A 121,896-nucleotide genomic window follows, 5' to 3' on the forward strand; every position below is an offset into this window, starting at 1 on the left:
ATTTGGGTGAACTTTAATATGTAAATATCAATTTGTTCTTGAAGTAAATTATTTTTCCCGTGCTCTTTATAGTGACACCGTAATCAACTCTGCATTTAAAAGCTCAAGTCCTAAAGCAAAAGCTGCTATTAAAGAACAATGCCCTTTTTCCCAGGCCTGAGCCTCATTCTTCTGTTTTTTATTTCACTTCATAGCCGTTTACTTTTTTCCCTCTGTTTAACTGAAAGGAAGTAAAAGACTGTTAATGAGGGTAAAAAATGGACTGTCCATAGTAGAAAAGGTGCGTGATATTATGAATATAAATGGGGCTGTACTATTCATTTAAATTGTGCCATTTTTATCACAGTAGGGACGTGACACTAATAACTACTGAACACCAGTCTCCTCTGTTCACAACGTAGGCATTTGAAAAACTTCCAATAACAACCAGCTTCCAATAACTTGGATACTGTACTTCAGACTGGACCAAAATATGATTTTTTAAGGCTGGCAAAATACAGATATTTGATTATTTAAAAATCTGATATATCAACCAATATTTTTCTTTTTCTTTTGGAAACATTTAATATGTTAAGTCATTTCTAAGTTCTTACTAAGATTATATAACAGCACAGTTCAGAAATAAACTTGTTTTATAACAAAGTACAAGGCATTCACGCTCTGTCCAACTCTTCTTGGATCAGCGGCTGTTGTGATTGTAGCAATCCAAATATGTGTGATGCCAGCAGGAAAGTTGCAAAAGACCATTTGACTGACAAACTATGCAACAATCTTAATATAGTTGAAGGGTTTTTATTCCATGCCTTCTTTACTTTTTAAATGGTCACTCATTGGCTGTTACAAATAGCTAATATCTGCTGATATATTGGTGACCTATATATCAGCCGGGTTCTATTTCAGGCTATACTAGCAGTTTTGCTACGGTTTATCTCTTTACCTGCACACTGTCTTTTTAACTGCTAAGCTTTTTTCAAGTTTTTGAAGTGACTTGAGACTTCAGGTCAAAGCTTGCAGTGATCTAACCTTCTATCCGTCCATCCCAACACATTCTCACTCCCAAAGCGTAACATTTTATGCTAGGTGACAAATCGTCGGTATATTATGCTTTCGGCCACCCAACATCTCCCTATGTTACAAGTTCGGAAAAATGAGGAAACACAAGAACCATTTGGAATTGATCTACACATGTACGTTTATTTGACTTAAATTGCTTTGGAAAACACTATCTAACACAATTAAGGTGGTGGTTAAGGTTAGGGTTAGGGATGTTACGCGTCAGGAGTGACAATGGGCTGTCCATCCATAAACAAATTTTCTTCTGCCTATCCAAGTAAGGATCTTGGAAGGCAGGAGCCTGTCCCAAATATTTAGATGTATTTTAGTGAAACAAGCAAAAGAAAAGCATAAGTTGCCAGATTGTTAATTTTTTTTTATTCACAGTAAGCCATTATGATTTATGTTGTTAATATATTCAGTGAAAACAGTAGTTATAGTAGTAACCACTGCGCTACCATGTTGCCCCACACAAGCCATTGTTCCAGACACTTTTTGGTCTCTTCACTACACATTGTGATTTATTCAATTCGATTCCAAGAGATATAAGTTAATAGTGCAGCTTTTCACAAAATCCACAGATGACTTGAAGTTGTGAAAAGGTGAACTGGTTCCAGGTACACCTGATGGGACTTGTCCTTATCCCTGTAAAACTATTGTGCTCCTCAGTGTTAGTGCATGTTCATGCTTTTATATTTTCCACCAGAGGCACCATTTTATCTGTCTTTGAATTCTACAAACTGTTAATAAGTGTTAAGTGAAATATCTCCAAGTGTTTGTGTGCTTAAGTTCATGCCTAGACTTGCTGAACGTCCTTTTATACTTAGCAGTGGTCACCCTGCTTGATCGTGATGAAAATGACATTACATTAATGTAGTGTTTGTTTCCCAAAGCATTAGGATGGGCGTCGAATGCGTCCATGCTAATGCACCCATTGGGAGAGATGTCTGTCAGGAATCCTCAGCGGGCTAATACCTGGAAGCCATTTTCTCAGCACCGCCCCAACTCTCTGCTAAGGTGTTTATTTTGGGCGTACAGCCAGTGCCCTTTATGTGGCCCCCCATCATTTATGCAGGCAATTTACTACCCCGGCATGCACCAACAAATAACTGCTCACACATACACAGCCTATCACGTGGCTTTCTCATTAAATCACACAATTCCCCATTTGCTTGAACCATGCGCCGTTTTACCTCAAGCTAGTCTTTCCATATTATGTCAGTCAGAAGTGGACAATTTCAGTAACGTGAGTCAGAAGCAGTGTTGCATTACTTCGTTGTGAATATGTGTGTTGGAATGCTTTCAAATATGAAACGGGGTTCCTCGTTGTAGATCATTTCAGCATCCTTAAATAATTAATACACATAATGTAAAGTTTATCCTTGATGAAGAGAGAAGAGGGGGAGATGAGAGAGCTACTCTTAATGGAAAATAAACACAGATGGCTTCCTCAACTGCTGAGAACTCCCAATGCATTGGCTGTCAGAGGTATGGCCTCATACAGCTGGGCCATTGAGAAGATATTAGAAGTGACATCTCGTCAAAGTTTGAGGATGAACGGAGGCTAATTCATGAAGTGCACTTTGATGGTCTGAAGTACCTAACTTGTCTTTTTAAGATGTCTCAAACATGAATCTTTCATTTCTATCCTAAATAATGTGCCTTGGTTTATTAATGAGATTCACTTTCCTGTGGTGCTGTGTGCTAATTGGCTGAAGTTGCACGGAGCCCCTGAGTTGAATGATCAGAAAATAAAGACTAGATAGCTCCTCTGGATAACTTACACAGATTGTGCTACTACAGGTCTTGAATAGCATTAGTGCAGAAAGTGCTGTCAGACATCTTTACAAGTAGCACGTGCAAAATTTTCTACTAGCATCTTTATACACTGCCAATACAACAGTGTCAGTGGCACAGACTGCCTTTAGTATGATCTAGCTTTCCATGTCTGCTTTTGCATCATGTTATTATTATTTAGTTTGTCAATTCTTCTTCACTCACCCATTTTCACGCTCTCTACACCACTCTGCATTTAATCGCAGCGCTTGTGCTAACGAGCTAACCACGCTAACGCGTAGACGCCGTGCAGCCCCACGCACGGGGCGATCCGTGATAACTCGCTAAAGGAGATTTGCCGCGTTAATGCGGTTATAGCGTAAACGTCATTTTAACGTGATTAACGCTGACAGCACTAGTTTTTATTAATCTCAGGCTCTCTTCAATGGTTCTTTCATCTTGTCTCCCTCTACTCACTCCAACTGCTCGCGACAGATGGCTGCCCCTCCCTGAGCCTGGTTTTTCCGGGAGTGTTCTTCCTGTTCCTGGGGAGTTTTTCCTTCCCTCTGTCGCCAAGTGCTTGCTCATAGGGGCTTGTCTGATTGTTGGGATTTTCTCTCTGTTATTGCATGGTTTTACCATACAATACATAAAGCCTTGAGATGACTGTTGTTGCAATTTGGTGCTTTATAAATGAATTGAATTCAATATAATTGAATATGAATTTACACATTTGTGAGCAATAGGTGTTTGTTTATGTTGGAATTATAAAGAAAATTTAGAATATTTATGTGCAAAGGGTGTTTAAAGTGCGATTGTCTATGTGACAGAATACTTTATATTCATAAGAAGGTACGAAAATGCATATCTTCAGGTACTTTCGTAGATGAAAACGTCTTATCCCTTTAAGCAATTTACTATGCATAATCCAGCCAAAGAGATAGAGGTAATAGACCTGTTGGATGCTTGCCTTAAATAATATTAATAGGATGATTAGGCTTGGTCTGGGCTTGCTGAATGTATGAGATAACTTATTTGTGCAGGTAAGGGAGATCTGAGGAGAATGAATTGTTTTATACCGGAAGCCTTTTTCTTGATTAAAGTGTGGTGCAACTGCATCTCAGTCGATCCAAACTGACTAATGCCCTGTAGCCCCATGCTTTAGAGTTGGGCTGTACATAAATCTGTTTGTTTTTGTTTAATATCATTAAATTAAAATATTAATGTGTCCAATCAGATCTTAAAGAAAGGATTCAGCATTCACAGCTCCCCTGCCTGAGCCACAGTTTAGAGCCAGTCATTTTTATCCTTTAAGTAGTTTGAAATACTTGTTCAATTTTAATAATGTCTGTTTGTGATTGCAAAGCACCTTCGCTTCGCTTGCTTGTGCACTACTTAAGTAGTTGGTGCTTATTTGAACTACTGTCCTTATGTGGAAACTTGACCCCCAGTTTGATTTTATAGTTTGAAATGATAGTTTTGTCATCCTTACAAAGGATTGCCTTTACTATCTGAAGTAATGCAGTAAGAAAGTGTTTATTTCACACACTGCATGCACAGGCTGAGGAGAGCAGAACAAATTCAGAAGCATCAGAGCTCAAACAGCAGCTGTCACAATCACTGCTGGCCAGTTATCAGCCGCAGAGATGTAGTGGCAATCACAGTCCAATCTCTAACAGTGATTACAGCCTCAAGGTGGCTTTTGTATTCCAACCCTAATGTTTCATCTGCAGTCAAAAATAACAGAGTAAACAGAATTAAAGATTTGCAAGATAGAATAATACAACATGATTGTATCTTTAATCAATAACTTATTGTTTCATGTATCTTAGTTCAAGATAATTCTGTCAACATAAAACCCATTTCAGATAACAGCAAACTTTAATACTGGCTTTGGACACTTTTATGAACACAATAACCCAAAGCTGTCTAAGCAAACAGCCAAGTCCTGAGGCACAACATTTCATAAAGCTGTGTGGAAAAACAATAGTAAATTGCTTTTATAAGCTTGAGCCACTCTAAAATTACCCGTGGAACACACTTAAGGCTTCAACAATGGATCAAATGTCACTATCTGTACCTGCTTTCCCTTCTCAGTGCTGTCTAGAGCAAAATTTGCACACCTTTTTAACCCGGGGGCAGCCAAAAGCTTTAAGATCTGCCTGTGCCATATGCTGGAGCAGCTCTACCCCCATATGCGTTGCAGCAGCCACCACTCATCAGCTGCAGCCCAGGTGGTTAACAGCTGCAAGTCCTACACAGGTTTAGCAAACAAAAGGCTGGATGGATGGATGCTTGGAATATGTGATAGTGTTTACCCCATAAAGACAAAGAAAGCTATTGGGTAGATAAAATAATAGGGCAGCTTGGTGGCAGTAAATTGTTACAATTAAAAATCTATAGTACTGCACAAAAGTCTTAAGCCACCCATAATTCTTTCATTTTATATGTATTATACTTTCTTGGATTTAAAAAAAAAATGATCTTGAGCAACAGTTCTCCGTTCAGGCATTTCTTTCATTGAATCTATGAAATATAGTACAGGTAACACTGTTTGACAGGCAAATAATTGTAGTTTTGCACTTTCTATTTCCAAAAACTCATATCTTGAGATGGTGTGCAGTGTAACCTTAAAAATATAAGGAAACTGGACATGTGGAGGATAAAACAAGAAGTGGCAGGCCTAAAAACCATCCACAGAAGATGAACATTGAATATCATGTCCTTGAGAAAAAGGGGGGAAAAAATTCCAGCAAAGAGCTGACAAAGGAGCTAAAGGACGCCTCTGGCCTTTCCGTTGATCCATCTACTGTTCACTGAAGGCTCATCAGAAATGGTCTCAGTGGAAGGGTGGCTGTTAAGAAGCCATTCTAAAGGAAGGGAGACGTTACTGAAGCAGTGTGAGGTCTTGACAGAAAGCAAAAGGCAGCCAACATCCAAAGAAGAGCTTTGAAAGCCCGGAGAACTATTCCTAAAGACTGTGTTGAAAAATAAAAGCGGTGATACCAAATACTGACTTTTAAGCTGATTATAACTGTAAAAATTCTGGATTTGCCTTATAAAAAGTGATTAAAAACTAAAGGCAAATACAGAAACTAAGCTGGGCAGGAGCACAAGGACAGACAGAGACTAGATGCCCTTAAAAGTGTAACCCTTAAAAAAAAAGGTACTCTTTTTCATTTTAGATAGCCAACCAGGAAAATGCAACCACAATGGAAAGTCCATTGCACATACTAGAATTCAGTCATTTGTCCTTGGGAGCATGCCAGTGTGAATATCTGAAATATTCATATTGACTTGGAAGAACTTGCTTGCATCAGCCATATATAAAATCTTCCTGTCATGTGACATCTTTCAATACTCAACACTGACCTACTTCTACCACCCATGGTCAAAGCCACAGATGTCTGTCATTTTTCCTTTTTTTCCAAGGCAGGCGGAGTTATTCACACCATCGTTTGCGTTTATTCTTATTTCCGATAATTTGTTTCTGACACCTCCTTCTCACATGCCACAGCTCATAATAAACAGCATGCTTCTTCTAGTTTGCAACATGCAGTCTGTGCCTGCCAAGTCGCATCAAGCCTTTATGACCCTGTAAATATCTCATCTGACAATAGCCAGATATGAAGATGCAAACATGCTAATGTGCAGATATTTTAGCATTTAGCTCAAAGCCCTGCTTTGCATTAGTAACACAACCATCTCTGGCATGGTGGCATTGGTGTCCTAGATTTATTTTATTCGTCAGGAAGTGTAGAGATATGTCTACAACTGCCAACTTTCTCTGCTCGCCATATGACCTGTGCCACCATTATAAAAGGAACCAGTCAAAGGGAATATCTTTTATCCACTGCTATGCACAATGCTACATCTGATGACAGAAGGTCCACAGGGACATCCCTCATTCAATGCGTTCCACTCTGACGTTCCAAATGACACATGCTGATTTTGGCTCACATCCCGGGAAAAGGAAATGGGCCACGAAGTGGAAATCCAAAACTGCTTACAAGAACGGAGGGACTTCATGAAAAGCTTTTCAGAGACTTACCTCTGCGAGCTTCTTCCACTTGCATTAGTCAGCATCAGTGTCAACCCCATTCATACGCTGCGGTGATAATAACATGTATTATTCATGTTTAGGAGGATCAGCTCAAGATTAAATTATACAATCACTGTTTTGAGCATCATCATCATCATCGTCGTCGTCATCAATAGTCTGTTTTTACTTATGCTAAGTGATGCTGCTTTTTTTTAGTGAAGTTTTTCATTGGAATTCACTAACTGTGAAGCAGACGCTGAATCATAACGAGCTTCTTCTTTGTAAAGAGGTTGCATCCTGGTTTGAAAAACTATATTCAAGAAGCTTTTGAATGACAACCTGGTAATTAGAAGCAAATGGCTAATTACTACACACGTTTATACTCGCTGACTGCTACTTCCAGCACGATTACCTTGATTAGATCCATCCCTTTGTTTCTGCGCCAGGCAGAAGATAAGGTAGCATGTCGTTATCCGTGCTATCGTTTAATCACTTTCTCTGCCACGTGTGTTCTTTCTTTCTCGCATTCTGTCTCATCATCTCAGCGATGCTCTCACCTTTTACTCTTTGTGTTCCTATCTCGCAATTTTGATCTTATCTAAGAGTTTGCAGCCAGCAAAAAGACAAAAAAAAGTTTTTCTTTGTGACACATTAAAAACATGTTTTGGCACATAAGCTTATCCTCTTTCTCACTAACAGATAATTTAGAAGGTCTTTCTGTTTCTGTTCGGCACACCAGTACGACAGAAAGCTGAAGGACTGTTTGTTTCCTTAACCTCTTTCATTGCGAGTTGTTCTGTAATAAACTCCACTAACAAATCCCCCAAGGATCCGCAGGACCTTTGTAGGTTTCTTCAGTAAGCTGATTTTGTGTTTTGAAGGCTTAACTTAACTAGAGACTATTAAACGATGGGATTTCAACTCCAAAATCTGATAAATGTCAAATGTCCACACTTGCCATTGTGCTCAAAACCATTTTGTCTGCGTGTGTGTGTGTGTGTGTGTGTGTGTGTGTGTGTGTGTGTGTGTGTAAATGCAGGACCAGGTTTTGCTGTGATTTGAACACGCACACACTAACTCTCAAAAAGGAAATAATTGTAGCTATATTAGCGCTGTCTGTTCACGCTGTTGGTCTATGTTGGCGTGCCTCATGCCACAATATTTGTTGTATAAATAGAGCTGTTGGAGAAATTGATTGTCATTAATGAGAATGATTTGTGTGCAAAGAATACATGATCAAAAACAAATGCCTATAAACTGTTAACACATGACCTATTGAACCTGCCAGACCGTTTCATGTTGTAACCTTTTAAACCCATAGAGTCCCGCAAGATAGAGGAACTGAAACCGCGACTGCGCCTGCCAGTTCCTGTCATCTCACCAGAAAGACATGTTCTGCAAGACTAAATATGCTGATAGTTAGAGGAAGTCACATGATTATTGCTTCTGTGTGTCCTAATACAGTTGTCATTGTGCACCATAAATCTTCTAGCCGATTAGAAGCTTTATTTCAAGCTTTGCTAATTTTCACTGAAAGTATAGTCAGCGTTGCCACTTCTCCACACCCATCACTCTGCTCCATGAGTCATCAATTCTTACTTGTGATTGGACCGTCGCAGCTCGTGCTTCCTAATGATGCACTGTAAAGTTTCGTAAAGCTCATTTTCTCGTCTTTCAGTCACCGTTTGAAATGTCTCTTTTGCCCAAATGGTCGAGGAGTTACGCTAGTGCGAAGCGCACCTAAGCGGAGTTGGCTTTTCTTTTTCCAGAGCAGTAGCTTGCAAACCGTTTGTGCTACCGTAATACACCAAATATCCCTGTAAAGCACAGCTTCTCTTCTTTTCAAAACCGTTTCCATTTTTGTTTATAGTTACAGTTGTTTAAAGAGTGCTTGTGAAATGGGCCCGCCGGCGGGGTAAAGGGTTAAGACCTGTCATGTGTATTTGTAATTGCATATTCATGTATGAACTGCCTGTGTTCAAAAAAAGAACCGGGAGTCCGTTCCTAGGTTGGCTGGGTTCAAATGAAGGGAACAGTTCTTGACCTCGGCCGGTGTTCTGGGAATCCATCCTACCTGAAAAAACATCCTACCCAATGTTTCTGTGCAGATGCGGCGCATGCGCACAACACCAACGCCGAATTAACTTCTTTTTCTCTCACCCATCCGGAATACTTCTTAAGGTTATGGTTAGGGGTAGGGTTAGGGGTAGGGTTAGGTTTAGTCGCAAGTCACCGTCAAATTATAATACGGGTAGGACGTTTTGTCAGAGTAGGATGGTTTCTCAGAACACCGGCCTCCCTCGCGAGTCTAAAGACAAAAGAGCTCTGTCTGGTTTTGCCGTGCAGTTGTTGGTCTTGTGTTCCAGCAGGGTTTTGTACTTTAATAAACCCAACAAGAGCAAACAGGAATGAGTAAAATAATAAGCTCTAGATGAGATAGTGGGTGGATTTGTTTTCAGACTTAAGCTTTTTTTTTTGCTTTTGCCAATCTGCTTATCTGACGGACTAGCGCTAGCTTCATATTTCGCTTTAACTGAAATACATATATGAGGCTCAACAAGAAGGAAATAACAACACTGTAGATTATGTGTTATATGCAAACACAGACTTTCCACTTGAGGAGCAAATTCCAAGACCTTTACTCATTTTATAAAGGCACAATCCCTTTGGATTCTCATTCGTCCTATCCAGGGATGTTTGGCCTGGTGTCAGCGCTGGATTCGTACTTGACTTGTCCCCTGCCATATCAGCGCAATAGAACACCCGCGGAGTACGAAGCAGCCTGTTCAGCTCACTTCAACCCCTCGCTCAGCACTCGTTCACTGGATGTCTGCATTGCTGGCCCTGCAGCCTTCACTTGCTCAACAGCCATGGGCTAAAATGTCTTTGTCTGACCTTGAACATGTAACAGATCCCTGGACAAGAGCCTAGAACCTAGTTCTCTTAAAAAAAACCTCCATAAAACAGCAAGAAAGAAAAATCAAGGATGAGAGTCGACAAAAACCAGAGGTGAAACTATAAATGCATTTTTTAATCTATCAAGATTTCAATATAGCAAGAAAGTTTGTCGTTTCAATTTCATGTTGAACACTTTTTGGGCCGTACTCACAGATAAAACATGTGTTAGCTCTTTTATTGGGGCTGTCTAATTTGTCTTCAGAGTACATTACATAAGATTTGAAAGAGGAAGATCTTTTCTGTTTGGAACAATGTTGAGTGAAGGGTTTCCCACCCAAACTTTATAAAGGAAGACACTCTGAAACAGCACCTCAGTCCAACAGCACACAGAAAAACAACACATGAAACATTAATAGGTGTGGTTTGGACACACAAAGAGTTCCTAAGATAGAATATCCCAGATCCATCAATCCTGTGGTTTATGTACCTTACAAAGGGGCTGTGATAGAAATTGCGGTCTTCACATAATAAAGGCTACATCCAATCTGGCCCCCCAGTAAGGCTCAGTGATACCAGTAGATAAAACTATTTACCCCATTCGACTGACTTCTTATTAAAACTTACTGCAGGCTGCAATCAAATTCAGTTCGGATGACTCAGCTGACAGATGTCATGATTTACAGTCTGTGAGAATAAAGCACACGGTTTCATTCTCTTGCTTTTACACCTCCTGGTGCCTTTTGAAATTTGCTGTTAGTTTGCTCTTTGCCTTTATTCTTAGTCACCATCCCTTTCATTCAGCTGCTCTCTGTCACACACAAAGTCACACACAGAATCGACTGCTGTAGAGTTTGCTTCAGGGAGGAACACATCTGCCCACAGCAGGGGTGCCAGTGCTGCAGTGTTTGGACAGAGCACAGAGGGTTTTACAGTTAGCATCGCTTCTGTTCAGAGGCAGCTGAGTTCTCAGATGAGGAGAAGCGTTTACTTTACCTGAGGAAAAGTGAACATTTATTAGGAATATATTAAATGTTATTTATTACTACTACGTATTCATATTATAATTGATTAACTAGAAAAGAAACGAGACCAGCATTTATATAACTGATTACTCAAAGTGCTTTAACTGGTAGAGATGTTTAAGTATGAGATTTTTCACTGCAAAATAATCATAGCCAAAATAATTCACAATATTATTATTATTATTATATATACATAAAAAAAAATCACAGTTAAGGACACATTTTTGTGATTTTTCCTCTCTACACCACCGTAGTGGATTTGAAACGAACAATGAAGATGTGACTGAAGCGCAGACTTTCAGCAATGAATGTTTAGGAATTACAGCCATTTTCATGCATAGTGTCCCATGTTCAAAGCCTTACATGTAATTTGAAAATTAATCCTTCAGCACTTTCATGGCCAGGTCAGCGCAGTTCCCTCATTATTCCCTGACAAATTAAGCTGATAAAAAATGTGTTGAAATTGCATTTGGTTAGCTGTTCGGCGGAGCTCTTAATTTGAAGCCCGAAGAGATTTTGATGTAACATTAGGCGACTGCAAAATCTTCAGGAGTGGTTGAAACATCGGGCCCTTTCTTAAAAAGAATTAATGCAATGATGGCCTGAAAAACCACTAAAGACACTGAAACTAAAGGGTATGATGACAAAAGGATTTTGTCAAGTCAATACACTTTCAAGGAAATAAGTCTATCTTTATCAAAGTCTGCAATCAAAAGATGTCTTTACAAAAGTAGTTGGTAAACTACTGGGAATGGTTTGAGGTTCTTATCCACAACTGGGGCCACGTTAATGGTCTTCCCCACCACTCTTTTGGAGTTAAAAAGCTAATGTCAGGATTTGCTGATGTGTGCAAAATTATACTATTATACAGTTATTACACAGTTGTACAGATCAATAATTCGTTGGCCGAAGACACAATTTTTGTAGGTTTTGTTTTGGGTTTTTTTTTGTGGATTTAAACTCAAACAGTCAGTATTTGATTGAAGTGCAGTTTTCAGTTTTAGTTCACAAAGTAACTATTTAGGAATTACAGCGAACCAGTTGACAGTTTTCAGAGATTTAAAATCAAGTGAACATTTTAATCACAATTTAATGGCCAAAGTCAAAGTGCTGAATTTGTATTTTATAGCTTTTATATAAGTCAGCTCAGTTAAATTCAGTTTTATTTATATGAGGCCAAATCACAGCAGCAGTCGCCTTAATGCACTTTGTATTCTAAAGTAACGATCCAACAGTGACACAGAGCAAATCCCAACAATCGAATGATGCCTTTTAAACGAGCACTTGGCGACAGTGGGAAAGAAAAAATATGCTTTTAACAGGAAGAAACCTCCAGTAGAACCGGGATCAGGGAGGGGCAGCCAACTGCTGTGACTGGTTGGGGGTGAAGGGAGGAAGACAGGACAAAATAACACTCTTGAGGAGGTAGGTGTATCATTATCAGAGTCAATAATCAAGAGACACCTTCGTGAAAGTAGTTTAAAGCAATGTGAAAATCACTGGTTATACTCAAGAACAAGAAGGCCAGATTAACCTTCATCAGAAAACATCTAAAAAGCCTGGACAGCCCTTAAAATAATTATTGACACCAAGTTTTACTTGTACCAGAATAATGGGAGCATCAGCAAAAACGTGTTGATTGTTCAGATGCTTGTGGACTTAACGGTATATCTGTTAATTTTTTAAAAGTTTGTCTATTGTGAGTTTTGTCAAACGAATTATACTCAAAATATGAGTGTAACAAGATGGACACAGAGTCTGTAAACACAACTACACGGCAATAATACGTACACTAAATGCAACAAGAGCTGAATCTTGGTATTATCGAGTTCACTGTGACAAACCTAGCCAACCTGCTTTAACTATTAGAGTGTATGCTGTTGTGTAATGTTGAATAAAAGGTTCAAACATTGACAACAGACCATATGTAGCGTCTTGTCACCAGTTGGAGGTTTGTCTGCAGGTGGCCAGCTGCAAGTGACAGCGCAGACTGTGACTCAAGCTGCTCTCTTTTTTCTCCCGAGCGATCTGTCACTCCACTGCAGCCGCGCTCCACGCTGGGACCCGGCATGATCGACCGGATACAACTTTCAGCTACATTACATCAGCAATAGGTCACTTGTGGTAAGAACAGGGGTTGGGCATTACAGAAGGCACACCAAATGGCATACCAAATTCAACACAGACAGGGAGCAGATACTTCCCCAAGTTGAAAACAATAGTACATCCCAAACAATAAGGGAAAAAACCCAGAAGCTTTGTATTTTATTGATGTTTGTGAGTCAGGTCTTCCCCTAAGGAACAAGTGAAATCAGGTGTAAAATGTGTCATTCTACCTTTAGGCTCCGGTCATGTTGTACCCTATGTTAGAAAACAAGCCCCTTGGGTATGTGTCTGAAAAGCCCAGAGTAATTCTGCCTGATAAAATGAACTTTCTATACCTTTTTTCCTTCCTTACAAACATGTACCATAATGGAGTTACTGTGTAAAAGGCACTTTAACACATTGGTGCTTCTTTAGGGAGTTAGCTGTCTTTCCTGTTTAAAACTTAACCCTGCTCTACATTTCCATAAATAAACATTTTTCACTTTACCACTAAGCTGGTAAAAAAAAAGGAAAGGAAAAGGGTCTCTCAACAAGAGTCAGCAGAAAAGAACATTAACAAACATATCAGTTGGCCTAATGTTAGCAAAGGTTCAAGCTAGCAAAGCTTCTGTGCTAGCAAAAAAGATGATAAACAGTTACCCCGGCTTTGTTCATAAAAAAGGTATCATTACTTTCAGACAAAGTATGTAATGTATGTGTGTGATGTTGTAAAGTCTTGGTTGTGCACTGAGTATATAAAAGCCCAACTAGGGACAAGAGTTGCGAACTAGCTAAAGCTATAAATTTGCTTTGAAGCCCATCAGCTTCATGCTAAACTGCGGTCCCGATTACATCAAATTAAATAAATAAATAATAATTAATTAAAAAGGTTTGGCAGATTAAAAAAAAACTGAGCAAGGCTATGTACCCATATGGAAAAGATAAATATATATATATAAATTTTGTGTGAAACTTGCATGAAAAGCATACAAGAGTAAAAACAGATATAACATCCCTTGAAAAATTATATAAATAAAACTTGTATGTTTCGGATACTTACTAAAACAATATATGAAAGTAATGAGAAAATGGCCACTTTCATGAGTAAATCATATAAGCCTTATATGATTCACTATATGAAGTGGGCCACATCTTTTGCAAGTCTTCTATAAGTTTGTTCTATTTCTTTTCCATATGGGTAATATCTTCTTCTTTAACAGTAGCTTTAGCTTTAGCAGATGTAGCTCAACCAGGTAGCTTGATCTAGTGTTGCCAACTCCTCAGTAACAAAAATCGCTATTGGCTGTTGGCTAGAAGTCGCTCAATGACTTCATTGGTCATGCTTATGTAATTGTAACCGATGCTGTACGACAGAGAAACAACATCATGGAAGAGACATAAAGTCAGTAAAAAACACCCTAAATGCATTTATATATATTTAGAATATATTTAGAACTACAAATTAAATTTCTTTCAGTAGTTATTGTTTTTTTAATGTCACAATTCCATCCCTCCTCCTTTATCTGGCTTTGGACCGGAAAAAGTGACCCAAAATAGGCAGTGTTGTTCTCACTTTAAGTGTTTAACTTGTTGTTTTGATTCTACGCACTTTACACTACTCATGAATCATGCTAACGCTAAGGTTTAAATATGAACAGACTTCCTTATTGCCGCTTTGACCCTGAACCTTCTTTTGCAGCACACTAGTTCCTTTCCTTTCTACTAGCTCAAGGTTAGTTAAGCTCAGTTAAAATTTCTTGACGTAGACTATTTGTCATATCAGTTTTACTTGACCTAAACCAAATTATAAGTTTTATAAATTTATGAGTTTTTAAAAAGTGGTAGCCAGAAACAAATCGGTCTCTATATGCATGAAACCCATTATAACTTAGTTGTTTGTTGGTAACACGACTTTGTTATATGTGTGTTTCTGTGTGTGTTATCACGAATGGCTTAATTGTTGCTAATTCATGTTGGCTCTGCTTCACATGGAAGTCATCTGTAGCGACTTCCACAGTCGCTACAGGCCGGGGATGGAGCCTGCCTGTTTGCCTGACGCGCTGACAAAGTTACGCAATAATGCGAGAGATGGAATTGTTTGCTCGTTTAATTAAAGTGCTTTGCGTTTTTTACAGAGTAGTATCATCGGCTCCTGATTCAAACTCTTACAACATCACAGGCTCTAATATAACGAAGCGAACATGTAGTGCAGCGGTCAACAAAAACTACGGCTACCCAGCCCTCCTCTCTGTCAAAATCAAAACCAGTGAATGACAGACTGACAACGCCCATTTATGTCACCGCTAGCACCCACGTGACTCCCATAACAACCAAACAAATAAAAACCCAGTGATCATCAAAATTCAATACATTCAATTATGGCTCCTACATCATCACTGATATTGCACATTACAGTTTTCTTCTGCTGCCTTTATAGCCACATAATATGCTAAATAATGTAGGAGCCCATTTGCTTTTTAGAGCACAGAACATTACATACGAAGCTTTAAACTGAGTTAGCTCAGAGACTGCGTTTGCTTTAATCCACTCAAAACACTGCATGTTAAGTATTTACTGCACTATGACAAGAGCAGCTTTATAAAACAATTGGAGGTAATGATAGCTTTTTATTGTTGTTTTGCAATAGTCTTCAGTAGAAAGACCGATAGTGATGGGTCACGTTTTAATTTCAAAAATACAATGCACACACAACATGCTGGGACCATACAAAATAGTCAGAATGCCAGAGCTGTAAGCTGAGGTGGTAGAGTTGCTCTCAGCGGCAGGCTTCAGCACTGTGTGGTGCCCAAGGTGTGGTGACGTGATGTGAGCTGACAGCTGGCACCATGGGTAATAGGTCTAAAACTCCCATCATGTAGTCTGCTGAGGCCCCGTCCTGCCATTCTAACCCACCAGAAGTACGCACCTACTTGGCCATTACTTGTTTATTACTAAATCATAATTAAAAGCTACAGGAAGGTCAGAGTTATGATATAGTGTTGAGGTTTGGGGTGTGTGAAATTTACGTGTCTGAAATGACTCAGAGATCTTAGACTTGGAGATATATTTTTATTTAATTGCTTTAAGAAATAAATTCAAAGATCTGAAAAATAAACAACCACAATGTAAACACAAACGTTTCTTGCATCAATTTCTTTATTTTTTTTTCCATCAAAAGAAATGCACAGATCAGCAAAGCTATTACATACAAATGGCCATACAATAGCAATTCATTTTTTTTCTGTTCTTGTTTGAAAGTCTTCAGGAAATTCTGTTGTGTCATGTATACACTGTGTATCTTGAACATTTGCAGTTACGCTGCATTCAGCAACAAAAGAAATCGTCCCAGTGCTCTTCTTCCACGTTCAAATGAAAGTGTTCAGCCACAAACTACATATCTGGACAGCTACTTGTTACTGCTCCAGGAAAACTACTGTACTTACATACAATAAAGAAAAAAAACAAAAGTTTTGCATAGCTTCATTGTAATGTAGATACAGTACTGTAAGGCACTTCATGAAGAACTTTAGGCATTTTTTAAAAAAAATCCTACACAATAAACCTTTTGTCACGTCATCCTACAGATTCCATCTCGATAGATAAATGTTACAACATCTGACGAAAAAAAATCTTTTCATAAATCACATTTTTGCGCACTATGTATATCTACTATACTCCACTGCTTTTCTTTTGGCATTAAGTCTCAAGTTCAACATTCATATATTGTGCATAATATGACTCACACATTGTCCCCATAACCCCACACAACCCAATATTTCTCAAAAAGACCAAAAGAAAACAAAAATTGTGCAATGATTTGGGGTTATGTGGAGTAAAAGGCAACACGCTGTCAAAAACGAGTCCCCCAAACCAAAAGAAAACCTAAATGTCTGGGCAAGTTATAGGTCATTTCCTCATAGACGGGTGCTGTACTGACAGTTACAGGGTACATCATTTTCATTTGCCTCTCCTCACACCAGTCCAAACCAGTGTGGGAGTGTGTGTCGTATTCCAGCACTTGTAGGTGGGACTACATGCTCCAGCAGGCCACGTAGATAGAGGTAAGGAGGATGCATCTGCTCTATCCAAGCTGATCTTCGTACTGTTTGCGGAAGCAATCTCCAGCTGGGAAAAAGTCCCAGCAGCGCTCCTGATACATCTTCCACACGTAGGACTCCTGGACACAAGCCAACATCAGAGTTTAGCTCGAAATCTTTAACTTGCCTAAAGTAAGGTATTTAATGAGTACACTAGCTGTGTCCCAAAACCTAGGCCGCATCCTTCGGAGCTTGCATTTTAAGGCTGATTACGTCACAGCCAGGAGACGAAGGCCGTCCCAATTTGAAGGCTGCTCCAAACGCGGTCGACAAATGCGTCCTTCATTTCCCCGAATTTGAAGGATTGTACCCTACCCCAGAATTCATAGCGCGGCCCAGCCGATTCCAGTTTCCAACAATGGCGGCAGCTCCTTAGTTTTAATATTACTCTGATTACTCTTTCTGTAATCACAAAATAAACTTTTAACATATTCTCAGGCAAGAATGTAGCTGTGTAAATTTCAAATATCTGCTCGATTTATCAAGACATCACATATTTGCAAAAGTGCTCCAATGTTTTCGGAGACGTCTGTTACCCTCCAGATCGATAGCTGGCCGGGGGTTCAAGGCTCACTGGAGCCGGCGAGAACAGCGGACTCCCGGCACATCGCTTTCAGATCCCCCGCGGTCTTTTACTACTCAGGTTAAACATGTTACTAAGTCACTCAGATAAATTAAAAATGTTATTGTTTGGCTTTTTTCAGTGTTTTATTTGTTCCTGAGTAAATCGGTTCAGCTGAGATTACAGCTGAATAAACGTCAAACAGAAAACTGATTAACAGAAGTGTGAGATGGTCGAGAATTTACTCCAATGTCAAGTTATATATTAGCGAGTGAGGAGCAGACGGCTGAGTTTATTAAACTCGGTGTTTGGAGGATGCTGCCTATGAATTGGGACATAGCTACTGTCTTATCTAAGAGAGGCAAAACAGTTAGCTAGTAGATGAGCACCTACTTGAAATGTTATTAAGCAGTATTAATCTTACCACTTTATCCACACAAATATGACCTAAAATTAAAATTGAATCTCTATGTGCTTAGTACAATGACCTTAATTAATATTATGTAAACCACAGAGTATTAAACAACACTTTAATTCCACCACAATATGGGTAGATATGAAAAAACTAATAAACCAAAATAGGTGTTGACAGTAAGAGGAGAAATATTGAATGGGTTAAGCTAATCAGGGTAAAATAGTCTTCTACCTGTCCAGTGTGCTCTGTCTCATCCTTGTTGATGAGGTACATCAGGAAAAACCTTTATAAGAAAAACGAGAACAAAGAAAAAGATATTAAAGGGGAATCGCAGTCTTGTATCTAAGCCCATCACCACAGCTGAAGCACAGAGCAGGGACATGAGAAGCTTTTCTGTGACACATTTGATTTTTGCAACACTAATCACGTAAATGTCAAACTCTCCGTCACTGGGTGTCACAGTTCCCGATGCTAGTGTGCTAGTGTCTAAATAAAGTTACACCACCTCGTCTCTATCGCCGAATCACCTGTTGTTCCCCAAATCAAGCGTAAATGGCAATGAGCTGCTGTATCTCTATGGGCATCGCAGCATGCCAAATCATAATGAATACTGAATGAGAGCATGCTATCACAAACCTATTTTCCAATAAAGTTCATGGCATTAAATAGTAATGAAGCAACATAATGAGGTCGCTCTGATATCCTCCGGCCAGCTGACTGTGAGAGCAAATGGACTGAGACTTTCTATTGTTACTGGTATTATTCAGAAACACCGACTAAGCGGTGCGTGTGAGGGAAACACAGGCAGATAGAAAGGACACCTGAAGGGATCTAGTGTTCTGGATCAATGCTGCTACTAGTGACTTTGGTGTTTATGCTGCAGTAACGTGCTAAAGCCATCAATCATGTGGTTAAATTACAGAAAAGCGTTGACACGAATGGTAAAAGATTACTGCAATGATTACAAAACAAAAAAACATTAAAAACACTGCTGATCAAAAGGATACTCACAGATAGTTGGCCAAATTGTGCTCTTGTAAGGTGTGGGTCTCAAAGCCGTGGGGGGTTGTGTCGAAGTAATCGTTCCCGATCCCACAGATGAAACATTTGGTCTGAGGACAGAAAATGAAAATTAGAAGGCACGCTTCCTTCTTCTTTTTCTGTGCTTCATTGATGAACTACAGTAAACAAGAGTTTGCCTAAAGCAACACCAGATTGGACATATTTTACAATATTAAGGTCAAGTTACTCATCACGCTCAGTCCCACTCAGCCTATGAACAACAGAGGCTCTGCAGGGACCTTTTAGTCTGAGAAAATAACACAGTTATTTATTATTGACAGTTTCATTAAGGGTTATCTGCCCTCTCTTAGGCGCCAAGGTTATGCATCAACAAGTATGCTTCCAAAATTCGGCTTAATATTTATATTCCCACGTGCACGTTGATCTTCACTTGCCTGTCACAGTGACTGTTTAAATACTCAAGAGAGATGGGGAGCTCACAAAAATGTGTCGCATCTCTGAAACTCAACACGTGATCAAATAGGGGGGTTAGGGGGTACAATTTCCATAAAGTAACCCAGACAAAGTAAAATATTAATGAAAAAAAAGAGACACGAGACGAGACACAAGAGTCCACTAATAAGGCCGTAATCTCCAGAAGATCTACATTAAATCTATTCGTATATGAAAGGTGGACGTGAGCGCGATTATGCCGTCTAATGGTTAGGGAGGTGCTGTTATGAAGGGTCGAGCTGAGTGTTCGACTGTCTCGCTATTTCGAAGCAACTTTCCAGATATGAGGTTGGCCCATCATAAACTATACCCGGTTTCAGATGGTAAAGAGTGTAATCATTTGCAAAAATGAACATCATGTTGTTTTCAGCAGTCTGTGAAACAAACAGTTGCTCACCAAGAGAGTATTAACTGAGGTCATAGAACAAGAGAGCCGAGCGCTGTTACTGTGGAGTCTCATCCAGTCTTCTTTTTTAACAGTTGCCCCCTGATGGCCCTTAAGCCTGTAGCGAGACATGCATAAATATTTCTTCGAGTGATGGATATTACCTGTCGCTACATCGAATGAAGATAAACTTTATTGCTGCCCTTCTGTGATAAATATGAGTTCTCATGTTATTTGTCCTGGACTGTACAGAGCCACAAAACTGTGGAATGATGTGACACGTTTGTTTCGAGCTTGCATGCCCCTCAGGAAGCATCGATAGAACTTCAGGCACTATGCTTCCTGCTTCACCGCTTCTGCTGCTGTTGATTGGCTGCACCAGCTGCTCTGTAACAGTAGCCTTGGCCCCGACGTTACTAGGCAACAGACAGTTCACCTCCTAAAGAAGTTTCTGAAGAACCATGTGACTGAAGATGTAAAGGGATGCTGGGGAACAGAGGACCTGGAGGTTTCCCTCCACTTTTCTATCCCCTGACCCTCAGACTCCAGATCCATAAAAAAGAGACCTTCAAAGAGGAGGTTTGAAGGAGGAGGCAGGAGACGGAGAACCAGGAAAATGTAGAATTTGCACTCCAAACACAGCAGGAAGGCAACAATCAGCCAACAGAAGAGCAGCAGAAACAGAGACGAGAGCTGACAGTGGGATGAGCAGGAGATCTGGAAGGACATCACGCTGACCCACCATCAGAGGATTCTGGATGTTCCGTCTCTTGACGAGGTTTTAGACCATCGTTACGTGAATCCACAGAACATCATCCACAACATGACCAAAGTCAACAAACACGGAGTGGCCACACTGGACGACTTCTACAATGGCTTCACTTCACAGACCTATAAGCTAAGTCCATCTTTTATATGATTTACACTCCTGCCACTTCCTTCAGTGCTGCAAGTTATGATGATCTGTCCTCTCACCTCCATGTCCTCTTTGACCTGCTCCTGTTGGTCTCTTAACTCTCCAAAGGCATCAATGATCAAACCTGCAACCATAAAGGAACTGCTGTGAGCATGACATACATACCCTAAGCATAAAGACTGTAATATTTAAATGGATATATGTTGTGGGTTCGTCTAATTACTGATAAATAAGGTTGAAATTGGGATTTTTTTTATGTACCCTGGATGATGGCCAAGAGGATGACAATAACAAAGAAGAAGAATGTGATGTCGAACAGGATGCGGTAGAGCTCATAGGGGTCACCAGCTGGGTCCTCGATCTCATCCCCTATCCCGCCTCCTGCTCTTACCCCAACATACATGTGGAATAGGTAGCACTGCGGGAACACAGGTGGGGGTCTAATTGAAATCTGAGGCTGAGCATTAAGTCGTGGGTTATTTTAAGCAGCGAGCCCAAATCTGTTCCTTAAAAAAGAAAGCGTAACTCCAGTTTACCGTCATCATGTCGTCGCACTTCATGTCCGGCTCATCCTCATCCTCACTCTTGTTGTAAAACTTCCTGAAGAAGTTGAAGGCCACCACAGTGTAGAGATAGACCACAACAGCCAGCAGGCCCACTGTCAGCACCAGCTACAGAGACACATGAAATCTGCATTCACAGACTCGCTCTTTTTTTGCTATTTATGTATTTCTTTTAGACACACAATGGACGCAGCAGGGGCAGAGCTGCTGGCTTCCATTTGTTTTCTATAAAAAAATTGCAACAAAATTAGATCAGCGAGAAAGGAGTGAGTAGAGAGAAGGGGAAAAGTTCAAACGCGTGGAAACGAAGAGAAAGTTTAGTGCAATAAGAAAACTCACATGAGTTATTTATTTATAGTAAATACAAAAAAGAGTCTATTATTTCACATATAATAAAAAATGGATTCAGCTACAGCTCAGCCGGTTGTAAACCTGAAAGGCAACAACGCATTTAGATTGACAGCGTGATTGATCAGCCCACAGACGGCTGAGTCTGGGAGATGTCGCTGATTCCTTGTGGCCTTGCCATTTTGGTGCATTTCCACCCTTGGAGACTGAGGTGACATTAAATTCTGATTTGTCCCTCTGGTCAGTTAACATGGGAATTATTGGGAGAACTGGCAATCCAAAGTGGGATTTAAATTAAGCCATGTGAGCCATTTGAACTCAAATGTCAAAGGATGCTGAGAACATTCCAATTATCTCACACGACACATACAGGATCTGCTAGATGACACATTTGTGATTCATGTCACCTGCATATTAGCTGCCAACAGGCGAGATCATTTTTCTCAGAACCTGATGAACCAAATTAGACCTAAATGGTCAATTAGATCAGTTAAATGACAAGAGAAACTGCCTAATAAAAAGATAATATTTGTTAATATGTTGGCTTTAACCTATTATAAAACCAAGCCTGGGTCTTTTAGCGCTTAAAGCAGCTTTTTAAGGACATAAATACATAATATTAAAATAACTGTGCTAACATTTAAAGCAACATTAAAATGATTTCAACTGAAATCCGTTTTGGGCGTGCAGAAAGCAGAATTTAGCACATTTTGAATGGCATACTTCAAATGCCATCACTGCAAACTGTGATCAAAAAATGTGTTTCACCACCAGCTCTGCAGTGACCCCTGCTGTTCAATAGAAGAGCTGTATGTGTTTCCTCCTCACCTGTTTGCCATTGTGCGTGACAGATGAAAGGATGGTGCGGAGAGTCTTGAAGCCCATGGCAATGTCCAGCAGATGGGCGGCAAAGAAGAAGTTGTTGTAGTGACCCAGGATGGACATGGTGGTGTACCAAACTAGATACAAGAATGACTGGTGGAGAAACAAAATGGATCAGAAGCCGTTCGCCCTGCTATAAAATCCTCAATCAACCTCCTCAGCTGTCAAACAATGTAAACCGCCATCAATAAAACTACAAAACAAAGCAATTAATCATCCAAACTTATTTTTAAACTTACATTATCTGTAAACACAACCCCCATTTTCCAGACATGGTACTTTGTATCGATTGAGCTCAACCTGGCAACAGAGAAAAGTTGATATGAAGGGCTCGTATTTTCTGTTTGACCTCTATTTTTACTCCAAGCAGCCCTGGGCTGTCTGCTTTTTATCAGCCCAATCTCTCACCATGACACCAGTGAAGCCTCCTTGGCAACAGTTTCCTCTGTAGGGTTGAAATCCAGGGCACTCTTGTCCAACCCCAGCAGCTCTGCTATCCTCTCTGCTCCGTAAAGGTCTCCATACTTTTTTATCACCTACAAACAGAAGCCGCGCGGAAATATATACGAGACACGGCAGCTGACATTTAGTAAGTGTAACCAGATTCCATTTATAGCTTGTGTGCACAGCAGATTAAACTTAAATTACATGAGCTACTTACTTTGCGCTTGACAAATTTATCCCAGTAGTTGTTGGGAAAGGAGCTGATAAAAAAACAAAAACAGAATTAAACCTCTGTTTGCACAAGATTATGATTCGTCGTGTGATAAAAGGCTGACTCACGGAGTGTTGATGACCAGTCTGTCCCACTGTCCTTTAATGTCGTCATCAGACGGCTGCTCGGTGATGTAGAGGCCTGCAAACTCCAACTTCCTTGCTATCTCCTTCTCCCGCTTGAACACTACCAAAGGCACCTTGAACACACGAGAAATCGGGCTGCATCACTGAGACAGTGTGTGTGTGTGTGTGCACGTGAGTGCATGGGTTAACAACGAACAAGTGTACTGAAATATAAAATGTACATATACCCAAACAAGATATTTTTTTAATGCCCCACATGTGTGCAGTTTTATTTTTGCACCTACAATGCTTAACAAATTCATTAGACCACCTTAAAAAACTGTGCATACCTTCAGGTAGTAGTATCCCACTACACACAGGAAAGATATGATGGTGTGTAGTATTGCCAGACAGCGAAGTGTTGGTGCCATGTAACCTGTGCTCTCCTGCAAGACGAAATACTCAAGCGCTCCCTCGTCTTCCTCCTCCCCAGCTCTGCCTCGACCCTTCCAGGGGTCTTCATCATCCGAGTAATCACCGGTCACCTAAAAGGTGACGACACCAAATTTGACACCCGGCTTACAAAACAGCGGGACCCTAAGGTGAGTATATAAAGTGGTAGTTTAGCTCCAAACTTACTTTGTAGAAGAGAAGAATAAAGTTGATAGCAAAGGCAACAAAAAGTGCCAAGAAGCGGAGATTGTAGAAATTTCTTGCCAGGTAGTTCTGTGAAAAGGTAACCGTGATCATCATCTTTGTTTTTATGTCTAACAAGTTTGTATTTGTGCTTAATGTAACAGTTGTGATCTTAAAACTGCAGTGAGGAAAACATCTGACCAGCATCTTAGTCTGGTAGACTTCCAAGCCGGCGAAGAAGCTCGCCATGAAAGCCTCCGGTGCCTCTTTCTTCAAGCCGAGCCTTTTCTTCGGGGCTTTCTTCTCCTCCACTGACAGCTCTGGAGGAGCTTCGTCTCTAGTCTTGTCGTGGTCCTTCTTCTCACCATCTTCTGAACTGCAAGCATAAATTATACATTAGAGACAGAATAGCAAATTGTGTTCATAGACACAGATGTATACTTAATATGGAGAAACAAAATGTGGATACTAAGCAAAGGGACAAGCACAGGAGTAGGATAAAGCATGGATACGATAACTGTTATTTATGTGAAACTAATCGAACACAATCCTCAAATAAACATGTGCAAGTGGTAATGTAGGTAACGATGAAGAAGTTACACTCACTCTCCCTTCTCTGTATCAGATCTGTAGTCTCCGTTCACAGCCCTCGTCTTTGCAGCCATCTAGAATCAGCAGATTACTTTAACATTCAGGTTCTACTAATAAGGGTGTGTTCTTCTTCTATTTTCTGAACAAAATCACTAACCTGTGCCTTCTTCTGCTTGACTGCACTGGCTATTGACGGGGCATCTCCCACCACCACCTCAGACACATCCCCCAAACCTGGCTCGGCCCCGTGCTTGCCCTCCTTCTTCGGCTGTATGTTGAGTAGCTCAGCCATCAGATCTGCCTCTGCTGCTTCCCCTTGAGCCATCTGACCCAACTCAGCCAACGCTGACGCTTCGCTTGCCTCCATCTTTTCGGTTTCTAACACGTCTCCATGGATCCCGAACTGAGTGGGGTCAGGCATGTTTCCCAAAATATCTGTAACCTTCATGTTCTTAGCCCCTTCAACGAGGCCACCCCCAAACATCGTGGTCCACAAGATGTGGAAGAATCCCCAAATTAGGCTGTAAACAAAGTGAAAGAGGCCCGTGATGATCATCCAAAAGAAGGAGAAGAAGCCCCGCACCATCTCCTTCACACTCATCTTCCTGAATTTCCTGAATTGCCGCCGCATGCTTTTAAGAGTAAGCAGCTGGCGGAAGTGACACAAGCTCTTTTTCATGGAGATGCATGCGATTGTAAATGCCGAGGAAGACTCCATCATCGCGCTCTCCTCGTCTTCCTCTTCCTGGTTCTCCATCATGGTCTGGATGTCATCCTCTTCTTCCTCCGGGCGCTCAACGGGGTCTGGCTCTGAAATCTGAGAGGCCAGCTGCATCTCGAAGATCGTGTCCTCGCAGAAGTTTACAAACAGCTCCATCTTCTCGCTCTCTCCGCCCTCGTTGACCACGTCAAAGATGAACTGCCGCTTCGACTCTTTCACCTGAGGCTTCTCCCATTGCGTGCGACTCGACTCGCTGATCTCGAAGTACACTCTCTCGATGCGCTTGGCTCCGCCCATGATCTCAATGCGGCCCAAGTAAGGCTCGAAGTAGCTGAGGACGCTTTCGGCCAGGTCCAGGAAAGTTGAGAGGCGGGCATCGTGAGGCATGTGCTCTGAAAGATTGGTTAGCAACACGGCGACGTTAAAGCCGATGTCTTTTGCCGGTTCGTGAAACCTCTCAACAAACTGCTCGTAGTTGAACATGTCGTTCTCGTCAGCCTCGGCGCAGGAGAGAAGAAACTCAATCTCAGACTGAGAATACTGCTTCTGGTTCTCCATGGACTTCTGGAAATCCTTCTTTGAGATGACGCCTTTGCTCTCGGGGTCGTACTCCTTGAAACTGTCCGAAGTAGTCAAGTCCTTCAACTTGAGGAACATGTCGAAAAATTTCAGGATCATCTCCACGTTACTGGAAGATTCCACCAAGGTGTCCACCATCTGTTTGCCGATAGTTCCATTCACAACATTACCTGTGAGACAATAAAGCGGTAAATTTTATCAGTAAACTCATTAAAAAAACACTTCCCCATGCAGATCAGACTAATCTGCTCTGCTACACATTTGATTATATCAGGGAAATAAATCCGATTTATGAAAGTATCAGCAAACAAAGCTTATATAATGTTATTAAAAACAAAAAAACCACCTTCAAGTAGCGAGAGCATCATGACGACCATGTCCTTCTGCAGGTCCAGCAGCTCCTTTAGTAATTCAATCTGACTGGAGTCCTGTTAGAAAAAAGACAGAAAGGGGAAACGCGGTGAGTCATAGTACAATATGTCACACAGACCACTGATAGTCTAACTGTAAGGGTACAGCCAGGCTCTTTAATATCCCTGTGATGCAGAGAGAGTTGGAGAGATCAAGGCTTTAATATTGTAGGGACCTCAAATGGCCCCTGCTCTGGCTCAGAAGGTCCTTCTAGGTAACGTCGATCCATCACAACCAGGGTTTATGTTATTTTGCTGTCTAGGAACAGATGGCGAGGTCAGGCTGACTCGTTTAAGGTCTCTATGGGCTTTGTATTCAATGTGCCATAAATCTGAAGCGTACTTTGATGCACCTGTGCTCTTCTTCATCCTGGCTGCTGCTGTCAGACCCAGCCCCTTTGTGACGACCACGAGATAAGATTAGGTGGGTGGATTTCATCCCACTCCTGGCTTATTGGACATATCAATGATGGAGTCATATATCATGTAGCTGAGGTGAACAACATGTGTAATTGTACTGGAGTTGCTTCTGATTATCAATGAGCCTGGAGAGACCTCTAGTGGCAACGAATAAAACACCAGGGGCTGTTCACATTTTCACATCTGTACAAGCCGTTATTTCAAATCTTTACTTAAGTAACAACTATTAACTATAGCTAAGCAGGCATGTATTAAAACAAGCAGCCCATTTTCTTTTAAAAAACTGTCACTTGACTTAATGTAGTTGTACAAGCAGGTGGTTGACCTTATACATATGCTAGTTTATTTACACTGCCATCCCTTTGGTTCCTATTATTTTTAGATCTACATTTCTGTGCAAAAGTCTTGAGGTACGCTTCCTTTCATGATTTTTTTAGGGAAATGGGAAACAGGTACAGTAGTTTCCTGAAACATGACTGAAAAACATTAAGCATTAACATTAAAAAACACCCAAAATGGTTAGGTATAAGAACGCGACAGCAAATGAGTAAAAAAGAGAAATTTTCAAAGACTATTCTAAGGAACAGCGGCTCAGTGGAAGCCAAATATAAAGAAACAATACTTTGGCGTAGTACTCTATATGCTGCTAAAATGGAGAAAAAACAATCCTCTCAGTTAAAGATAAAAAGGCCATTACACCATATATTTTGTTAAGTGGAGTCAATTTAAGGCAAATCATTTATAATAGGATTAAATCTTAATCAGCAAAGTACCAGCTTTCCAATGTCAAGCAGAAATCCTTCACACTGAAAGTAAAGATGAGCAAAACACAAGTAAACAGTTTAGTCAACACAGAATGAAACAACTCAAGCAAGTGTTTAAGTTCGTTTGTTTAAGTTAAGGCACATCTGCGTCACTGCAGACAAAACACATACCTGAGATAACTTCATCTGCATATTGGCAAAAACATGCAAGAAGCCCACCACAGCATCCCACAGCCTGCTGTGAGCCAGACTCTGCTGATTCCCTATACACGGACCCTGGAGCACATAAAACAGAGACGAAAAGAGACGCTCAGACGATGACAAGCAGCCTTTCTCGTCACTAAAGCGCCGAAAGACCGTTAAGATATTGTAATGAACATTTTAAGCAGCTTTTACTGTGGAGAGTTGTGATTATGTACCTGTATATACTCTGTTAAAGAGTTGAACACCTGTTTGGCCACTGCTAGTGCTTTGGAGAAGTTCCTCTGACCGGCCTCATCAATGACATCCTTGCCAGAGTAGTACCAGTAGAAATCACTAATAGATTCCTAAAAGAGAAAGCACTAAAATTAATAGCATATCTACTTTATTGAAATTTAAAGCTCTGGATGTAACAATGTGATACCTGCAGTCTTAGTAGGTAGTCCACAGTACTAATGATTATGTTGACTGTAGTTGTGTTCCCTGTCTGCGTCCTTAGGAAGTTTTGAAAATCTAAAGCAGAAGATAAAAAAGATTAAACACCAATTTCCTGCAGATAGATACTATAGGAATTTATTTTCTAGTCATTTCTATGCAGCTTGAGGCAGCATGGCTTTAATATTGGCTTATGGGAAAGCATCCACCTACCATTGTTATGTCCCTCACAGAGAAGCTGCAGAAACCTAAAAAGATCCTTAGTGAATTCATCATTCTGCAGTACCTTGGAACCTGAGGACGGGAAATAAGATTAGCTGTCCTCCTCAGTGACAGGAAGGTCAAGCACCCATCATTTTAACGTCTGCACAGGCATCAGAGCTTGTTGCACATCCTCATAAAGCTGCTGTTTAGTTGTCAGACGGCATCAAATTATGTGCACTATATTGACGGTTCGGAACACACACGCATACGAGGTATAGTGCATCATCTCACAAGTCAAAATAAGACTTATAATAGGAACCAAACTGAGCCTTGTTGTTTACCAGCAAATCTTTGTTGTTTAGTACAAACAAAGCTTTGGGAGATTTATTGCTTAATACACGCTGGTTAGTATGATCAAAAAAGGAAAAAAAAGGAGGGGTGGGGTCCAAAAATAACAAGCATTAATTTTGCTTAAAAGAAAAAGTGGAAAGATCTGAGTCAGTTTGGGGCAGCTGACTGTAAACAATCTATCCAGATGTCAAAGGATGCATGCATGCGTTCCTCCAAGTCCAGATTAAAGAAGGTGGTTATATTGCATTCAGAATGAGGGAAGGGGAGGGAAGTGGGGGAGGGCTGGTAGAGGATGAGTAGAGGGATGAGGGAGTTGAACTGGAGGCAATCAACATGTCAGCATTTCATAGAATGAGTAGAATCTAAACCGTGTATTTACCCCGCTCACTCACGTTGACTGCGACCGATGACATAAAAACATGATCAGAAGAAAACAAACAAACAAACAAAACAGAAGCAGACATAAGCAAAGGAGAAGACATTTAGAGTCAATCAGAAGAAGTAGGAACAGGAGAGTGATAGGGCTGTAGATATATCTTTACATACTCACACTGGATTGCGACACTGACATGCGGTACCAAGTCTTAAAAAGAGTACAGTCTGCTTATTGGGCAGGTGTTTAGTACCAAACTAGCAGTTACCATCACTTATGCCTGAGCTTATGAGGTGAAAATGAGCTGGGATATGTATGGTTAAAGCATATTTATATACTGTATGCAACCCATCGGTTTAAATAAAGACCTCTGATTATAAAAAGTGAGCTTTTATGCAAACTGAGTGTTCTTAAGTTGCAGACGAGGCTCAGACAGGACTTAGACATACAGTAGCACATGTTTGCCTGCATGATGATGTGACAACGTAACACAAAGGACCCACGTGATATGGAGATGTACAACAACAAACTAAAGAGCAGATTTTTTTTTCCAAGCTAACCTTGTGGCTGTCATTTTAAGAAAAACAGCGAAATGAGACTAAGTAGGACACTACACGTTACAATACCGGTTGTTTGCTAAGAGACATCGTCCACGATGGAGTGAGGAAGAAGATAAAGGTCAATCTGCTGCACAAATAAAGCTGCAAATTTGCACATTTCTGCACATTGCCAATTTGCAAATATGCTGTCTGTTGCTTTTCCTATTAAGGTGATTAAAAGTCTCCAAGAAAGGGGACGAGAAGGAATTGGAACACTAAAACTGTGTTTTAGTCACTTACTTGATCCCTCTTCAGTTACCATACCCAGACCTTCAGCTTTGTTTTGCCTTTCAAAAGCATTCAAGTCCAGGACGCTGCCAAAAGAGAAAAACGATTTAAGTAACCTGAATTTCTGGAAAATGAACCGATCGGCATAACTTTATGACCACTTGTATAATACTGTTTGACAGCCCCGACCCATTGAGGCATGGACTCCTCTGGACCCCTGAAGTTGTGTTGTGGTATCGAACAACAAGATGTTAGCAACAGATCCTTTAAGTCCTGTAAAGTGCAAGGTGGGACCTCTATGGATTGGACTTGTTTGTCCATAACATCCCACAGATGCTGCATAGCAGTGAGGAGCTCAGAGGTGAAGTCCACACTTCAAACTCGTTGTTGTTCTCCTCAAACTATTCCTGAACCAATTTTGCATTATTATCCTGTGAAAGAGGCCACAGCCTTCAAGGAATATCATTTCAATGAGTGTATATGGTCTGAAACAATGCTTAGGTAGGTGGTGCATGTCAAAGTAACATCCACATGGATGGCAGGGCCTAAGGTTTCCCAGCAGAAATGATCCCAAAAGCTTAGCATCTTCACATAGTGCATCCTGATGTCAGGTGTTCCCCAGTTAATCACACGCATGCATCCGGCCCATCCACGTGTCCTGGTCATAGGAGCAAGCCACCTTCTTCCATTGCTTCATGGTCCATTTCTGACACTCACGTGTCCATTGTTGGCACTTTTCGCAGTTTGCATCCTGACTGGTCTGTAGCTATGCCAAAGCACAGGTAACAAACTGTGATGCTCTGTGTATTCTGACACCTTTATTTCAGAATTATCATGAACTTTTCTGGCAATTTGCTCTACAGTAGCTCATCCTGACCACACAAGCCAGCCATAGCCTCCCACATGCATCAGTGACCCTGTTGCTAGTTCACCACTGTTCCCTCCTTGTATCACTTTTGATAGATACTGACCACTGCAGACTGGGAACACCCCACAAGAGCTGCAGTTTTGGAGATTCTCATTTGTCAAAGCATCACAGTTTGGCCTTTATCAAACTTGCACAAATCCTTACACTCGCCCATTTTTCCTGCTAACACATCCTCTCAGGACAAAATCTTCTCTAATATATCTCCCCCATTAACAGGTACCATGATAAAGAGAATCAGTGTTATTCACGTCACCTGTCAGTGGTCATATCGTTATAGCTGACTGATAACAATTTACCGCTGTGGGAAAGTAAAGCAGAACGGTCAAAATGGAAGTTAAAAAAATGGCTGTTCTGAGTCAGGAAAACTAGATAACTGTTTGAACTGCAACTGCAATAAAAAGCAAGTTTACTGTGTATTAATCCCTCATCGCTCCAGTACCTGCATGACATCATGAGTCCGGACAAGCTTTTAAAGAAGCCAACATCTCTTTTTTCCTTGAGATAATCCAGCATTTTCTGCATGAAAGGAAAAGTACAGTCAAGATAAAAGATGAAGCTGTTAACTGCAGAGACTAGACGTGAAGAGTACCGTGTTACCTGTTGAACCAGGATGTTCCCTCCATTGAGAATGGAGATGCCCAGCTTGAGCGTGACAGTTACCGTAGCACCCAGTCGACCTGATGATCATAGATGACCGTTGATCTAAATACACAGACTGCAGGAAGGCAGACAGGTCAGGCATTTGATTTCTTACCTTTGCTGGCGCTGATCATTTGAAGCACCATCTCCGCAGCCCCTCTGTCATGAAGTCTGGCCTGCTGATACAGCATCTTTTGCTTCTCCATTTCCTTTTCCTGTAGGACATTATGACATGCACCACTTCTGAATATGATTGAAAACAGAAAAAAAAGTTTAATCTTGAACAACATTCCCTCAAATATTTAGAGCACCTCAAATGTTTTCTCTTTTCCTTCCTCTTCTTCGCCTTCAGCACAACTCTGGGAAGAAAAAAACGACTAACAGAGCTGCATGTTTCTGCTAAGAAGCTGACAAGAGCAATTTAATGAGATTCAATGAGATACCTTTGCCATCATATCTGCATAGGCAATATACAAGGGATCCTCTTCCAGAGAACTAACAAAGAAGAGAGATAAATATCTGTTTATTGAACCTTGTATATTTCACATCTCTACTGTAAATCTGTACATAATAAGTGGCAGTGATCGCATTTATAGCCACTGCAGCAAATAAACCAGAGAAACACTGAAAAGCTGCTTCGGTTTTCTTCATAGTGTAAAATATGACGACGGTTTAGCTTATTGCTCTCTGTAGCAGCTGAGAAGCATGCCAAAACAATTATGTAGCACAGATGGAGCAACCTGTGTTAGTGCCAGGTGGCCAGGTGTGTGAGAGTATATTTACCTGCATTCAGTCAGAGCGTTATGGCTGAAATGCAGAATGAGCTGGTGAAGAGGGTCTGGCTGCTTTCTCACCTCCTCCTCCTCCTCTTCCTCCACTTTAGGCTGTATTTTCTGGACACAGCCACATGAGTCAGGCTAACGTTTAACCCAACAAATGTGTATCACAACACTCTTTTACAAATTCATGTCAAAGGGGACCTATTATGCTCATTCCCAGCGTCACATGATTAGCATAACATCCTATTATCTCTGGATCTTGGTGGATCCCTTCAGTTCATCGTCTTGCTGCCCCTGACAAACTAAAGGTTTGAACAGCAGGTGGGTGAGAGAAGAATTTGAAGCCTAAGCTTTTGGCTCACATGGATTACCTGCACATCTCCAGAGCTGATTATTTGAAACTTTGGCTACATTTAATATGAGAAATCTCTATTGTAACGGCATACATACATACATATGGTGGAAAAACATAATAGGTCCAACTGTTAACTCCTATGGGAGAAAAAGACATGCACAAAACATGCATGCAAATGCAACAAACACACACACGCTGGTACAAGCGCACACAAATACACACACACACACGATTGATGGTGTTAAGCAGCGTTAATAGTGAGTGGAGTTAAGCATGACTCTCCACAAGCCCAGTTCCCTCATATATAACCATTTTATGATTATTTTACTTACTGGAACAATTGGTTTTTTAAATGTTTTTATAAATACGTGCGTCTGATTGGCTGAATCTTGACATTCTTCATCTATTGCACTGTAACTTCATCAGTAATATAAAGATACAGTAAGACATTGATACGAATATGCTAAGAAGAAAGTTTATAGTTTAAATCTTTATAAATTCAAAAAGTTTCTTTTTTAATAAACAAACACAGCCTAGTTTGTCCCAATATGCCGCATGTAATATATCGCATGTCTAACAGTAAGCTGCTGTCCTGATTGTGGAGCTTAATGGAAATGAAAGTCCAGGAAAGAATCTGAACGTTCATCAACTTTAAATGGAAGTCAAAGCATCCTGACAGGATGCTTTCTTGCCTCTGCTTGGATGGGCCACAGTGATCAAACTACTTTGCTGGCTCTGACATCAGCAGTGATGTCATGCTTACCACAAATGGGCCTAGCTGTAAACCACTTTGCGGATGACTGAAGAGAGTGGTGTGAGCTACGCGCTGCTTCCCGCAGCACATGGGTGCCGACATAAGGGCCCCGAAGGGACAGCACAAGTACTTACTGCAAGGTCCTGCACTAGTTTCTCTTCAAAAGAGTACTCTTCTGTTTCTATCCATATTCTCTGATAGGCCAGGAGGAAGAGGTTAATAGAGCGATGCCTAGGGAGGGGTAAGAATAGAGAAGCCTGGGTTAAAGATGTGCAGAGCAAAGGACGGAAGAAGTTGGAGAGAAGGATGGTAGAAGTCCCTTCAGGAGAGGTTAATATCAGTTAGTTTAGAGCACTGATCTAACAGGCCACCTGTGAGGAAATCTTTTTTTGTTGTTTTTTGTTTCCTTTTGTTTATTTCTGGCCTAAATCTGCAGATAATGTATTCCCACATTACATTTTTTTTCTTCTCACACAGGCAGAGTAAAAAATTTGAGGCCAGCTCAAGTTTGATTCGCCTCGAGTCAGACGCCATCACACAGCTACAAGTGTAGTGTTTGTAGCTTCCACTCCGAATGACTTGAAGCCAACTGCTTCTGTCTGTGAACACAGCAGCGTCTGGAGAGCCTTACCTAAGAGGTGTGGAAAGAGTAGCATCATTGTTCTCATCTGAGTCAGCCAAGAAATAAAAATGGCAAAAATTCAAACTACTTGAACCAATTCTTTACAATGTGGCTCGTTAAATTGTTGCACATACATGGACCAGTGGAAAAAGGAAAGCTAAAATGTGGCAGAAATCATGCCTCTGGGGGGAGGGGAGAGCGAGGGTTAGCAGGCCACATAGTGACAACATTAGATCAGCGCTACGTTACCGTCAGCATTGAGAGCAGACTGTCACCGTCTGCGTTCTCGTGCATAATCTCCAGCCAAATGTGCCGGTAGGAATTCAGGAAGTAATTGTTATTTTTGTGCCTAAGGGGACGACGTACAATAGAATGTGACACTGAGGAGAGAATAGAGACTGAACAGAGACACGATAGAGAAAAATGACATCTGAATGTGTCAAACTTTGGAGGAGCTGCCATCACACACTTCCCCCTAACCCAAATCTATTAATCTGAAGAAAAACAATCATTGCTCCCGTACTGCAAATACTAACTAGTAATTATTTGCTATGCTGCAGCATATTTCACTGTCAATAACTCTGAATAAATGAGTCATGCTGTCAGGCAGGCGGGTGGCATCGTCTGAGAACATATTGAGGACGGCCACCCTGAGGTTGGGCCTCGTAATTGTTTTCCTCCTTACTGTAGCACCCTGCCCGACTTCCTGTGATTGAGTTACAGAGCAGCAGGGCGTGAAATTGCTTGTGTCCCTTTTTTTTTAAATGTTTTTATTTACTCTTTGATAACAGCTATAGGCGAGACATTTGTCCTACAAACCGAGGGGAGGCTACGCATTAACGCAGGGTCAGAGAGAGCGAGTCAGACAGAAGAAGGAGATGGCAGAGTGCATGGATGCCCTTTCTGCAGCATTTTCCTATCTGTTACCGGTACCACGGGAAGGTCTGTGCTACCCTCTGCTGGAGCGTCACCTTGGTTTCATCATTACAAAGCTGCTTCAAATGTTCGGAGACCTGGAGACAACGATGGGAGGTTTAAACAATGTCGGTTTAACTGTTACGCCGCAGTCATACCTCGGCAGATTGTAAAGCGGAGCCATTCGGAAGCAGGCGACAACGGCGCGCTTCCTCTGCTTGGACAGCAACTTCTGCCATACACATTTTTTGGATCTCAGTGGTTGTTCCACCTAATGAGGGGAGAGAAACTGAGGGGTAAGATTTTTCTATAACACACTCAAATGGCATTCTCTACCGAGCGAGCCAGAGGAAAACACACACACACACACACACACACACACACACACACACACACACACACACACACACACACACACACACACACCAGCTTAGGACTTTTGATCAGACACATAATTGGTTTCTCAGTGTATTCTGCTGACTCATCCTAAACCTGGCTGTTTGTAATGGAAAGGACACGGCACAGCAGAGTGGGAGTCAGAAATGGTAAAGTGGCCAGGTGCAATTTTACTCTCCAGGATTTGTCACCCATGTAAGATTTTTTTGGGGACAACAGAGGGAGAACAACCTCGGCACAAAGAACAAAAGCCATATCTAAAGTGTATTCCTGTTCCAAGCAGTGTATTTGAAATAATTGCAAATTTTGGAAGCAGACAGTCGTGCACCTTTAATCCCGCAACTTTACCACCAGGCTACATACGACTAATACTTATAATACTTCTAATAAAATTACACATCCTCATATTGTTTCTGTATAAATGTTAGAGCCTGACCTGCTCCAAGTTAAAGACGGCAGCAGAGATCCTCTGGATACGATCCACCACCTTCTCAGGGTCTGAAAGCCCCTCAGTCCTCATCACTATGTCCTTGTACAGGTTGAGCTGCCACCTCACGGCAGGGTCATCAGACTACGAGTATGTTTAAGAAGAGCAGTCAGACGCAGAGGAATATACTCAAGCTAGCATCTACTCACAGATATGAACCTCGTTTGGACCTGCTCACCTTTTCACGAAGGTGCAGGTTCTGCCGAATGTGGTCTTTAACTTCATCATCTGTATCTTTCTGTTATTCAACGAGGGAAAGAAAACCTTGGGCAATGCTTCATATCAAAGCTCTTCAAATCGTTTCACAGTAATTGTTGCTTCTGCCGAGGAGGTCGTGTTTTTGCATGCATGTGTTTCACTCGACAGCTCAAAAAAGTTAGCAGGGGTCATGTTAACAATGAGAATCTACTGTGAAAGTGTGTAAATCACTTATTCGTGTCCAATTATATACAGTATGTGACAGGCGGTTTCTCACCATGAGGTAGCGTGTCTTAGCCAGAGAGATGAGCTCCTGATCTCCCGGGGTGCACATGTTAAGACCGATAGGCAGCATCTTCTTCAGGGCGGCTACAATCAGTGAGGTTTGGATGGAGTAGAACTCACCTCGCCTCTTCTTGTGCTTCCTCTCCTGATCTTGTCCCCCAGACTGTGAATTCACAGTGTTAATCTTAGACCACACACACTAGAAAATAAAAGCCAACAGCTCTCCGCATTTAATATGTTTAGTCTTTAAAAGGTGGAGCACACTATTTTCTTTTTGCTGAGACTAATGCTACACCCAAAACAATTCCCTTCTACATTTACACTGGTACCTTAACAGTATTTTGTGCCACAGTGGGAGCATTCACACTGTGCTTGAGCAAAAGCCAGAGGCGACTGAAGCGTTTATTTTTTCAGCCTTGGCAAAAATCTGTGACTGGACTAACTCATGGGTGCTACTGAAGCATTAAGAATGGAGTCTCACACCTCAGTTGAAAAGCAGGAATAGCCGGCTGAGCCAAACTGGAGATGCTGGCTCTGAGAACACGCTAATCTCCATACTAACATAGATATATAGTCTGACACGCACACGCACAGTGTTATCACACATCGACAAAAATATAAATAGTATGGGCTAAACACACCGGAGGATCACAATCCATCAACAGCAAACACACCACAAGACTTTCTACACACGGGCTGGGCTTCATTACTCTAGATGAGACACGTTTCACCCACACGGCAATGAGGAATGACCAAAGTGTCCACGTCAAACGAGGTGATGAATGGAGGCCACAAATAATTGGGTGACATAATGTATAACTGCACTGCAGACTATATAGCACAGGGGCTCAAGCTATTGGCTTTTCTGCTTGGCGACTAGAGCATGTAAGCCAATAAGCTGGCAGGTAAACAGCTCATGCACTGCATCACTCTACCTTTTCCTTAAAGGACTGTTTGAGACAGAGAGAGAGACAGAGAGGGAAAGACAGATAGAAGAAAAAGGACGAGAGGGCAATTAATGGAAGCGCACGGTCGTCGCGTGGACGTGCACTGCAATGAAAACCATTTGTTTGCCTTTAAACATCTAAAGCAGGCAGACAAGAAATAAAACGCGCTAACCCCTGTAATGCTTACAGGGCCTGAAAATATGAAGACATATTTGTTTAGTGAGGGATGAATGTTAGTTTCCTCAAGTTATTGCAACAAGCAAGTACATTCATACACATGTGCCTAACACACACACACACACACACGTCCATTTTAACATTCAGTTCTATTCAACTTCAATCAGTTTTCGTTATATGGCACCAAATCACAACAACAGTCCCCCCAACAATCAGATCCTTGGCACTTGGCGAGGGTGGGGAGGAAAAACTCCCTTTTAACAGGAAGAAACCTCCAGCAGAACCAGGTTCAGGGAGGGGCAGCAGGTTTGGGTCAATATAGTCTTGTTATTGGCAACAAGGTTTTCTGCTGTACTCCTCCCACTTGTGACTTTGAACTGTGTGTTTGCGTATTTACACATGTAGTTCCACTGCATGTAACATGTTAACATATGAGCACATGTACGCAAAAATGAATCTGTTAACACGGCTGATGTTAACATGTATCATCCTACTGATCCTATTTACGTCTGCTCTTTTTTACCTGCGTCTCTGAAACACAGACATAATATTTTTTCCTCCGCGCCGTGATTGGTGAACGCACCGATGAGTAGTAACAGAGCGTTAATCGACTGAACTGTCAATTCAAGAACAAGTGGATAGAGTTTATTGAAACCTACCTTGGACATCTTGGTTTTATTATCTCCAGTCAAGAATGAAAGGTTGTTGATTTCATTCTGGACCACAAAGTTTTGTTCTTCTCTTTTGAAATTCTGAGTGAAAAAAAGATTATAAATATGTATTATTGGTCATAAAGATTCTCTGACCTTTCTTAGTATAATTCAATTCAATTTTATTTCTATAGCACTAAACCACAACAACAATCTCCTCAAGGTGCTTTAAACTGTAAGGTAAAGACCCTAAATAATAGTGATAAAAACCCAACAGCTTGCTGCTTCTGATGTTTTATTTTGAAAATCCTTTTCTTAAATATTTGTACCTGCTTGGTATTTTTTTCTAATTTGTATTTAAGGTGAACTGGTGTTCATAATTTCTCTGAGGGGTCCTCCCCAGAGGGTTTATTAAGTTCTATTCTATTCAATGAGACGACCTACTATGAGCAAGCACTTTGGCAACAGTGGGAAGGAAAAACTCCCTTTTAACAGGAAGAAACTTCCAACAGAACCAGGCTCATGGAGGGGCGGGGCCATCTGCCATGAACGGTTGGGGGTGAGGGGTGGGAGACGGGACAAAAGACACGATATAACATATAATAAATCAGAACATTTACATGTGACTTGCACCAAAGGATAAATATCTCTGCGACCATCCTGAAGAGGTCGTTGGAGTCTGAATCTGGTTCTTTCAGCCACCTTGACCTGCAGTGGCACAGACAGATGATTACACTTTAAACCAACTTCAAAATGCATCTTTAAAATAACTCCACGAGTTACTGCTCAGCAAGCTGACCTGTTGTTGTCCACATAACGAATGAGCATAGGGTAAAACGCGTACAGGTCCCTGCAGAGTACGGCAAACTCGTCCAGGATGAGCAGCTCGGCCTCCTGAGTGTCTCCTTTACAGTCGGCCTTGAGGAGCTCTTCCTCAGCCACCACTTTCACTGTCTTCTTCTTTAGTTTCTCCAGCGTGGGCAGGAAGTGGCTCTTCAGCAGGTCTGCACGGGCCTTGCTGATGATGGGCTGTACGTACACTGAACGGTGAAAGGCAGAAAAAATTTTATATTTTATTTTTTAATGTAAGCTTTGTAGATATAATGTTTACCACAATCAAATTCAAATTTAGCATGCAAACATCTGCATAGCTAAAAATTATGGTAAATATATTTCCCCGTTTTCTTAATCATTCCTCATGACTCAGTCATTTAGTGTTTAGTGGGAGCATTCACAGATCCACACCTGCAATTCTCTTCATCCACGAGGCCTCATCGATGCCCAGGTTGTTGTTGAGGATCTTGAGGATGTTGCCGAGAATCAGACTGAGGTGCTCCGAGGTGACTGTGGTACAGCAGATGCTTCCCCCGCTGGCCGGCTGGTTTTCAGGACCCCTTTCCCACCAGTAGGACAGATAGTTACACAGCATGGGCAGCACCACCTCAATCACATGGGGCATCTCTGTGTACCGCGCTCCAGACTCTGCCATGTCATTGATGTCCTTCATGAGGCGGTCCAGCCGTGGCATGCCAGGACACATTTCTTCCACTGAGTCTTGTATTCCTAGAGCTAAAACACAACAGGGGCTGATATTTGAAGATTTAATTCACACCAGCACATTTAGGATTTCTTCTTTCGAACATCAGTAATGAACACCCCACAACATCATCACTATCCATCTGCTGGGCATCATTCATATCAATAAGATGCTTGTTAGACAATAAGAGAAGATGACATAAAAAGAGACAAATAGGGGGTATTTGCAATTTTATAAAATCTTGTGTCGCATGATTGTGATAATTAAGGCGATTCATAAATCCTAATGTTTGAGAGCAAAAAGAGGTCATGATGATAAATGCTTTAATTTAGAATCTCTTTTATTTTGAAATAATTACATATGACTCACTGGCTCGTTCTCTGGCGCTCTTCGTATTAAAAACTGAGCAGGGGTTGTACGGGTTGAGCTGCGGCTCTAGGAAGGCAACAGGCAAGGCGCCGGCCAGAGTTGCCAGACACTGACCGAGAGCTGGCAGCTGTCTGAGGGACGCAAAGAGAGTTTAATTAAAGGTCAGCATGTTTCTTTATTGGAGCTTTTATCAGTGAATACAACATTTAACCTTAGGATACCTTTCTACGTAGATGTTTTTCCCAGTGCCCAGAGCATAGAGGCTGGTCAGGATTCGATAGCAGGACACTTGGACGTCATCCACTAGGAAAATAGAACGATTAGAAATCAGCTGGATGAAGTAAATTTGACATCTGTAAATGAATTTGGATTATCTCACGTCTACGTTTTGCGTGTTTCTGTTCAGTTTCGTGTTCATTTCCCATGTCATCGTTTTCATAGTTAGCTTAACTTCTCCCAGTTTAGGTTTTAGTTTAGTCCTTGTTTTGCTTTGCTGTGTGTTTTCTATTTTTGGTTCTCATTTCCTGTTCTCCCAAGTCTGCTTTTGGGTCCACACTGCAAACACGCCGGCTGCACAGCCGTGACAATACCAAGACATGCCAAGTTTTCAGCAATTAGATCTTTGGTGCAAAAAATATAATTTTATGTCTACAAAACTGTGTCTGTTTCTGCATTTTTTGTAGAGTCAGCTAAAAGAAATGCAAAGAAAATGTGTGTGGTAACAAAGTGCCTAAAGATTTGAAATTGGTAAACATTCCTGCAAATGGCCAAGTATAAAGACTGGAGTGATAATAGTGGAAAAACAGCATCCAAAGGAAAACTTTGAATAATCTTCAGAAAAACTGAAACTATCAAGACAACAAAAAATTCTAAGAATGTCCGACTCCTTAAAAGCAAAATATATAGAAATGTGAGGTGACTTTTGCATAGTACTATATGTTACAAATACTCGCTCCAAGGTTATACACAGCCCGGTTCACATGACTGAGCATGTCTCTGGAGCAGAATGAGTGAAATGTGACCTGAGGTGCTAACCAGAGTCAGAGCAAAAAGTACTTCATTACATAAAATTTAAAGTGAAGCTAAACTGATATGATATTCTAATGGACTGTGAAAAACCTCTACAAAGATAAAATCATGAATTACAATAAACTTAACACTGACATTTGACTATTTTTTCCTTCCTTTGCAACCTCTCAAACAACACGTTTGATCATTCCTTTGCTGTCAGGACTCACGGAGCAGGTCGACTCCGAAGTGGTGTTGAGTAATGTGTTCAAACAGAGCAGTTAGGATGGGAAGCAGAGCTACGGTGGTGTAGTTGATATTCTGCGACACTCCTTTCATCTGCGAGCGGGAGTGGGTGAACTTCCCCAGCTTCAGGTTCTCGAACGTTTTCTCCAGATCCTCTGCGCCGTTCTCGAAGAACGTCCTCAGCCCCACCCTCACCTGCTCGGAGCCCGACTTCATCACTGTCCTGTTAGGGTGAACGAGAGCGTGATGAACAACTGAAACCGAATGAGGAGAAACACAAGGGGGGACAGATTGGCGTGCAAAGGACGACGTTGTTTACCCACGGTGGAGCGCGCTCACAAACGCAATTATTCCACTCTCAGAGCACGTGAAGGCTTTAGTCATGAAATATGAGGTGTGAGTATCGACCCGACTGCCCTCGCGCTCAAACATGAATGATTTATTTAATAAACTAAGGAGAATATTTAAGTCCAAGGTGAGCATGCCTGTTATAGACCTAAGAAAAACGGCACAGCACTCGGTGCATTAAGATGATTAGTGTGTCTGTTTTGAGCATTTCACAGTTCGTAACATTGGCAAATGAATTGCCTATTGTTAAGCTTTAACGTATCCCAGAAGAAAGGAGAAATGAAAGACAGAGTCTGTGGGCATCTTCTGCACAAACAGGGCGCAATAACATGTTGCAAATTTAGCCTCATTATGTGTACGCTGCATTAGGAAACAGTGCACTGCCTCTAAAGAACACTGTGAGCCTTGGGCAACATGTGCTGCATGAAATTTGTGTTGCTTATTTAAATGGCAAAGGAGGCTCTTTGTTAATGCCAGTGCCTCCCATAAGACTCCCGAATTAAAACTGTTTAAAAGACAAATATACGCCTCTCGAGGGCTCAGCAGAGGTTAGATTTGCTTTTCAGTGCCTCTCAAACCAATTATTGTTTAAGCACAACTGAGATAACAGTTTGACATTTAAAATCTTCTGTTTTTCAGAGTTTAACAGGCAAATATTTACAAAAAATATCATGATGAAACCTTCCTGTGTTGATTATTCAGAGTGAGAGATTTATGTATTTATTTTTGTGTTTGCAAATTGGCTTTTTTTGTATCCAAATGTGCTCTAATCTGAATGCATTCCAGGATGTGAATATTCAGTGAAGCTGGGTTCAAAAACGTTTTGGGGTTGTTGTTTTTACATTTGGGAATCTACTTTTCCAGAAATAAAATGTTCTAGCCAGGAGCCAGGAAAAAAGAGAAAATATCTTTGTCTTTGGGAATAAAATGCTCTACATATCAGGCTTTTAATTAAAGCACAAATAAGGTTTGGAGTATGAGGAAGAAAACGTATCAAATCATAACTTTTCAGACATTACTATTGGAAACATGTGCTTAACATGGTCATTATTATTGTTTTATGTGTCTTATAGTCAAAATGAAATGATGTATTTTGGTATTTCCCATTAGTCTTAAAAGTGCAAGTTATGGTACAAAAAGTGACTAACAAATGAAAAAAAACATAAACTTGGAAATGGCTAAATTGATCTCCTTTAATTTTTAAAGTTAGCACCAAAATTTGCACCAACCTGGTATCGAGTGTGTGTGCCAGGATATGCAGACAGCTGACCATGGTGGTGGAGTCACTCCCTACGAAACACAAGAACACATAAGCCATCATCATGATGTGGATACACGCTCGTTTCTTTCTTGTCTTAGAATGATTCATTCGTCTGTATTGAGCCTCTCAGATTAACACAACATTCAAGAAGCCCCCTTAGCTGGATGTGCAGTCAAAACAATTTCCATTTGATTCATGTGACAGCAATACAGACTCAAAGCTACTGAATATTGTCTGATTTTGCTTCTTTTAGCTTGTTAAAATGTATCCAGATTCACTTATAGGATAGTAACAAGTATAGCACAGGAGACATTTATCTGATCACTGCACTAGAAGTAGCAAGACACTGGCTGTTGTCCCCAGAGGACAATTTGTCAGATGACAGCTCAGTTTCCAGACTATATCCATTTATAAAATGAATATAATGTTTAACAGAAAGAATTTTTAAGAGGATGAAAATATAAATATAACTAAACATCAAAGACTTAGAATGTGCATAATTACTTAAAGAGTTCCAACATAGTGAAATAAAGACTCGCTTTACTCCCACTCTAGAGCCAGCAGCCAATTAGATTTTCTTGTATTTCAAATCCATGTGCCATGTCTGATGCATGGCGCCAGGCAGAGAGTCTGGCACCAGCAGCTGCTGAAACAGCTCCTCTTCTTGCATATGTTATGGAATTATAGTAACTTTGGGTCAGCACATAAACTAAGTTAGCGACATAGCTAAAAAAAAAAAGATGCTAGGCAAAGTCAGGCTGGCTGCTTCTAATATTTATATTGAGCTAAAGTGGTGTCATATTTCATGTTTATAAGTAAAGCATTCAGGTTCTCATCCTACAGTAGCTTTGGGCAAGAACTCTTCCCTTAAGGCCTGACTCTTTCTCTCACATCTGTGTTTACATTTTTAAGCTGAAAATGTTCAAGGTGATGTTAACAAAGCTCATAAGGCAGCACAAACACACACACACACACACACACAAACAAACACACACACACACACACACACCTGACCAGACACTAGTAGTCAGCTTACCAAAAAGTGAAATCCTATGTCTGACAAGAGCTGCCAGTTTACAAAAGAGGCTGGAGGCATGAGGAATTAAAGAAATAGCAATGAAATCAGAAAATCAGGGTTAGTAAATGAACAGAAGAGTAGTAATTCAAGTTAAGAGTTCAATTTAATTTCAAGCAGAATATGGCAACAAGAAATAATCATGCAACATGCTGCACTGTTGCATGTACATCAACTAAATGGGTACCTGGTGACCATTTCTTTCTCCTTGTTGGAGGCATAGCCGCTGCTGCTTAGATTCTTATTAGGGGAGGACAGGAAGTAGAGAGAGTGGTTCTTAAAGTACTGGTCAATGAGAGGGAGGAGCACCTAAAGGGCAACAAAGACGATGAGAAGCCAGGTCAGATTAACCGCATCATGTTTGAACGAGCTCTCCACATGCAGTATTTGTGCCGCTTTCTTACTTTGGCAAAAAACTTGATTTCCTGCTCATGAGGTGACCTGTCTGTCTTGCCGCTGACAGCCATGGCTTCTGGATTGAGAATATTTATTTAAAAAGAAGCTTATTTGATGTGATTAAAGTCTGCTTTAGTCATATCTTGTGTATTATTATTAGTATTATTTTTGTCATACCTAAGTGGGTAATGAATTCCTGGGCTGAGTCAACATATTTGAGCAGCTTCTTGAGGAATTTGTAGGCAAACCTTTTCTCCATGGAGGAGGAATCCTGCTCCAAGTCCTTCAGACCTCTGCAACATAAGAAGATGTCTATAAATGAAATGTTGGTAAAACCTTGGTGATGGATTCCACGGCTAGTTATAAATTCATTCAAACTTTCAACATCAGAGAGAGCTTCTGTTTGTATTGACCTTGTGATGCTATATCCATTGATTAGCAGGAAGCGAAAAAGGTCCTGAGCCTTCTCTCGATCGCGGGCCTTCTCCTTGGCCGTCAGCGTGTCGTAGGGCACCAACAGAGGATGTGTTCCCCCTCCTGAAACCACAAGCAGCTTATTGTTCAGACACGATTAGCCACGTCTCTCTCCGCTGAGCGTCTCCGTGAAGGCAGATGGCGAACCGGAGAGGAAGCACCACTCGGCTGAATCGAGTTAGTCAAGACCAGCGAGGCAGACGCGTGCATATGCTCCCAAACACATTTAAACGCAACAACCAACACTTTAATTCCACCCACCCAACACACACACATACTCTTCCTGTCCGCTTTTCATGCGTCTCTAAGCAGTACGCATTTCTGATCGACTTCATTAGCAAATCACCTCGACTTCCAAGGTCACTTTTCTTCTTCTTGGCCCAGATGTTATGGTAATTTTCAGCCACCACCTCCACCATCCCCTTGAAAACAAGACAAAAAGAAGTGAGACGCACATCCCGCCCACATTACTCATTTGCATGCAGGAAGGATTGCTTTTGATCTCGCATTCAGATTGAGGCGTCCTTTGATACATGAAAAAGGGAAGAAGTGCAACAAATCAAACGCGGGGTCACTCACTTGCAGCTCTCTGGATAGAACCACGTTGCTTGTGTCTATTGGGCTCGGATTGAAGCCGTTAGCCTGAAAACACATGTAAGTTTGCGGTGAGAATTATGCTGTTATCTGTAAATCGAACGTTGGATAACAGAAGACTTAATAACAAACAAGCAAGATTTCCTCAACAGGAAAGCAAATTAGCAACTACAGCTGTGCTGGAGACGAGCAATTTTTCACCGTACAATCTTTGGAAACACTTTCCATCCCTGCATCGTACCTGTGAGGCCTGAGATATCTTTCTCATTTTCTCAGTCTCCCTCTGTTGAGACATGCTCTCTCCATCTTTGGTCCTATCGATACTCCACCCCATTGCCAGCATACTCTTCAGGGACTCTCTAATAGGCCATCTGTAAATATCCTTCTCCTGAAGCAGAGAGACAGAAATGGAGAACAAATAAAAAATCCTCATGAGCCTTAAAAGCCCTAATCTCTTTAAAGTTAATATTATTTACAAATATCATATTCTTCATACTGTACCTTCTCCGTCAGGCCTTTGTAGGTCCTCAGCTGAGGATGAGTCTTCGCCTTCTCATCAACACAGTCTCCATATTTCCACCCCAGCAGCACCTGAGGCGCAAGCAGAGAGTGACAGCAACCTGATTGCCTTCAGAGTCTCCCGAGGACAAGATTTACTATTTGACAGACTGAGTACGAGATTAAGTACACATCATATTTTGCCGTGTCATGGTTGTTGCTGCTCTCAGCTTTTGTTAAAAACTTTAACGAATGAGACAATGCAGGCTAAGCAGCTGGCACAGGAGAGCGCATTAGCTCTCTACTATGGCTCTACCAAAGTTATTGTCAGCATGCCAGAGCAATCCCTCGACTCTAACAAAGAAGGACGCATCGCCAAGGGGGAAGCATTACTGTGACACAGGAGAAAGAAAAGAAAATATCATGATAACCATCCATCCACTTTTTTCCACTTATCAGCTTAAGACAGCTGGGCTAGGCTCCACCTACCCCTTCCAGGGACCCTGATTGGATACGCTGATATCATGATGTACAGCACTGACTTAATTTTGTTACTTTTATTCACTTTCATGTAGCTGAAATCCACCTCCACTGATTATCATCCTCCGCAGTGCCCTGCTCTGTTCTCATAACACCAGTGGCGTGCTCTAAAACTGCATCATTTAATAGCCATTTGACTCGGCGAAGGCTCTTACCTTCTCTGCAGACCATTTCTCATGGGTATGCTCGGCGTACTTGTTGGCAAAATGCTCAAGTTTCTCTGGAAGAGCGATGCTAGAATAAAAAGCTGACAGTTAGTCGCAAGTATGTGCAAAATGCATGTTAATGAAATTACGCAGAGTGTGTGGCTGCATTTTTTTGTGTGCATTGGTTTCTAATTGGTGTCTGGCTTCAGAATGGCTTACTTAGCCGTATTGATTGGTTTGGGGTCAAAGTTGCCCTGAGCATCCACAGAAACAGGCTTTTCCACAGTGGTACTAATGGAGGCATCCACATAGTCTGGCGGCAAAGCTCCAGCTATGGCACTGAGACAAGGCATGGCCATCTTGAACAGCTCGGGGTCGTACTTCTGCATGAGGAAAGAAGGAAAGCAACAGGAATGACTGTGAAATGGCATCTCCTCCTATAGAGCTCTGCAAATAAAAATGTTACTTAACAAATGCAAGTAACGTCTTCCACTGCTAATTTAAGCTGAACTTGAATAAAGTCGTATAGCCACTCCAGTCTTAAAGAAAGAGCAAGAGGCAAGCGGAAGAAACGTTAATGAAGAATTATTCTTAAAAGCTGAGGGACCGGCGTGCTCGGGGCTTTGGATCAATGACGGCTGTCCAGATATTGATGTTTTCAGACCGGCGCTTTGCAAAGCCTCCTTTCGTGAGTGGGCATTTAGAGAGATGTGCTGAGTCCAGCCATCTGCATTGCTAACAGACCTAAACCTATTTATACCCAAGTAGTGCCTCGAATACATACATGTTAATCAAGACTGCATGAATTATGGGATTTTTATTGAACGGTTTATCGTGTTTTTAGAGCATTTGGACTTTCCCTCACCCTCTGAGACAAAGAGTCAAACACTCCCCAGAAGATCTTCTTGGTAAGCAGCAGTTCATCTTCAGAGGCTGTTCCAAAGCTGCCCCAGCCTGAAGGGAGGCAGTAGTACTTCCAGTTTTGCTCGTAGTGGTTGGTTAGCAGCTAGAGGGCACAGGAAAGACACACATGCTTAGCGAGTTCAAAGACAGGTAATAAGCATGCACACTGCCACACATGGCACCGCACAGGGGAATCACTTCTTCCAAAATCAGCACAAGTTAAAGTAAGAAACACTTTGGTGGGCCAGTCGCAATCTATTGCATCTCCAGGGTTTCTTTGCTGTGGCCTGAGAGACAGAGTCGAGACGTAGAGCCAACAAGCCCGTAATCACAGTCCACTACTTCACCCCCTTGTTTTGTTTTTTTCCCCTCCTATAGCTCCCCACTTTGATTAACACTTCTTACAGGTGCGTTACAGCTGTGGCACCTTGGGAGGGTTTATGTGAGCGTGAAAGAGAGCGAGAGGGGCGAATGCAAGCACCATTACATTGATTAGAGTTAGTGGAAATGAGCTGTTGGTAGCTCCCCACCAAGCTGAAAATCTAATAAACGTATGAGAGCAAAGCATGACCATGCAGCGACCACATGGACCACACAAAAAGAGCACGTAGAAACGAAAGGGAGAACTTAAAATAAAGGAGAATACGGCGATTAAGAAGTAATTAATAATTAGGACGACGGGAAGCAGCGAAAACAAAAACACGAGGGCAGGGCGACAGAGGATCTGAAATAAAGGATGACGGAGGAATTTAAATGAATGAAAGAGCGAAGAAACTGTTGCCCACCCTTAGAGGCATCTTGCAGTAATCAGTCAACAAGGGCACATCAAAGACGAGGCGGCGCAGGAGCTGCTGCAGCATGGAGGGACGAAGGTGCCTGCGGGATAGGGCGGGAGAGAGATAAGAGCTCTGCTGCACTCGGGCTGCCTTTGAACATCTTCAGACTTTGACCAATTTTGCGCGTCACACTGACTCAAAAAGATGGTTAAGATAAGTTGTTAGTCTTTACTACTTCTGGAAAAGTGGTTTTTTTAACTCTTTCGCTTCTTACTTGCAAACAGACAGCAAACACTCCTCTATCGCATCTCTCTGCGCCTTGGTCAGCGATCGGCCTTTGGACAGGCGGTAGATGGTGTGCAGGGTGGAGTCTATGAGGGTGGCGTAGTGCTCGGTGCCAGCGAAGAGAGGGGCGCAGCGGGTGAGGAGGGGCAGCATGGCTGAACCGATGTAGCGGTTCATAGCCAGGGCTGTCTCGGTGGTACACAGACCCTCCTGTAGGGGGAAAAGGTCACACAACATGTTAAAACTCAGATATACAGTGATTAAAACTTTAAGGAGGCACTTGTATTTGAAAGAAGCAACATATGGATGTGTTCCAGCTTTTTGTTTTAATCTATAAGCGTACTGTTGATTAATAAGAATAAAGAGCAATGACATTAATCAAACAAATTTAAAGCAGAGCTTTGGCTTAATGAGCTGCTTCTTATTGCTATAAAAGAGAGCCTGATATTATCGATCCAGAAACTCCTTGAAGTTCGTGTTACGGTGGCTGGCTACTCATTACTTTTCTCCTACGCTGCTATCAGCTGCGCCTACCGTGTCCAGAGAAGTAGCAGCCCTCAGGTCAGGGAGGAAGCCAACTTCAAGCAGGTGAAGCAGAAAGCTCTGGGCTTCCACGCCATACACTCTGTCTAAAAACAGCACCATGGGGGCCTTGTGGTCCGGACAGAAGCTCGCCGACATGTCCGGCTCTGTCACTGACCCATCTAGGAGTTTGAAGCAGACATAACAAAGAGGAGTTTTGTGATCCACACAAGCATGAAGCAGTGAAATACCCAGGGAACAGCATGCACTTCATAATGGAAAGTCTTTTCTAATTAGGAGAGCCATGCGTATTCATTAGGCCGCACGCACGCAGCAGTTTTTCTGGACCCTTGACTCGTTGTCTTGGTTCTTGGCCTGCTGACAAAGCTTGTGTGGCAATGCTCACAGCAGCAAATTTAAGAGGCGAGTCTTGCCATGCTTAAGCAGATCAATCAATAGAGCAAGACAGCCCGCTATAGAAATGATCTGGCTCACTCGGAGCCACGGGAGCGTGCGGTAAAGCATCGCGCTGATTAAAAAGGCATGAGCAGTGAAATCGATAACTTTCCGCCTTGCACTGAACGTGCATAGTTTGGGAATCGCTGTGTGTGACATGCTGTAACATGCAACATGCAACATGCACATGCTCACACGTCACGTTGTTAGCCAGTACCTTTGTTAGTAATGGGCATTTTGAGCGGTATGCTAATGATTCCCACGAGGTCCTCAGTAGGCACCAGAGAGCGCAGGATAGCACGAATGCGCAGAGCTTCGCCTTTCCCTTTGTTGATGAGCTTTAGGCGGGAAAAGCAAGTGAATCAGAGGAAAATACAACAAAACAATTCCATGACAAACAACCTGTGACACTTTCTAAGAAACTTACATGCATCTCAGGGGCACAACGTCCTAACAGGTCGATGAGAGCAGAGTAGAACGACATGATGGCATTGCCCATGTGGACCACCTCCTCTTCATCGTCACCATCACCAGACCTAACAGTGGGAAAAGAGCAGAAACATTTTTAAGGGCATTGAAGCAAAGACACAAATCAACAGGGGCTGGTTAAAGCAGTTAATCTGAAGGCTAAGGCCTTGGCATTGATTTTATAAGATTTGCTTGATTTTTATGGCTTACACATCAGAGCTAACTCCCTGGACGGAGCCTGGGAGGTCCAAAGCGGGCGTCTCAGAGATCTTAATAGCTTCCTTCATGGCAGCCAGGAGACCGTTCCCTCCCTCTCCTCTCAGAGCAGGTCCGAAACACTCCGGACGACGGATCAGCAGCTTCACCACAACGCTCGAGTTCTCCTCCACACTCTCGCCTGCAACACGAACATATATGGATACGTGCAAGAATAGATATGCTCGCCATTCAGCATGAGTAGACAACATCTGAGTAGACTTCGCCTTAAGCAAGTGACGGCAGTTCTTTTGAATCTCTGCTACGTTTCTCTGTGCGTTTAAACAGAGGAGCGGCACAAGAATAAACAGACAGAACAAGTGAGAGATGAAATCAGGGAGGAACCAATAAATGCAGACATACCGTTCACAAAGACAGCAAACCGCAAGAAGGACAGATAGCGCTCTCCCTCAATGGGGTTCCAGCCAATGTCTGGATAACCTTTAGCCAGAAGCATTGGACAACTCTGAAGACCACAGCCAGCCAAGTAGGTGACCACCTAAAGATACATTACACACATCATGTAGCTCAAGTAATCTGTGCATTCCCTCCCTGGTGGTCTTACCGTAGGTATCTCTTTCTTAATATGCATGTATAGGTCCTCAAGTCCAAACTGTCTTTCTCTCTGAATCAAGCAGGAAGACTACACAGTGACTTAAACTCACCTTGTCCAGGTCAGGTTCTTCAAGTGCCAGAGCCAGCCCGTTATTGTCCATCACTGAGGACGCAGCCACATCAAGCGGAGTGGAGCCCCTCATAGCTGGCGAAGCTGCAACACAATCCACCCACACAGGCTCAGATAGTTAGTGTCATTTTTGTTGTGTCTTACTGTTCAGACAGCTACCCTGTGCCCACGTGTGCTTTTTAAAATAATGTGTGAACAGCAGGGGGTGCTATTTCCACTTTTTAAAATGTAACAGGAAGCTAACCTGCCTGAGTTTTAGGGTTCTTACCAGTTTGCACTGAATAATTCAGTCATATTAGGACATAACATAGCACTGTACATTATTTATATTACAGCTTGTTTGATTGCACAAGAGTTGTTTCATTTTTCATCTTTTTTTTCCCCGTAGTACTAAATAACCTGCTGTAACCTATGAGCAATAAGTGAAGTCGTTCATGCGCACAAACACACACACACACACACACAGACACACACACACAGACACACACATAAGTTCAATGAGTTGTTAGTTCATACAGCTCAGCTTTCACATATCCTCTGGCTGAAATGAAAGAGATCTTTGGCTCCTTTCAGAGAATTCGACAGCCACTTAGCTACTTTAAGCTGTTCCCTTATTCACAAAGGGGTCGCCACAGTGGTCAGGTCAGCTTGTTTCTGATTGGCAGATTGTTTTCTTATATTCTTCCTGATGCAACTAGGAAGGGATGTGTGTCTCCTCCTGGTATTTGCCAAAAAGCGATTGCAGGAATTTAAACTGGCATAAGTCACTTGATAAAGAATATAAATAATTGATATTAAGTTATTTTGAGCCAGAAAGAATATTCCTGTCAGAAGCTGCAAACGGTTTTTGGCTGAGTGACTGTTATCTATACAGTAACAAATATGACATCCCAGTTTTATAAATATACTTTAAGTGACCAAAAAGGACAACATTGATTATAATGTGGGAACCATAATGTAGAGTCATAAAGTCATACATCACGTAATACTCACATATTAGATTAGATTAGATTTTATATATGACCCCTTAATCCGGTTCACTAGTGTATTTACCAATATAAACAAAGTTAATCGACATTTAAAAAGCACAGAAATGTCAGAAATGACTTTTTGCCACAACACTGGGACCAAACCGGAGGATTTTTCACTTGTTACACGAATGTGTAAACCACTACACTCCTGTTCTAAACATGGCTGTACCCACCTAGGCCCACGCTGCTGTTCTCCAGTAGGTAACTGAGGTGGTCAAACATGGCCTTCTGATTCTGACGGCTGATCCGGCAGAAGTAGCACAGGAAGCGACAACAGCTGGCCACCATCTTGGGAAAGGCAATTTCCTGAAGGGTAGGATAAAACAGAGCCTAAGAGGCTCAAATGCCTTCACTTGGATATTAATAAGAGTAAACTGCATCTTTTAAAGTTTTGAAATGACTGCAGGCAGCAGCCATGCTTTTATGAGTGGACATGACCACTTTTATCCCTGGATACAGAAGTGTCTCTCGAAAAGCAGCTGATCATAAGTGGTTTTGGAGAAACTGTTGCTTCACTCTGGGGAACTGAGTTTACAGTAATGACTTCCTTCATGCGTGTTACTCTAAACTCCCCCCGCATGTCTCGGCTTCTAATTGATGCGTAAAAGGCCTGACATCGTCACACGCTGCCAGCAAGCCAGCCCGATTCAGTCTGCCCTTTCTGCCCTTCTGCGTTGTCAGGACCACGTCCTCATTAATGCAAACCTGCTCTGCGACCATGCTTTACACACAAAGGAAAGCATGCAAGACTGGATTAAAACAGTTTCTGCTGAGATGGTGCTACAGACTCCATGTGGGTAAAGCAGAAGATGTTAAACCTGGGACTTGTCTCCTCCGAGGACATTGACCATGACCTCCATGACAGTCTCGTGCATGCCCAGTATTCTCATCAGGTTCGGGTGCTGGTAGAAGACCTTGTTGTTCATAATGTCACTAAAAAGCACATGAAAAGAAGCAAACTTTGAATATTTAGGTGTTTGCTGAAAGAAAAAAAAACAGTTTTTCTATCTAAATCAGTTCCATACGAGTCGAATGACCTACCCCAGTCCATCAATCATGAGCTTTTCCTCCTCCTTTCCCATTCGAACTGACAGCAGAGACCTGATCTGACCCAGGGAGGCCAAGAGGTTGATGGTGTCCTGGACCGAGGCAGCGCTGATGGTGTACGTCTTCCTCATGGCCCGGAGCAGCTCTCCAACGCTGTCGTACTGCCTCCTCAGCAGGCTGAACATTTTGCGAACAAGTTCAGGGTCCTGGATGTGACACTCCTGGGACCAGCTGACCATGGTCTGAGAGATAAGCTCTTTCAGATTGGCTGGAAATAAACATGAGCAAAGACGACTCAGTTTCCTTTTATTAAACAAGCTGATTGCCTCGTATTAAACAGCAAAGCAGAGAAAGGCTCGCCGTGGCAGAAGCGCTCGCTGTATCGTTTCGAAATCCTTACTGTACATCACGGGCCTTGAAAGGAACATTGACTTTGACCCTCTTCCCATTAGCTGGGGTCACAACAAGAGGCACTTAACATACAGTAGGCACACATTAATGCACAAATTCCCTCCATTAACCTGCCTACTTGACAGCGTGCTTTCTTTTTCACAACTGACGCTTGAATATTGAATAAAAGAACTTGCTCCATGTGGCAAATAAGACCTTAAGAACAGAAAGAAGAAAGAAGAAAGACGGCAACATCAAAGTCTTCACGTGGCTTTAAAAAACAACAACAAAAAACGGGATGCTTGTGTCACATGAGCTAATCTTTGAAAAGTATTAATTTATGCCAAAGCCACACTTTCAGTGGGGCAGAAAGATCCACTGTTATGTAAAGAATAAAGAAGGAAACAGGATATGGTTTTAATAGTTCTGCCTTTGCAGTTAAAAGGAAACATTTGTTTGGACAGCTCATATGTGGGTTACTCTTAAGGCTTCATTAAAACTGGATCAATAGTGTGGGTTTGTTTTTTTGCTTTTTTATGGTTATGAACACACAAAGGATGGAAAAAAACATCAATTAAACAGTCCGGTACCATAAACGATGGAGTCATTAACACACAATTGATTTCCTTAACAGTACTGCAATTAGGCGATTGCGTTTTTAAGACCACGTGTCTGTTTGGTTGATTGGTTCTCTTGGTTTTCAAAAGACTGTTTGACAGCAGACTGTCAGTCAGTGCACGGGTGTGCGTCTGTGGTTTTTTGTGAGATGGGCGGGAAGCCAGCAGGATGGCACCAGTAACAGATCCTGCTGCCGAGAGCTGCGTGGGTGTCAGAGAAAGGGCAGATGCACAAGCTCGAGATTAAGAAGCGACATTTTTTTCCTCTCTCAGCAAGCACCTGACTCGCACTCTGTCACTCTATCAAACACAGTCACTGCCTGCTTTGCTGTTAAATATACTGCTCTCCCACTTTCTCCCTTACTACGCCCCAGTAAAGAAAGCTGGACTATCCAGAGTCACAGTGACGGAAACACACACACAGATCTCCTCATCTCTGACCATTAAATGCTCCTACTGGATAAACTAAACCAAACAGCTTCTGTGCTCCTTTTACTTCATTCTTATGAAATAATGGCTGAGACAGCGGAGCCATCTGTATCTTCAGGGACTCCAGGAGAGAAAGAGAGATGACGTGATGAAGAGCAGTTACAGCCTGAATCGCAGCACCAAAATTTAATAGGTGTCTTCTTCACTTGGTGTCCTACTACTTCCTTGGAGCCTAAACCCACTTAAAAGGAAACCCCAACAAATGACAAACCGTAGACACTAAAGCACACTAAACCTTTTTTGCGCCACGGACCGGTTTATGTCCGACAATATTTTCACGGAGCGGCCTTTAAGGTGTCGCGGATAAATACAACAAAATAAAACCAGTACCGGTACCAAAAAAAAGAAGATTTATTCATAACACACGGGTAAAGACCCCGGGAAACCGAGTTAACGTTAAAAAACGATAAAACCGATAAATTTCACACCCGAGCCTCAACTCTCGCAGCCCGGTACCAAATGACTCATGGACCAGTAACGGTCCAGGGGTTGGAGACTGCTGCACTAAAGCATATATCTAGTTTTAAACGTTATCTACAATCCCAGACACATAATATACACAACAACATTAAAAACACTTACAGGTGAGGTGAATAAAAAGTATTGTTTCTTTGCAGTGCAACACTCTGCTGGGCTTCATGTGAATGTTACTTTGAAAAGTATCAGTCAACTATAGATTGTTTTAAACACATCACACAAGCATCCATGGTCATTTAAATCCCCAGTGGATATCACAAAATAGCCCAAGAGGTCCTGTGGAAATGCAGCTGATCATCTGGAAGGTTATTGTGGCTCATCAGTGTATGATAAAAGGACAGAACAAAGCACGAGCCAGCTCAGTTTTGTAACTGCACGAAGAGGGACGATAACAGGGATGAGGACAACGGTCAGTTGGTCCACAACTTTGGTCCACACTAAAATCATTCAGCAACGACACCAGTGGATCGAATCTTTTTTTGTTGTGCCATTTGAATATCCTAACATCTAGGAAAACCATTTAAGAGATCTATCATATTTGTATATGTGATTTGTCTGTGGCACTTTCATGATGAGTAAATAACCTTAAACCACTAGTTTCAAGACATTTTGAACACAGGATGATTATTTGGGCAGGTTACAGTATGGTCACCATTAGAGAGGTAAAGTAGGGATGCTTTAGGGCTGGCCTAAGTGTGCAATTTGTCTTTAAGCACAAAATATCCAACTCTAAACAGAACTTTGCCCAGTTAAATAAGAACTTGTGGTCACTCACATTCAGTGGTGGTCCCTGATCCCTGAGAGAGGCAATTAGACACATCTCGCAGTTGCACTCTTGCGGCACACCCGTTATTTGGACCTGCTACTGAAACGTTTGTGTTGCTATGTTTGTGCTCGATCTCATGCAGTCTGCACGTGTCTGTGAGTTTAATCAGGTTAAGCATTGAGTTTTATCGCTGACGATTTTGGATTTTTTTTCCCTTTCGTTTCCCCGCTCTCATCTCCCGGAGCGGCTGACACAGGATCCTCTTCACTCTGAAGCCTCTCTGCTCCACCAGGCTGCATATTTCCATAATGAAATTGAAGGGAAATTGAAATGGAAATGACTGCTACCCAGTGAATCAGTCCACGTGGCAGCGGCAGACAAATAGAGGCAAGACTGAGGGTGCTAGAAGTGCAATACAGAAACATCTCCTGTTAATTCTGCCCTCTCTTTTGTGCCAGGAACACAAAGAGAGACACAGAGGTTGTACAGAAAGAGGTGAACAAGGCCATGAATGAGCAAAATGTAGCAGGGACTAAATGTACAAGGCGTGAGCTCAGCACTTGTGCTTTTATGGGAAAACAACAACAACAAACCAAACCAGTTCCATGTCTTGCTCAAGGACACGTTTGTTTCTTGTTGTTGGACAGCTTGACTATGAAGTAACACATCCTAAGAGTAAACTGCTTCCACTTGTGATTCGGTATGCTTCTGCAGTCATATTCCTCAAATTTGTTGTTCCCCTGCTCACTAATTAACTTTTAATCCGCATCATCGTTAGCTCTTAACCAGGTTCAGGTGTAACGATACAGTAGGCACAGCTCCATCATTCATGCAGCGCAATGAAAGCAGTGATTTCCTCACAGGGTGCAGCTTGCTCCATCTTCGTGGGCTCCTCTGCTTTGTGCGCCTGGCCTTTGATCCTGTTCACCAGCATAAGGAGGCGACCTTTAATCGATGTATCCTGCTCGTCTTCATCTTCCTCCATCGGGATTCCTGCATTACACAGAGAGAAAAAACAACCACAATGTGCATGATGCGCAGACGCGCAGGACAACTATTCCCTCTTCTTATTTCTTAGCAATTTAAAGTTTCTTTGTTTTTTTTGCGCAGGTGAGGCCGCCATTAGCTCGGCAGCACCACGGAAGGGAGGGCGATTCAATTATTTATCAAAACATCAAGATGTCAGAGAAATTGCGGAAGCAGCGAACGTTCAAATCTTCTGCCTTGGCAGAAAGCGCTGCAGAGAGAGAGGAAGAAACATCTCATGAAGTACAGGCACAATTTTGCTGATGGCGACGCAACGGCAGCTAACAGTGCCAAGAAATATGTGCACGTAAAGCATTTTTCATAAGGATGTTTGTTTTGTTTATTATTCTTACATTATCAGCCATGATGCCGGTTTGTGCTGCCTCGGTAAAATAACTGTAATGAATTCTAAAAGCAATCAGGGAAATGTAACATTGCTGCATCATGTTGCAAAATGATGATATATGTGTTGTAATAAACATAAACAGTTTAGCGTTGCGGTTCATAATGTTTTTGCAAGAGCTGCATCTCACCACAGTGGAGCTGCAGCTGATTATGAAAATCATAGAGTTCCTCCTGGATGTCTGCAGGGCACGGGCAGTCCTCTCCCATACTGAAGTTCAGCAGCATGTTGATCTAAAATGTGGGAAAATGTTCAAATTAGATGCATAGAGATACAAAAAAATGCATAGTTAGTTATTTTTATTTAGTTTAATAACTGTACAGTACTCTGTTTATAGTAACCATTGTCCTTAATGTAAATAAGTAAAAAAAATTGTGTATGTTTCTGTTCCGTGTCCTGTGTCCTGTTTGTTGTATATGTGTCTTTCTGGCTGCTGTTACAACCAAATTTCCCCTTGTGGGACAATTAAAGGATTATTCTATTTTATTCTATTCTATATACAAATTACTGTAGTACATTGTGCAGGGCTGGAGACTATCCCAGCTTTGTTATAATGTTGTGATTGCAGGAATCACAGAGAAAAAACGCAGCTCGAGTGGCTAATTCTCTCTCTGCACTAACAGGCCGAAGGACACCATGACAAGCCATTAAACGAGCTGTGCTGTACTGAATTCTGTCAGCAGCCGTGACCTTAAAGAAATGCTCTATGTATGTGCACTCTTGTGCAGATGAGTGTGCCCTCCCGGGGAAGCAATGCCATCAAACCAAGACCAAGAGGAATGAATTTGCCTTGAAGCTTTGCTCGCACACTCTCACATATAGACAAAGAAGAGAGCTTTATGAAACATTAGGAGCCAGAAGCAGCTCTGGTTCTCTCTGGGCTAAAAGAGGCAGAAAGAACTGAACCAAAATCTACATTAATCTCAAATTAGTCGCGTATTCAGACAACAACGGTGCTGACCAATCAGTTGAAGCCATGAGCCTGCAGGTTTTCCGTATACTGAGTTATTACAGAGTCACATATTCTTTTTTTATTCTTTCTGTCATGGTCCCCTGCACCTCGCCAGCTGACAGCAGTCAGGCGCTTTGTTTTGTTTTTTCTCCTCTCTCGCCTCTGCTCTCCCTTTCTCTCTCGTCCTCTCCCACTCTCTCTTTCTCCTGCCGGGGCGGAGCTCAGTATGGGCTCCTGCTCCTGGCCCACGCACCTGGAGATGATCAGCACACCTGCCGCTGATTATGAGAATTTGAGTCCTACTTAAGGTGGCGAGTCTGCTCTACTCGTCGCTGGATCGTTGAGCCATCAGCGTCAGTCGTCCTGCACTCTGCAAAGTTTGTTCGTGAGTACGTCTGAACCAGGAGACCAACTGTTTCTCTGTCTGTGTATAGATTTCCCCTGGACCCGTTTCCCTGTGCACGGTGACTGAGCGTGAGCAAGAGTGATAGAGGAAAGAAGAGGAGCTGTGTGTGTTTGCGAGGGCTGTATGGAAATCTCCCCTCCCTGGACTCCTGCCCCTTTCACTCCCGGACCCTGGAACCCCGGCCCCTTTTCCCCAGACACCGTTGTGTGTGTGTATATATTTCACCGTGGAGAACACTGTAAATAAATTCACTTTTGATTTGAAGAAACTTGTGGTCTGCGCCTGAGTCCACTCCACTAATCGTGACACTTTCTCTAAATGATGCACAATTACTGCCATTTACCCTCTGCAGCTATTTTGCACACTTGCGTCACACGAGCGTCACTACGATCACTCGGGAGATATGCGCACTGTCAGAAACCCATTAGCAGAGGTACACAACTGCCGGGGTAAAGCTGTCACGAGGGAGCCCCGGCACAGATGAAAAGTGGTGCTGTGGTGGAGAAGCGCAATACATCACCTCTTTTTTTTAATGCTTTAACGTAAAAATGGAATAATCTGGTGAGTGTCGGGTTTTAAAATTTGGTAAACAGTCTCAACTGAACAAAAACAATACGACACAAATGAAGGTAAAATGTGAAAAATTAAACACACCCTTATTGTTTCCTTTGGGATTAGGAGGGTTAGTGGCAGCTAGGTGCTGTTAATCAAACACACTCAGCTCATTGATCATCAGTAGGCAGATGTTGTCTGGAGATTTCAGGTGTGTGTTAACACAATGCCTTAGACCACCAATGGTCTTAGAGAAGCAATAGCCAATAGCCACGAGGCTATTTCCAAACAGTTTGAAGTCAATCACTCTGCAGTGATTAAGATTATTCAGTAGTAGCAAACATTCAAGACATCCAAGAAAATTGAGCCCAATTTCAGATGTGCAATGCTCACAGAAGGCCTTGTGGTAAATGTTCAATTTCATGACACTATAAATACAAAAAGACTGAACAAGTAAGGGTTGTTTGGAAGAGCTGCAAGAAGAAAGCCATTTCTCTCTACAAAGAACAAATCAGGAGAATACTTTTGTGATTTCTGTGTATCATTGAGATGTTTGGCCATATTGCACAGTGCCAAATGAAACACAGCATATCAGCACATAACAGCTCTTACCACTTGTCAAGCATGGCGGTGGAGGGAGATGATTTGGCTTTTGTTTTGCAGCTACAGAAATTGTGTAGCTGGAAAAAGTCTATGAACTCTGTACTGAAGTATTTGAGAGTCAAATGTGAGGCCGTCTCTCCAACAGCTAAAGCTTGTACAAATTCTTTGTCATACAGCAGGATAACAATCCCAAACACAGCAGTAAATCTACAGCAGAATGGCTGTAAAAGATAATCATCTAAACTGGAACAGGCCAGTCAGTGATCGAAATGCTGCATTTTACTTCCTACTTTGGGATCCGCTGGCTTAGACCCGGCGTGCTTCTTCTCACCTGTTCTTGAGGCGGTGATCTGAACTCTTTGGTCTTCTTTGCTGTAACAGCAGCAGACATATTGAGGGCCAGCATCAGCTCATTGTAGCGGAACTTCTGGTTGTACTGCAGCTTGGACACGAAGCTGTCAGAAAAGGACACAATGGCCTCGATACGGTGCTTCAGTTCGCAGTCACAGAAATAGTGAAGCAGCTCGCACATCTGGAGAGGAGGCACACAAACAGGTACTCTTCCATCACTGTTGTGAAAAAGCAGGTGTTAGTTATCAAGAATGACAGAAACATATCGAAATGCCTATATGGCTTCACATTATCCCACTTGTTAAAGAGATATTTACTCGTGAGATCATTTGTTCGATACGAGACGGAGCTATTTCATGTTTGGCTGATCTCTGAATGGGCCTATTACATTAGAGCAGTTACGGAGCATTTGAGAGGACAGCTGTGTGGTTAGTTCGTAGCTGTGGATTGTCACTTTAAGATTACAATGTGCATCGATTTCACATGTTTTGGTCATGTTTATTTGTCTGTTGTGTATACAATTGTGTGTGTTTTCACGATCACCTGTCGTTTAACCGGCTCTGGCAGCCTCTTCTCCAGCAGTCCTTCCATTGGCTGTTGAGCCTCTTTGATTGCCTCTTCTTCTCCAGCTTCCACCGCCTTTTCCTCTGCCCCTGTTAGTCCCTCTTTGTCTGTGGCCCCCGTGGCTCCCTCCTCTCTTGCCTCTTTGAAGACGTTCGGGTCAATGAGCAGTAAAATCTTACGAACGTCCTCGCTTCCTAAAACACCCATCGTCAGCAAGGTGCTAATGAGCTTCAGGATTGGAACAAACTGGTGCTCCACGCATCCTCCGACAGGATCTCGGATGTGGTGCCCTCCGCTTTGAACAGCCTCTGTCAACATCGAAATCGCTTTCTCCTTCAGTGCATCCAGTGGGATTTGGGGACTGTACAGATGCTCCCGTTTGGTGCTGATGAAGCACGGTGGGGTAAAGTTTAGGCGTGGTTTCAGGGAGGTGCTAAGCCCCACCCCGGGCGGGAGGTGCTTTTTAGAAGCATCAGAAAAGAGACGTATGGAGCGTGTCTCGGCCGTGACAGGAATGACGAACTCATCTTTCATCATGAGTCGTGCCTCTTTGGCTGTCTCCAGGTGGGTGCTAATCAGAACATTGTAGAAGCCCTCGCGTAACATGCCAGACAGGTACTGATTGTCGATGGTGTACAAGAGCTGTGATTGGTCCAGGTGGCTGCAAAGGGCGTGGGCCACACGAGTGTTTCCCAGAGCGCAGAGGGCACAGTACAGTTTCAAGGTGTGATAGTGGAACTTCTTCATGTCCTCCTGCTCCGAGAGCTCCATGACGTCAACGCACCTTTCATTAAAAAGAGCAAGAATTAGCAGAATTCATGATGGTTCATAACACGAATTTTGTGATCTAGTCTACTTTGTGGTCAGGGAGAAACTTTAAAAACTCATATTTTTCTATCTTGGGGATTTTTTTTAAGCCAGTAAGTTGCTTTTTACATCTGACAGCATCCAATGTGAAATTCTCAAGCAGCATCCTCTAGAGCTAAAAAGTAAAGCCAGTTCAGTGCAGTTGGACTTGAAATGGTCATTAAAGATGTCTCCATAAGTGAGTGACTCTCAATAAAACCCAGTCTTAAAGTGTCCAACTTTACCATGGAAGGTTTACAACCTGGTATAAAAAAATACTATTAATGTGAAAATCCAAGGTGACTTACATCTTTAGTTATCGCATCACAAGATTTTCAGAAAACTTGACCTTCAAGGTGACTGAGATTCAAATTTGCCTGACATTTCTAACAGATATGGTATTATTGTTATGGTATCAATTTGAAAACCCTACATCGCCTCATTCTCTAGTTATTGTGTTCACAAACTTGGCTGCCTACTTGCCCGGCTGGGTGAGGCTTTCACAGCTGAGGGTTAGAATGATTTTTCCCTCTACAGCTAATTTACCCCCCTTCACACTAACTGTGAGGAGCATGGCTGCTTTCACTCACAGGTGGCTGCCCGCTAGCCGCTAGGCTTCACGCTAGCTAATCTGAGTCACTCAACCATTTTTGTGTTGTTGGTGCCTTTTCTGTCTGACAGAAAATATGGATAACTGTGTGGTGAAATTACAGTACTTTATTAGTTGTTATTGGTTGTTTGTTGCTTACCATTAACTAAGAATCATGTGTTTATGTGATGTAGGTTACTAACCAAGTTTGCTAGTCATAGCTAATGGCACTGCACTCTAAACTCACGTCTTGCTCTTAAATTTTAAAGGTTCAGTGGCCAGAATCTTAACAGTTATACGTCAGAATGGAAGGTGATAATAACTTGAAACTCCCTGTCCCTTAATCCTTCTGGTTCCTTAATACACTTGTCACAAACAGTTAAAAAAAATCAGCATGATGATTTAGCGAAGCCCACGGTGACAACTTCAAACCTGTTTTGTCTGTCTAACAGCTTATAGCCGAGGACATTTTAATACACAGCGACATAAAACTGAGGAAAGCAGAAAATCCTGAGTGACTGTTGAGATTTAAAAAAAAATTACTGTGTTACCAAAAAATAAAATATGACCAAATCACTTTATTGCAATGTGTGCTGATGGTTACAGGAAGCTTGTCTTTATCAAGAGTTAAATGAGAATATGAATACCACTGTCATTACTTTAAGCTAAAAATAAAGCTAGATGAAACAGGAAATTAGCTTTAAGAAAATAGAAATGGGGCGAAACAGTTAGCCTTGTTCTGATCACAAAACAAAAAGAACTTAGCAGATCAGTATTTAGTACATCTTTTGTTTAAGAATAAAGAACACAAGTTGTGTTACAACAGGCAGTTGCATGCTGTCTCTGGTCCTCGGTAAAAAAGGTTTGAAACTTCCTGTATAGATTAAACATTTAAGATACTGTGTGCACTGACTAGTGTGCTTTAAAAAGTAACAAATCCAGCTTATAAGCGAACTAAGCCTTGTTTCACACCTGTTCTCTTCAGGTATGTGCACTGCCAACATCTGCAGGGGCTCCACGCACTGAACCACCCATCCATGCCTCTCATTAACCCTGGCCGTTTCCACTTTGAGGAAACTGTTGGGCATGCGGCTCCACAGCACGGCGTTTATGGTCTGGACATCCAGTCGGGGCGGACACTGTGGAACCGGGTTCTTATGCTCACTCTTGAAGATGGCTGATGACAGAGGCATGGCGTTCTGGAGAGCACACAGAGACAGCTGATGGGAATCCTGTCTGAGCACAGCATTCATTTCTATGGTACTGCAGACACAAAAGTAAGCCTGTTGTAATGGAAAAGTAAAATTAGGAGCCACGCACCTTTATTTTAGCCAGTTCAAACTGAAAGAGGCTGGGGCTGGTGGGTCGCACAAACACAGCGGGGAAAAGCTTGGTGTTTGGTTCCACCTGGAGCAGAGAAAAGTGAAAAGAAAGCAAACAAAAGGTCCAAACAGGAAGTAAATATCAAAAGCTTGAGAAGGAGCTTGAAAGCGTGACTTAAGGAAAGCAGCTTAATGATGCATCATGAAAACTCTGCTACTTAGTGCAGTTTAGCTTGCCTGTGTGTGTGTGTGTGTGTGTGTGTGTGAGTACACATGAACATTTAAGAGTGTCGGCGATGAGTCAGCACTGTGTGAAGTCTCAAAGAATTTCAGTGAGGAAGAACGTAAGAAGATTACACCCTCTGAAAGATTATTTGAGATTTACTTTTGAGAGGACATCTGAACAACAAGTCCACAATTCAACAAGATGCACAGTCACTTCTCTGTTCAGTAAATATGTCTTAAATTAAGTCTTAAATTAAGTTACTCTCAAGGTCATCAGATTAAACTGGAGACGCAGGGATATATGCATGGCCAATATTAGGCTAGTGAAGAATAAGGATATTAATGCATGCATGCATCTACTTCGCAAAAGACTTGATATCCTTTATAAATCATTTTACAAGCTGATACCAAAAAAGATCCACAACTAAAGCCATAAAACTCTACAAAATGTCTGTGAAGGTTCTCAATCATCCAGGTCATCGTAGTTTAAGGAGCTTGGAAAGAAAAAGCGTCTGGACTTCTTTAAGTTGCTTGAAGACGTTTCACCTCTCAGAAGCTTCTTCAGTTCGCTCAAGTCGCTTAGACCTCTACATCGGAGAGACCAAACAGCCACTTCATAAACATATGGCACAACATAGAAGAGCCACCTCAACGGGACAAGAGCTATCCATCTGCATCTAAAGGGCAAAGGTCACTCTTTCGAGGACAGAGTGAAAGAAGCCATCTATGTCCACTGTGAACGAACATCTTTGAACAGATGCAGTGGCTTATGACACCAACTGTGTGGGGCTAGGTTTCACAGCGGGTACACCCAAAACCTTGGCTGATTGTGACCCACACCGATTTTCACACCTTGGCTCATATGATTAGGTAGAGGATCAACAGGGGGTCCATGTCTCTCTTGGGGGTCACTCCCATAGGGCTTAAACCTGGGACTCTCCACTATTTGACCCTAGAACTGAAGAAGCTTCTCAGATGAGAGGTAAAACGTCTTCAAGCAACTTAAAGAAGTCCAGACGCTTTTCTTTCCAAGCTCCTTAGTGTACAAACTGACCTGATTTATTAAATTTAACTGCTATTCCCCTCATGGTTCTCTCCTTGAGCATCCAGCTCTGACCACTTGCATATTTGTGATTTTGCTATCATCATCAAATATAAACTTTTGTCGCCGTGACACTGTCAAGGACCATCAGCGATGATGAGAACTACGATAAACAGAGACCAAACAGCAGCATTCGTGGAAGCATTTCCAGGGCACAATGGTGATGTGCAGGTATTCAGGTGATTCAAAGGGTGATTCAAAAGTGGGAGTGATGGGAATTGTTTATGGCTGCACTTGCAGACCCTGAAATTGATGTCCAAATTCACAGTTTTGTTTCCAATGAGCCAGATGTTCTTTTAAAGTTTTCAATTGGTTTTGCGTCACAGTCCTCTGGGTTTTTTTTAAAGTTAACACTTCACTCCAACCTATGAATCATTCAAGCATAACAAACACATAACTCAAGGGACGAACAAGTGTTGTGTCTTCACGTAACAGACAAAAAGAGCGAATATTAAATTGTATCTTTGACATTTTTACTAGCAGCCTTTTGCAAAAACATAATTTTTTCCTTGAATCTTCAAAAAAATATATATACAAAATGTACAAAAAAACAACACAGTCTGACAGGCACAAGATTGCCTTTTTCATTCTTAAGGAAGGAAAACGAGAAGAAAAGCTGAGGTATGCCACATTACATATGAACTAGAATGTAAATCAGTGAGAACAGGTCTTATGGAAAGAACGTTTTTCTCCAAATCTTCGTCAATGTGTAGTGAGGAGGTAAGGAAAGAGGTACAACAGTGAGTGTCTACAGCCATCTGTAAAACACAGAAGAAGCTCTGTCTGATTTGGAGCTGCATGTCAGTCAGTGGTGTTGTGGATTTTGTCAAAACTGATGGAACTGTGAGAAGTGCTGTCAGATTTTGATCCAGCATGAAATAGCATCTGGAAAGGATCTGATTGGCAACGGTTTAATTTTTCAGCCCCCGATGCACGTGAATAGGCATAGAAAGCGTAGATAAAAGCTCTTAATGTTTGATTGGGAATTCTCTGCTTATCCTTTTTCAGGGTCACAGGGGGAGTCTATCCCGGCTGTCTTAGCGCAAGAGGCAGGGTACACCTGGACACGTCGCCAGTCTGTCGCCGGGCTAACAGATAGACAACCATTCACACTCGCATTCACTCCCACATCTATACCTATGGACAATTTAGAGTTTCCAATCAACCTAACCCCACTAACTGTAGTACAGTGGCACGGTGGTTAGCACTGTTGCCTCACTTCAAAAAGGTCCTGAGTTCAAGTCCAGGGTTCGCATGTTCTCCCCGTGTTTGCGTGGGTTCTCTCCGGGTACTCCGGCTTCCTCCCACAGTCCAAAGACAATATAACTTTCCATTTACAATTTACCAAAGGGGAGCCAACATCTGAAAATCATTGAATGTCCTAAAGAAGCCTGCAGGACTATTCCTGAAGACTATTTACCGTAGAAATGTGTTGGAAAACAAAGGCAGTTGTGTCAAATATTGACTTTCAAGCTCATTAGAATTGTACAAACTCTGTTTTTGCCCCATATTTTGTATTTCCATTCAATCTTTCACCTTATTTCTATTTTCCTAGCAAAATATAAAAAACTGATGAAGAGGTTCAAGACTTTTGCACAGTTTTGTAAATTTACTTTTTATTAGTTCGGTAGCATAGTTATTTTGGGTTGCACCCATCACACTAGATACTTTTAATTATAGAGAAACATAGCAATAGTTATATTGCTGTGTGTGTTGTACCTGGTAGGAGGTAGAGATATCTTTGCCAGTGACGGTGAATGTCAATAGGCCAGTGGCCAAATCTATTAGACAGCCGATCTCCAGATCCACATTGCTGCGACCGGAGGTGTGGGAAGTGCTGGTGACATCACCACCCCACACCATGTAGCAGTTACTCCTCTTCACGCTGTCAGTAATAAGCATATATAAAAATCTTTACAAGGTTAGTAATTAAAAATAATCGTCAGCATTTATTACATATAAACACAGAGGGCGTCACCTCTCGTGGACTCGCCCACGTTCATCGCCCAGGGTTACAGTCACTGTACGATTCTTGCTGAGGTTGAAGTTGTTGCTATAGTAATGGTAGTCAGGAGTAACCCATCCAACCCACACACAGGCAGGGTCCTGACCTGCGAAGACCCTCACTGAATGGTAGTACTGTAACAAAACAGAGAAGAGAGACTCAGCCAAAAATGAAAACGCATTTAGTTTTTGCAGCTGCAAACAGACGTTTCTTCTGTACCGTAGTGATGCTGCTGTAGTCCACTCGTCTACTTTCATCGCTGTGCCTCACAGATCTCAGTGGATATCTATCAGAAACCATATTCAAAAAGTCATTAGCGAGCAGATAACATGTCGGATTCGAGGTTTTCTCGCAAAAGAGCTTAAAGTCACAGTTTTGGGAAGTTCAGCACCTGTGTTTGACTTTAAGGGTTTCTTCCTCATGAACACCGTTCATGTCCACCACAGGGCTGATCTTGAAGACAGAGTGGAACTCCACAGGCATGCTCAGACGACAAAACACCATGTCTGCGTTACTGTTCTGCGTCCCAAACGTCTTGTGGGTGACTTTGAGACAAGGAGGGCTGTCGATGGTGCCGTCGATCCTGGTTACCTGCAAACAAACGATGACAATCTTCGCGTTCATCGTCTAGGCCAATTCAATCGTTTTTAACAATTTCACAGTTTCTTCTTTCTTACCGCAATGTGGTTGTGGTCCTTCGGCACGTTGACAAAAGTAGGCAGACGCTTGCTGAACCACATCGTGACCTCTCGATTCATGTTGACGGCAAATGGCTCGAATCCCTCCTGCAAGCCGCACATGGTGTAGTACTTAAAGGTGCTAGCATCCTTCCCGAGGTTCATACGACCCACCTGCGACAGACCGAGGCTACACACTGGAATAAACCCTGCAGGACAGACAAAGGACATAAAGACAAAGGGGGGGGAGCAAAGAAGGAGGAGAGAAAGAAGTCTTTAAGAATACACGGCAGGAGGGATGGAACATCAATGCAGCTTTTGCAAAAGGCAATTTACAAGTGGCACTTCAAATACGGCTGATTTCCACACAGGGAGCCGCTCAATTTTAACTTATATCACCACCGTGATTGTTCTGGGATAAAGCCTTCTGCTCTACATTTGAAGGCTTTAAAAGATGAGGGCAGGATGGCAAGGACGTGTGCTCAACAGCTCCTCACAGCCACATTCATACACGCTCTTTCTCACCATCCTCAGTTTCAAAGTCCGTGAAGCAGAGTTCAGAGCCCTTGGTGGTGATCAGGATCTCCCCGTTCAGAGTGAAGATCATGGACTTGTCCTCCATGTTGATCATGCAGCCCACCACGTCCCCAGCATGCCAACAGCGCCCAAACAGCCGGCTGCCCATGTTCAGGCAGTGGCCCTGTGCACAGTACAGACACAAGGAATACCATATGATATACACACAATGTGAGCAACTACTTTAAATGAGCTTAACACCAAATAATCAAATAGGTTTTTAAATACGAAAGAATAAAGGGCGAAAGCCATTTTTCGAGTAGTCTACGTGAACTTCACCAACGCTGTCGGGATTAACTGAGATTTGGTTGACAGCTTACCCTGTATCCATCAAAGACAAACGCAAGCTCATCTGTGCCAAGCTCCACATCTGGCTTACACCCAGGTCTGGCCCAGCCCACTCTCATGTCTCCACCGGTAACGGCCTCAAATTCGAAGTACCACTTCCCGGTCTTCACTGCGTACGTTCTCTCTACCCTAAAGAAGCGGATCTTATCAATGCTGAGGCGCTCCGAGACTTGTCCTGCTGGGTGAAAGGAGAATAATAAGAAGCAATGGAAATATTAATTGCAAAAACCCAGTGGCTGTAGGTAAAGGCAGCAATTTCATATGGCTATTCTCTTTCACTCTAAACTGAAAGGGGACGGAAGGCAAAGTCCCATATCAGGACATATTTTTTTATCCTTATTCTTTGTAAGGAGCATTTTATTATGCACTGTATAATTTGAACTTCTGGGCATTTTGATTAGCACGCTTTCATGGGTGAAACTCACCGCCTTCCTGGTCCGAGGGCTCGATGTTGTACCCGTAGCCAATCAGAGTGCGGATAGCTTCCCGCAGGCTGTCCCTGTTTGACTTCTTGGTGCGTTCATCCAGCAGAGCATACGGAACCAGGCGAGGGTTACGCTTACTTTTAAGATCCTGCACGGAGGAGAAGCAGCAAGAGAAATGTTAAAGTTTAAAGCCTTTTTTAAAAACATTCATTTGTCCCACCAGTTGAAAGGCAAATGAAGGGATTTCATTCAGTTGTGAAGCAGATTTGTGAATTTAAATTAGAGTTTTTTCTTTTATTTATTTCAGGTTTGTTTGATGAGCCTGTAGCTGAAGCTCTACAGCTGGTTATGTGTCCAATATTACTACTTTATTAGTTAACAAATCCACAAGTGAACTATAGACTGGTCTGAAACTGAGAAGATAACAGACAAAGCTGAAATAGAACAAAATCAGCCTTTCGGTTTACACAATTCCCTGACAAGTAAAAGATCCCCAGTTTGATCCCGGGAGGAGACACAAATCCCAGTGGGCTTTTGTCAGGAAAAGGATCCGGCATAAAAAAGGCTTTGCCAACTCAAACATGCGGAGCTACCCACTGTGGCAACCCCTTGTGAATAAGGGAGCAGGCAAAAGTAGCGTATTCTTCCACATATTAAGAAAACAGATTTTTCTTTCTTTGCAGCATTTGTATTTTTTCCCAGCACATTGTATCCGGTTGTTCAGTGATGACGTGACAAATCCTACTTCCGGGCCTAAAGTAGTCTGCGTTTAATATGGCTTTTGTGTTGTTAACATGTTTAATGTTTTGTATTTTCTTCTATTTAATCTCAAAAAGCTCCTAAAACAGTCAGTGATCCCTGTTGACCTCCCTCGGCTTTTATTACTGCTAATCATTTATTTAAGCTCAGTTTTTAAAACCTTAGGATGTAACTACAGCCCAGCCCATGCAGCAGTATATGAATGACTAACCTCGTATTGTGGATGGATTATCTCAGTTGTTCTCCTGGCTGAAGTTTGGTCGTTTTACAGCATCCTGCCATGCGATTACATTTGTTCCTGACCACCGAGAACACTCACGTTAACTTTTATCGAGTGGAAAAAAAGTTAGCTTGTTTATATTATGCTAACATAGCTGTGTCGCTAGCGGTCACGTAGCACATCATTATATACCAGCTAGCCCAACTTCAGTAACCCTACAAACGTCACTGCTGTTTAGTTTTCTGTCTTCATTTATGTTGGAAGTGATAACAGAGCTGTACGTTTGAATTTGTTTCCAAAACCCGGCAGTCAGGACATGCTATATTGTATTTAGATAGAAGCTAGCGAGCTAACTTCCTGCTAACTTCTAACTCCGTTAAATGTCATAAATTCCGTTTTCATGGATGCCTGGATGTTAAACTCAATTGTTACACCTGGTAGAGCAGAACGCTGATCATTTTATTAAAGATGAAAGACTTTAGAAAGTTTTTCAACTCTCAGTAATGCCACAGTGATCGTTTGATATATGGACCTGCAGCGACCCAGACACGGCTAGTGACGTCAGACTGAACAACCGGATAGACGTGCACCAGATGTCCAGGAACATTACGTACTTTCTGGCTGAGTAATTTGCACAGACCTCTGGACAATGTAAAGCTGCTGCTCTTAGATTATAGGGATGCACTCATAAGCACTTTAGAGCAACAATGTCTGCTTTTGAATGTACCTGTTCTCTGAGAAGCTATTTTTTAAATCTCTTCAATCAAATTTGAACATTAAAGCATGTGTTTTCCTAGATGTGTTCACAGTGATCTAAGGTTGTTATTCGTCTTTCACTTCTAACCAAACCTCAGCGCTGTTCACATGTCTGGCGATTCTTTGGTGGATTTGAGCATACCTGCTGAATCCCGTATGTCCATCCCTGTTTGATCCGGTCCTTGGCCCACACATTGTGAGCGTTCTCTGCCAGTTTGTCCACCAGCAGCTCCTGCCCCGGAGTCAGTTTGATATCGGACAGGTCCAGAGGGGACGGCTTATAACCATTGGACATCATGTAGCTACAGGAAAAAACAATGAAAAAGGAATTTTCCCCCCAGTTATGGATACAGTTAAACCACAGGGACCAGTTTAGTTACATTTACAGCCTGATGGGAATCTCTATGGCAGTAAACACAATAAATATCCTTTATTTCTTATACTGCTGGACATTTTTGGATGATCTGTGATTGGGTTACCAAATATTTTGATTCATTTCATTTCTCTTACTGTCTTACTATAGAGCGGCCTAGTCATTACTGTCCAATTGTGTGATGTACAATCAATATCAAGAGTAGTGCGTGTGCTCGCATCGTTGCTATAATCATACCCACTTACTTCTTAGGGAGCTTTATCTTTTTGAGAGAGTCCTCAGCATTTGGATTCATGTGAACTATACGACAGCCTAAGGCCAGCAGAGTCCTGCAGGGGAAAAAAGTAACCACAGTGACCAACAAACTGATTTGACAGTATATGCAAAGAACCAGAGAGGCTGCTGAATGTGTCCAAACAGAGCACGATGGGTTAAATTACGCGTGTCCTAATCTGTTACACAAGAAAGGCCGAGCAATACCCACGGCAACGAAACGGGCGCCAAGTGAATCACACCTCGTGATCGGACGGAGCGACAGTAAAAGTGAGTTTGATGTCTTTCAGGAACTCGTCCCTGTCACCCAGATGTGTCTCCCAAAGCAGCAGATCAAGATTACTGACGGCATGCATTTATGTTTTTGATTCGAAGAGCATTTATGTAAATCACCTGCGATGGGCCTTTCCACCTTAACCCTACCCCTCCATTTTGCACATTTCTGTGTAAGTATTGAAAGCCTGGTCTCTCTAAAGAAGAGAGGACTACTGGTAGTCTAGAGCAATAGATACTCCATTTATTCATCAAATGGGGCATGACAAGCTCAGCACAGGCAGGTCATCCTACACGTGGAGCCAGCGTTGCGGAAACCTCTGTCAAGGATGGGAATGCCCACAGCCTTGTAGCTGGTGTGTGTTTTTCCAATAGAGAAAGAAAAGCTAAGAAGTCCTAACAGTGCTAACAACTAAACTACAGCACGTCATCGCTTCAGCTTTACTATGAGATCAGTGAACTGTTAGCTAAACTTGTGATATTCCTCATAAATAGTTTAAATCCAACGAAAAAAGAAAATGCATTATCTGAGAATAATATGTCAGATATGGTTTTTTAGGCTATTTTTATAACAGAGGTGTTGTCCATGAAGACAAAAACAATCCATCATGTTCGCCGTACTTCAGAGTCTCCGTTGACATCTGCAGATTGTAGTTTTTTTCCGTTTCCGGCAGCTTGGAGAAATCCACCAGGCACGGATGCTGCCGCTTATTATCATCCCTTATCTGTGAGGAAAACAGAGAAAAAACACACATATCAAACACCTCCTGACGTTCTCATCATTGCTGTTCAGCAGCTCTGCATTCATATGTACATCAAGTCCTACTGGATCTATGCATATGAGATACACAGCCTCATAACTCATTGTCACTGTGAACTAACAAGGGGGGCGGGCATGTGGTTTAAGTCCTGGGTGCTACTAGTTGCAGTGATTAGACTACTCTAGTGAACATGTTATGAGAGAGGGACAAGAGAGCATGTTTTCTTGGCAGAGCCAGAGAGCTGTATGGCAGGAATACCGAGTGAGAGGCGTAATGCGTCTCTCTCGAGGCTGCGCTTTAAGCCAAATAATCCCTTTGGCAATGCTGCTCAGAGGAGGTGGCATGGCAATGGTGAATGTTTACCAAGAAAACATGCAGGGCTGTGTACAGATATGCAGCTGTTTCCGTGGGTCCAATGAATAGCAGCCAGCTCTTTTGTGAATAGTACAAGAACTATGGGAAATCTCCTCTTTCATATTTACATGCAACCAGTGCTAAATAGCAAAAACAGGTTTATTTTATCTGCTATGTGACCTCTACCACATGTATAACTGACTCCAACTCACTTGGCTATTGCTCCACATGTAAAAAAACAAACAAAAACCTTGACAATAAAACTAGTTTATTATTGTTATTTACCAAATCTCAGACTTGTCTTTGTCCTAAATCAAAGATTTTTCGAGGAGGAGGACAGAGTGAAAGCTTACAAGCTAGCGCAGAATTCTCATGTTGTATTATAGACATAAGAGTTGCGTCTTGTTGCTGGTTTCTTGTTTTTCCTTCCTTTAAGAGCAAAACAGGTCACTTTGGCGTTATCCTGTGGTAACTATACAACAAACCAGAAAGCCATCAGCTAGAATTTGGAGTTAAACAGATGAAACCATAACCGACTTAAATTTGGACGTGCCTTCTTTTTGACCACTTGTGCAACCGTGACTTACAATAGACCCGAGCAGAGAGTAAACAATACAAACACAGCAGGAGAACTTGAAGTGGGATGGAGCTGAATTTAAATCAGGTACAGTTTTTGTCTTCTGTTGCAGGAGCCTGCTGATTGCACTGCGTACACTGTAATTATAAGCATGCGTTTCCAGCTGACTGTATTGGGAAATACACTAATTTGTTCTTTTAGGGAGTTTAGATGAGAATTTGATATCACTACAGGTGAAGCCAGGAGACTTCAGCTTAAAAAACCTCATGCATAAGCTCTCCGACGATAAAAGAGCTCAAAAGCTAAGTCAGATATACTTTTGAACTTGCCCCACAGATCCAGACTAGGTGTTTCCCACTGCTTCTGGTCTTTATGCATGATCAGGCTTGATGCCAGTTGATAATAGAAAACATTGGCTGTTAATCTGGCAATTTTTTGGACATAGCCAGCAGAGGCAAGAATAACACAGACTAACACAGCCTCATCTCAATTTCACATTAATCTTCCAATCTAAGTATAGCATACAATCACATTCTCAGATTCCTATCAGTAGCAGCAGAAAAGATACAACATCTGCTCCGAATATACAGACAGGCCTTTTGATTGGTTTCTGGCTCATAGCGGGTTATGTCATGTGTTTTGATTGACCCTCTGAACATTTAAAGAATTAGAAACTCCATCAGTTTTTCTTTGAAAAGGAGAAAAACAAAAAACAAAATGCAAATTTTAGTCTGGGTTTATTCAGGTGATGAAATTGCCAAGACATCCTGTTCTGCCCTTTGGGTGAAACAACAATTTGTAATTCATGACTGACACTAGAACACAGACACAATGACTCTGCTACCTACAAACAAACTGGATGTGAATGAAGGATGTAAATGAGTGGCGTGGAAAAGCGCTGAATGCGAACAATGACAGTGTTCTTTTTCCACTTACCCTCTTTTTGGTGTAAACCGCAAATTATAAAAGAGAAAGCAAGATGACATACAAGCCTCTGTGATGGTAAGTTGTCACACTCATCGAGAAAAAATTGTAATTGTCGTGCTTATTTCTCCACAAACATGGAAAACGGCATGGAGTATGCTTTTTATCTTTTGATCCGAGCGATGAACTTGTAGGAGAACAACATGAGCAACTAAATAACAATCTCATTAACAATCTAACCCTTACCTTGCCATAAGACCAGCCAAGCTCAATCTTATTCATGCCCCAGAGCTCATGGATATTTTCAGCCAGCTTGTCCCGAACCTTCTCCAAATGAGGCGGCATGACAATCTGAAGGAACAGGTAAGCAAATGAGCATTTTCCAAAAAGTTGTGCAAACTATAGAATGCAAAAAAATCAGTAGTTGAAACAAAGTAATGCAATTCTTTTGGAAAAATTAAACAAATACACAAGATGCATCAAATTCAAGATGAGCATTTTTTCAGTTGATTCGCATTCTTTTACATGTCACACTGCATCACAGCCTTTGTGAAAAAGGGGGCGTTTTTCTCATGATCACCATCCTGCGCGCCTCCTGTGAGCTTACCTGGCTGGTTTCCACAGGTGTGGGGATGAAGGAGGCCTGCGACATGAACTGGGTGGTGCCCAGCAGATCTCGAACTCCGTCCACATCTCTCTTATACTCTTTCACCGGCTCCACCTTCATCTTCTCTTTTGGCAGCAGAGCCTCATAACACGGTGCGTAGCTTGATGGAGGCAGGAACTTAAAGTCACCGTGCCGTCCGCCCAACAGGAAACGAACCCTAACCAGAGAAAAGTTGCTCACGTGACTTGGCTTATTGCGATGTTTTACGTGCACACTAAAAGAAAATTAAATGCTGTTAATAAAAGAAGCGACTAGTGAAAAGAAAACTAATCCTCTACTTTTATTCTTAACTCTCTTAAACAGGTTCTACTCCAATGGGGACACGTTTAGTTCTGTGAATGAAAAAAAACATTTCAAAACCGTCTCTCGAGGCTGCTCAAAATAGCAGTTCAAGTAGTAGCAGTGACGCAACCAAGCTCATTCTCACTGCGGCCCTCAATTATTAAGCACTGAGGATGTGTGGCTGTCATGTTCTGGCACGTTCAAGTCCGTGGAGACGTTCACCCTGTTCACTGGGCCAATTCCAAGCTTCCACACGCTCACGCTCTGCTGTGACTGGTCAACACAGTGTTAGCTGTACAATCACCCGACCAATGAAAGAGTCAGATCAGACCTTGACAACACTTCAACTACTAAAAAGGACGAGTCCGTTCCAAACAGCCTGTTTTATGAAATTGTAGACAATTTGGATTCTTTCACTCGGTCTGTAATAATGAAGCAGCTCAAGGGTCTTTGCATGTTGAACCTCTTTGTTATTATAAGCTGTGAGGTTGGCATCAGGACTCGTCCCCTGTCTGGTTTGTTCTTGTCACACCTTTACCAGGTGTGCTGGGCTGATGTAGAACTTGCGATCCTAAGTCTCTCCACTCTTTTCAGTCACCAATCTCATGCACTATTGAATCACGTGTCTCTCTGGAATTTCTTGAACTCCAGAGTTGTGAAAACCTTTCAGCCACATGTGCCCGCTTCAGGAACTCACCTGTTCACCTGCCTGCCCACTCTCCACCGATCCACCCTACTGTGGAAACTCGCCTGCTGCTCTAAAGCACCTCCCACTCAAATAAGACCATTTCCAGGTTCCACAATCCAGTCCACAAATCACGACCTCCGGTTGAACCATTGCTAACTCTGTTCCTCCTCCTCTCCAGACCTCACATGCGCACGCTCAGTCCCACAGCTTCCACCACATTAGATATGCTTATTCGCCAACTTCAAAATAAACACTTGATACACACAAACTCCCATCTGAGCACATTTTCTGAGTCCATGCCAATCCTTAGTATGGCTCAGTGTTTCTGAGTGTAGAGTGCATTGACCGAAGATGAAACGCTTGTAAAATAAGAAACATATTTCATGATCTAAAAGGTTATTTAGGCTTCCAATCAACAGCAAAGACTAATAAAAAACAAACTCTGTTTTAAACGTGTTACATAAATACATTTAACCTTTAACCTTTAACCTAACAGGAACAACCAATCCTCCACTTGCTCCAATTTAGCACCAGGTGCAAAGTAACAGCAAGCTGTCACAAAAAACCACTAAAATCCCTTAAAAAGGAACTGTTTAATATTTCAAGCAATTCTCATGCAGCATGTTGGCACATGAGCGTGTGTGTGAGTGGTAATAAACTCCTTATCTAACTTCTGTTAACCAGCGTAACAACTGGGTCAGTAACACACATTGTTCAATTAATCTTTTCTGCACATCAGATAATACAGACAGTGTGAGAACAATGACGCTATTAAAAGTGACATCATTTGTGGAAAAAAATGCATGAAAATGATTTGAGAGACGGGGAAATCAAGCGGAGCGTTATGCCTTTTTCTTTCCTTTTCTTAGCCACACAGATGAACCACATTTTTTTAAATGAATGATGATTGAACTCTGACATTTTTTTATATTTTTTTTAAATAAATTCATTTTCTAATATTTAACATGACCAAACATTGTGGCAGGTGTCTCAGAGGGAACGTGGCAAAAGGCTACTGTGCTCTTCAAAGTTGGAGTCGATCATGGAATTGTGGGAAAACTGCTGGAGCTTGAAATTCCATTTTCAAGTCACATCAATCACACTATCAGTGGTCACCATGGAAACAGAATTTTTTTCCTGTTTTTTAAGCCGCGTCTAATCTAAAAGCCTCGAAGACAAAATGAAAGTCAGAATATAAAGATAGAATTTTTAGAATATATAAATATGAGTTTTTTCTGCCTGTTAACGTCTAATAAAGCATATGAACAAAAAAAATACACACTCACTTGACACCTGCAGAGAAACTGACAACAGGGAAGAAGAGTCCGTCTGTGTTGAAATTTTCAAACATGCCCTGGACGGGCTGTCCGTTGATCCTGAAGGATATGCTGGGGGCTCCAAGGTCCAGGCAGCAGCTCACCACGTCCTCTGAGGTCAGAATGTGCTGGTTCATGGACGCAACCGCCCGCGGGATACGACCTGATCGGGACAAACGCACAAACTGCTATGTGAAATACGACCTAGTGAGTTGTGCTGGCACAAATCACACCTCTACCTCCCTCTCTCACACACACATACTGTTGGATACACACATTTGCACACAACGACACAGACTCTGGGCGAGGAGATCGTCCCTGCAGGGCACTGGTTCTGTCTAGACACAACTTGGCTGTAACCCAGGGTTACCGCTCATCTTCTAATGCTTTAGTTACTCCAGACACCGGCTTGTCCCACCCACCTGACCAGAGGTGGAGTCCATCAAAGCCGTACGAGTAGAGATCATCACCAACTCCATTACCACCCCAGCCCTCTCCTCCTCCCGGGTAGGGCGCATAGCCTTTTGTGTTCGCCCAGCCGATTCTGAGGTGGGAGGGCTCGCTGGTCACAAAGTGGTCCACCTGGTCGATCATGAGTTCATAGTACCACTTCTTGTACTGAGCCGAGCCTTCACTCACGCCCAGGAAGATGTTCGGTCTCATGCTGGCAAAGAAGTGCAATGTGACATCACCACCAGAGAGTTACATTTTTAATTACAATATTGTACTTTTCACTTAAAAAAACTGCAACATTCCACACAAAGTTATTTAACTACTAAGATAAAAAAGACAAGAGATTAAAAAACATAATGATTTCACAAAAGATCCTCACCAGATTAATAAACTGAAAGTAAGCTTTAGACTCTAGAGAAATAACTGTGGGCTGAGTTATCAGAGAAGCAAGGAGGAGAAAGATAGCAAGATAAATAAATGGCTCTCTAACCTCTGGACATCATTGACCAGCTGGGTTTGCAACAGCAGATCTCTCTTGGGCAGCAAGTGATCGCAGATGAGGTTCTGATTGGTTCGCACAGCTACGCCATTACACACACACAGTGAACAGAGCACATCTAGTATCTAAAAAAGAAGGTGAAGGAGGTAGGGATAATAAGCAACACCATCTAATGGAAGACCATAACAGCACTTAACACTCACTAATGATAACACGTTTACTTCATTTTCCCTATTATACCCCAGATGTGCATCTGCACCTGAAAATGACTAATTATACTTCACTGTCCAGGATGCTGCCGGAGGGACAGTCCCTTTATATGCAACCACTGCATAATTACTCTGCGATTGTTACTGGGTACAAAACATGTTAAAGAATACCCTTTTGATGTTAGCTTAACAAAGCTGTAGAACTAAATGGGCCAGGATGCTCAGCCAAGGGTGACAGCATAGAACACCGACGCTTTAGCATTGACCTTTTTCTCCTGCTTCCACTGCAAAACGGTACAGTCGGGCTGATTTACGACCCAGGCCGGCTCCTGATCTTATTTCACTGTTAAACAGACTGTTTCGTGTTAGGGGCACGTGGCTACGAAAAGCTCCAGGAGCCTTCTCAACAAGAAGAACCCCACTCATCTGTACAGTATGTACAGCTAATAGCCAGCAGATGGCCAGCTTAGCATGGAGACTGTGGCAAAGAGTGTTGCTCTTTCCAAGTTAGGTACACAAGCACCAGTGAAGTTGACATGTCGTGTGCTTCAACTGTTGAAAGAAACATTAAACACCAAGTTCAAACATAATTTGCAGTTTTTATTTGAATGCTTTGTTCTAGTGCACTTCTTAGCAGGAGTAATTTGTTGTGCAGCCAGTCATAAGTCATAAGACAACTTCAACTGGTTGCATGTTATTGTGACATATTCACCGTACAGACACATAAACAAACAAAGAAAACATCACATTATTCCTTTATGCTTTTATTGGGGTTTTACATTTTTTTTCTGGTATTACTTTGTAAATAAATCTAATTTCAATGTATTTTATTTGAAATTTTAGTATAATTATACTTATATACACAAAAAAATGGGGTAACAAGTCAGGTTTCTACAGGGAACAAAGCAATAATTACACTGTAAGTAATTTTAATCAGTCTAAACCGTGGGTAGGCAACTCCAGGCCTCAAGTGCCGGTGTCCTGCAGGTTTTAGATCTCACCCTTGGTCAACACACCTGAATGAAATGATTAGTTCATTACCAGGCCTCTGGAGAACTTCAAGACATGTTGAGGAGGTCATTTAGCCATTTGAATCAGTTGTGTTGGATGAAGGACACATCTAAAACCTGCAGGACACCGACACTCGAGGCCTGGAGTTCCCCTGCCCCTGCTCTAAACTATATTTTATTATAAAGAAAACAAGACAGAAATTCCATTGTAAGTAATTTTAAGTAATTTCTTGGTAATTTTGTGGAAAAACAACCAATATTTCCCCATCTTACATAAGAAGTGTGCTGTACATTTTGGTTTAACCTCGCCTAATGTCCCAAGTGTACTACAGGAAAGTAAACAGTCCCTTTATGAGTAAACAGTGATTGTGAAAGGAAAACAAAATTAGACTTGGCTCCATCATCTTGAAGGTCACATAGACCTGCAAATTTTAAAGGTATTTTTTCTTGTAGTTTCAAATAAAATACACATAAAAATTCAATTTCATTGCAGTCACGCGCCGTATTATAAAGTGTTACGCTTTTTCTTAACATAAATTGCTGTTCTTTGTATTGCATAGTTATTTTTCAACATGTGCACAACCCAGATGTGTATTTCACCGTGTAGCAACAACACTTACTGCTTACCTTGTGGTTGCGTCCATGCTTGTACAGCAGCGATATGATGGATTTAATGTGTCCTTTCTGGATGATATTGAGCGCCTCGGGGCTCTCGATTAAAATGCAGTGCAGAACTTCCAGAATCCCTGCACAGCCGCAAAATTCATCAATTACTTAACACTCGCAAAAGACGCACCAAAGGACACTCATCAAAGATGCATTCTGTCTGCACAGAGCAACAGAAAACCCTGCTGGTACACTCCTTACTGCACATTTAAAAAGTAAAAGCCGCTATTCCCATGATTTCAGCCAACAGTGTCACCTTTCAAAAAAAGACTCCTGTACCTGTTAAAGAATTTTAATAGTTTTGCGATGTTGCACAAAAGCTGTCTCACAGTGCTGTTTCACTGCAGGCTCATGTGTATGTGTCAGAATGCTAATGAGTGTACCTGAAGAAGACTCCAGTCTCTCCAGCTTGCTCACCAGCCAGTCCAGGTTGTTGGAGAACTGTGTGCAGTTGTTGCGGTTTCCTCGGATTAACGCAGCTGCAGGACACGAGGAAAGTGTGCACGAGTCAGCGCATTGCTTAATGTGACGACTTACACAACAGAAAAACAATGTCACGCAAAGGTGAACACTTTGAATTCATGCCCAAAGCCGGTTAAGGAAGACATTGTGCTTTGACACTCTTAAACATATTAGTTTTAGAAGATGCCTTAGAGAGAAGGTGGGACCAGACATAAACATATGAGGACAAACACACCCACATGTACGTCCTAGCATGAAAAAACAGGGTCATCCGATGCAGGGAGACAAAGAAGAAAGGAGGGAGGCATCCCAAATCCACTTAGCGCTGCGCTCAACCAGGTGTGTGAAGAAGGGGGAAGGGGAACAGAGAGAGAAAGAGATGTGACTAGAACACTAATATGAGTCAGCAGGTGAAGTCAGTGTAAATAAGAGCGTGAAGGACATCCTTGGAGGGCAGAGAGGGCTTCAGTGTGGCGAGATGAAAGATAAACTCTACATACGGGCTATCTCAGCTTAAGAATGAAACTCATTTCAAACATGACAGGAAGAAAATCGTGCCTGCTCACAATTTTCTGCTCGTAAATGGATCTTTTTATGTGAAAGCTGCTGAAATAACAGTCGAGACAAACATTGTACTCATCAGATGGAAGATGGCAGGATATACAGACAAAAAAAAAGCTTTTTCCTGCCAGGTCATTTTACTGAGATACGTCCTATATATGACGGAGCATATGGATGCAGTGCAAGAGGTTATAGTGAATTTGAAAAGGAGGGGTGATGACACTGGGCAGTAGGAACACAGAGAGCAAAACAAAACAGAGAACTGAGAGGACAGAGATGAAAATTGACATTAGGCAGCTAGAAAGAAATGAGGTCAGTGGGAAATACCCAAACGCTGTGTGTGTGTGTGTGTGTGTGTGTGTGTGTGTCTGTGTGTGTCTGAGATGACTGATGTTGTTGGGTTGATGCCCTGGCATTGGGCCGCATGCCACCGAGCCATTTCTGCAACAATGTGTTTGTCTGTTTTGTTTTGTTTTTGGAGTATTAGAAAAGTGTATTTATGGTTCGTGTGTCTTCAATTCAGTTTTATTTATACAGCATCAATTCACAGCAACAGTCACAGAAAGGTGCTTTATACTGTGATGCAAAGAGCCTAAAATTATGTGGAGAAAACCGCTGTGATCAACCATCTGGAGACAGTGGGAAGGAAGAACGCACTTTTAAAGAGGAAGAAACCTCTGGCAGAATCAGGCTCAGTTAGGGCCATCTGCCGCATCCTGTGTGTCAGTGTGCAAATGTGAATCTGAACTTTCAATTTTAAGATTAATTGCAGTTGGCAGCGAGTCTGTGTGTACGTCTGTGTGTCTGTCTGTGTGTGTATTTGTGTGTGTGCAGTTACGACCAGCATCTCACCCAGCAGCTCATACAGCAGGTTGAGAATATCTTTCCAGGCCGCTCCAGCCTCCGAGCCCGCGCACTCCCCAAAATGTGCGGCGCTGTTATAGACGTTCAGTCGGTCAATACAGTTGGACACCAGAGTCAGCATGCCCTAAAAAAGAGGCAGTGACACATGTCACATGACCCACCACATGTCACTGGTATAAGAGCTTCCTCTGATGAAATCCGCCCCCAGTTTTCAGTTAGTGCAATGCAGCTTCATGATGGTCTTGTACTGGTTTATTCTACAGACTTGAAATACCTGAGATCTGATATGCTAAATGGAAAGTGTTCCAGTTATTGTGACAAGCTGACCTTCGGGATTAGAATTAAGATAGAAATGTGCTCCTTTAGTCCCCCATAGAAAGGTAAATAAGATTAAAAAATCCTTAAAATATATGTAATTTGCAAAAATCAATACCGTATGTGTCGATAATCTTCAGATATATTGCAATCAAGTCTCTTATTTTATGGTCTCTCGACGACATTTTGACACAGTTATGCTGTTGTATCCCGTAAGATTTAACCTGCTTTTCAGTGGGTGACATCATAGGGTCCCTCAGCGAGGCAGTTGACATTTTATAATTGATGAAAGCAATTTAGAGCCTGGAAGCTTAGCAGAAAGCTCAGTGCGCTCATGCCAGCCTCAGGAAAACTGCTGACACCGTCATATAAAGTGCGTCCAAATACAGGATGCCATTGAAACAAACCACACAGAATCAATTGGTTTCGCTTTTTCACCTCCTTCTGCAAGTTTGCCACTACTGCTAGCTTAATCACACGTGCACTCATTCACTAAAAGTGTCCCAATTGCAACCACGTTGAGATTCTTTTGCTCTGCCTGACTGCCTCGCGAGCTCTTTTTACTAAACCTTCCTTGGTGGATGAACTCACTTCCTGCTTGAAGAGGTTCTGTCTGTTTTTGAGCGAGCGCAGCTTGATCTGCCTTTCTTCGTGCTCCAGCTCGGCATCGGGGAGCTGGAAATAAGTGATGAGGTCATTAAGGGTTTGGAGCACCTCCTCCACGGGCAGAGCGACCAGTGCCCTGTTCTTAACACCCAGACAATCCAGGTCTCTGGGGGAAGTAGACAGAAAGAAAAAAACTCAATCACACATTTAACACTACATTGCCATTTCTCAAATTCTCTCATTCATTCGAGGAAACAAACCATTGCTAAAGATACGACGACTGGGAAGCTGAACAGACTTGAGGAGAGGCAGTGATGACTAACACGATCTTTAACCCAACGGTTCATTCATGCTGAAATGCTGATTTCCGCTGGCCTGCTAAAAATAGCTCTAGTCCTATGCATGGGAGCGGTGTGTGTGTGGTGGTGGTGATGGTGGGGGCTGACAGATTCCTGCCCCTAAGTCTGACCCAGGAGACAGCAAGCCCTCTGATAACAAATACAGGCAATGGAAGCATCCACGTATGTGCTTCATAGCTCACCACACATAGCAGTGATGCCACTGCATTTCTATTTGGAAACATGTGGCTGGTCCACTGAGTGAACTGTATGGGGCACTGGCACCCCACTCAGACAAAACCCACAGGCCCCTCTGTACTTTAGTTACATCACGAGTTATATCACACCTGTGAGTCTGTGGGCTTCAAAAATAGCCTTCAGATATAATTTGCCGATGTTGGAATGTCTTTATCATCAGGCGTAATTACGCTAAACCATCATCAACGTGGGTGCTTATGAAACTTGTCCCACTGACAGGACATTTTGCAGATTACCCTAATAAAGTGGCGAAAGACAAATGTGGGCTGCAATTTGGTTTAATTGGCTAATTTGTGCAATCACATCCCTGTGTGCTGAAGTGAGCAACGGCAACGTTTTGTCAACGTGTAGCGTACCTGATGAATCGCTTAAAGAGAAGCGTGGTGTTGCGGATGATGCGCGCGGCGCGGGACTCCTCGTGCTGACAGCGCTGGAGGGTCAATCCGTCATCCATGTGACCTTCAGAATGCAGGCATGCCTTGAGAGGACGCCACAGGGCGAGAAAAGGGCGAGAAACATTGCCATGAGACGATATAAAGAAATGAGTAAAGAAATGAAGGAGGAGAACGCACCGAGCCACAGTGTCTGTCTGACACTACAGGCCACCTGGCTGTGTTTACATGCCGCACGCACACCCCCTCTGCAACAGTAGCCAGGAGACGAGGTCTATATTTAGCAGAGGCAGAGATATGAGATGCAAACTAACAGAGGATCATCTTAACTCAATCAACTCATTACTCTCGAAATAATTATCCACTCGAAGGAGTGTGATTTATTTATTAATGCTCCTTGTTTTCTCCATGTGCCTTGCATCTAAAGACAGAGCAGTGTGCGCTCGCGTATGTCGCCACTCACTCTTCTCTTGAGGGGACCCAGACGAGCAGATTTGACATCGGGCGCCTGGTACGAGAGCCAGAGACCCGCGGCCACGTGCATGATGAAGCAGATCGAGTCCCCGTATTTAATCTCAGCCACTCCCATTCCCTCGATGTCGCGCTTGGGGCTCTGCTCCAGCTTCTCCTGCACAGAAAGGAAGGAAAAGAGACCCAGATTTGCTCTTAATCAAACCATGACCAAATATTAGCTGCATCTACAACTTAAAGCTCTCCGCCCATCACAAGCAAGAAGGCTGTATTTGTTTTGCTTTTAGGATTAGATGTAAATAATGTAAATCAAGTCAGCTGCTTAACATATTCTGCAAGACATGCTTCAGATCCACATTGGAAGGGGGTCAGTAATTGGTTCAGCATCACTATTCATTTCAAGAAACTCTATAGAACAGAGTAGTTAAACGGTCGCTTCAGTTAGAGTCGGCAAGTTCAGCTAAATTAACCTCAATGGTGTAGTTTTCGCTCGTCCAATAATTCTTGCAATTTTCATTGTCCTTGAAAAAGCTGTGATTTTCCAGCCCAAGGATATTTGGCAGTTCATTCGTAAAAGGTTAATAGGTGATCCTTCATAAAGCCTTCTTGCTGGTGTTTAAATGGGAAAGGGTGTGGCTGATCCTGTACGATGCAGATCATTTCTGTGTGCATGTGTCCTTACCTTAGAGGCTCTGAAGCAGAAGGCCGTTGCAACGGTGTCAGACCTCTCCCGATCCTGAAGCACCAGCCCCCTGTCCTCCGTTAGAGCCAGGTAGTGACCGGTGGTCAGGTGCCGTAGCCGGAAGGCCTGACCCCAGCGGATGTGGCTCCCGCTCCAGCTGTCAACGCCACAACCGCACATTAATATTAAGCATACACAAAAATGTTCAGTTCACAAACCCAGGGAGATTTGCTAATTAGCTGATCTAAAAAACTGCTGCCAGCTGTTAATTATCTAGTAGATATGAATTGAATCAGTTGGAAACGGATGAAAACATTTTTGTAATTATGCACCTTTTTTTTCCTTTTTAGGAAACAGGAAAGTCTAAACAAAACAGCATCAAAAACATGGCAGAAATCAAAGGGGAACGGCAGCAAAGACAGAGGGAAAGAGAAAGAGGGGATAAGGCAGAGGCCAAAGTGCAGCAGTGAGGAAAGGAGAACAGATAAAATGGAAACAATGAACAAAAGACAGAAAAGAAAGGTGGAAAGGACAGCGATGAACTAAACAAAAACAAAGGAGAGAGTTACAGGAAGAAAGGCAACAGATAAAAGATCACATGAAACACAAAACCACCTGATTCGGAGTGGCTCCAGCCTCCACAAGGACCTCGCCTTGGCACCAGCTTTACCCGTCTCATAGTTGACTATCCTGAGGAAGAGTCAGAAGCATGAGTGTGTGTGTGTGCGTGGGCAGATGCTTTAACTGTCTAGCTGCCACGGACACTCTCAAGGTCATTCATCCCGGCCCTCTCTCCTCTCATTTGTCACACTGATATTCACAGACAAGATGTTTGACTTTGGCACATAAGCACGCTGTTTTTACTCTGCCGACTGCGGCGTCACATCCTTCAAACACAGACGAGTCCCGATAACTCGCAGCTACGCCGTCTCTCAGTGATATGGGTGACTAGGTCCCAAGATAAAAGAAATCGCTCATCGCCCCCTTGGTGACAGTTTGGAGTGCGTTTGATCTGCCCCAGAAAAATGTGAGACCTCTAAAAAGCACGCTCCATCTGTGAAATATCAAGGAGTAAAAGCCAAAGCTAGAAATTAGAATTAAATCTAATCCCGCCCCCATATTTGCCACGCTCCGGTCTAAAAATAGAAACTGTGTGCACATCGTGTGTATCACAGAGGAAGACGCACACATCTTTTGGCACCTGGCTGAATGTGTACGGGCCCGTGTAGTGCCCGCTGTTTTGACCCACTTCGGGCCCAGTGTGCCATTATTCAGCGCTCTGCCTTATGTGAGTTGGCACCAAGCAGCTATACTGTAGGTAAAAATAACACCGCAGCCATTTTGGCTCCCGTGGGGAGGGGGGCGGGGGTTACACTGGTCACAGAGCGTGGTGGAAACAGGGCTGGCAGCTCCATTAGCTTCTCATGTGCTGTGTAACTACTTTAGCTTTGCCCCTGCGATGCTGTGTTAGGCACCTCTGCTGCTCTTCACTCTGGTCTGATCCCGGGATTGTAACAACCTCGTCGTGTCCGTGGAACAGCCGCATCACGTGACCACCTAACAGGTAGCCTATTGGAGAAGGACAAAGAAAAGATTTGGCATCTCAGAGATGAAATCAGGAAAAATAGACAATCCATATCACAGAGGTTTAAGTGTTTAACTGCCATATTTAAGTGTTTTACCCATTTTTAAATACAGTTAGAAACATTAAACTCGTTGCAAATTTAGCCACTGTCACCTGGATTTGACTGAATATGCAGAAAATTCAAATTATATGAGCTGCAAAATTCATCACAACACTGTCTTCAAGTATATTTGTCTCTCTTTTTTACCTGAAGGTATATCAAATGATTATGTAAAGTCTCTACCTTCTTCTATGTTGCTACCAGAGCAGATGGGATGGACGTTCCACAGAGTCTGCATGAAGGAAGCATCCACCTGGATGTTGCCACTTGAGATGGATAAATGCTGCAGGACAGAGCACATCCAGCTTTCACTTTTGTGTACAGCTACAGAAATATGCAAGTGACAGCACTGTGATCTTATGAGCAATCGGCAATGTATCTACATCTTTACGAGCCACATGTTTGATTTGGCAAAACCTTCACATCAGATGCCCTACCTGACGTGACCTCCCCCATTTATGTGAGCTTGGGATCGACACTAGGAGTGCACTGGCTTGTGACCCTGCAGCTGGGTTTGTAATGCATGATTGTATTGATTCAACTTGAAAAGGATGATGAGTTGTCAGTTGGAGCTTGAAAGTCTATTACCACTGATGCAGAAGAAGACTCCAATTTATCGATGAGCGCTCAGGGATACACAAACAGGTTATAATGTAGAGAATATGTGTGTGTGTGTGGTTTCCACAGTGTTTGTGCATCCAAAAAACAAATTTTGTGGCAGCTGTGTCCTGATCATCCTCCTTCCCCAGAGTCTCCTGCAGCCCCCTCGGTGCTTGTGTGTCTCCACATACCACAGTGTGTGTGACAGCTGGGACAGACTACCAGATTGGCATTGCTGACTGTAAGGCGATAGTGGTCATCTGTCCGTGCTCCCAACTGCCGTGGGGCTGTAAGCACCGCCTGGCTGCTGTCACAAACTTCACGGATCATGGAGAACATGTTTCCCAGGGTTAGCGTCCGAGTCCGTGTGCTCAGTGGGCAAAGTTAGTCTAAAAGTGAAAGTTACCCGCTGCTGAAAAAGTTAGAATCATAGCTGCAGAGGAGAGGAATGTTTGGGCGTGACCAGAATGATTACGTGGGAGCTTGATTTGAAAAGGCACTGGAAGCAAAGAAATCATAATCCCCCCCAGAGATCAGACGTGATGCAGTGCAGATCAAATTTTGCTTAATGTAATTGTATGCATTTCTGCAGTCATCCGGAGGGGGAAAAAAGTTGTTGCTTTTAATGTTAAGCCTCCAGCTGGAGAGAGGTCACGGAGAGAGCTGCAGCATGTGGTAACAGGATTGCTATAATCTGAAATTTTGCCACATCAGGGGAGTAGAATTGATGCGCTCCTACCAAGACCTCTGTGTTATGATCACTCAAATGCACGCACACACACACACATACACACCGGCAAACACTAGACTTACAAGGTATCGCTCTGAGGACACGCTGACGAGGATGAGGTCATCGCCGATGCGTACTTTCTCTCCCTCTGATCTCTGCTTGGAGGCTGGATGGATTGTCCACCAGCAAGCCTCACCTGCAACAGTAAGCGCAGGCATACACAAACACATGTTTCTTCTATATTTTTAATCAAACACCACTGCCCAAATACCCCCTGTAATTACTAATATTGTCACAGTGGGCTGAAGATGAGGACACACGGGTCACCGCAGCAAGATTTTCAAGTGAAACTGAGGCGACTGCTCATCTAGCGTACCACATGATGCAATTAACAAGTGCAAACAGAAGTGGGTCCAGGTATCAGCCTGCCACACATGAGGGTGTTAAATATTCTGCACAGATGAAATCATAGCTGACAACAAGAAGCACAAAGTAAGTGTACACTGCTTCACTGCGGGAGGGGGGGTATCAACTGAGATTCTGAAAAGACATACAGTGAAATTCACTCGCGAACAAACGAAGAGCGGGAAGAAAGATAAAGAGGGGACTTTCAGACAGCGAAGAGGAGGTTAGATAGATTTAAAGAAGCAGACGGAGGCGGAACAAAGACGGAGAGCGACAGGCGTAGCGACAATGACAAAGGGAATGGAGGAAGATAAAAGGAAACTGCACCGGAGCTTTTATTTACCTGTTGAATCCTCCTGCAGGCCGACATCAAAGGAAAGCTTATCTGTCTGTGACCTTGATGTCTTCAAACAGGCCAGGTACTGTGGTCAACACACACATCAAACCACAAAAGACAGAGCTGTCACACGCTTCCTGTGTTGACAAGGGTCATTTTTGGTATACCGTATAAATCAACCGTTAGAATCTGTCGTGATTTGTTTAGCGGGGATTGTTTGAGATCTCTCACCATAGAGCTGAAGGAATGCCGCAGGAGGATGGCGTGTCCGTACAGCAGAGTCTTGTGTCCGCCACTCTGCGCTGCCTATAGAGACGATTCACAAACACATGTACACAAGCGCATAGTTACATGTCAGCTCAGTGTTCTGTCAGAACAACCCCAGTGGTCTCCCTCCAGCCGCTTCAATCGAACCTCTGACACTGAATGTTGACCTCATCGACGACTAGGGTGACCTCAAGCTGGGGGCACGCATCTCCTGGGGAGGGTTTGCCACCCAGTCTCTCCAATGAACACATGCAATCTGCTCCTGTATCCGTGAGTGAGCAGGATACGGGCTCATCTTTCCAGCACTCCAGCTACAGGAATGTGGGAGGATGCACACTGTAAACTACTGTCAGTCTCTGGATGCAATGTCAGTATTAGCAGACAATGACTCCATCGCCTTGGGGATTGGGTTAAGATGCAGGAGGGGGAACAATTAATATATCTATTGGGAGAAATGCAAAAGGGGGTGGTTTTTTTCTCTTTGGCAATCAACTCCCATGTTACTCACCTTCCTTATGAGCCTCTAGGAAGCATTAAGGTAAGAAAGAGTGTTATTATTCAGAAAAGAGCTACTGTTCTCCTGAGCCTGTCTGCTTTAGGTGGTACAAATTTAGGGCCACACACAGCTGTTACTTTTTTAAAGGAATGAAGAAAAAGAAGCTGACAATCTTTTTTTGTGTGTGTTTTACAGTGAAGCCACTGGAAAACAAATATTTTCTACAAGCCAAGCAGGATACTAACTATACAGTATGTATCCAGCAAAGCTGAGTTTATTCTATGCAATTTTACAAAATTGTAGTTACGTAATATCCAAGCGCTATGTGTTTTATAAAATCATAGTGTGGTTCTACATCTTCTTTTGCCGCGTTTCTATTTCTCTCTCTATCCCCCTCAGTTGGCTACTGGGACAATAGCGGGCCTGTGATTTGATGCAGTTGTGTTCTGCAGACTGCAGTACTGGCTTTCAGGCTTCTTCTGTGCTGCTGGTAACTGCTCTAAGCTGGCTGAGGGGCTGAGTCTAATGCAGTGAGGCACGCAGCACTGCAATCACCACAGCGGATAAACCCCAAACTCACTTTCCTGTCCCGATGACGGGCTGTGCATGATCAGCAAGAAAAGTTATTTTCTAAATGTAGAGACACATTGCAGCAAAAACGTAATATAACTTAAGCATGTGAAAAGAGCAAAGCTGTTATAACCCCTGGATAAATGAACCATATGGGAGAAAACTTTTGAATGATGCTGTCTCCAACTATAGACCACAAACCGCCGTATCCAGTGCCAGAAATAATTATTATTTGATCCACTGCTGAAACTGCAATTTTGTTCACTTACGTAGAAATGAAAAGTCTCAGATTTTCATGATAGAGAGCAACTACAGAAAAAATACTCAAAAGTTATAAATCAGTTTGCACGTCATTTAGTATTTGATCTCTTACAATCCAGCCTGCCTCCAACAGACTAGGTGTATGTCCATGTGGCACACAGATTACAATCAATTAATCAATCAGTTACAGATATTCTGTTACCTTCACACCAAGCTTGGGCAGCTGTTGGTTTGGTTATTCAGAAATAGAAGAAATATAAAATAACTATCAATCGCCCTGAGTCTGGAACTCCATGCAAGATCTTGCCTCATGGGATGAGGATAATCATGAAAAAGGCGGTGCATTAGCCCTACACGGGAGGAGCTTGTTAGTGATCTGAAGGCAATTGGGACCATTGGTAACACACTATAATGGATTGAAATCTGGCAGCACCTGCAACATCCCCCACTCAAGAAGGAAGCGAGCAAACTTACAAATTCAGCTGGGGATCAAATAATTATTTCCCCACTGCATTCATTTCAGAGGGTGACATTTCTACAGGTGTGTGAGCCTGCAGCAGGTATTCCCCAGTGACCAGTCTTACCACTCGCCCATTCTGACCAGCAACCCTCCAATATGGGCTGGGATACTTTATATTAGTAAAGACAAATTTGCACTTAGTAATTATTAGTGGATACTGAGCTAAATGCGGCCTGGCATTTACACTAGTTGCTGTGTGTTGTCTTTGCAGGTACCTTGTTGTGCCCTTTGTGTCTCTGCGCCTTCCGGCTAAAACCGCTTGAACTGCCTGAACTCAACAACCATTTGCTCCAGCCACTGTCTATTGATGAGCCCATCTGTTCAAAGACATATTGATTTCAGAGCCTCAGCCGAGACATATTCAACCTCCATTTCCCCTTTAATGGCGCTTCCTCCAGTGACATTTCAGCGCAGGCAAGAATGATGAATAGGTAGACAATATCGAAAACAGATAAACGTGAGAGGAGAGAACGCACTCGAGTGACACGGTTCAAATTGCCAATCCAAGAAGTCTAAAAAGTCTCTGGAGTATTTGCTACACGGGTACGTAAAGTGAGACGGGTTACAATATAAATGTTTGCGATAAGTAAATCCAATAGGTGTATGTACACGAGAATTCATCTCAAAAATAAGGTCAATTTGATCTTTGAATTTAGTGTTTATAGGTTTTTTTTATTGATTAAAGGAGGAAAAGAGGTCAAAATACTTCTCTGCTCTCAGCCAGCTGGAGGCATCTTTAGAGTCTCAGTCTGACTGACAGTCTGCTCAGACTCGAGCAGGCAACGTTTATTTATTTATTCCTTTTTTAACTGATTGTAAAGTAGGAACCAAAATCAGCAGCTTAACTGACCTAAGTAACATTTCCTGTCATTTCCTGTCATTCCTGTTTTATCAGGTTTGAACATTTGTTTTAGATGCTTATTTAATGCATCGTAATGTAACATCATATCAGCAGCATATCACCGTGGGCAGCACGGTGGCACGGTGGTTAGCACTGTTGCCTCACAGCAAGAAGGTCCTGAGTTCAGTTTCTATGTGGAGTCTGCACGTTCTCCCGTGTTTGCGTGGGTACTCCGGCTTCCTCCCACAGTCCAAAGACATGCACTTAGTGGGGGTGGGTTAATTGGCCATAGGTCTCTGTCTATGTGTATGTGTTAGCCCTGCGACAGACCGGCGACCTGGCCAGGGTGTTACCCCGTCTCTCGTCCTAAGACAGCTAGGATAGGCTCCAGCCCCGCCGAAACCCCGAAAAACGATAAGCGAATGGATGAGTGATATCTCGAGCTCCAGTTCACACCTTGTCTATTATTTGTAGTAGAAGTAGTGTTTCTGTTTGTGCTCCTGCTTTGGTTCTTTTGTGTTTCTTTGTCGTGGCATCCTGGCTATCTCCACTTGTATGTTAGTTGAATTTCACCTGTTTCAGTTTCCTAATCAGCCCTTAGTGTATAAATAGTCCTGTGTTGCTCTTTGTGGTATTGTATGTTGTCCTTTTCATTTTCTGTGTTTTCCCATGTTGCTATTTCCTGTGTCTTTTTGGAGTTCACTTCCTGTTTTCCTCTGTTTGGTCTGAATTTGTGTGAACTGAACTGAAGTATTTCAATGTTACAGCTGAGCAGATAAAAAGCAGGTGCAAAGTGACGCCTGCAGAGCCCCTTTCTCATTGAGTGCAGAGGAGGAGCAGAGGCCAGTAGTACGAAGCAGGATTTGGGTTTTCCGTATTACAAAGGCAGTTCACTTCTTAGCAGACTGCATCACCATGGCAACTTATACTGCAGATCTAACCTGATAGTAGGATATCCTTGAGATTAGCGATCAGCATGTGTGAAATCACCACCTACTGACCAATCAGTTCTCCGGAAAATGGTGTCACTACTATTCCAGCATTACCTGCGAGATATTCCTGGAAGGGTGAAGATGGTAAGAGCATCTCTTTGTTTAATCGAGTCTGAAGTCATTGTCTCTCCCTGATGAGCATCAGTAAGACATTTAGATTCGTTTTCTGTGTTGTAGTTGACCTTATACCAAATGTTTCCAAAGCACTTCACTCAACAATCTTACACACACACACACACACACACACACACACACACACACACACACACACACACACACACACACACACACACACTGCTGCTTTGTCTGCAGTAGCTGTGTTGCTTGCTGCCTGCTCTGCCAGTAGATCTGTCCATGTGTGTGATTGGCAAGATGCTGCCAACGCAACCCCATTCATGCGAACGCACTCACAGCTCGACTGGGAAACCCTGGGTTGACTTATTGACTTGATTACCACCTTCCTGTGTCTGCTTAGCCTGACTGCCAGTGTCGGTGCAAGTGAAGCCAGATAACAGAAAAATATTCAGAGTATGTTGAACTTGATTCACAGCACAGAGCCCAGGACAAGATGTGTGTTTATGTTTGCCAGCTAGATACAAATGAGACTTGAGCAGCTAAATTTGGTTGTTTAAAATCTATGGCTCAAACTGTCATCTGGCTGATAGTGAGTCAGTGTGGCTGACAAAACGAATTTGATTGGCTATGTGGAAACAAGTTTGCCTTCTACAGAGATGAGGGACGAACAGAAGGCCAAACAAATTAGCGATAAGGAGACGATGTTTTGATGCCAGACTGAAATGTAAATCGGTGCATAATTCCTTTCCCAAAAGGAGAAGAGAGAGAGGCAAGCTAACTCCAGTGTTATTTTAAGCCTTTTAAAGGTGCTGATGCAAGAAGGATGGTCAGCCATGTTCATTTGAGCTTTGATCTAGCGTTTAATATTTTGGAGCTCCCTTTTTCTCCGCCGCGGCTCGCAATTTCCTGCTAACACCGCCCATAGCAGCAGTGGAACCAATGGTCTTGACTCGTGTCATTCTGCTGCACAGACAAGATCCACTCCTGACATCTCCATTTATCTCTGAAGTAAAGCCATTAAATATGTGCCTTAACAACTAAAGATTTATGGAAATTCTCACATCCTTAACCACATGGTATTAAAGGATGAACGGACCAAATCATGCAGAGAGCTTATGAGACTAAATCAATCGTGATCGCTTTCAGTCTCCTTCCAGAAATGTTCGTATCAGATCAGCTGTTTGCATCATGCTATAGCGTCTCTCACAGCATACAGCTGCTATGATTAGAAGAAGATGCTGTGACAAATGAGAGCTTATTCTATGCGGAGGGTAGCACAAAACAAATGATGCTGCACTGAGCATTCATCTGAATCCCCCGAAGACAAGACAAATGTTAATCTGACGCTAATCCAACATTGGAGACGCTCTAGTTCTCCAGCAAAAATCAAGTTATATAACAAGTAATTCTTTATGGAAAACCTTATTGGGAAGTCTATATGAAACCCAATCAGGTACTTTGTACCGATTGGGTTTCAATCAGACGGAAATACTAGATTGAAGAAACCAGTTGTACCATCGTTTCAAAGAAAATTATTTAGGTGTGTAATAAACTATGACTTCTAAAGACAATTTCACAGGTGACGTGTCGTAAAAGTCAAACCAGAGATCAATGAGGGTAGAAAAGAAGAGCAAATGATGCACTGCAGTGTGCAAAGGGATGAGAGGGGAATGGCATGAGCAGTGAACATACCCACTGATCCAGGCTGCGTGTCTATCACGTGAAAGATGGATTATACACAGAAAATAGAAGATAAAGATGGTAGAATTATATATCATAGAAATGTAAAAGAGCAGGAAACACACTTGCAGCACAGGAAAGGTTGACGAATGAGTGCAGATTACTGAAAAATTTGAAACGTGTTCAGTTCTCCCTACTACACGATCCTCTTTACTTTCACTATGTGGGTACAGGACTGCGCAAAAGTCTTTAGCAGCCCTTCATTTCTTTATGTTTCGCTAGGTAAACAGGAACTAGGTGCTCTGATTTATTGAAACGTGCAAATATTTAAGGAAATACAGAATATATATGGCAAAAATAGAATTTGTACAACTCTATTTTTAAACTTGAAAGTCAATACTTAATATGACCACCTTTTTTCTTCTCTCTGTCATTTCTTTAAGTAGTCTTCAGGAATTGTTCATGCTTCTTGAATGAAATTCAAGCTCTTTTTTGGATGTTGGCTGCCTTTTGTTTTGTTTTCTGTCAACATGATCCCACACTGCCTCAGTAATGTTGAGGTCCCAGCTCTGGGGAAGCCAGTCCATGACTGAGAGTGTTACACTGTCTGTTTTTCTATCCAGTTATCCTTTTCCTGCTTTGGCAGTCTGCTTGGGATCGCTGTCATGCTGGAGAATGAAGCCATTGCCAATCAGATGTTTTCAACATGGTGCTGCACAGTGGATCAAATCTGATACTCCTTTGCTGCATTCATAATTCTATCAATTTTGACCACACCACCAGCTGAAATGCAGCCTCGTATCATGCCAGAGCCTCCGCCATGTTGGTCGTATACACTCTGTGTTGCTCCTCTCTACTAACCTCCTCTTCCGTATGTAATGAAGAAAATTTGAATCAAAAGTTTAAAATATAGATTCATCACTGATTCGCTATTCATCGCTGTTCTATCCAATACAACTTAAGCCTTTTCCCCTAATCCGCCCTTTTCGTAATGGCTACTTGACAGCTGGGATTTGGCAAACAGAAATGAAAATTACAAAAAAATCTCGCTTGGAAGCAAAATATACAGAAACTAGGAGCAGCTCGAGACTTTTGTACAACGCTGTAAATACAATCCAAATCTACTGTCGACTGATTTTGCATGTAGGCTTTTAATTGCTATTGTACAAAAGAAAATCACGTTGTTTTCTTAAGTGTTAATCAAATGGGCGAAGGTAAACATAACGCATGAAACCTGCAGTAATTTCCCAACATTCAATGGATACATCCTCATCAGTATCATGGGTGCCCAGACCTCTTTGCAGCCAGGGTCCCCAGGCTACTGAAACGGGCCTATTTTGCCCATTAACAGTTAAGAAAATTCAACTTAGCTGACTGCATTTGTTACAGCTGCCTCCTCTGGATATCAGAGCACAGTGAGACATACATTAAATGACTCGGGGATGGTTTATGAAGAATCAAAGAGCTTTTGTGTCTATCTTCACTCACCCCTTCGCTGTTCTGTCCGCTCTTAGCCAGCATCTCCTGCAGGGCTCGCACTGACAGGGACTGTTCCAGCACAAAGGTGCAGATGCAAAGGTCTGGGGGAACGTACTGTAACCAAATAAAAGCATCTCTGGTTAAAAACAGTCACAGATGAAATATCTCATTTTTCTAGGCAACATTTTATGAACATTTTTAGCATTTTTTTTTCTTTTGAAAAAATAGACATTATATTTATATTTTATTAGTAAATAAAAATGCAAAATAACGGGTTCTGTGCAGGATATATCATCTTTACTGGTAGGTAGTATTTTAGAAAGGCTCAATGATGGGGAAAAAAATCAATAATTCAAATTTGTGGATATGTTCTCGCATGCATTTTTTAAAAATATCAAACTATTAATTCATGTTTAGTAAATGACAGCAAAGAAAAAAGATCAAACTAAGCACTCTTCAGTACAGCGTGTTCTCCACCGTGCTCCAAAAGATCCCATCTACAGTGACTCAGCCTTCACCAAAGTGCTAATAATGAAAAGATCACCACTGCAGTTATTCTGCTGTCCATCAAAACTGATTCTGATTTAGTGCTTCAGGAATTTGCTCCATAAGCAAAACATCTTCAAACAGCCCGGAAAAAAAGGAAAACAGCTCCCTGAATCTTCAGGGATACTCTGATTAGATGCCCACTCATAAAATCTCTGCTGACTGCTGCATTTTTACCCCCACTTGAACCGAGTTCGTCTTAATTGAGTGGGCGATATTCATTAAAAGGTACTTTAAATTCAGATTAAGCGCTTTCGGGTCAGTCTGCGCTCAGATAAGCCAGGTCTCGGAAAGAGCACCATTAAAAAAATAGGGAAGATGCCAAATCGCTGAACCAGGGCAGTACTGGAAAAGACAGACGATTCAGAGAAAGGACACGGAAAGCGCCGATGGAGATATTGCAGGGCATAAACACGAGATAAATGACACCAACCCAAAAGCACCCTCTCTGGCCTCCTTCCCGAGTATCTCAACTGGTCCCAAAGTGGTTTGTTCACACAGGTAAATCTAACCTCATTGAAAAACTTCCCACAACCCAGTGTTATGCTAAAGTACTCAGAAGGCAAACTGAATCTTAACAATGGCCACTACTGTGTTGACTAGAAAGGCTCCAGGCAAGTCAGGGGGAAAAACAGCGGTGACTTTTTCTAGAAACACGAGCCAGCGTGTTGGAATTCAAAAATAGTTTTTACGGATACACTTCCACTGACACGCTTGCTGAATTTAGACATCACTGATTTGCTACTTGTCGAGAGATGGTGAGAATTTAGTTTAATTCGAAGAGTCTTAAAAACTCACTTGCTTTCCAGAAGGAAAAAGAACCACACACACAAATGCACTGAAAGAACCAGATTGAGAAAGTGCATAGCTCGATACTTGATGACATGCTCATTAAAGGTAAAGGGATATAGTTTGTATCTCTATCTTAACTAAAGGCGCAGATTACTTCTTGCGTGTGAAAGGTTTGTGGTGATGAGCCCACAGTGAACTGGCAGCTAACTCAGAAACTGCAGTTTCCATCAGCCTTTACAGTAGTTTATATGAACTTTATAGACAACTTTACAATGACTGATCTGCAACAAAATCTCTTGTGAAATCCCAAGTCGTGGGTTCTGGGTCTGTCGGAGCTTCTTTCAGCACACAACACTCGCAAAACAGCGTTTTAATCACAAGATTTTGACTTCCTGTTTAAATACAAGCTTAGACGAATGTCTCTTGGCTAGTTTCACATGATCGATAGATCTCAATAGTACTGACTAATAAATTATGTGAAAATGTAAATAAAAAATACACTTATATCTTCATTCTTTCATTTCACTTTAAAAGCTTTAAAAGAAAAGTCTCTGATTCTGTGTGCAGTGTAAAGTTATGACACGAAGTCTGGGCTGGTGAAACGTCTTTCCTATCTGTTGAGAAGCCGTCCAGCCCTCCTCAAACCTCTCTAGGTCACAACACGTGGACCTTTGCCCTCGCCTGGACTAAAACAGGAGGTGGGGAGGGACAGCCTCGAGACACAGGGGAAATAAAAATCAAAGTGACCTGGAGGGGATGGCGACTATAAAGCCCCGTCAAGGAGATAGTTTTAAGGCAGCTTGGCTGACCAATTGTGTGATGAGAGAGCAAGTGTTTTGCGATCGTGGGCGAGGATCGATCGCGTCTTTATTTCTGTCTCCAGACAGAAAGGTCAAACAGGGTTAAAGCTGATTGTCCCGAGGATGTGGCTTCATCCGCTTCCATCGTTCTTTAGTTTAATTGGGGGCGGCGCTAAAGCTTTTGGCTGGTAATGAAAAGGAATTTAGAAAAATGAGCTGGTTCCAAACAACAAAGACAAGCATCAAAGCTATAATGGTATGCGGGCACAACTCCATAATATTGAATCTCTGACAAGTGAAAGCTGCTGGTCGTATATCAGACCAACGGCTTCTCACGAGCTGATTGATGTTGCCACTTACAACGTGCACGCTTTAAATCAGCCTCGTTGCATCATTTTGGTTCTGTCCCCCATTACTAGACTAGTTCACCGAGGAAACGAAGCTTCCTATTCAGTCATCCACCTCTAAATGGACATCTTGGGCTTTTTTCACAGCTATGTCGCTGATCCCAAAGGTGGGGTGATGCCTTTTCATAAAAAAACTACAGGGAATGAAGACAAAGTGCCTGATACGGAGAACATCCATCACACCTGTCAGGTATAATTACCATCCAAAATAGAGTAAAGGCCTAACCTTCCCCTTGAAACACAGATATACTATAAATGTCAGTATTTTGTAAAAAACAACTCTTTTCCCTTCTTTCTCTGAAAAGTATTTCCGCGTTTCTTACATGGTCACCCACGCTGCACATGCACATAGTGTCTTGAGTGAAATTAGTCAATATTAATGGATTATTATTAAGAGACAATCAATCCAGATGAAGCCTAAGGCCCGTCAACTGTAGCTACAGGGAAACATCAATGCCAGATTAGCAGCAAAGCATCGGCAGCCATGAAAAGGCGAGAAAGAATACACATCCCTCCAGCCGATCAATCTTTATAAATAATCGCTTAACAGGGGGATCACTTAAAAGAAAAAAAAAGAAGAGAATGTGTGCCATATGGATTAATTACACAAAAAGGCATTATGATGGCACCCCCACTGACAGCAAAGCAAAAGAAATTGCATTTAACTCATTAAAACTTTACACTCATTCAAACAAACTGCAAACAGGCTGCTCTGCTACAGTAAAGCAGCGGGCAATTACAGCTAACAACAGTGCAGCTTATGAAACAATCCATCAGTCACGTCCAGGGGCGTAATTTCAGGGAATTATCATCTGACGGGGGGACCTGCGGAGATGCGACGAGCTCATCAAGGAGACTGCGGTGGATGTGAGCTGCTGTGCTGCTGTTTTTTTCTGTGCGTGTCTGCTTGGCTTCTCTGACGGTTTGCTCAACCCAAACACGAACGGACTAAGCGGATGTTTGGTTTCCATGGAGGTTTTTTTATAGATGAACGCTTCCTTTCATCCGGTACACGCTTCTGAAAACTGCTTCATGTCACATTGGTCCATTTTTTTTATTTGCATCTTAACACACACAAGTGTGTGAACATAAAGATATAGAAACATCTCACACTGATGACATGCATTGTTGTGCTGCCAGTTCAAATCTGAGAGAATAAAACGGTGCAACAGTAGAGCCAGTGTTGCCTACCTTTGCCTCAGATGTGGGCTCCAGGTAACACAGTCGATTGCCGAGCCCCTCGGCAGCCAAGCAGAACTTGCGATTCTCCTTCTGGATGCAAGCCACACACTGGAGCACCACTTCATCATCCTGTCAAAACAAAACAGACTTCAGTTTGTGTCTGCGCATGCAAGCATAGACGCTGTCAGTGTGTGTGCATGTGTGTGTGTGTCATCCTGGGAGAAACCCAGTTCATCCACACACATGCCCATCCTTGTGCATTGATCGGAGGAAACTCTCAAACCACCATGGCCTGAGAAGTGCTCCTTCTTCTCCCCTGAACCTCGACACCAACCACGGTTTAGTTCATACAGCTGTTCATCAGAATAAGAGAAGCAAACTAGAAGTGCAAGCAAAAGCGAGCCTAACCTTAAACCTTTGAAGCTTTGCTTAAGTTACAGTGATGATCATCTTTTGACAATTAACCAATATTCAAAGGTCTATAATGACTTTTTCAGATTTGCAGCTGTAGTTCAGACAGTAGAGCAGGTTATTTACTAATCAGAAGGTTGGTGGTTCGATCCCTGGCTGCTTCGGTGTACGTGCCAAAGTATCCTTGGGTAAGATACTCAACCCCAGGTTGTGCTCAATGGAGTGTGAATGTTAGATGGAAAGCACTTAGATGTAGAAAAAAGTGCTTGTATGGGTGAATGAGCCATTAATGAGCGCTTGAGTAGACAAACGTTATATAAGGACCGGTCCATTTATCGTTGGTTTATTGTTGTTTGAATGGCCACACGGTGGTTACTGTCACAGAACTAATGCCGTGCTCTTTCTTTGCATAACTCGTGCACTGCCATAGCAATGATTGTTCTGTTATTATGGCGTCTGTCATTTTTAACATCACATTGGGTTCAAATCTGCCAGCTGCCTAACGCGGGGATTTACAAAAATGTTCATTATTTTTTGTTTTCCTCATATAAAAATGGATGGAATAAAATGTCCTTGCATCTAGAATGAATGTCAGGTGAATTATTAAACTTTCTGTTAAAAGATAAGTAAACTATGTTGCATTCAAAGATAAAATTGGACGTTCTTAGACCTTTTTTCCAAATTATCCATGGCTGATCCCTTTGAGTCAACCCAATCTTCTTTAGGCTATTTACGCTGTTTATATGGTGCAAATGAGGTTAAGGCTATTTGCTGGAGCATTTCACCCTATAAACAGAAATAATGGCTGAAACAAGTGAATGCATTTATAAAAGCGAGGTAGTGCACCGCTTTGATGTTGCATTAGTAAATATGTTTAAGACTGTGTGCAGATACTGTATATTTAAACAGTGTGTGTGTGTGTGTGTGTGTGCAAAATGAAAGTTTTGTGGATATAAATTAGATAAAATTAAAAGACTACAATGCTATTGTAAGGTGCTGTAGATACATAAAGGCCACAAATGGCTCATTTTAGATCGTCCGTGGGTGGTTGCTAGGCAACATATTGTAATCAATCGTCCATAATGAAAGTTTTATGGTTAAAAATTAGATTAAATTGCTGTAATTGTGAAAGGAAAATTATACAATGCTTTTATAAGGTGTCATTTAAGCCAATTGGTTGGTGGTTGCTAGGCATCATGATGACATCATAATATCTGGCATAGATGAAAACCTTCAGGGAACTAAGATGTAGCTGCATGACTGTGCAGGAGAAATTCGCAGGAAAACAAGAGATTTTACATATTTATAGTAGGATGAAAATAAAGCCATAATAAATAAGACTCATTTCATGATTTAAATTAATCGCATCTACAAAAGCTGGCTCATTGTTTTTGTGTGTTATGCGAGTAAAGGCAAATGCAGTTGATGACGACAGACGTCACCAAAAACATAAATTCTTTTGGGAGCACAAGAGCCGAAAAACAAACATCCAATGCCACTGCTGTGTAAATGGGCTTATGGTGTTTATAGTGTTGGCCCTGTAAACGCTGAATTGGGCATAGTTACTCTTCACGACAGCAGAGCAAGCAGAAATTTGCTGATATTGGCTGCTATGGGATGGGGAGGGTTGGAAGCTGCTGCACAATTGCCAGCTGCATTATTTAATGTGAGAGGGATTGTGCTGAGAGCAGAGTGCAGCAGTAGTAGTAGTAGTAACAGTAAAGCACTCCATTACAGTGCAGCACAATGCACAGCAGCGAGAGATAAAGAGGACTAGCATCTGCACGTCACCGGGTGCAAGTCCGTGTTTGTGTGCGTAGAAAGCACTGCATGGAAATCAATATGACAAGCCTCGAGGCCCCTTTGCAACGCACGCGTTACACATTCATTTTCGAGTTGCTCGTGTGTGCTTCTGTCGGTGTAGATATTTTCCTTTTAGTGAAAAAAAGAAAAAGCAATGTGTGCGTGCATTTGTGTTTGTGGGTGTGTGGGTGTCCTTAATGATATTACCACTATTATGTGTAATCTGATGGCTACCAACAGCAGCAAAGCTTATGTGGTTTGCGGATGTCTTCCTCCCCTTACAAACAGCCTTGTAGCTTCGCATTAAATTAGGTTAAGGTTAAATGTGGGTATGAAATTTAACAGTTGGGAATGACAATTAACATTATTAACAACATTATTAATGGCACTATCATTATCAATGGAAGCAGTATACTGGAATTTAACTGGAAGTGTGAAAACGTGCTTTAGCACTACTAGCACAATGCTAGCATGCAGCATTAATTACGATGCGATACCAGTAAAAATGAAACCTTCAATATTGACTTTTTATTTATTTGGACGAGCATCGTACGGAGCTACGAAGAGACAAGTTCGGACATTTCTGGCTTAATGAAATGGACTAAAACACCAGTCAGGCGTAACATTACATGTACTGACAGGCAAAGTGATTAGCTCTTCATCATGGCACCTGTTAGTGAGAGAGATATATTAGGGAGCAAGTGAACCTTTTGTCCTTGAAGTTGATGTGTTAGAAGCAGGGAAAATGGGCAAGTGTATGGATTTGAGTGAGTTTGACTGGGACCAAATTGTGATGCCTTGACGACTGGGTCAGAGCACCTGCAAAACTGCAGCTCTGGTGGGGTGTCCCCGGTTTGCAGTGGTCAGTATCTATCATAAGTTGTTCAAGGAAGGAATAGTGATTAAGCATTGATAGGGTGGACTGGTCTGAAGAATCGCATGCCTGGCTGGGTGCATCGCTCGTCTGGCACCAGGATGCATTGTAGGAAGAAGGCAAGCCAGAAGAGGGAATGTGATGTTTTGGGCAAACCTTGGATCCTGTCATCTATGTGGATCTTACTCTGCAGGTGGCCATAATGTTATGCCTGATTAGTTTTTATATATGTATGACTTTTTTTAGTCTTGCTGACCACTCAGTGTGTAAGATACTAGAGGGGTGCAGCACAACAAATCTATTTAACCACCTTGAGCACAGAAATCCAGAAGTTTGTGCAACAGCTTATGTGATCTATAAAAAACCCCACAGCAAATAAACTAAGCGGTTGCACTTGAGCTTGACATCTGTGGAGAACTACTTTAGAAAGAGCTTCTGACACTTTTTTCCCCTCACAAATTTTATAGAGCTTTCATCTGTGTGTCATACTCTAGCTTTTCAAAACAGATGGGGCTTTCTCATTGAGTTCACAGGAAACTGATGAAGCTGCTGATGAAGGCCGGTAGTTCAAACCGCTTGAGTATAGTTATGTCACTGCATGCTGTCAGTACACAAACAGTGTACTGTTTGCACAGTGGGGAGATTATATGTTTAAACTAACGCTGACTGTAGGAACTAATAAATCTTGGCGGGGTTGTTCGATACTGGGGAGAATTATAATCCAGGTTACGTTGGTCAATGATCAATGCCACGATGAACATGGGATTGTTATGGGAAACACTTTGCATAATGCTAACCATCTCAGATCGATATTAAAATGTATTCGACTCAGATACAGACTGAAATGAATAGCCCTTATGGCAAAGCGGCTCTGAGCTGGGTTAGAACATGCAATCAGTCTCCTTGTTAAGGGACCAAGAGCAGGGCTGATTTGAGCCACATAAGGATAGTATCGATCCAGGCATTTAATCAGAGAAGGCAACTCTCACGTCTCTGCTTCAGTCTAGCCCACAGCTGGCCCTTTTCCCTTGTCTCACCCCTGCACTGAAGTAATGTGGGGTATCTCTCCCCTTCTCTCTTTCTCTGTGTCACAAACCCCTTGTTTTTTTATTCTTCTCCTCTTGCCCCTGACTTCTACACAGGATTCATAAAGAGAAGCACTAAGTGATGTCAGTCAGGTTGTAAGAATGGAAGGTACTCTTGTTACTCTTAAACTCTTAAAATATTTGAACCTGGTTGTCTATATGCAAAAGTCTCTCTATTACTACAGGAAAGGTTTAAAAGGATGACATGAGAGTTCATTTTACAGCTATATTGTTAGACATTCAACACTGGCACAATGAAATTGGTTTAAATATATAATAGATGATGTTGTACTTAAAGTTGAAGGATACTGGCATACAGCCCTCGAGACAAACACAAAGATATCTACGTATCTTTCTCAAAGCTTCCCAAACATTGTGATATAAATTTTCCTTTGAAGCAGACTACTAAAACCAAGAAAAGAATTAATTTCCCCACCCCAGCGAGCTAAGCAGTCATCATGGCATCATTTATCAGAAGAGGTAATGATTTAAGCAAAGTGACTTTGACACCAATATTTTTCCACCCTGAAACCAATGCACCCAGCAAGAAGGCAGGACTTCAGCTACTTATTGACTGTGTTAAAGAAAACATAGATTATTAAACTGTTTTAAAACAAATATGAGGAGAGCGAGCTGAGCCTTCAAGGGCACCTTGGGATTGAATTTGACTCAATCCTAATACTCCCTCGCTCACGCTGCCTCATTCGTATTCCTTCGTGCTGTGCAAACACATGCGTTTGTCATCTCCACTGTGTATATCTGTGCGTGCGCTACAACAATAGCACAAAGATCTACCTTGTTCCGGAGAAATCGTGTGAGTAATGCTATAGCATATCAATGAGCAGACTCTGACAGCGGCTTTTTTTCCCTCCCTCTTTTGAGCCAATCACACCCGTCTTATACTCAGGATAATCATAATATTGGTGTTTGCATGGAGACAGGCAGGCATAGTCATGTTACTGTAAGCCAATCACGGGTTTGAACACTATATGAAATCAGGCTACAGTGTTGGTGACATGCACCACACTTATTCTCTAACAACAGGGCTCCTATGATGGCTAGGAGTGATTACTGAGCTCAAAAGGAAGGTAATGCATTCTTATGGCTTGTAGGGAAAAAATTAGTTCTGGCATTATAAATGTGCAGTTATGTGAAGAGCATCTCTTGTTCTCTCGTCCGGTCTTCTGCCTTCAAATAACAAATCTGAGAAGTCCAGGGTTTATTCGGGGTGTAACTTTATGTTATTTGGAAGGCTCTCTCCTAGGTACTGGAATAAGTAGCAATCTGAATCTAAAGACTCTCAAGAGGAGCGTATAAGCCTTTGGTTTGAAGAAATGCCTTAGGTACTTCAGCAGGTATTGCAGTACAGTGCATGCCTCAGCTCACCGAAAAGCCTCTCACTGCCTTATCATACACCACACGCGGCTGCAGTGCTCTGGCAATGCACTCACTCATACATCCTGAAGGTGCTACATGAGCTACTATAAAGCTCGAGTCGCAATAACAAACTGGAGCAAGCGAGCAAAAAGCTCCCGGTGCTGTTTAGCGGGCGGCACTGTGAGCCTGGGTGCAATGGCAACTGAATTGCTCCAGTATTTCATGCTTTGCTCCCATGAGCCTCGTATTACTACTGCTTGCATTATGCTTATGACATCATGATTCCTCCTCTTATTGAATGTGTACTGAATGCATTCTACCTCAATTCCAAAACCTACATGCTTCTGCGAAAGTAAGACGCACAGGTACAACACAAAACCTGCACGAAAAGCAGCGTCATCACTACTGTGTCTCCTGTTTAAAACCACAAGTTTTTATTTCTATGATTCCTTGACGTGAGACCAGGCTACATGGATTCTAATTAACTGCATTATTTTCAGAGTTATAAGCTAAATAAGCTAAAATGTGAAGCTAAATGCAAAAATTACCAACATAGTCAAAAAATGCACTAATGCAGGAGCGTGTAAATATTCATATGGCTTCATAAAAGCAAAATCAGTTACACCTCCTATAAAGAAGAAATTGCCTTTGCTAAGTATATCCCATCAAAGTAAAGACTTGTGGTGATAAAAATAAATAAGTAAATCCAGACTCCACTCCTGCAGCTGCAGCAGATCTTCACTTTCTATCTCATTCTTTGAGGTTAGATTTGTTCTGTCTTCTTCAGCTTGATATGCCAAAAAATCTAGTGAATCAACAGCAAATGGATCTGAGGGTGGCACCAAGTGGCCCCCTGGGAGGAAGCTTGAAGAGTGGAGCACTACAGGTCAGAGGAGAGAGGCGGATCCTGGCTCCTGGAGCGTTCATCTCCAAACGCACCACCACACCAAACAGCGGTCTGCGCTTGCCTCCACTTAGCTTTTTGTCCCCATGTTATCATCCTATATTACACTGTGTAGTAATTCTCCATCATTACCAGAGGCCTGCTGCCAGTCAACACCGCACTGAAGCTGGCTCATACGCTGAGACTTTGTTCTGGACAGATTGATACAGCTGGTCAGGCAATGCAGAACTAAATGCAGCTGGGCAGCGGTTGTACCCCCTACAAGGACACTCTCCTGCCTTGGATTCTTGTATTACACCCAGAAACACACTGTGCAGGTAGAAAAAGTCCCGGTGTATCCCAGCCTATTTGTAGGCAGTAAAAAGAGAGGGAATGACTGCAGTATATATGTGAGAGAGGCAACATATACCAGTGAATAATCAGAAAATAAAGCTTTGAAGCTGGTACTGATTGTGTCATTTATGTAAAACTCATCATCAATAATCATATCTGAACTATCTACATGGGCAGCTGCATCCAATCAGAATCCAAACATGTAGTTCTTACACACATTATTATAAATTGGATATATATGCATCACAAAAAAAGAAAATAACTGTAGTTATGCTACAGCTTACAATAATACAATGCGAACGCACTGAGCGTATCTGCATGACTATAACTGCAAGACTTGTAAAATCCTTTCCTGTAATGGACCCCCAGTATCAGAGGAAGCACTGTGGGCCAAAAATGTTTGTTCCAGAACAGTCTGGTGGAGATTAAAGCTCTCTGCTGTCGGGGTGATTCACAGACTTGCAGCTTAGTGCTCTCGCACTGTGGTGTGACACCAGTCGAAATGGAAAGCGAAAGAGAGAAACACTTTGGACAAGAAGAGTGAAGCTTTGTTCTCATGACTCAGTGTTACTCTGTAAAGGGGAGTGTTAATGCTCATCTTGAAGCAAACTGCTGAACATGCTGCCCCGAGTGCACAGACCGAATGAGAGAGTGAGAGATAGACAGAAGGCAAACAGAGCTACAGAGAGTATCAAGTCCTCTCGTCCACACATCATTAAAATCCCAGAAATCAGGGTGACGCCATAAATTAATCTTGACATCTGTTAAAATTTTAGCCTTCTTTTAAGGCTGTGCTGAGGATAAAAGCCTTACAGCATGTTCTTGGACTGTGTCACTGACCAGATCCTGGAACAATCGGCGTGCAGCTGCATCCTGGACTCATTCTGCAACATGGGATCAGTTAAGCTGTCAGTGACACAGGCCTAGACACCAGTCAGCGACCCACTGGCAACCTTCAGTTACTAAGGAAAATGTATATTTTCACAACTGGCTGGTGAGTGGTTGCTAGCCTGAGTGAAATCAGTTGCAAAGAACCTCCTCGTGACTGCGTTGTTTAGTAGCAGATTGACGTGATTGCCCTTAATTTACATGAACTCAGACTTGTCTGAAGACAACTGCCATTAGCTTTCTGAGCTGCAGTTAACCCAGAAATCAATTCAGAAATAGAGAAAATTCACTCTCAATGTGAAACTTGTGCCTTACCACTGCAACCAGCATATTTGGGTGACCAGTTTCACATTAGTGACTGCCAGCAGCCTCCAGCAACAACTCGCCAACCAGATGCAAAATAAATATTTTTCCCTACCAACTGTTGGATACCAGGTGGGCACCCGCCAGTCTCTAAGCCTCCATGAATGGGGCTTTGGCAATCGATTTCATATTGACTACCAACAACCTACAGCAACCCCTTGCAACCAGCCAGGGAGCGCACATTTTTCCAGTGTGACTGGTTGTTGCCAGATAGTCCCCGACAAGTCTCAGAGTCAAGCCATTTGTATACATAGCCTCTCATTAAGTGATAGAGCCTCACATCAGTGAATCCAACAAGTTCATCTGACATTCCAAGAGTACAAAGTTGAGAAAATACCATCAAAGGGAAGATAATCTAATATCCGGTGGTTCAATGGGCCCATCGATTTTCATGTGTCATCTGCCACATATGGCCACCTCGGATTCAGTCTTGGACTCTCTAATTACCCAATCGACATACACTCGCACTATACAGCTGTGAACAGTAGCCACCATATGGAGCAAGGCAATTCATCTTGAAGATTAGACAGGTATGGCTATCACTGTGAAGCAAACAGCACGAGGTAAAAAATGGCATCTCCTGCTTGTAGCACAGTGTTAGCTCTATGCAAGTGTGTATATCATGGTATAGGTACTGTGTAGAAAACTCAGTTGAAAATGCAGAACGCTACAGTTCACCTGAGGATAAAGTTTATATAAGAGATAAGCCCTGAAGGCAGAACCAACCTTACTCAGGTCTGGAGATATTAAGACTGTCTACATGCCTCTGTAGCAAAGGAGTGAAGCAGGGAGGCTATAAAATGTTTGACTGCACCTACTACTTTGCCTCTCTGGCGGTGGCTTAATCTGAAAAGCTAAGTAAGCACTTTTGCTCCTTCCTTTCTTGCCTTCCTTTAGGTCTATGCAGGCTATTTTATGAAAAAAATACCTTGCAATGTTTCTACATGCTTGGCATTGAAGCATTACAGTGACTACGGAAAAAGATTGGGGTGTTATTGCATTTTTCCCCTGGCTACATGATGACACTGGGGAGCCTCGGGGGCAAGATGTGACAGCACTGTAGCTCGGGCTTGCACCAGAAATCAAAAGGAACAAACTCTTTTCCACTCCTCTCTGCAAAGCAGCGTCACTTAACAAGGGGATTGAGACTCTTTGTGGCAGAGCACACGGTAAAGGAAAATAGGCTGCTTCTACCCTTCCACAAGCAATGTGTTTTATTTTTAGGGTAAGAACCTTCTTGGAGGTCCGAAGGGAGAGCAGCACTAACAGGTGCATCTATAACCTTTCTATGTGCAGCAAGTCAAGCATGATTTTTGACTCACTTTTTCAACTTGTGACACTAAAGAAAGTCCCAAGTGGTGTGGGATGGATGGAAATTATGCTTTGCTTTCAGGTCAAGAACGGGAGGTGCTGGATATGTGGCCTACAATATAAAAGAGAGCAGTGATTGCAGTTAATTTTGCAATTTCATAACCTGTTTCAGCTCTACATAAACACAAATAATTCGACATTTGAGGACCTGCCAATATTCTGACAGCAGCAGACTAGCTCAGAGTTGTTGCGGACACAAATGGACAAAAACATAAAAAGCAAAGTTGAACTGTAAGTGCTAATCAAGAGACCTTTAAGAAAATTCAATTTTAATTTTTGCACCAACAATCAAGTCCTGCTGAAAATCTGTGTTTGTGATTTGCTTTGATTTCATTTGTGTACTCTCAGAACAGTTGCTGAATGGTTGCTGGCTGTTGCCCTATATGACTTGTCTCCAAACACTCACTCTCCAAGCTGTAGTGAAACTTGAAAAATGCAACGCAAATGCAAAAGGACAACGTTGGCCTTCAAAGTCAAAGTTGTGTCTTACCGATGCAACCATTACATTTCAAACCGCACACCTTTTCTCTGTGAATCTCTCCATTTCAGGTTGTTGTACTTTTTAGGGTTTAACTACCACTCGGTGAGTGTTTGCAAGCATGTTGGTGTCCTTAATGACTCCTGACCTATTGAAGTCCACATTGGACTTACATTGGAAATTAGCGTTAGCAATATACACACACATGTTAGCCTGCATTAAACAATGCGTTTGTAACTCTCAGGATTTTGTCTGTATTTGCGCCTTAGAAATACAGTCACTTAGACATGACAATAAATACTGGTGACTGTAGCTCAGGAGGTAGAGCAGCTCATCTACTGATTGGAAGGTTGGTGGTTTGATCCTTGCCCCCCTCTAGTCTACATGCCAAATAACCTTGGGTAAGATATTAACCCATAAAGTTGCACACTTATGCATCCAATAGCGTGTGAATGTTAGTTAGAAAGCACTTAAAATCACAGAAGAAAGTGCTGGTGCTTTCAGTACTCTGGGAGAGTGGAAAAGCGTCATGTCTATGGTAAATATTATGCTACAACATCCGCTAGCTAGTTTAGCTTAGCATAAACTGGAAAAAGAGATTAGCCATAACTAGTCTAAAGCCATATACTATTTACCGTACAATAGACAGTCAAAAACACTTCCGGTTATATAGAAGTCTATGTAAGTGTCCCTCAGCTCTCTTGCTCTCTGACTTCAGTAAAGACTTTCCTGATGACTTTATCGGCCCAAATGAAAAGCACTGCTTGTAGCGTTCTAGCTTCAAACCACATAATTAGTCAGAAAGGAGGATAAACAGGTGTATTCTCATATGCTAACACCTTTGTTGACAATCACAAACTGTCAATCAACTGAATGCCGCGTCAAACTACTTCACAGTCTGATCCACCCCTTTACATTTTCAAAACAACAAGGTGGCAGTGAGAAAAATATACAACTTAAGGTTTCATAATGGGAATTTCCTAATCACTGATGTCATGGCTTTATGTGCAAAGTAACCTCTACTTGTGTTGCTATTTCAAGGCAAGTAGCAGTTACTTCCAATGACTGGCTTCCTATGCAAGCCAACCATTGCCTCACAAATAGTTTGAGTTTTTCTATAATCAGACAAATAAGATATGACGTGTATATTTCTTTACTTCAGATGTGCAGGACAACTGTGTGCCTGACATTTAAACAAAGCAAATTTTCTATTTCTCATATTGTTAATGAATTCAAGCAAATGCAGTCAAATTTCAAACTTTGAGAAACAGACTTCTGACCTGTTCTGCATAATCCTGGAGAGACTGACAGTATTCCACTTGTCTCCTACACTGTATATGCTCTAACAGTGGTCACAGTGTCAGCTTCTCCAGGATAAAAATACCCATTGTCCTTTAAGGCCTGACCTGATGAAAATTCTTCAGAGCGCTCATCTTTATGCATGTGAGCATAACCATAATGTGCCCCTGGCACAGGAGAGGGTTAAGATTAAACTACAGCTGAGGCATCACTGTGTCAAACTCGATTTGTTCAGGGACTTGTGATGCTGACCAGGTGAAGGGTTTGGGTGTCAAAGCTAAAGCACCGCTGTGATTCAAAGTAGAGGAGCGTACAAGAGTAGAGAAAAGCATCCCGAGGTAAAGAGACTTGAATTAGTAGCAGTTACCAAATGTGGAGTCATGTCACCTCGGTGCATGTCTTGAAAATGCAGGTGTTGGTGCAGAAAACGGCATCTTATTCCAACGTTCTGTGGCAGCCTCTTGTAGGGTAACTTTTACTGCATAAAAAGAATCAGCCCATAGCACTCTGACTTGTCATACATTTAAGGAAGAGCTTCTTAAGAGCGTATTAAGGGAAAGTTGTAGTGTCAGCTCCTCAGTTATACCGCCACAGTAACGCTTCTTTGAGCTGGGAGTGAGTGTTACTGAGGGCTGAGCAATGCTGCAGATATTTAGCAGGGCAGAAGGATACAAAAGCTCCAGCATTTCTCACCTGCAGGCTTAGACACAGACCTAGCTATAAAGGTTGCCTCTTTACTGAAGCACTGCAGAGTCCCAGCAGAAAGTAGAGCACACAAAAAAGCTACAGTATAATGCAGAGAATGCACTTGAAAACTAAAAATATAACACAGCACTGGTAAGCTGGATATGTGTCAGCAAGCATGTGTGTTGCTGTGATTGTCTTTGCTGGAGCCCATGAATCTCCTGCCTCGCTTGCTGCCGGGGCAGAATAGTACTTTATGTTTTTATAACACACATTGTTGACTCTGCAGCAAAAAGACCCAATAAAAAGAGTGATGCCTCCTTGTCTGTGTTAGCGTGGTGCGACGCGGGGGTTGTTAAAGAGGTATAAATCTTTTATGAGTAACGCTGTCAATATCAGTTGAAAGGGCCGAGACTTTGACACCCGCCTCGAGGTGGGATTTTCTCAGCATAGCAATTGTTGCTGCGCCTGGATGCACCTATGCCATCCCGCAAATTACCCAATTACACTCCCTCGGTCGACTCAATCAAGATTCTTCACTGACATGCTCAGGTGACACGGCTGGAAGTGTATTACCCAAAAGCATAAAGACCTGGCGTTACAGTTCAGATAACCGTCAAGGTTCACTTTAAAATAAATCTGGAAAAAGGATCTTAACTTCTGCGAAGTGAGCCTCAACAGCAGCAGATTGCAGCAGTAAACACTCTTCTAAATGGCTTATTAAAGGCCTAACAGTGGTAACAGGCCTATCAGCTGCACAGGTAGGAATATCTTAAAAACATCTTAGCAGACTGTGTCACCTGACAAATGTACCATTTCTTTTTTTTACTGAATTCACAGACACAGCAGTAAAGGCCATCAGTAGGGGAGACCGGGGATAGTTGTAACATTTTTGACATTTCTGTCTGTAAATTGGAGCTCTTTTAAGGTAGTGGATTCAAAATGTAATGCAAAGTATTTACATGTCTCGGCTATTAAATAGTGCAGCTATTTTCTCTGCAGCACAATTACCCATTGCATGGTATGGTCTCAAACACAAAGAGTGAAATGTTACAATTAACCCCATAGTCTGGGTTAGTTGTAACATATCCTGGGCTGAAATGTAACACAATGAAATAAGGGTACTAACAAAATATTAACATGTAATCTTTGTTTATTCAACACATGACTGCACTTAGAGCCATTTATGTAGCTGTGTGTGTGTGTGTGACAGAATGCAGAAATCTAGCTTTTGAACATATTCCAACCCCCCAAAAAAGACAAATTATGGAATTTTCTGCAACTGAATATTTCATTAATTTTGGTTGGTCTTCCTTGAGTTTGGCCTCATTGGCTCAGTGGGCATTATAACCTACAACTCTTGCACCAATTTTGAACATAACAATGAAGCTGAAAAGATGTAGTTGTTCACCAGCATCGCAATTCCATTACTTTTTATCATGGCTTACCTTGGTGTGGTTTGCAAAGTGCTTCAGAAAGATGAGGAAATCTGTTTCTTGCACCCATCCTGATTTATTTCCACTACCAGTACTTCCTACTGGTCCATCTCTGACACAGTGGTCTGCATAATGTATGTGTGGGAACACAAACAGTGGAGGAATTGTGTTGCCAATGGCATTAACCACATATAGAAATGTGACCAGTGAACCTCTCTCTGCTGATGTCGTTGCCCCAACTTGTTTAATATAAGTTAAAGTAATAGTGTGGTAAGTTGTAACATCTGCATTATTGTTACAACTGACCCAGACTGTTGCTGTTACAACTGACCCAGACTCCTATAGCCATGAACTAGCTAACATTACAGCCAACGGCTAAAACATTAGCACTAAAGACCTACACAGAATATATCCCCATAGACATACAAATAACATAATTTAAGTTTGATGAGTTTAACTGCAAAGCAGATAATGCTATTACAAATTGAAATAAAGTAGAAAAACTTACTTTTTGGCATACAAATTACTTTTTTTCGTGTTAAATTGTCTGTGTTTGACAAAATGTGCTGATTTTTCACATGTGATAGCAGAACTGAGTTGGGCATGCACAGGATGAGTCACATCATTTGAAACTTAGCCCTGATTGGAGAAATTGGAAATGTTACAACTGACCCACGTTACAACTATCCCCGGTCTCCCCTACATCTGTTTTCATTTTATTTTATTTTTTTCCATCTGATGCACCTGATGTATAAATCTTCAGTGAATACTGCACTGTGTTCATGGCTACAGATTCAGACGAACATCTGTCTTGTTTGGCAAACACTTTAAATGAGCCAAATGTTTTCTCACTGGGTGGATTTGGTGCTATTCCTGCAGGTAATTAAAAATGGGAAGATGATATTTTTTCAATACATTTTGAGGCAGCAAACTCTTTGCAGAATGATAGAACTCATGCAGCACACATGTTACTGTAAAACAACTAAAATCATGAAGTGAATGAGAAACTAAAGGACCACTACAAGCAGTGCTTTTTAAACTTGTATTTCCTTTCTTGCCGAGATTTAAATGAGAAAGTAGCTAACGGTATTATGCCTTTTAAATATTTAGCTAAACACTAGATTTAGCTTAACAGGAAGACTAAAGGAAGAAGGAAACAGCCTTGATTAACCTATAGCTATAATTAGCTATAATTTAAGCATGTGAATGACTCTATATAATTGTGTATAAAAAAATGGTCATTACCACTGTTTTTCAGACTGCTGTTCTGAAGCCTAGAGTTCAGGATTTTAGTCACTGTAGTGTTTTTGAAATTGGGTATGACCATATTTGGATGAGGCAGTAAACAGTAAACTTCTCTAAGGTATCGCGCTAGCTACCTAACTTGGCTAGTAATGTTCATGCTAGATTAAATGTCACATGGGATGCTACTTTGGCTAGTGAGAGATTAGCTTAAAACGGCATGTACCTCACACAAAAACTGAACTGCCACCTTAGCTGTGTCCCAACTGGACACAGTTAATGACTGTAGAAAACATGGAGGAAGCCAAAACGTCTCTATCGCCCCCTGGTGTCTGGCTGCAGTATAGGTCATAAACCCCACCTCCTGCATGTAGGCGGATGGGACTGGGGTCAGACTAAAATTAAAAATTCTCCTCAGATAATTTTTTTTCCAAAGATTCTTTCGTTCATTATCAGTAGTTACGCTGATTTATGTTCAAGGGGTCTCCTTTCTCATAAGTTTGATTCTAATTACTACCATAATGCTTTTAAAGTGGGGTGCAACGTTTTTTAGAGTCATTGGTCTTAACTCAGACTGTATTAACCGAATTTGAGTGGCCAACTTACACAGTTACAGCCATGTGAAAAAGAAAGCTTTCACGGGGTTCTCTGAAAAGCTAAGTGCACTGTTAATGCTTCCATGAGAATAAGCAGAGTAAGCAGCCAGGTGCTGCTAATCAAATGACCTTAATTAACTGATCATAAACAAGTGTAAGCACCTCTATAAAAGCAGAAGTTTCAGCAGTTTCTGGAGTTGGTTGTTGGTTTTGAGCATTAAAGGTGTGTTAACAGAATGCCACTATTTTCCCAGGAGTAGACATCCTAGTAAATTCACCCCAAGGTCAAACCGTGCAAAGCTTTTTTTGTAAAAACAGCCCAATTGCTAGATCTCAGGCTCTTACAGGCCTCAGAATATTAAATGCTAAAGTTCCTGACTGTACCAGTAGAAAAAGACTGAACATGTATGGCTTGTTTGTAAGTGTTACCAGAAGAAAGCCTCTTCTTTCTAAAAAGAACATGACAGCACAGGCTAGGTTTGCCAAAATGCACCGGAACAAATCACAAGACTTCCAGAACAATATGTTTTGGACAGACAAGACCTAAATAGAGATGTTTGGCCATAGCACCACATTTAATGAAAACCAAACACAGCATATTAGCGCATATCAACTATCAGCACAGTGATGGAGGGCTAAAGCTTGGCCCAAAAGGGGCTGTGCAAGTGGACAATGATCCCAAGAACACCAGCAAATCTGAATCAAACAGAATGACTGCAGTGAGTGGGCCAAATCCTCCACGGTGACATGAGAGACTGAAAATGTCACACAGAAAATTATTATTTCAAGTTACTGCTGAATCAAAGGGTGCACTTAGTTTTTCACATGACTCTATATACAAAGTCATCCGCTGTATAGTTTTTATGACATTAGCTGTAAGAGAGCAAAACAAATTTTTGATATTAGGGTGTAAATATCTCTATTTGTGCTGCTAATTTGGGCATTTTCACGTTACTTATGGAGATTGACCTGTTTTTGGTGCAAGCCTCAGGTAACTCTTAAATGAACTGCAGTTTCTGCTACACACTAACAAAATTGTGACCTCCAAAGTCACCAGTGGGGCTTTATAGATTTCAGTTTTTATGCTAACCTGAAGAGAAATCTTCTATATTCTGCTCTGAGACAAAACAGTTCAGAAAAAAGTACTTAAGAGGAAAAGCCAAGAACTGCCTCACAAGCAGAAATCTGTATCACAGATTTTCTACAATCAATGACTAATAGATAGCTACAGCTTTTTAGAGTAAAGCATATCCCGCAAAACAGAATATGCTCGAGTGTGCGAGCCAACATTAACTGCCAAGAAGCAGCAGCAAAGAGAAGCCCAGAGAGAGATGGGAGACGGCCCTGGTAATGATGGAGGAGGCAACAGCAACCAACAGGCTAGCAGTGGCTGGAGGAGGTGGAACCTATGAGGCTTCTGCTTCCTTTGACTTATGGTGTTTAAGGCTTTTGCTGCTTAACTCCAGTCAATTGTTGGGCCGTGACTCAAATACATCTATGCTGCTTGTAAAGATAAGAAAGAAAATCATTTTGTTTCTGGATAAAGTGAACTGTGTCGGGAAAACGCAGTTCAGGGGAATAAAGTGTACGTTAGTGTGGATTTAAATGGAAATTTGTTTGTTTTACACAAATGTGGCTTAAACAAGCATGTGAAAAGAAAGTGATAAAAACCCTGCAGTGAATTTTATTACGTATGCTAGTTCCAATAAGAAAATCGAGAGATAAAACAGATCACTTTTCACATCCTTTCATAATTTAATTATAAAAAAAAACTTCAAGCATATTGAATTTCATGCTTTTTCCCTCTGATGTTTTCCAGCAGTCACAATACAGATTCTACACTGCCTTATTAAATATTCAATATCCGAAACGCCAGATCAATCAGGCCTGCTTACCGCACGCCACTGACATTGCTGAGGAAATTTCTTCATTTGGTGGCACAATCAATAGCTCATTACTGCAGCTTGACACTGTGTTGTCTCTGGGCAGGCCCTCTGGCTTCATTCCAGGCCTATCTGATCTGTCCATCTTCATCACGCAACACAGAGAAACAGCCTCCTGCTGAACAACAATTACACTCTTAACCTCACACCAACTTATCGCTCTGTAAGTTGAGTTTTTTATGAGATGGAGTGTGATGAGGCTTTATGATCGTGTGCGTATTTGAGCAGTGATATGTATATAATGCATCACATCCTTTTGATTTCACGCGCGCCAAGCGAGCAGGCCAGAAATAAGAATTAAGTACGCAAACGTGGAAAGGCAAGCTTTCACACAAAACATCAGTTCTCTGCTTCGAACACACAAAAACAAAAACACAAACACCGGTAAGGCAACACGATGGGGAGCAACAAACAAAGACATTTTTTCGAAATCGCTTCCTTACAAAGCTTTTTCCCTGCGCTCAAAATCTGCACCATTATACTCGAAATGCCTTTCGCTCACTAACAAAAGTGAGCTATTACTTTTTTAATTCAACCGTGAAATGACAGAAGCACTCATCATAATAGCGTTAAAGCTCGCCTCCTTGGTGTCACACAGAACGCGGTGATGTGCTGAACCGAACTTCCCGTCCGTGGAATAATTTCATGGTCATCTCTAATAATTATACAAAGACCAAGTGAGTGACAGTGCAAGCCTGCCATACTTGTGGCACTCAAACCCTGCACAAACAAGTACCCCAGTATGGATATATGAATGATGAATGGTTGGCAGGAACCCACTCTCAGCTATAAGGAAAGATGGTGTCGTGCACGTTTGAAAGTTTCTGACTGCAGAACAAGGGCACCTTTGGTTGCCTCTGGATCAGCGTGAGGCTCCTTCACCCTCGCACTCTTGCTACTATCTCAAATTGCAGATGACATCCTCCAGGAAAGACACGTGATAATAACGTGCACAGCTGCAGTTATTCACAACTATGCGATTAGAGGGAAATGAAAGTTGATCTGCGGGGAAAGGAGCTGAAGAAAAACATGGAGGAGAAAAGAGCAACAGCAGCGAAGGAGCAGAAAGGAGACGCACAGGACGAGCGACCTCTGGCACCGAGGCCGCCGGCGCGCGGCACACTCGAAATTAGTGTTTTACTGAGATTACAGACTCCTTTCTGTTTTCTCTCTCTGGTGCCGCTTGTTTAGGCTCATTGCTTTGCTTCTTCTGTGCTGCTGCGCTGGCAGTCATCGCCTGGATGCAAAGTGAGGCCAGTGCCTTCACATAAACAAGCCGAGCGCTGCCACAGCGCATTAGTCACAGCTCAGGTCTGGCCTTTTCAAAGTCGCTACTCCTACTCAAACTGCTAATAGAGCCCCAGAATTTGATATTAGCCTAGCAGGGATACATCCATCAGCGACGCTGTGCGAGTGCCCTCATGTGCGGCTAACAGGGTGGTTTTTGAGAATTAAAGCGAGAAGAGCGGCGAGCATCAGGACTGAAAGTTTCTTAAGGCCCCCCTGCTTTATTCCCCCTCTTCTTTCTGCACTAATGACACAACACACGCAGAGCAGGCAAGCAATTCATTAAAAAAAACTACCCTTATATAATGAGCAGCCTGAGCAATGTGACCATAAGCTGATATTTTTTCACTACAGGGCCTATTACAAAGCCACTGCTGATGGAGCCGGTGCATTTGAGGACATTTGCAAACAGGGCGAACACAATGCCTGTGGAATATGCAGACTTATTAAAGTCTCTGCACAGCCCCTCGCACCCTTGGACGTTAAACAGCAGTTTGTGGGGGAAGCTTCTGTCAGAGTCTCCTGGCTCACAATCAGCACCGTTCCTCTTCCTGTAACATCAAATTACCCGTGGCTGAGATATCCCTGCTCTTTCCCTCTCTTCCTTTTATTTCCTCCCACTGTGTTGGGTTTATAGGCAGCAGTCCGGCAGGGGTAATTTCTGCTACCACTCCAGGGAAATTACTTTGTGTTGTTGTTAGAGAAAAGGCAGTTTGCGAACTGCTTTATCAAGCTCCCGTCTCAAGTAACAGTCAACATTTCAACGCAAGGAAGAAATACAGCCTCAGCATATCTGCGCTCATAAGTGCGCTAAGTGGCATCAGTGCAAAGGCAAGAATAGTCACCGTGGGTGTGTGTGTGATGTTTTGGATAGGCATATGTGCATCCAACTGTGCATTTGTTTCTGCAGGACTGCTTTCATTGCCCGTACATCCTCGCACGCATATCTGTTCTGCTCCTCTACGCCGAGCGGTTCAGCTGTGCCTTACTTGGACTGATGAATAATTTCTGCACTGTGCTCTGCTGTGGCACGTCTGGTGCAGCCTGACTGCACCACACAGCTACAGCTCCGCATTTGCATTCAAAATGCACACACTCACACTTTTACACTGATGAGCACCAAGCATGCGCCCGCCGTCCTGACACCGTCCATTCTGCCAGACGCTTCCCTGTGTGGAGGATGCAACAAGCCGCTAAAAAAACAAACAAAAACAAAAAAAAGCAACAGCAGTTTTCTATTACTCAGTGTCATCTTGCTTCTGCTTCCAGAGTTTACGAAAATTGCTCAGTGACGCGCCAACAAACTGGACAAAGAGCCAAGCAAGGAAGAATCCGCCAATTCCAAAACTCTCACCTGAGGTTGACTTTAAAAATCTTAACTCTGGATTTGTGGCATTTAAATTCAAGGCCGGAAAAGAGAAGAAACGGTGCTGAAATGTCAGCTCTATTTTGAAGTGGCAGACATGCTGATGTGGTGACCTCTATGTGCTGTGGCTAAAAGGTTGGGGGGCTGCAGGGCAAATGAGCAGGGGGTATAAGCTTACTTCTGAGTGAAAAGGAAGGGGCAGTCTTGGATTGTGGTTTCCAGTCTTGCTCATGCCTCTAAAGTCACATTTTAAAGCTGGACGTCTCTAATTATCCGACGCTGCTGTAAAATATCTAATCACTAATTAAAATGTCATTTAAAACACCTCTGTTCAAGTCTTTAAAAAAGGCTGTAATCTGCATAACACAACAACAACGTCGCTACTGTGTGTGCCTCCAAGTACAGCAGGTTGTGCATCTGTAAGCAGCTTAATAAAGGGAAACCACAAGCAGCAGCGCCAGTGCTGTGTGCAACCGAACACCTCCTACTGTCTCTGGGTCTATCTGGAAGACCTCCAGGTGCTGCGCTCCTTCATCTATCCGAGACTAGCGTGTAATTTTTCGGGTATGATATGCCTCTCGGTGCGTTTTTTCGTGGATGAGCGGGTTGTGTCAACATCTATCATTGTCAGCAGTAGAAAGCGTTCCTCTCAGTCCAAACACAGCTAGATATTTACGAGCTTAAACACCCATCCTCAGCTAGAGAAATCCATTTCCACTAAGTGGCAAATATTTCCACTGTAGTGCGGAGCTAGAGCCAAGGAGAGAAAATAGTCTTCAGCCCGTTTAATCCTAATCATACACTATCTAATGAGCATACAATACTGTCTGTTTATGTTAGCTTTGTCTCTGATGAGTAAGACAGCGTTGGTAATCTGGGCTGGCTGCAGTGAGACTGTGATTATTGCAAAGATGCTCCTTCTTAGTTCATTTGCATAGACCTTTGCTGCTGCACAGGAACCCTGGGGCGACTGTCTGGACAGGCAGTGTAGGCTGCCAGGCTACCACGTTAGTGCATTATACAGCACACTGGTTCAGAGGTCCATTTTTTTCCCTTCAAAAACAAGTCAATTGACGGTGACAGAACAATGAAGCCTCTTGATTCAGTGAGCCATTTTAAGTTGGATCGCAGAGCTCGAACTGCCAAACTGTTACCACATAATGATAACAGGTAAGTTTGTCAGCAGAAGAGGGGGAAAATACCGCTGTGAACTTCTTAGCGGCAGAGATTGTACGAAACACAATAGCTGTCAGTGAACGATGCGCAAAACAATAGGGCACTGTCAACGCCTGTGAGATGTGCAAAGGGAGAGGGTTATCGAAAGCTACATGACAGAATAACATCTGTCAGTAAATCAAAGTGGCAGCCAATCGACAGGAATGATCTCTCACACACTCACACAGAGAGCTACACATATTCCCACAGCCATCAGAGCAGCGCTTACAAGTAATGTACTTACAGTTCTGAGGAACTGGATCTCATCCTCTCCTTCTCCACCTTCAGCCATGGCTGCAAAGGAGCCTGTTCAGACTCCGCTGGCTGCCTTCTCCTGTCGAAATTAGCATATAGCTAATCCACGGCCATACAGCGGGAGACTACCGCAGCATGTGTCACTCAAAAACCCCTGCGCTCACGCCCCTGTGCTCGCCGCCCGGAGGAGGAGTGTGTGTCAGCATCGGAGGGCTGGAGCAACTGGGGACGGGTGCGTGGCGGGGAAACGGGGAGAAGACGAGTCCTGTAGCGAAAGATGCTGGAGAGGGGGGGGGGGTATGTGTCTTCGACGTCACCGTCAGACCTTATTAGCACAAGCGGGAATATTCAAAAAATCCACACGCGCTTTCCGTCTAAAGCTAATTTCTTTCCCGACACGCATGCTAAAGCGTGGGGTATAGCGCGCCCTCCCACCACGGCGCACGCAAGAAATTCACGCTAGCTGCCATTTCCAGATCAGCACCATGGTCAGCACCCCACTACCCGCACAGGCTTTCAGTGTGGAGGGTCCTGCACTCACCCTGCAGAGGACGGGATTTTATTTATTTATTTATTTGTTTTCCTTTTTTTCTATTTTTTTTATGTTGCCGATCATTTCTAAATGTTTGAGGAAGTGTGGATATGACTATTGTATAGAAAATATGTCACTGCTACCGCTGAAGTGCAAACGTCTTCCAAAATCAGCCTGAATCTAGAACAACGTTCCCTCATTTGCTATGATGTCTTAACAGAGCTCTTTTTTTATTATTACAAAAAAAAAAGGGGGGGGGGGGGTTCTTGCACAACTACTACCTCACTTGTAAATTATTTATCAGATATTTGATTAACTCAATTACATATTAATGAATGCAAAGTAAGACTTTTCACTTATAATTTGTGACAGCGGTCGTTCTGGTGACCCAAAGGTTGGTCATAAGCATAATGAAGCTCGCTCATCTCCATAACTACAGCGAATAAACACGCAGGCGCCCCAACACGATGAGATGCTGCCCTCTAGCGTCAGTGCGCCAAACTGCTAAGACCAGCTCGACATGGCGTCCTTCCACCATTCATTGCACCATATATACTTAGTTACTTTATTCCTCATCTTATTCTTCCTGTGATGTTTTAAAAAGTGCATCCGAAGGATTAAGTAATATTTCAAAGTTATGCAGAAGTATTTGTATTAGCATCAATATAATCAATCATGATCATATTAACGCCCATTTAAGTTTTTAATGATAAACCTTAAAATCGTTGGATACAACCCGTTGTAGAAACAGCCATTCTGCAGTTCTCCAGTTTCCCAACAATGCAAATCTAACTCGCAACAAATGCAAATGTCCAAACGCGCCTGTTTCTCCGAAACCTCACTCACCGCGACAACCCATTTAGACC

General features: G+C 42.3%; 1 protein-coding gene across 13 annotated transcripts; it reads right to left on the bottom strand.

Moving 5' to 3' along the window:
* Positions 1-16,035: 16,035 nt before the first annotated feature.
* LOC120739856 (ryanodine receptor 3-like) lies at positions 16,036-121,008 on the bottom strand. 13 transcript variants are annotated; one of them, XM_040041791.1, is made up of 105 exons: positions 120,488-121,008; positions 99,298-99,417; positions 95,571-95,675; positions 89,156-89,170; positions 88,612-88,686; positions 88,387-88,465; positions 87,722-87,834; positions 86,492-86,591; positions 86,099-86,192; positions 85,239-85,313; positions 84,624-84,780; positions 83,934-84,098; positions 83,435-83,556; positions 82,468-82,648; positions 81,550-81,685; positions 80,058-80,153; positions 79,636-79,754; positions 77,781-77,914; positions 77,260-77,501; positions 76,808-77,000; positions 74,492-74,708; positions 74,125-74,235; positions 71,890-71,993; positions 70,968-71,051; positions 70,492-70,651; positions 68,615-68,762; positions 68,162-68,367; positions 67,791-67,965; positions 67,266-67,474; positions 66,980-67,179; positions 66,808-66,874; positions 66,562-66,722; positions 66,303-66,468; positions 63,255-63,341; positions 62,907-63,133; positions 60,479-61,283; positions 59,916-60,116; positions 57,202-57,304; positions 56,504-56,635; positions 52,898-53,171; positions 52,675-52,789; positions 52,030-52,162; positions 50,806-50,909; positions 50,504-50,639; positions 50,096-50,282; positions 49,845-49,953; positions 49,635-49,755; positions 48,974-49,143; positions 48,429-48,649; positions 48,164-48,254; positions 47,341-47,481; positions 46,695-46,858; positions 46,485-46,563; positions 45,793-45,882; positions 45,533-45,679; positions 45,277-45,339; positions 45,044-45,119; positions 44,637-44,760; positions 44,401-44,516; positions 44,232-44,296; positions 44,015-44,136; positions 43,789-43,838; positions 42,721-42,781; positions 41,128-41,366; positions 40,111-40,192; positions 39,890-40,020; positions 39,229-39,552; positions 38,783-39,023; positions 38,604-38,691; positions 37,993-38,085; positions 37,145-37,159; positions 36,202-36,372; positions 35,905-35,964; positions 35,676-35,810; positions 35,002-35,114; positions 33,441-33,537; positions 32,202-32,311; positions 31,862-31,913; positions 31,730-31,777; positions 31,534-31,633; positions 31,377-31,456; positions 31,219-31,295; positions 29,864-29,937; positions 29,031-29,048; positions 28,310-28,390; positions 28,086-28,174; positions 27,880-28,008; positions 27,632-27,736; positions 26,213-26,294; positions 24,724-26,036; positions 24,582-24,640; positions 24,177-24,351; positions 23,979-24,065; positions 23,690-23,884; positions 23,343-23,473; positions 23,221-23,263; positions 22,968-23,095; positions 22,799-22,859; positions 22,506-22,652; positions 21,303-21,437; positions 21,028-21,184; positions 20,826-20,890; positions 18,962-19,062; positions 18,182-18,233; positions 16,036-17,053 (listed from the first exon to the last, which is right to left on the bottom strand). In XM_040041791.1, the coding sequence occupies exons 1-105, from the start codon at positions 120,533-120,535 to the stop codon at positions 16,958-16,960; spliced, it is 14,670 nt and encodes a 4,889-aa protein (XP_039897725.1). In that variant the 5' UTR covers positions 120,536-121,008; the 3' UTR covers positions 16,036-16,957. The 13 variants fall into 13 exon arrangements, with proteins under 13 accessions (XP_039897725.1, XP_039897726.1, XP_039897723.1 ...); XM_040041792.1 differs by having other exon boundaries at positions 44,232-44,299; positions 74,131-74,235; positions 120,488-121,007; XM_040041789.1 differs by having other exon boundaries at positions 44,232-44,299; positions 120,488-121,007.
* Between the last annotated feature and the right edge of the window lie 888 nt (positions 121,009-121,896).

This window comes from Simochromis diagramma, unplaced genomic scaffold (genome assembly GCF_900408965.1).
Source record: "Simochromis diagramma unplaced genomic scaffold, fSimDia1.1 OVJJ01000304.1, whole genome shotgun sequence".
Taxonomy (NCBI): domain Eukaryota; kingdom Metazoa; phylum Chordata; class Actinopteri; order Cichliformes; family Cichlidae; genus Simochromis; species Simochromis diagramma.

Coding starts and splice junctions, on each gene's coding strand:
- LOC120739856 (XM_040041789.1), bottom strand. CDS start 120,535: ATGGCTGAAGGTGGAGAAGGAGAGGATGAGATCCAGTTCCTCAGAACT. Junction 74,236..74,491: donor CACCTGTGGAAACCAGCCAG/GTAAGCTCACAG, acceptor CTGTTCCTTCAG/ATTGTCATGCCGCCTCATTT. Junction 68,368..68,614: donor GCCCTCGGACCAGGAAGGCG/GTGAGTTTCACC, acceptor CCTTTCACCCAG/CAGGACAAGTCTCGGAGCGC.